Below are 140,860 nucleotides of genomic sequence, written 5' to 3'. Positions count from 1 at the left end.
GGGGAACAGAGGGCACATATACAGTATACATATACTAATCAGGGAGAATGGGAACCAGGTGTGCATAATGAGACAAGACAGTCTGGGGTTGGTGGTAATGAATCCAGTTCAGTGACCCCTAGAAGGCCGGTGATGTAGACCTCCGGAACTGGTGAACGGAATGAGCAGCAGTACCGGGGGACCGTGACAAATACTGCTATACTGTATCATCTGTTAGAAACAACTAATGTACAAAAGCAAGTCCCTGTGATGAACTTTGCATATTCTATTGACAGAAATCAGATTTTGAGGTAAGAAAGTAATTATTTTGACCAAACTTGTTTTTGTGATGGCATCAACTGCTTTGCACCAAACTTATATCAGGTTTATAACCAGTCTGTGTAGAGATATTTTATGCAAGTTAGCAATGCTAAAGTTTGAACAATTATCTCAAATGGAAGCTAGCTAATGGCTGCAAGGGTCAGGGTTAGTTGTAACTTCTTGCGAGAAAATATTACAACTAACCCTGAGTAAAACTTAATGTTTTTGGTGAATGTTTTCTATCACTTTCAGCATGCCTAGATCAGGGAAAAGACAGATAGTAGTAGAGTACGTCTCTACACTGTGAAAAGAGCGTCAAATGATGTAGCAGAGAAGGGGAAGTCAATCAGATCAGTTGCAAAGTTGTATGGCATACAGTTGAAGTCGGAAGTTTACATACACCTTAGCCAAATACATTTAAACTCAGTTTTTCACAATTCCTGACATTTAATCCTTGTAAAAAATTCCTGTTTTAGGTCAGTTAGTATTACCACTTTATTTCAAGAATGTGAAATGTCAGAATAATTGTAGAGATAATTATTTATTTCAGCTATTGCTTCTTTCATCACATTCCCAGTGGGTCAGAAGATTACATACACTCAATTAGTAATTGGTAGCATTGCCTTTAAATTGTTTAACTTGGGTCAAACGTTTCAACAAGCTTCCCACAATAAGTTGGGTGAATTTTGGCCCATTCCTCCTGACAGATCTGGTGTAACTGAGTCAGGTTTCTAGGCCTCCTTAATCGCGCACGCTTTTTCAGTTCTACCCACACATTTTCTATAGGATTGAGGTCAGGGCTTTGTGATGGCCACTCCAATACCTTGACTTTGTTGTACTTAAGCCATTTTGCCACAACGTTGGAAGTATGCTTGGGTCATTCTCCATTTGGAAGACCCATTTGTGACCAAGACTGATGTCTTGAGATGTTGCTTCAATATATTATATATGTATTCTCAGTTCACTGGTCACGATGGCAACACCCACCTGTAGCACGTGCTCCAGCAGGTGTATCTCACTGATCATCCCTAAAGCCAACACCTCATTTGACCGCCTTTCCTTCCAGTTCTCTGCTGCCTGTGACTGGAACGAATTGCAAAAATCTCTGAAGTTGGAGACTTTTATCTCCCTCACCAACTTCAAACATCTGCTATCTGAGCAGCTAACTGATCGCTGCAGCTGTACATAGTCCATCGGTAAATAGCCCACCCAATTTACCTACCTCATCCCCATACTGTTTATATTTATTTACTTTTCTGCTCTTTTGCACACCAGTATCTCTACCTGCATATGACCATCTGATAATTTATCACTCCAGTGTTAATCTGCAAAATTGTAATTATTCGCCTACCTCCTCATGCCTTTTGCACACAATGTATATAGACACTTTTTTCTTTCTACTGTGTTATTGACTTGTTTATTGTTTACTCCATGTGTAACTAACTCTGTGTTGTTGTCTGTTCACACTGCTATGCTTTATCTTGGCCAGGTCGCAGTTGTAAATGAGAACTTGTTCTCAACTAGCCTACCTGGTTAAATAAAGGTGTTCTCAACTAGCCTACCTGGTTAAATAAAGGTGTTCTCAACTGGCCTACCTGGTTAAATAAAGGTGTTCTCAACTAGCCTACCTGGTTAAATAAAGGTGTTCTCAACTAGCCTACCTGGTTAAATAAAGGTGTTCTCAACTAGCCTACCTGGTTAAATAAAGGTGTTCTCAACTAGCCTACCTGGTTAAATAAAGGTGTTCTCAACTAGCCTACCTGGTTAAATAAAGGTGTTCTCAACTAGCCTACCTGGTTAAATAAAGGTGTTCTCAACTAGCCTACCTGGTTAAATAAAGGTGTTCTCAACTAGCCTACCTGGTTAAATAAAGGTGTTCTCAACTAGCCTACCTGGTTAAATAAAGGTGTTCTCAACTAGCCTACCTGGTTAAATAAAGGTGAAATAGAATATATACATCCGCATAATTCTCCTGCCTCATGTTGCCATCTATTTTGTGAAGTGCACCAGTCCCTCTTGAAGCAAAGCACCCCCACAACATGTGTTCTTCGGCTTGCAAGCCTCCCCCTTTTTCCTCCAAACATAACGATGGTCATGATGGCCAAACAGTTCTATTTTTGTTTCATCAGACCAGAGGACATTTCTCCAAAAAGTACAATCAATACTTTTGTACCTGTTTCCTCCAGCATCTTCACAAGGTCCATTGCTGTTGTTCTGGGATTGATTTGCACTTTTAGCACCAAAGTACGTTCATCTCTAGGAGACAGAACGTGTCTCCTTCCTGAGTGGTATGACGGCTGCGTGGTAACATGGTGTTTATACTTGCTTACTATTGTTTGTACAGATGAACGTGGTAGCTTCAGGCGTTTGGAAATTGCTCCCAAGGATGAACTAGACTTGTGGAGGTCTCCAATTTTTTTAACGAGGTTTTGGCTGATTTCTTTTGATTTTCCCATGATGTCAACGAAAGAGTCACTGAGTTTGAAGGTAGGTCTTGAAATACTTCCACGGGTACACCTCCAATTGACTCAAATTATGTCAATTAGCCTATCAGAAGCTTTTAAAGCCATGACATAATTTCTTGGAATTTTCCAAGCTGTTTAAAGGCACAGTCAACTTAGTGTTTGTAAACTTCTGACCCACTGGAATTGTGATACAGTGAGTTATAAGTGAAATAATCTGTTAGCAATAGTCTGTTAACAATTGTTGGAAAAATTACTTTTGTCATGCACAAAGTAGATGTCCAGACCGACTTGCCAAAACTATACTTTGTTAACAAGACATTTGGAGAGTGGTTGAAAAATGAGTTTTAATGACTTCAACCTAAGTGTGTGTAAACTTTCGACTTTAATTGTATGTCATGGGACACTGTACAGATTCTGCAAAGAGAGAAAAAGCTACTGGAGAAGGGGTCTAGAGAGCTTCCTCATGTAGGCTACCGTGGAAACAGGGTCTTCATGGATGAGCAGGAGTAGAAGTTGTCAGAGTATCTCTTGAGGGCAGCTGATTTATATTATGGATTGTCTCCCCATGAGGTAAGCACATGATAGGAAGGAGTAAGTCATTGCAGAGTTAGCAGTTAATGTTGGTGGCAATTACAGTCAAGAGAGGAAGTACCTATGTCAATTATTAATGTAAAGTATTAATTGGGGTAAGTATTGAACATATTTTATTATATTGTTACAGGTCCAGGAAATTTGGTTCAGACTGGTTCTCGTCTTACATAAAGCGGCACCCTACTCTGAAGCAACTAGTTGGACACGGGGCACAAGTTTCAACAGAACATGTGGAAGAGTTTTTCAGCAAACTAGGAGAGGTGATAAATAACTACAGCTTTGATGGCAATGACATATGGAATGTTGATGAGACAGGAATAACCAAAATGCAAACATCAGATAAAGTGGATGTGAAACGTGATACCAAACCGTTTGGAGCAATCACCTCAGCAGAAAGGGGTACACTAGTGTCAATGGCATATGCTATAAATGCAATAGGAAACTCAATCCCCCAACTTTTGTTTTCCTACGCAAAAGATACCACGACCACTTTGTACGGAATGAACCAATTGGATGTGTTGGAAGTGGAAATGGATCCGGCTGGATGCAGGAGGATGACTTCTTCATTTTCCTTGAACACGCAAAACATACCAAGGTCAGCCTGGAAAGGAAGGAGGTCCTTCACCTTGACAACCACAGCTCACACCTGTCAATCAGCTCCATTGATTTCAATAGGCGCTCTGGCATAGTCTTGCTTTCTTTCTCCCAACACCGTTCACACAAGCTCCAGCCCCTGGACAGGAGTGTGTACGGGCCATTGAAAAAAAAGATGAACTCTGCCAGTGATGCCTGGATGAGGGTGAACTCCGGAAAGGCCATGACCATATATGACATTCCAGGACTTGTTAAAACAGCACTTCCAGGTGCCACAACACCCACAAATGTACAGGCTGGGTTCAGGTTCACTGGCATTTGGCCATACAACCTTGATATATTTCAGGAATGTGACTTTGCACCCTCACTTGTCACTGATCATCCTGCTCCAGCTGACACAATGGCTTTGCCAGCTGCCTCCCAGGTCACCTCTTCAGCCACCTCTCAGGCCACTGTGCCCAATACTGTCCAGCCCACCTCTCCAGCTGCCTCCCAGGCCTCCTCTCCAGCTGCCTTCTAGCCCACCTCTCCAGCTGCCTTCCAGGCCACCTCTCCAGCTGCCTTCTAGCCCACCTCTCCAGCTGCCTTCTAGCCCACCTCTCCAGCTGCCTTCTAGCCCACCTCTCCAGCTGCCTTCTAGCCCTCCTCTCCAGCTGCCTTCTAGCCCACCTCTCCAGCTGCCTTCTAGCCCTCCTCTCCAGCTGCCTTCTAGCCCACCTCTCCAGCTGCCTTTTAGCCCACCTCTCCAGCTGCCTTCTAGCCCTCCTCTCCAGCTGCCTTCTAGCCCACCTCTCCAGCTGCCTTCTAGCCCTCCTCTCCAGCTGCCTTCTAGCCCACCTCTCCAGCTGCCTTCTAGCCCTCCTCTCCAGCTGCCTTCTAGCCCACCTCTCCAGCTGCCTTCCAGGCCTCCTCTCCAGCTGCCTTCTAGCCCACCTCTCCAGCTGCCTTCTAGCCCTCCTCTCCAGCTGCCTTCTAGCCCACCTCTCCAGCTGCCTTCCAGGCCACCTCTCCAGCTGCCTTCTAGCCCTCCTCTCCAGCTGCCTCTAGCCCTCCTCTCCAGCTGCCTTCTAGCCCTCCTCTCCAGCTGCCTTCTAGCCCTCCTCTCCAGCTGCCTTCTAGCCCACCTCTCCAGCTGCCTTCTAGCCCACCTCTCCAGCTGCCTTCTAGCCCTCCTCTCCAGCTGCCTTCTAGCCCTCCTCTCCAGCTGCCTTCTAGCCCACCTCTCCAGCTGCCTTCTAGCCCACCTCTCCAGCTGCCTTCTAGCCCACCTCTCCAGCTGCCTTCTAGCCCACCTCTCCAGCTGCCTTCTAGCCCTCCTCTCCCGCTGCCTTCTAGCCCACCTCTCCAGCTGCCTTCTAGCCCTCCTCTCCAGCTGCCTTCTAGCCCACCTCTCCAGCTGCCTTCCAGGCCTCCTCTCCAGCTGCCTTCTAGCCCACCTCTCCAGCTGCCTTCTAGCCCTCCTCTCCAGCTGCCTTCTAGCCCACCTCTCCAGCTGCCTTCTAGCCCTCCTCTCCAGCTGCCTCCCAGGCCTCCTCTCCAGCTGCCTTCTAGCCCACCTCTCCAGCTGACTTCTAGCCCACCTCTCCAGCTGCCTTCTAGCCCACCTCTCCAGCTGCCTTCTAGCCCACCTCTCCAGCTGCCTTCTAGCCCACCTCTCCAGCTGCCTTCTAGCCCACCTCTCCAGCTGCCTTCTAGCCCTCCTCTCCAGCTGCCTTCTAGCCCACCTCTCCAGCTGCCTTCTAGCCCTCCTCTCCAGCTGCCTCCCAGGCCTCCTCTCCAGCTGCCTTCTAGCCCTCCTCTCCAGCTGCCTTCTAGCCCACCTCTCCAGCTGCCTTCTAGCCCACCTCTCCAGCTGCCTTCTAGCCCACCTCTCCAGCTGCCTCCCAGGTCACCTCTCCAACTGCCTTCTAGCCCACCTCTCCAGCTGCCTTCCAGGCCTCCTCTCCAGCTGCCTTCTAGCCCACCTCTCCAACTGCCTTCTAGCCCACCTCTCCAGCTGCCTCCCAGGCCTCCTCTCCAGCTGCCTCCCAGGCCTCCTCTCCAGCTGCCTTCTAGCCCACCTCTCCAGCTGCCTTCTAGCCCACCTCTCCAGCTGCCTCCCAGGTCACCTCTCCAGCTGCCTTCTAGCCCACCTCTCCAGCTGCCTCCCAGGTCACCTCTCCAGCTGCCTTCTAGCCCACCTTTCCAGCTGCCTTCTAGCCCACCTCTCCAGCTGCCTCCCAGGTCACCTCTCCAGCTGCCTTCTAGCCCACCTCTCCAGCTGCCTCCCAGGCCTCCTCTCCAGCTGCCTTCTAGCCCACCTCTCCAGCTGCCTTCCAGGCCACCTCTCCAACTGCCTCCCAGGCCACCTCAAGCTGCCTTCCAGGCCATCTCTCCAACTGCCTTCCAGGCCACTCCTCCAGCCACTTCACAGGGCACCTTCCTACATGTATCAGGTTGTCGATGGGAAACACCTGATTACTCTTCTAATTTCAACTCAGTTGATGTACGGACGAAATCAGGGCCCAGGAAAATGGGTAGGAGGAGGAGGGTAAAATAATAAACATTTTATTATTTATATTTATTATTATTTCTGCAAAACAAAATGTTGAACATGGCAATGTTGCACTCATGGTCTCAATAAAGGCATTCAATAATTAGTTGCATGTTACAATTCACCCAAAGCACTGTTACAACTAACTCAGACCATGGAGTAAAATTGTAACACTTCACTCCTTGTATTTAAGGCAACACCATGCATTTGCAGTTTGATTTACATATTTCTTATGGAGTCCCATAAGGTGGTGCACAATTGGCCCAGCTTTGCCCGGGGTAGGCCGTCACTTTAAATAAGAATTTGTTCTTAACTGACTTGTCTGGTTAAATAAATACAACATTTAAAAGGAAATTACAGTTTATTGAACAAAGTGAAAGGACGCTTCATGGTCCCCTCCTTCCTCATTGGGGAGCAGGAGATGAGATCTTCCTCTGGTGGTGGTGTTAGAGACGAGTCCCTGTGGGCTACAGCACAACTCAGTTAACCATTGAGATTTGGTTGTTGAGTGTCAGTGGTCATAATGTCTATCTAGGCTACATCTATTCTACATCTATCTGTGCATACGTCCCAAATGACACCCTATTCCATTTGTAGTGCACTACTTCTGACATAGGGCTCTGGTCAAAAGTAGCGCACTAGACAGAGAATAGGGTACAATTTGAGATGCATCCATCTCTCTATTTGGCTCTGTATAAAATTGGTACCTGGACTTCTCAGGGGACTCTTCTGGACCACTTCCCTCAGTCTTCTAAATGTATTCAGACATTTTCAGAATGGAGTAGTCTGATTATAAACAAATGTATCTTAGTTCCACAACTGAAATTAAATATTCATGCATTTTCAGGTTATACAGAAATGCATATATGCCTAGCTAACATTATTGCATAACTTTTCTTTGACGTCCTTGTGGGTGTTCATCTTCAAAGTGCACTGTTAGCAACACTTGAAGAGGGAGCTGCAAACGCAGGCGAAACTGTAGTTTATAAAAAGCCTTTAAAACTCTTGCGGCAACAGGGGCGGTACGTGTGGCAAGCGAAGCGGCAGAGAAAAATTGCCCACACGTGCCCGTCCCTTCCCGAATCTGCCCACGGCGTTACATAGAAACCAATGGAGGCCCCTGCATTTTCCTTGTTGATTATTGATTCCTTTAGGCTCTGTAACTGACTTGGCCTCACGATGTCTGAGCGGGCGTCCTGGCTGAAGTGACAGACCGACTGACTGCCTCTGTGATGAACCACTTACTTAAGAACTCCTGCTATTCATGTTCATTTGACATTATGTGGACCAGATTACGTCATAAGTGTAAAAAACATGCCTGATGCAATGACGCTTGCATGTTGGCACCAAAGGGGACAAAGATGTTCAATTTCTATCCTTGCTATGGTTTTCTACCCTTTCTGATTCAAAACAAGAGACAATAGGTCTACAAGTCATGACAGAATGCATGACAGTTCTTCTGTGTGATTCAGTTATTCTGCACGGATTCAGCAGTAGTATATATACATCTTTGCAGTTTGGGCAAATACTCCCATCTTGTGGCTACAATGAAACAGCACTGTATGGTCAGTTACATTTGTAATTCAACTTCAGTTTATTAGTGATGCATACAGCAATTAAGCATATAATTATTTTACCTTGAGTACCATAGTGCTGTACATATATTTAAAGCTAGAATCCTTAGTTGCTACATCCATAATGGACTTATAAATTTATGATATATACCCATTGATTCTTGAACAATGTAACTTATGCCTCATGAGTTTAGTTCAACTGGTGTACCCCATCAGAAACGGAAATATAAACTTGTTTTACTCCCATGTTTGTAAACAATGTAAATGTAAACAAACACTATAGCCTCTAAACATGGTTAAAAGTATAATTCTGATATCATTGATGGTCAGTCCTTGCATCCGTAGCCTAGCGGTTAAGAGCGGGATAGTAACCGGAAGGTCGCTGGTTCAAATCCCTGAGCCGGCAAGGTGTAAAAATCAGCCGTTTTGCCCTTGAGCAAGGCAGGTAACTCCCAAAAACAACTGCTCCCGATGACATTGATTAAGGCAGCCCCCACACCGCACTGAAAACTCATTTGCATTCAGTTGTGCAAAGAACTAGGTATCTTTCCCGATGAATCTGAGAGTGGTTATATTTCTCCAGGCCCATCTCTCAGCTTTTTACCAAAACACTTCGTTATTGTTTCAATTAAGGACTCTAGCTTTAATCAAATGTCTGCTGTAATTGAGAATAATACAAATAAAGTAAAATATCATGCCCTACAGGGTTTGGAATTGTTTAAAAAATATTCACTTTTATTACTCTATGTAGCAATATGCAGTACAAACCTTTCTCTGACAATTAACATACTTATCACCAGAAATGGGTAAACACATTTTTTAAAAATACCAGAACATTACTGATAACATATAAATTCTCAAATCAAATATATATACTGTATATAAACAGAAAAGGGATAGTGTGCTTGTCGGCATGCTGCCTTATGTTAGCGGCGTGTTCTCAGTGTTGTTTTATTAAAACGTTTCACCTGCTCCTGCTTCCGACTCACTGCCGCCAAACTTACCCTAGTAAAACTGACTATCCTACCGATCCTCGACTACCGATCCTCGACTTCGGCGATGTCATCTACAAAATTGCTTCCAACACTCTACTCAGCAAACTGGATGCAGTTTATCACAGTGCCATCTGTTTTGTTACTAAAGCACCTTATACCACTACATATTCGTCGCCAGACCCACTGGCTCCAGGTCATCTACAAGTCCATGCTAGGTAAAGCTCCGCCTTATCTCAGTTCACTGGTCACGATGGCAACACCCACCCGTAACATGCGCTCCAGCAGGTGTATCTCACTGATCATCCCTAAAGTCAACACCTCATTTGGCCGTCTTTCGTTCCAGTTCTCTGCTGCCTGTGACTGGAACGAATTGCAAAAATCGCTGAAGTTGGAGACTTTTATCTCCCTCACCAACTTCAAACATCTGCTATCTGAGCAGCTAACCGATCGCTGCAGCTGTACATAGTCTATCGGTAAATAGCCCACCCATTTTTACCTACCTCATCCCCATACTGTTTTTATTTATTTACTTTTCTGCTCTTTTGCACACCAATATCTCTACCTGTACATGACCCTCTGATCATTTATCACCCCAGTGTTAATCTGCAAAATTGTAATTATTCGCCTACCTCCTCATGCCTTTTGCACACAATGTATATAGACTCTCCTTTTTTTCTACTCTGTTATTGACTTGTTAATTGTTTACTCCATGTGTAACTCTGTGTTGTTGTCTGTTCACACTGCTATGCTTTATCTTGGCCAGGTCGCAGTTGTAAATGAGAACTTGTTCTCAACTAGCCTACCTGGTTAAATAAAGGTGAAATAAAAAATAAAAAAATTACAACGATCCTCCTCTGATACAGTCTTCACCAAGGTTACATAATAGCTGACACATTATCACCCCAAACAATCCCATTTCTATAAGATACTAAATTGTTCCACTGCTTGATTCACAGTTTTTGGGGGGATTGCAATGGTCCTCTTGATTGGTCTTGTGATGCTGCTATGATGTCATTATTTGGGGCGGCAGGTAGCCTAGTGGTAAGACCATTGGATTTATAACCGAAAGGTTATCCCCGAGATCTTAAGATCTAATCCCCGAGCTGACAAGGTACAAATCTGTCGTTCTGGCCCTGAACAAGGCAGTTAACCCACTGTTCCTAGGCCGTCATTGAAAATAAGAAATTGTTCTTAACTGACTTAGGCAAATAAATGTGATGTTTAATTCTATGGCTCTGATCCAATGACTGTATATCCATAGAGATTAGTATTCTAATCACTAATTATGTGTATAGGTCTGACCTATGTGTACTTAGTATTAATTCCATTTATACCATTGTTGAACACTAATTTCTGATTGGCATTCTAGAGCATGCATTATTTCCCTTTATACAACAGGTAGGTCTAATCCTGAATGCTGATTGGTTAAAAGCGCATTCCATCCGGTGTCTATTCCACAAGTTACCACCGGCTAAATCTATGACGTTAAAATGCCTATTTACTCTGTTCCATCTGACTGCGCAATCTACTGTCTCATCAGCCCAGGCAGGGAAGTTAAACTTAAAAAGCATCTAGACATTATCTCAAATTTCTTTTAGACTAACATTTAGTTTTCAACAGAGGAGATTTGTATAAACCTTACTGTCTGTCTCGCTGACATTTGCAACATTGTGTCAATATCTCCAACTGTCCCATAGTAATGAATGTGTAAGGGTCGGGATTAATTTTGTTCAACCTGAGCAAGTCTGCCACAAGTCCGAGACCACTATGATGACACACCAAATGCATTTGATGGATCCTTTTTGTCTTCTTCCAATGCCTTTTAAGGGGAAAGTAATCCAAATGTAACGGAAAGCAATCAGATAACATTACTGAGTTTGGGTAATCTAAAAGTTACGTTAATTATTACAACTTTGGACAGGTAACTAGTAACTGTAACAGATTACATTTAGAAAGTAACCTGCCAAACCCTGCAGGTAACCAGTCTCTGAAGTGGTGACAGTCTCCAGGTGGTGACATCATATTTACAGTTCGGTGGGTGAGGGACGCTTCTAGCACCGTGAATAGAGTAGTGGTAGAACTGCCGACTCCTGATGTCACAGGTCCTTGGTGGTGGGGGTTTGATCTATGTCTAATTCGCTTTCTCCATCAGTCTCTCATTCTCATTCGTGAATTACTGTAAATAAAATGTAAAAAGACTCAAATCTATTTCAAAAGAAGAAGAAAAGAACAGCCTTCATGGTCTTATGATGCTGTCATGATGTCATATTCACATCTGGGTATGATCTTATTCTGTGGTGAAGTCATAAGTGATGTCCCAGCAGCCTCCACAATCCTATGTGGTGGTGCTGGGGTGATGTGACACGGGCTAAGTAAGCCTACAGACTCTGTGGTTCTCTGCAGGGATGTCATTGGTTGGGGCTATCAACTGGAGCGCTTGCAGCTGCTCCAGGCTGTCCTGCAGCTGGTGGGCACAGCTGGCCAGGTCCATGTAGAGCAGAGCAGAGTAGACATCCTCCAGGCCTGCAGCCGGGCCCTGGCTCCACAGCCGCAGCATCTGGTACTGCCGTTCCATGGAGCCTAGGCCCGGCTCCAGATCCACACGCTCCAGATGTCGGTCGGGCACAGAGAGCAGGCGCAGGAACTCCTTCCAGCGCCGCAGAGGCACCTCCTTGATGATGGCGTACAACACCTTGGCGGGCCAGCGCTCCTCCTGGGTCTCCTGTCGAGGGACTGATGAAGAGAGGGGAAAGGTGGGGAAGAAAGAAATTCTTGTAGTGTTCAGGTGAGCAAGGTGGTGTGGTGAATATTCAATGAAAACTGGTATCAGGACATTATGGTATGAGGAAACCATATTGTTCGACTGAGGAACAAAGAAAAAGGAGAGGGAGGCAATCCGAAAGGTACTGTTATAGGCGAGAGAGATTCTTGAAAAATACAATTCTACACATTTTTACTAATTAATGAAAATGAAATAACTAAAATATAGTCGTTGTATAAGTATTCACCCCCTTAAATATAGGGTCTTCAAAAACGTTTTATTCAATGTCGTCTAAAATGAGAACGGTAACCCCTATCCATGAATACAGCTGGGGATCTTCCAAAACACAACCCAGCCAAGCCGCACTGCTTCTTGACACAATGCACCAACACCAATGTGTTGGAGAAAACACCGTACACCTGGCGACCGTGTCAGTGTGCACTGCGCCCGGCCCGCCACAGGAGTCGCTAGTGCGCATTGGGACAAGAACATCCCTTTCAGCCAAACCCTCCTCTAGCCCGGACGACGCTGGGCCAATTGTGCGCCGCCCCATGGGTCTCCCGGTCGTGGCCGGCTGCGACAGAGCCTGGACCGAACCAGGATCTCTAGTGGCACAGCTAGCACTGCGATGTAGTTCCTTAGACCACTGCACCACTTGGGAGGCCCATACCATACAATCTTTGGTGCGATTTAGTACCATATATGAGCATATCGCCATAAAAGGGCAGGTCATATGTCATACCCACGAGCCCATTTCAAGATGGCTGCGACTCAAGAAGCCAAAACTATACAAATCTTGAACAACGTTGATATGTGTTGAAAGAGAAGACTCACAGACGATAGGGATATGTTATTTGTCAGCCTGTGACCTACCATTGTCGCTTCACAGCCCAGAGAGTCGTTTTCACTAAACATCAAACAACTTACAAGGTAAGAAAAAAACAGTTACTTTGTGAGTGCTTAATCTTGTGTGACCTGTGTTCTGACCATTTCCTTATCACCCAGGTGTTTTCTTTCTAATGATACCAAGTTCACGCATGTCCTTTTGACATAACTGCTTATTAAAATCAGTTACTTTTGGGTATGTCTATTTAGATGGAAAGCTACATTTTTACCATTACATTTAAGAGGCTTTAGGCAAGCCTAAATGAGTTCAGAGGTAACATTAGCCTTCACAAATCACAATACGTTATATGGACTCAGAGGGAAATAATAGGGGTTGAAATGATTGAATGACTACTCTTTCCTCTGTCCCCTACACATACAACATCTGTAAGGTCCCTCAGTCAAGTATTGCATTTCAAGCACAGATTCAACTACTATTGAGTAGATCGTGGACAAAAAAAGTGACACATCCATTTGAATCCCACTTTGTAACATAATAAAATGTGAAGAAATCCAAGGGAGGTGTACACTTTCTATAGGCACTATAAGTATTAGAGAGTGTGGGCGAGATTCCACCAAAACTGGTATCAGATCATTTTTTGGGATGAGAGAAAACACTGTGAGGATGTGTTTTTAGGAGTGATAAATGTTTGTTTTTTCTAACAACATGAACATATCTCTGTCTAGTCTGTGTAAATTATGAGACCTGGTAAGTGTGATGCTAATAGTTTAAATAACAAAATGCTTGCTAGAAATAAAGGTATTTGCACACTATGCAAAATCCCAGTTCAATTCATTTGTTTTTGTGGAGGAAGCCTCAGTCTGGATGGGAATGACACGCAACCTGAGCTACACAAATGCTCCATAACCTTACAAAGACACCACAGGGGAATTCTGATGTTGACAACCATGAGCAATCTTCACGTAAACTAAACGTGGGCATACTGTTTCATCATAAAGAGACATAAACATGGGGTTTTGACTGAAATATCAACAAGTAATCCTAACATTTGAGGTTAGAACCGGGTGGAAAGACTGGGGACAAACCCTTACTCTCACAGTTCTAAAACTACGCTCACTAATGTCACGCTTATCAGGTGCATATTTTCAGTGGACTGGATGTTGGAATCAGAGTGTAATTTGTAAGATGGATAAGGCAACACGCGCAAATGTTAAAGGTCAAGCATCTGGCTACTTCTTGGTATCTGATTTGCCATTTTCTCTGAAGCTCGGCTTATTTCTGATTCATATCATCAAAGTTTCCCAGTTTCCACCTACACATGCATGCCACCACCACGTGGCTGACCAGAGATAACTTTTACGCTGACACGCTGAGGTGTTAAAGGAAAGGCGGTTGTTTTGATTCTGAGAAACACAACAAACCACAACAGAGATGCTGCCCACACCAGGAACAGGAAAGGTAGTAAGGCTGTACACACTACTCAGAAATGTGCTTGGTGGGATGTCAGTCCTATTTTATCTTAAGAGTACAGGGACTTTTGCTTCAGATTTTTGAAACATTAACGTTATTACGTTAATATGTCATATACATTTATTATAAATCCAAGCTTCTGAACACAACCTTAAGTAGTACTACTGTAGCTTGCTAGAGAAGCTGAAAGCAACAAACTACAATAAAGACTTACTTCTGGGCTCTCTGCCTGGCAACAGGGGTGTGACAAGGGTGCGATACTCCGTCTTGGCAGCACTGTGAGAGAATGTCGTCATGGGAATCCCTTGAGTAATATTCAGTGTCTTGGAAGGGACAGGCAGACAGACAAGTCGTTAGCATCTGTCTGGCTAAGCAGTGCAGAAAAGCTTCCATACGCACATACAGTATATGTATATGGTAACATATCAAAATAGATACAGGTCATTTTCTAAACTAGATAAGTCCTTACAGCTTTAAAATCACTGACTTTGTAATTAAAGAGGATAAAGACAAATTATTGGAAGAAAAAAAAGACCTATTGATGTAAACATTGTATCCAGAGTAACTTACAGTAGTGAGTCCATCAATTGTTTCTTACTTTTTTTCCCCGTAATGTAGTGCACGTGCTAATAGTGCGCGTAATGCACGTGCTAGTCAGGATTGGTCTACAGATAAATAAAAATGTATTTTTCTCATGTTCTTTATAGCTTCTCACTTGCTTCCTTTCCCACACTATCACTGATCATGATCCAAATGTAACACAAGAAACTGATACTTACCAGTGATGTTGGGCCATTTGGCTGACCTGTTTGAGTTAAAGACAGACTATCAGCGTTTCCTGCACCAACCGTTGCAGTGAATAACTTGTAAAGTGTATTCACATCAGATCTCTTTAAGATTTAATATGAATAATTATAATTACTGCTAATAACAGTTGACCCATATTTTCATGTAAACCAAGTATTACATTCAACACTTCAAAAATAAAATAACTTTCTATTATATATGAATTGCTCTAAGGGGTTCAATCTCAGTAGGCCATTGATAAGCCAGAGCCCACACTGTCAAATGGGTTACTGGATAGTTTATCATTACCGTTGGCTGATGTGTCCCTTGTAGGCAACTGGAGGTCCTTTTCAGGGGTCGCACAACAGCCATGTACCATCCATCTACCCTTAGTCAGGACAAGGAGACCGGCAAATAACAGAATGGTCACCAGGACAACCACAAAGACATACCCGATGGTCAGAAGGGGATCTGTTGAGGATATGAATAAATATAACCATCAGTGGTGTTTTTCATACCACAAAAGCAACTGAACTATGTGACTACATTTAAGGTTCAGAAGAATGAAGGGGAGAGAGCAACACGATTTAACTAGAGCACCATTTTTTGCATGGAGGAGAAATTTAAGTTACTGTAAAAAAAAAATGTACATCATAGAATTTGTCAGTATGATGCACTAACGCTGTCGATAGATTCATGCTATCAATTTCAGCGGCAATAGTGCCAGATGATTTGGACAGCAACATGAACATGATGATACTCTTACGGAGGTGCAGGGATAATTCAGATGGAACTGTTAGCAGGCATATAGGTGTGCAGGACGGCTTGGAACGCTGCTCGTCCAATCAGCATCCAGGATTTCAACAAACCATTTTAGAATTGTTAAAACGTAAGGTTGTCTGACCATTAATGACAGGCGCTGTGACAGGACTAAAAAGGCTTCATGAGGTGACTGAAAGAAGGATCTGTGGAAGCCAAGTTATTGGTGGAACTCACAATGGACTGGACCTGTTTGAGTGATGCTGGGGTTGGATGTCAAGGGTGTCAAGGTTGGGAGTCTCTGAGTCGTAGTAATGGTGCAGAAGGAGCGACATTCTGTATATTTGGAACAGTCTTTACTGAAACATGAAGACAGAAAAACTCAAGGTCACTCACATTAAAACCAGAGGGGATTTCACCTTGACATTCAAAAAATTTTTTATACGATACCAACAACACTCATGTATACATTTCAAGACTGGACAAGGGAAAGTCAGATGGAGCCCATGTTAGAAAACTTTCAACAAAAGGAAGGTTTAGATACATATGTTTTTTGTATGTTGTGCTTTTGCATTGTACCCAATCCAGCCTAGAAGTTTAAACTTCCTCAATCTTAGTGTCACAACGATTTTTTACTTAAATCAGGGGGATGAAAATAAATATTGTATCTGTGACAAGTGGGCGTGCCTTTAGAACATGGATTACCAGAAACACAAGAGTACCTCAGAAACATAGAAGGGATGTTCAGGAACTTCAGACCGTATAAATCTGATAAAGCACCACTTTGAGAGGAAGTCCTCAACCCACTAACCTCAATGCATGTCATTACAGGATCTGATTAATCTTTCAGCAGCATCCAACAAATAACTGTGCTCCCTTAGTTGACGTCAACAACAGAGCATGTTCATTCTCTAGTACACTGGATTAAAACCCATGGCTGAGTCATTTCAGAGAAAGGAAATCTACATCGACAAAAACTGTGGGTTTTGAGAGGTTATACTGAAGATGTTCTCTATATATTGCACTACTTTTGTAATTTATTTTAAATGTAACCTTTATTTAACTAGGCAAGTCAGTTAAGAACAAATTCTTATTTACAATGACGGCCTACCCCAGCCAAACCCGGACGACGCTGGGCCAATTGTGCGCTGCCCTATGGGACTCCCAATCACGGTCGGATGTGATGCAGCCTGGATTCAAACCAGGTACTGCAGTGACGCCTCTTGCACTGAGATGCAGTGTCTTAGACCACTGTGCCACTCGGGAGCCCTTTTGATAAGGGCCCATATCAAAAGTAGTGCACTATATAGGGACCACGATGCAATTTGGGATGCATGAAGGTCTCAATGTGAAACACTGTGGATGTGTCTGAGGTACTTTGGCAAGAATACAAATTTGATTTAAAAAATGTTCTAGGATGTTCCATGGTCATTGCCTCTGTCAAAATGTGATGGGTTTGTGAGACTAAAGACATGTGTGAGCACTACTCCTTGGCACTACAGAATATTGTATTGTCAGAGCTAAACAGAAAGGGTGGTGCGTATGCTCAGCTTACTAAATGTATAAATATTGTAGAAGCTGGAATCTGGTGGTCGTACATTTGACATTTGAAGCAATTCAACCCATTTCTGGATTTCTTTGGGTAGTAACTCTCCATGCAGCCACATTCAGTGTCATTCTTGGGCTCACAACTCTTCACCACCATTTGAGAGGCTAAGACACAAAGACAAAGCAAAGACACTGTCTCAGTCTCACTCCTATCACATAAACACACACACACACACACACACACACACACACACACACACACACACACACACACACACACACACACACACACACACACAGTTGATATAAACAGTTCTAGCAGTGTAAAATATTACAATTGTTCTCTTTGCACACTGCGTGTGTGGTTCTGCTGACAGAATATGCTCAAGTCACACACCATAAATAAGCACACAGATGTTCTTCACACAAACATGAATACGTCTGAAAAATAACTGCAGCACTCAGTGCATTATTAGACTGCAGTCCATACAGTAGATGGTCACGTAAATAGGAGTGAAGAACGCTTACCTCTGTCATCACATGCTTTACAGCGTTTACAAGCTACATCATAATTTTGTATTGCAGCGAATTCTTTGCCCGCAATACATTTTATGCATTTGGAGGTTCCTTTTTCAATGTGAAAGCCTGAAAGACATGTTGAAATAAAGTGCAATGTATATGTATCTTTCGCCAAGTGATGCACAAACATTGTATTATATGCACTGTAATGTGTCTCAATTTAACTACGGTCTTACGTCAAGATTGTGAACAAAGCTGTGACAATACTGTATACACCAGGGGTACTCAAATACTATTGGAGAAGGTTCGGTCACACAAATGTCCTAGGTGGCAAAAGTCCGGATGGATATTGTAATTTATCAGCGGAGTAACAAACTCCCACCTCACAAACCATGCATCCCCAAATTGTTCAAACTGTTTACACCACTCTTGTTGGCGGAGATACAATTTTGCAGTTTTAAAGCAAATTTCTTGCAATTCTACACATTTTGCCATGGGGTGGAGAGAACATTTTGCCATTTTAAAGCTGGAGTTCTTAATGGTGAAACAGCCATGTCTGTTTGCAATACTACAACACCAAAGAAGTTACTGCAAACAACGAACACCTCGGACATCATTGCACGAGCGATAGAAGAGCACAATATGTACTACTTTTTTTTAATCATGCTGCTCCTCAGCTTCTTCACACTACTGCAGATTCCATCTTTTTCCGGCAATTCTACACATTTTGCCATGTCTTGTGTGTGTTCATATGATACAAATAGCTCTGTCAGTAAATGACATAACAAGAGGAAAACTGCCCATGCACTACCAAATTTCAAAATTGCACCTACTACTACAACTCTCAATAGCAGAAAGTTGAAAGCCCGACTTAATTTCAAAAATAAATTAAAAAGTTGGGACCCGCGGTCCGTTTTGACACCATTCTGGGTCCGGATCCGAACAGCTGTCAGCCTATTGAGTGTGGCTGGTATACACTATACTGTAGTGTAGTTCAGGACTAACTAGTTCCACTTCTGTTTAAGCTCAGATTCTAATTGTGTTACTCAGTGATGTTTACCTGCTGGACATTCATTGCAGGTACTTTCCGGTTGTTCCTTTAGCATCTCCTCAGTGCAAATCCGCACAGAGTCAAGACAGGCTAGTGTCAACACCTGGCAGACAAAGGAGAGACAGAGGTTTGTTATTAGTGATATACCATTTGTCCTTGAGGAGTGCATAAACTGCCACAGCTTACAACACCAACATACTGATATACTCTTCCAAAATACATTTATGTGTATTTGGAAATTACCTCACTAATGGCCCACAATTAAAGGGGCATTGTGCAGGATTTTAACCTCATATTCATTATCTAAAGCACAATACCAGTGTCTACATATGAGCAAACGATATGTGATAATTAGGAACACTTAATAAGATTTGGCCAGTCAACACATTTAGAAATATTGCCTTCCACTTCACAACCTTGCTAACACCTAACACAACCTTGCTAACATCACTAAATATGAAATAGTAAACATTTCAAGCATCGTCGTAAATAACCCTAAACCTAATCCATTGACAGTAACATGAAATAATTGTCTGTCATTATATAAATAAACTGCCATGATATCACTTTACATATCCATTATGATGCAGTTACATAAGCATTATGACAGGCCAATAACAAAACAAAAAAATGTATCCAAATTAATGTAAAGCAGAATGTGAATTTCCAATCAAAGTAGAGGAATTTTAATGAACATAAAGAAATTAGAATATACAAAAATTAGATTTAGATAATAATTGCGTAAATACTTACCAACACATAGAACCACATTTTGAAAATACTTTAAAATGATAAAGTGTAGCCAGTGGTTTGCTTCTCTCATCTGAAATAAATGGATGTACTCAACTCAATCATAAAACAAAACTTAAGATCAATATTAAAAAGACTATAACCAAAAAAACATAACGAGTCAATACAAAATTTTTGCAGCATTCTAGCTAGCCATTTGCCAATTTCCTAGTAGAAATTTGAACAAAAAAGCTCAAATGGCTCTTAATACGCTGTGATGAGTTAGAAGTAGGTCAAAGGAAGTCTATAGTGTCAGCTCTTTCAAGACTTCAGAGAACTGATAAGGCAACAGGAAACTCAGTCAGATAAAATACTGGTTTCCATTGCTGGTACAACCATACGTAAGCAAGCAGTTCTATATAAGTCTGTAAAGCTGCAATTTACTGTACATTGCCTTCAAAAAATATTCACACCCCTTGACTTTTTCCACATGTTGTTGTGTTACAAAGTGGGATTCAAATGGATTTTTTGTCAACAACCTACACAAAATACTTTAATGTCAAAGTGGAAGAAAAATTCAAACATTTGTAAAAAGAAATATGACAAATAAAACACTCATATCTTGATAAGATAAGTAAGTATTCAACCCCCTGAGTCAATACATGTAAGAATCACCTTTGGCACCGATTACAGCTGTGAGTCTTTCTGGGTAAGTCTCTAAGAGCTTTCCACACCTGGACTGTGCAGCATTTTCCCATTTTTCCTTTCAAAATTCTTCAAGCTCTGTCAAATTGGTTGTTGATCATTGCAAGACAACAATTTTCAGGTCTTGACATAGATTTTTCAAGTAGATTTAATTCAAAACTGTAACTCGGCCACACAGGAACATTCACGGTCTTCTTGATTATCAATTTTCATGCCGTGAAGGAGGTCTTCGTGGGCAATTCTCAGCCTTGTCTCAGGGTAGTAAGCTGGTGGTTTCAAGATATCCCTCTAGTGGTGTGGGGCTGTGCTTAGGCAAAGTGGGTGGGGTTATATCCTGCCTGGTTGGCCCTGTCCAGGGGTATCTAACGGGGCCACAGTGTCTCCAGACCCCTCCTGTCTCAGCCTCCAGTATTTATGCTGCAATAGTTTATGTGTCGGGGGGCTAGGGTCAGTCTGTTATATCTGGTATAATTATTCTGTCTTATCCGGTGTCCTATGTGAATTTAAGTATGCTCCCTCTAATTCTCTCTCTCTCCCTTTCCCTAGGGCCATGCCTCAGGACTACCTGGCCTGATGACTCCTTGCTGTCCCCAGTCCACCTGGTCGTGCTGCTGCTCCAGTTTCAACTGTTCTGCCTGTGGCTATGGAACCCTGACCTGGTCACCGGACGTGCTACCTTGTCCCGGAGCTGCCGTTTTCGACTCTCTCTCTACTGCAACTGCTGTCTCAAACTATGAATGCTCGGCTATGAAAAGCCAACTGACATTTACTCTTGAGGTGCTGACCTGTTGCATCCTCTACAACCACTGTGATTATTATTATTTGACCCTGCTGGTTATCTATGAACGTTTGAACATCTTGGCAATGTACTGTTATAATCTCCACCCGGCACAGCCAGAAGAGGACTGGCCACCCCTCAGAGCCTGGTTGCTCACTAGGTTCCTTCCTAGGTTTCTGCCTTTCTAGGGGAGTTTTTCCTCGCCACTGTGCTTCTACATCTGCATTGCTTGCTGTTTGGAGTTTTAGGCTGGGTTTCTGTATAGCACTTTGTGACATTGGCTAATGTAAAAAGGGCTTTATAAATACATTTGATTGATTGATTGATTTGGCCTTGTGTTTTAGGTTATTGTCCTGCTGAAAGGTGAATTGATCTCCCAGTTTCTGGAGGAAAGCAGACTGAACCAGGTTTTCCACTAGGATTTTGCTCCATTCCGTTTATTTTTTTAATCTTGAAAAACTCCCCAGTCCTTAACAATTACAAGCATACCCATAACAGGGCTGGCACGAGAAAGAATCCGTTGATCGGGCCTTTGATTTCCATAGGCGGGCACGTTTTTTCAAAGAACTGCAAAGCTGCTGGGTTTTTCACGCTCAACAGTTTCCCGTGTGTGTCAAGAATGGCCCACCATCCAAAGGACATCCAGCCAACTTGACACAACTGTGGGAAGCATTAGAGTCAACATTAGTCAGAATCCCTGTTGAGCATGTTTGATACCTTGTAGAGTCCATGCCCTGGTGAATTGAGGCTGTTCTGAGGGCAAAATGGGAGAGGGGGGTGTAACTCATTATTAGGAAGGTGTTTTGCATATACAGTTGAAGTTGGAAGTTTACATACACCTTAGCCAAATACATTTAAACTCAGTTTTTCACAATTCCTGACATTTAATCTAAGTAAAAATTCCCTGTTTTAGGTCAGTTAGGATCACCACTTTATTTTAAGAATGTGAAATGTCAGAATAATAGTAGAACGAATGCTTTTTTTCAGCTTTTGTTTCCGTCATCACATTCCTAGTGGGTCGAAGTTTACATACACTCAATAAGTATTCGGTAGCATTGCCTTTAATTGCTTAACTTGGGTTAAACATTTCAGGTAGCCTTCCACAAGCTTCCCACAATAAATTGGTTGAATTTTGGCCCATTCCTCCTGACAGAGCTGGTGTAACTGAGTCAGGTTTCTAGGCCTCCTTGCTCGCACACGCTTTTTCAGGTCTGCCCACAAATGTTCTATAGGATTGAGGTCAGGGCTTTGTGATGGCCACTCCAATACCTTGACTTTGTTGTCCTTAAGCCATTTTTCCACAATTTTGGAAATATGCTTGGGGTCATTGTCCATTTGGAAGACCCATTTGATACCAAGCTTTAACTTCCTGACTGATGTCTTGAGATGTTGCTTCAATATATCCACATCATTTTACTGCCTCATGATGTCATCTATTTTGTGAAGTGCACCAGTCCCTCCTGCAGGAAAGCACCCCCACAACATGATGCTGCCACCCCTGTGCTTCACGGTTGGGATGGTGTTCTTCGGTTTGCAAGAATCCCCCCCTTTTCCTCCAAACATAACGATGGTCATTATGGCCAAACAGTTCTATTTTTATTTCCTCAGACCAGAGGACATTTCTCCAAAAAGTATGATCTTTGTCCCCATGTGCAGTTGCAGACCGTAGTCTCACTTCTTTATGGCGGTTTTGGAGCTGTGGCTTCTTCCTTGCTGAGGGGCCTTTCAGGTTATGTCGATATAGGACTTGTTTTACTGTGGATATAGACACTTTTGTACCGGTTTCCTCCAGCATCTTCACAAGGTCCTTTGCTGTTGTTCTGGGATTGATTTGCACTTTTCGCACTAAAGTACGTTCATCTCTAGGAGACAGAATGTGTCTCCTTCCTGAGCGCTATGACGGTTGCGTGGTCCCATGGTGTTTATACTTGCATACTATTGTTTGTACAGATGAACGTGGTACCTTCAGGCGTTTGGAAATTGCTCCCAAGGATGAAGCATAGTTGTGGAGGTTTACACTTTTTTTCTGAGGTCTTGGCTGATTTCTTTTGATTTTCCCATGATGTCAAGCAAAGAGGCACTGAGTTTGAAGGTGGGCCTTGAAATACATCCACAGGTACACCTCCAATTGACTCAAATTATGTCAATTAGCCTATCTGAAGCGCCTAAAGCCATGCCATTAGTCTATGTAAACTTCTGACCCACTGGAATTGTGATACAGGAAATTATAAGTTAAATATTCTGTCTGTAAACAATTGTTGGAAAAATGACTAGTGTCATGCACAAAGTAGATGTCCTAACCGACTTGCCAAAACTATAGTTTGTTAAAACAAGTTTTAATGACTCCAACATAAGTGTATGTAAACTTCCGACATCAACTGTACGTAAAGAATTCTACGTAGAGTGTCCCGCACATGCGCAAGCCCTCTTTGACCATTAGCTGTCGGGAAGAGAGGTCCAGTAAAAGTCAGATCCGCAGCAGCTCTGTAAATTATAAAGTCAATCTCAATGTGACTTGGATTTAAAAAGAATAGCGCAGAGACTGATGCTAAAAAATATGTTTACACCAATCCAATGCTTTTAAACTTTAGTAGTACAAAAATAATCAAGTTGGCTCCTGAGTGGCGCAGCGGTCTAAGGCACTGCATCATTGCATCTCAGTGCTAGAGGCGTCACTACAGACTCTGGTTCGATTCCAGGCTGTATCACAACCGGACGTGATTGGGAGTTACATAGGGCGGTGCACAATTGGCCCAGCGTTGTCCGGGTTAGGGTTTGGCCGTCATTGTAAATAAGAATTTGTTCTTAACTGACTTGCCTAGTTAAATAAATACTTAAAAAATTCCCTGTTAGCTTGTGATAGCTAGCGATACACAAGCTAGGCCTATTTGAAACGTTGCCATCTCCTGGATGCATTTACCTGCCAGATTCAGTAGCTTCAAAACCTCCCAAAAGCTTGAAAACCCAATTCGATTTTTGGTTAAAGTTAAAGATGCTAGCTGTGCCACTAGAGATTCTGGGTTCGAGTCCAGGCTCTGTCGCAGCCAGCCCGCAACCGGTAGACACATGGGTCAGCCCACAATTGGCCCAGCGTCATTTGGGTTAGGGTAGGGTTTGGCCGGCAGGGATGTCCTTGTCCCATCGTGCACTAGTGACTCCTGTGGCGGGCCGGGCGCAGTGCACGCTGACACGGTCACCAGGTGTACGGTGTTTGCTCTGACACATTGGTGCGTTTGGCTTCCGGGTTAAGTGGGCATTGTGTCAAGAACCAGTGTGGCTTGGTTGGGTTGTGTTTCGGGGGACGCGCGGCTCTCGACCTTCGCCTCTCCCGAGTCCGTACGGTTGTAGCAGCGATGAGACAAGACTGTAACTACTAATTGGATACCACTAAATTGGGGAGAAAAAGGGGGTAAAAAAAAGGTAAATATGCATTATGCAGAAATCGATCCACCATTTCCTGGTTGATCAAATTAAAATAGTGCGCCTAACTTCAGTATATGCAACAAAACAAGCATTATACTATGCCATCACACTTCTGACACCAGTGTAGCGAACAGCAACATTGCGGGTCGCCCAAAAAGTTACATATTGCAGCTTAAAGAAAAAATAAACGTAATACATCATTTTTTTTAGTTAGTTTGAGTCAAAGATAATAGTTGCAGATTAGTTTTCGTGTTTCAAACCGGTTTGTTAATTATTTTATTTAAATTGACAAAAAAAAAAATTCCTGACAAGTTTTTGTTTCAGTATTCATTTACTATAAAAACCTTGGTTAGGAGACATAGGTTTGAGACCGGCAGGGCCAGTTGCCCTGTTACCGTTTGCTATGCCATCCCATCCCATCCCACTTCTGACACCGGAGTAGCAAACAGCAACATTGCGGGTCTCCTTGTGTATTGTTGTGAAATACTTGACTAAATCATTATTGTAGTATCCCAGGAATGCTATATCCACTGCCCTTGGACTGTATGCTCTCTAACATTAATTATTAAACAATTCCATAATAAACAAAAGTCACCTCGCTACCATTACTAGTGGAAAAAAATCAAGTGCCAATGTAACAAGTTTTGGGCGTGTGATAAGATCAAGAAGTCATGTATCGAAAAATGCTCTTTTTGAGTAATGTTTGCCATTGACACCTGATGAACATTAGATCAATGCTTTGTGCGTCGTTTCGCATTATAACCAAGTTAAAATAAAACCCACTGCAGTTGGATTCAGATTAGCCTACTTTTAAAAAATGTCCAGCCTTCGGACAGCTTGGCAACAGCAGCTACGTACAGCACCCAGAAGCGAACAAAGCGACCCGGAAGCGCTGAACCAATTGGAGGCAGGCAGAAAGAATACCTATCTTTAATAATAAAGCAAGACAAAATCTGCAATCGGGATATCAGGTCTGTGTGCAATTCATGGAATTTGTTTGTAAATGTGCATTTCTGGAAGTTGATAAACCCCAAATGTATGCATTATACAGATAATATCATTTTATGCCCCTCGATTCGTTAAAAAGTTGGAATGTAAAAAATACCAAAGTGAACGCATTTTGGAAAAGATTGGCATAACGTCTTTTAGAATATATTTCTGTCAGCGTGCGGTTGTTACATTGTGACCTTTACGCATTGATGATGTTTTATAAAAGCATTTCAGCGCAAAGCTCGAGCATCTTACCTATTTGCGTGCTATTTGCAGGGCATGGTCTGTTTAGGAAGTGTCCCGTTTTTTAAGAGGTGGGGAGGCCGGGCTATTCAAACCTGCAATTCGTCGTAAACATTGATTCATGTTTTTGACGTAAACACACATTTGTGTTAAGCGGCCTCTTTTTAGGAGAAAATGAGATGCTCCTAATTTTGGGGTCTGCAGAATATGGCGTCCCGCCTTATAAAAATAAGTCAGGCTGCCATTTTTGTTTCTCTTTTGTCTGAAAATGTTTTAATAAATGTGTCTGAGAATGTTTCTGTGTGGCATCGTATCGGATTGTCGCATCGCCAAATGTGACTGAATTTCAGAGCTGTCGAGGGGCACACGTGCTATCAAAAGTCTAGACTACCAAAGGAAACATGAAATGCTGCCTAAATGAATTATAACTGGAAGGGGACGTAACTAATTTTTTACAGGAAATATATTTTGTAAAGAATAAAACGTTGACATTGAGCCTATTCTGATTTCCGTAGACCAACAATGTGTGCTAAACTGTCTAGGCATAAAACCTCTGGCATAAACCTTTGGGAATGGGATAAAGAATATTGAAGGTAGGCCTATCGAAAATGACTGACAGGTGTGATCGTATTCAGTGAAAGTTTGGATGTTTGATTGCATTCTTGTAATGTCTTTTGAGGCCTGTGATTGACTGCAGTTTGAGCTGAACATACTAGGTTTTTATACAATAATTATGAACATTTATTATTGTGACTCTGTGAATTGTGCTATTTGTTCTGTTAATTACCCAAATCCGAATGCGACAAAGTTACTCTATTGTATAATACTTCATTATTGGCATATCATATATTTTTTTTAACTATTCATGTAATATAGTAGAAAGAATATAATAACTTAAGTTATTAGGTAATAAACTCATGATAACAGCCCTATTCACGCAGTCACAATCTAATTTCATAAACCATATGGTACAAAACTGGTCTCTTTGTCTTGAGAGGTAGAGACCTGAGTCTGCCTCCCATTAAGGCTATTGTACTTTCCCCCCACTCTACTACTTCTGCTCTGTGCAAAGGAAAATAGGAGGGATGCTCAAAAACAAAACAGTCACATGAAACATCAGTATACCTGTCCATTTTATTCTTAGTTTCAATCTAATACATTTAATAACCTCCCAATACATGGGATAATGCTTTGTAGATAATGGTATTTGGAAAATGATAAAATACCGCAATAAAACGTGCGTTTCCATCGCAGGATGGCTGAGCCTCGGTTCAACAACCCCTACTTCTGGCCTCCGCCTCCCTCCATGCCTGGCCAGGTAAGGACATCTTAATTTTTTATGTCCTTCCATCTAGGCTGACATGGTTATGCATACTCAGCTCATTATTTTCTCAGTTAAAAGTATTTAAATCTAGGTAAATGCCCATCAGAAGAGGTTAACAACTAAGGTATTAAACAGAAACAAAAGTATGACTATAATGGGATCATCTTTAGCTTGATGGTTGATACAATGGAGCTGTTTTCTGTTGAACATGACCGGTTAACCCTTTCAGCTGGATAACCTGGTGCTCATCAACAAGATCAAGGAGCAGCTGATGGCTGAGAAGATCCGACCCCTGCACCTGCCACCCAACTCAGCCCCCTCCCAGCAAACCCTGCTGGTGGCTTCCTCCCCCTCGGACGGGGGGCAGCAGCAGCATGGCATGCCCATGCCCAAACACCAGCAGGGGCAGCACCACCCTCAGGGCTTGGTCCAGCAGCCCGACATCGCCCTGCACGCCCGCCCAGCCTCCAGCTCTGTGCCAGGTAGGTACTGTAACAGTGTTTTCTGTCTGCTCACCACACTGGCGTGCACACTGGAGACACCACCTGGCTCTGGTCATACTTAAAGACCAATATTCTGTTCAATGGTCTCAATCTCAATAGTCTGAAGTGCCTTCCCCTTCGCATCTCCTCTCCGTCATCTGCATTGATTAGGAAAGCACAGATGAAAGTCATATGGTGGATGCCTACCAGTGTAGTTCTTTCATATTGGTGCAGAGGATTGAAAGTAAGTCAAAAATGTAGCTTAAATGCAGCCATAGATTTAGACATTTTTAATCATCCCCGTTGTATTATGGAGCGTTGTAAGATCTCAGGATGGATGTTGAGTATAAATTGGTGCTATTTATAAAGTGATTTTCTCATTTGTCCCTCAGTTAGATCAGTTAACTTTATTACCTTCAATGTCGATGATGCAGACGTGAATATGGATGACAAGTCAGCAGTGAAGGCCAAAGGACTGTGGGATGAGTGGCACATGCGACAGATCGTAGAGCAGCCCTCTAGAGTTAACCATCGGTCAGGTAATAACCACACCACCTTTCTCATTGGAAACATACAATCGTCAATGAAAACATTCAAAATCTGTGTAGTTCATAAGGGTTAGACAAGAGCCAAATGCATTTCAGTGTGCCTCTTAAGTTCTGACACCTTCCCTAATTAGTTTGTGTCAAAGCTCAGTCTCTCAGCAAGCTAAATCGCTAACCTTTTGCATGGCTTATCATTTGTAAGTCTTCATGTGCCCATACACAGGTCTGGCCCGGCCGGACGGCCACAGCACTTCCGAGGCCCTCACGCCCACCACACCCACCTCCAGCAGCCAGAACCGACTGGGAGGGGCCCCATCGGTCAACATCATCTCCGGGCTGGCCAGTGGGCCTGGCATGGAGCAGATGAAGAGCGGGGGCCTGGCCGGACTCCTCGGCCCTCCACCCAAGACACCCCGCGGGAGGAAGAAGATCAAAGCGGAGAGCGGAGGGCCTCTTCTAGTGGTGCCCTACCCCATCATGGCCTCTGGCGCAGACCAGGGCTGCATCACCTTCCCTGCCAAAGAGGGCAAAACATACAGGTATGGGCAATGTTTGTAAAACGGATTCAATTTAGCTTAGTTTCAAGTGTACATAATAATTCTTATTTCTTCAATAAGCACCCATTTCAGTGGTTGTAGACCTAGAGAAATTTTAGTCACATGCACATATCGGTAACGGTGTTATTGGTAACACAGTGTTATACATAAGACATTCATAACACCCTCAAAGATTGGTCATGGCACCTTTTTGAGTGTTGCAGTATCATTCATAACACAACCTTCATCCATGACATATGATATGACCCAGTCCCATTTGTATGTATCCCTCCACTCAGATGCAAAGTGTGTCCGCTTACCTTCTTGTCCAAGTCGGAGATGCAGATCCACTCCAAGTCCCACACGGAGGCCAAACCCCACAAGTGTCCCCACTGCTCCAAGTCCTTTGCCAACGCGTCCTACCTGGCCCAGCACCTCCGCATTCACCTGGGCATCAAGCCTTACCACTGCTCCTACTGCGAGAACTCCTTCCGTCAGCTCTCGCACCTGCAGCAGCACACCAGGTCATTTGAGTTCACCTTCATGGAATAGGAAGGAATAGGAAAAAAAGTAATCCACCAAAATCCACACCATATTAAAATGTGTTTGTGGCTTCACAATGGCAATGACAACATTAATTAAAAACATATTTTAAACAGGAACACTCCATGTATTGCTGGAATGTACAGTAGCCTTGAACTGCATTGTTGGATAAGGGCTTGTAAGTAAGCATTTCATCGTAAGGTTGTACCTGTTGTATTTGGCACATGTGACAAATAACATTTGATTTGCATCAGTGACCCTGACATTGGGCAGCACTGAGAAATGTATGATTATGTATCCATTGTTTTATAACTCTTTATATATTTTTTTATACCATATTCTTTTACATTGTCATTACATTATATTTCCTGTCATAATTGCTAAATAAAACATAATATTTCAGTCTATTCTCTCCAACATGCATCTATTTTCCTCTGCATGTGTCTTAGAATCCACACTGGTGACAGACCCTATAAATGCGCGGCCCCTGGATGTGAAAAGGCCTTTACCCAGCTCTCTAACCTACAGGTCAGTATTACATCACAGCAGGATTACTTACTTATGTTCTACAGTCCATCTCTCAGTGCTGAATGGCCCCGAGTCTATTGATAATATTAAAGGTGCTACATAGTAAAATTCTAATTGAATGTAGCCCTAAATGGCATACTGCAGAAGTGAAGGTATAAGATTCCATGAGAGAAAAATATGGTCTACTCAACCATACAATAATTACTTTGCTCTGAATGATAGTTATCCTCTAATGAGTGACTGAGTTGTGCTTATCTCTTCTATTTCTCTCTCGCTCTGCCCACCCCCTCCTCTCGCTCTCTCTCTGCCCACCCCTCCCCTTCTCTCTCTCTCTATGTAGTCTCACCAGAGGCAGCACAACAAGGACAAGCCGTACAAATGTCCCAACTGCTACCGTGCCTACTCAGATTCAGCATCGTTACAGATCCACCTTTCTACGCACGCCATCAAAAACGCTAAGGCCTACTGCTGCAGTATGTGTGGCCGGGCATACACCTCAGTGAGTATCCTATCCCTCTGTTCAGTATTAGGTGTTAGTAGTAGTGTAAGCAAATCCAATGCATTGCTATAGTCCTGGTCAGTTATAGTGTCTGTAAACATTTGCAGAAGCCGCACATAAAACCACAACATAACTAAGCATGAATTAAGCTCACCACATGAAGAAAGAAAGAGGGGTCAAAGATTGTGATTTACAGAATCAGTTGCTTACTGACTTTTATAAAAACCTGCAGGCGATTACTGAATGTTGGGACCAGGGTTGCCAACCTATTCCTGTGTTTAGGCATTTGTGTGGGGAAACCAACAGATTTTGAGTTGTCCATTTTGTGTCTTTGCAGGAAACCTACCTTATGAAGCACATGTCCAAACATACAGTGGTTGAGCACCTAGTGAGTCACCAGTCCCCCCAGAGGACAGAGTCCCCCAGTATCCCAATACGCATCTCCCTCATCTGAGCTCTCCACCCACACAGCAGTACTGTATGTTGTTGTATTCAATTTCTATATTAGGCTGTTGTTTAGGGACCCTGCATATAAGGTCATCGACACAAGGCCTACATACAGTGCCTTTGGAAAGTATTCAGACCTCTTGACTTTTTCCACATTTTGTTACGTTACAGCCTTATTCTAAAATGGATTTTTAATAGAAATCCTCAGCAATCCACACACAATACCGCATAATGACAAATTGAATACAGGTTTTTTGAATTTGTAGCAAATTTAAATTAAATAAAAACAGAAATAGCTTATTTACATAAGTATTCAAACCTTTTACTATTTTTATTTATTTTATTTAACCTTTATTTAACCAGGAAGGGCACATTCAGATTAAAATCTCTTTTTCAAGAGCGCCCTGGCCAAGATAGGCAGCACCAAGTCATTACAAAAAAATTACAGACAGACAACATGAAAAACTACAAGTAATCTAGTAAAAACCATTGAATTCACAAGAGTATAAAACAGCAAATTAAAAACATTGACAGGTCAGGGAATCAGCCTCAAAATCCTTCATCAGTGATTTAAAAACACCATTCGGGACAAGTTCTTCCAGTTTAAAAGTATTTTGTAAGGTGTTCCAAGACGATGGCGCAGAGTACATAAAAGCCCTTTTACCAAATTCAGTTCGGACATTTGGAACAGTGAGCAGGATAAAGTACAGCGAACGAAGAGAGTACCCACCACATTTATGAACAATAAAAATACCCAAATAAAAAGGTAGTAAACCCAAAATGGCTTTGTAAATAAAAGCATACCAGTGACTGAGCCTACGAGTGACTAGAGAAGGCCAGCCAACCCTGGTATACAAAGTGCAGTGGCGCGTAAGGGTTTTGCAGTTTAAAATAAATCTCAAAGTGCCATGGTAAAGAGTGTCAATTGATCTCAAACACTGAGCGGAAGCATTCATATATAACATATCTGTGATAAAATGCTGGGTTCGTTGTCTGGTCAGGCGCAAGACACAGGTTTGAGAAAACACAAAAGTCTTTATTCAAAATATTAAAAACCGGAATATCTCCAACAAGGAAACATAAAGTCTAGAGAAAACCCTCCAACACACACGGTAACACAAAACAATCACGGACAAAACAGAAAGGTAGACGAGAGGGTAAATAAGGAACATAATAAGGGAGTAGAAATCAGGTGTGCGTAATCAAGACAAAACAAAAGGAAAAAGGAAACATGGATCGGTGATGACTAGAAAGCCAGTGACGTCGACCGCCGAACGCCACCCGAACAAGGAGAGGAGCCGACCTCAGCCGAAGTCGTGACAATATCCCCATAGTCTAGTAAAGGCATAAATGTAGCTGATACTAGCCTCCTTCTGGCTTCAAAAGAAAAACAGGCCTTGTTCCTAAAATAAAATCCCAATTTCAGCTTCAATTTTTTTGTAAGTTGTTGAATATATTACTCAAAGTAATTTATGGTAGAATGGCCAGACGGAAGCCACTCCTCAGTAAAAGGCACACGACGGCCTGCTTGGAGTTTGCCAAAAGGCACCTAAAGATTCTCAGACCATGAGAAACAATATTTTCTGGTCTGATAAAACCAAGATTGGACTCTTTGGCCTGAAAGCCAAGCGTCACATCTGGAGGAAACCTGGCACCATCCCTACGGTGAAGCATGGTGGTGGCAGCATCATGCTATGGGGATGTTTTTCAGCGGCAGGGACTGGGAGATTAGTCAGAATCTAGGCTGAATACTTATGTAAATGTGACCTTTCTGTTTTTTTGCAAAAATGTCTAAAAACCAGTTTTTGCTTTGTCTTTATGGGGTATTGTGTGTAGATTGGTGAGGGGAAAAAACAATTTAATCAATTTTAGAATAAGGCTGTAACGTAACAAAATGTGGAAAAAGTCAAGGGGTCTGAATACTTTCCGAAAACACTGTATGCATTCACATGACACCTGGCATTAATTTCCAAACCCCTTGTTCTATTTTGACACAGATTGGGTCGGTTAAATGAAAACAAACACATTCTTTGCAAAAATGTATGTCAATGGAAACAAATGTCGGATAATGTCTCGCGTCGAATAAAACTGAGCACTTACAAAGGCGTTTTGAAAACAGTGATATATAGTACCAGTCAAAAGTTTAGACACACCTACTCAGCATTTTTTTTCTTTATTTTTACTATTTTCTACATTGTAGAATAAATAGTGAAGACATCAAAACTATGAATAACACATATGGGAACATGTAGTAATGAAAAATGTTTTAAACAAATCAACATATATTTTAGATTCTTCTAAGTAGCCACCCTTTGCCTTGATGACAGCTTTGAACACTCCTGGCACTCTCTCAACCAGCTTCATGAGGAATGCTTTTCCAACAGTCTTGAAGGAGTTCCCACATATGCTGAGCACTTCTTGGCTGATTTTTCTTCACTTTGCGGTCCAACTCATCCCAAACCATCTCAGTTGGGTTGAAGTCAGGTGATTGTGGAGGCCAGGTTATCTGATGCAGCACTCCATCAATCTCCTTCTTGGTCAAATAGCCCTTACACAGCCTGGAGGTGTGTTTTGGGTAATTGTCCTGTTGAAAAAAATATATAATTAGTCCCAGTAAGCACAAACCAGATGGGATGGCGTATCACTGCAGAATGCTGTGGTAGCCATGCTTGTTAAATGTGCCTTGTATTCTAAATAAATCACAGACTGTGTCACCAGCAAAGCACCATCACACCACCTCCTCCATGCTTCATGGTGGGAACCACACGTGCGGAGATCATCCGTTCACCTACTCTGCGTTTCACAAATATATGGCGGTTGAAACCAAAAATCTCAAATTTGGACTCATCAGACCAAAGGACAGATTTCCACCGGTTTAATGTCCATTGCAAGTGTTTCTTGGTCCAAGTAAGTCTCTTCTTCTTATTGATGTCCTTTCGTAGGGGTTTCTTTGCAGCAATTCGACCATGAAGGCCCAATTCATGCAGTCGTCTCTGAACAGTTGATGTTGAGATGTGTCTGTTACTTGAACTCTGTGAAGCATTTATTTGGGCTGCAATCTGAGGTGCTGCTACTCTAATGAACGTATCCTCTGCAGCAGAGGTAACTCTAGGTCTTCCTTTCCTGTGGCGGTCCTCATGATAGCCAGTTTCATCATAGCGCTTGATGGCTTTTGCAACTGCACTTCAATACGAAATGTTACGTATTGACTGACCTTCATGTCTTAAGTAATGTTGTTTCTCTTTGCTTATTTGAGCTGTTTTTGCCATAATATGGACTTGGTCTTTGACCAAATAGGGCTATCTCCTATATACCACCCCTACCTTGTCACAACACAAGCTCAGCTCATTCGCATTAAGAACGAAAGAAATTCCCCAAATTAACTTTTAACAAGACACCCCTGTTAATTGAAATGCATTCCAGGTTAAGCTGGTTGAGAGAATGCCAAGAGTGTGCAAAGCTGTCATTAAGGCAAAGGGTGGCTACTTTGAAGAATCTCAAATATAAAATATATTTAGATGTATTTTTTGGTTACATGATTCCATGTGTTCATAGTTTTGATGTCTTCACTAGTATTCTACAATGTAGAAAATAGTAAAAAATAAAGAAAAACCCTTGAATGAGTAGTTGTGTCCAAACATTTGACTGGTACTGTATATATTCCATTAAATGGATTTCCAAAATGTGCCAGACAATATTTGCCCTTATACGGAAAATAAATAGATTTGAAAAAATCTGGGTGTGTTCTGGTGACATCCAAAGAGCATCTTAAAGGGTCAATATGCAGTTGCTACATACATTCCTGGACGTATAAAGGTATTCTATGTCCCCATTGATTCTTGAAGAATATAACTTATAAATGCTTCATAAGTTTAGGTCAACTTTCATACCGCATCAGAACCCAAATTATAAGCTTGTTTTACACCAATGTTTGTAAACAAGGTAAATGTAAACAAACACTGTATACCCTTAAAACAATGGTTAAAATCATCATTTTGATATCATGGGTGGTCAGTCGTTGCATCTATAGCCCGGTCTATGAATTTGAGAGTGGTTACATTTCTCCAGCCCCATCCCTCAACTTTTTACCGAAACAGTGGCGGCGAAAACATTTTGTTATTGTTTCAACTGCGGATTGTCCCTTTAATGCACTTTCAGGCTTTGTGGTTTTGACTCCAAATGTTTCCATCTTTTCCAATGGAAATGCAAAAGCATTGCTTGAGGCAGCTAAGAGTATTGACTGTGTCTAATCGAAAGTCTGTTTTTTTTTTGTTATATTTTTGTTCAATGCAAGTATACAGGGTCAAACTATAAAAGTGGCATTTAAGCAGAAACCAATTGGAACAATGTGGACCATTCGTTTGTCAGGTTGTTTCTCTCAGAGGAATGATGAAACAAACTAAAGTGCACCAAAATGTAAAAAAGGAAGGAATGTTTGTTTTGTCCAGATCATTTCAATCATTGTTTATGGTTAATCGAATCAAGATCATATGGGTTATATGACCAGACACTAATTCAATCAACTGAACTGTTCAAATCAACAGAACATTTCACCGGTTATCCTTGCGGCCAGGTAGCACAGATGGTAGCTTTGCACCTATGTGAGCCAAGTCAAGATTAATTAGGAAAGCAAGCTAACATTAGCTAGTGTGCCAGCTTTACGGTATTGCTTGGCACGGCCCTCAATAGGCATACGCAAAGCTATCGCGATGAGTATTACAACTGTCATTTACAGTCATGCCAGCTTTTGTCAAGTAACTTCCAATGGTTCTCCTAATACAAGCACCTGTTAGCTAGGGTGCTAATAACAGAGAGTAATGCTTTTGTCACTATAGTTGTATAATAAGTCACAACAGCTGATGATGGCTCTCATGATTGTGACCGAGTCAGGCAGGCCTTGACAGGGGGGCATCAAGTTAAGTGTTGCCACGTTGGTAATGTTGTTAGGTCTATGTTACTTGAGTAGAACATTTCTACTCCAAATATAGAGAAATATATAGCAAACATACATTTATTGGAGGTTAAGTATTTTGGTATTTATGTTGACTTCTAGTTTGTTATACTCTCACTTGTGTCACATTAGACTTCAAAATCTTATCAAGTCAACTTAAAGCTATTGCCCATCAATAGAAAGTCAGTCAATAAAACAGTTTAAACATGACAATAGTATTAGAAAGTGGACCAAAAAGTGAAGCAATATTAACCCCTAAGCCCACTACATTCAGGATAGATTAATCTAGATTTTCAACAGGTTTACATTTAATTACTGTAAAGTATAGTCAGTATGAATTTGTTCAGAGGTTCATACCATATATAACTTCATATGAACGGGCAGTGTTACTGCAAGTGTTTCTTTCATCATGGTATACACAGTATTGTTTGTTGTATTTTTACTGTAATTTTACCTTCTGGTTGCTCAGGATGGTACTAGTAGCTTGTATTCTTCCAAGTTGCTTAAGAAAAGGTGCTAAGGCTAGATGTTTATTTGAGATGGAGCTGAGAATATTGTTAAATACATTTATAGTATGTAAAAAAATAAATACAAAAAAAACTATAATTCAAGCCAACTGGCCTGGAAACAAACATTTATGCCAACAGACCCTGCCTCTTCAATTTTAGTCTCTTCTGAGAAAAATTATAGGGAAATGTACATGTTGCTGTATTGTAATGATCCTCATTCTAGTACCATTTTCATAAACTGTTGTTTTGGGTTAGAGTTTTGTACAGGTATGTTTATGTATGAACTTATTGTAATGATTTTAGTCTATCCGAATATTGATCATTTGTTATTAATATGAATGTTTTCAGTTTACGTATAAGCCTTAACTATTTTATCATTGAACAACCATTTTATTTCCATATTCTGTATTGTGTTCTTCAGTATTCAGTCTAGTAAACATTTGTATTTTTCCGCATGGAATATCCAAACTGTAATCTGTATATTAATGAACTGTTAACCCATATTCTCTATGAAAAGATATGATGTGTACATTTATTACACCTCTTTCTTTGTGATTTCATATAAAGTTTTTAGACAACTTAATATGCACACAAGACTGAGAAGTAAAACTAATATCAATGTTTTAAAAAAACTTTATCTTTACCTTGTTTAATAAACAGACAGTTAAACAAAAAAATTGTACTGCATAACTTTGATGAATAATTTAAAACCAAACAGTTTGCAGCCACACAGCATGTAAAACATAGGTTTAATATTGTATTCACCATTCAATATTGCAACATTTATCATCAACAACATGATTGTTTGACCTTCTGTTCCAAGATATGACCTGGAGTTTATTCATTAGGAACCAGACAGAAGCAAACAGTCAAAACGGGGAGGGACTAACCTGAACTTGTCCAATAAGAAACTCACATTTTCAGTTGCCCAAATTTTTTGCTTCTGTTTGGCACTAATGAATACACCCCAGGTGCGCTTAAACTAAACAAAGGAATCAAATACACATGGGAAGATTGAATGACCTTTATTTATGAAAATACATGATTATCTTTATAAAAAAATCACATTTACATTAGTACCTAAAAGTTAATGTTAATTACTCTAATGAATATGACTGTTAATAGCAAGCATTATTTGTAGATTGATATTCCCTCTCAGTTTAGCAGCAGGACAGAGCATTACACTTTATCATTACAGGCACCTTGAAGACAAAATGGAGGATTATACAAAGCATATCATACCATATTATTTAATGTACATTCCTTGCTGAATCAATCTCTAAAGGCTACAGTGAATGATTGTAAGTTGTCAGTGGCTAAATAAAAAAGGTTCAAATTCCATGTTTATAAAACATTGCTAAATTAAATAATCGCTTTGTGGTTAAAACATCTAAGAGTCATACTACACAAACTTACAAATCTACAGTGAAAAAGAAATGCATTACTGTAACAGATGATCAAATGATGTGTATACTGTGAATATGGTATTTTCCGAGACTACCAAGCAGGCCCTAACCTCGACAAGATATTAATGTCACTCCCACAAAAGTGACATAAAAAATAAGCAGCTTTTTTTTCTTTTTAATGATAAAGTAGCTAAAAACCCTGACCTCTAAATGGGCATGCAAGTGGATCCCATTCAAAGAAAAACAAACTATTGTAAAACTGGCTATCTTTCTTTAAATGTTTAACCTTTATTTAACTAGGCAAGTCAGTTAAGGACAAATTCTTATTTTACAATGGATGGCCTAATCCGGACGACGCTGGGCCAATTGAGCACCGCCTTATGGGACTCCCGATCACGGCCGGTTGTGATACAGCCCGGGATCGAACCAGGGTCTGTAGTGACGCCTCTAGCACTGAGATGCTGCGCCACTCGGGAGAATCTCTTATATAAGAGACAACAAACTGTATTGTTCGCCATATTAAAACGCATTTTAGTTAAGAACATAATGAACAGAGGTATAGTATAGTCTACACCAGAGTACAGGTTTGTAGTGGTTTGAGTGATAATATTAGGATTGCTAATAATGGCTATTTGAAAGCCAACAATCTGCTTCTTAGCATTAGGCTACACACACATACTGTATCTGCCTCATTACAACACATCCAGTTGTATGTAACATTCTCGCCCTCGTAACACCATTGGTCCACTCGATAGAAAACACGTTTGTAAACTTAACAGATACACCTTGAACCACGTTAAGACTTAATCTCAGAAAACATCCTAAAACATATTACAATCCCAAAAGGCATGAGTTTTTCATAGAAAATAAAATGCCAACAATGGATTTAAGTTAAATCCTACAGCTACCGTTTCACTGCCACATTCCTCAGAATGTAAACCAACTCGAGCATGTTCTAAAAAAAAGTGATCATTTCAAACGGCTCTTTCACACCACTGTCATTTAATTGTTTTACTATGGTACATTGATGTCAGACACATGCAGTAAGGTCCAAAAGTATTTGGACAGTGACAAATGTTTTGTTGTTTTGCCTCTGTACTCCAGCACTTTGGATTTTAAGGGTATTTTCATCCATATTGGGTGAAACGTTTAGAAATTACAGCACTTTTTGTACATAGTCCCATGATTCTAGGGAACCAAAAGTTTTAGGGAAAATGTACTTATGGTATTTATGCCTTTTGGACCTCACTGTATTAGTGTAGAAATTGTGATGCTAGTTTCTAGATCAATTTTTTAAAAGTTACCAGTCTTTTCCTTGAATACAAAGACACATATTTGATTCAATGTAAATGTAGTCATACCACCTCCAGACCTTCATAAGGCTCCATGTTCAGTTTGGCCTTATTTTCTGAATATAAAGACCATCGTAGCATTTGGAGGATTTAAAATTAAGTGCATCCACATTTAGTGCATCCAAAAAAGACCATATCTTAGTTCACTAGTTACTTCCACTTCCAATTGAATAGTTGCACTTAAGCTCAAATCACACAAGTCACTGTTCAAAATACTATTTTCAATGTTTGCCATTGACACACTCCCACAGACTTAACCAGCCAAACCCCCAAAAGCTCACTTTTCAAACATCCCACTGTGAACACAAGGGAGATAAGGCAGCAGCTGCAAGCCAAATGAGGGAGTCAGTGGTATAATTCCACAATTCAAACTGTGTTCCACAGGCAAAGCAGAAAAGACCATGAATTGTCGTTATAGTGGAGGCATCGCATTAAAAATTCTCACAACTGTCTATTTTGTACACAATTAAATAATTGTCTTGTAAAATCAACACTCAGGTCAACACCTCAAAGGTAAGTAACAGTAGCCTCAGCTTCCAGGCTTCCTTAGAGACTTGGAAGAATGGTAACGCAGAGACCAAGACTAGAGTAACAGTGACAGACTCTCCTGTGGTCAATGGAGCAGTCATTTTGTATACCAGGGTCCTCACCACCCTTTAACCCCTTCCTCATACCTAGTCACCACCAACCCTAATCACTTTCTGGTCACTGGTCACTCTCCTCTGGGTCTTTGGTGTCTGGGGGAGCTACAGGGGAGGTGAGGTTCAGGTAGCCCAGTTCAAAGGACTGCAACTGGGAATGGGGCGTGGAGGACGACGTCTGGATGCCCTCCACGCGCTCGCCCACCTTCACCCGGCAGATGGCATTGAGGATGCCCAGAGGGTCACATGCACCTGATGTCAGACTGCAGACAGACAGACGGTTACTGTAAGAACAATGGATGAATGGTGCCAGAAGTTATGAATGACCTTGCTACAAGTGCAGTTAAAATGTTGTTCAAGCCCAGAGCATTCACAATGTTGAAGTGCAGCTTCAAATAAGAACATACAAGCAAGTCATGTAGTATGCCCTGAGTATATTTATGACCAAAAATATAAAAAACATGGGCCCAACACTTTACACAATGTTTCATGAGCTGAAATAAAAGATCCCAGAAATGTTCCATATGCACAAAAAGCTTATTTCTCTCAAATGTTGTGCTCAAATTGGTTTACATCCCTGTCAGTGAGCATTTCTCCTTTGCCAAGATAATCCATCCACCAGACAGGGGTTGCAAATCAAGAAGCAGATTAAAAAGCATGATATTTACACAGGTGCACCTTGTGCTGGGGACAATATTAGGCCACAAAAATGTGCAGTTTTGTCACACAACACAATGCTACAGATGTCTCAAGTTGAGAGAGCGTGCAATTGGCATGTTGACTGCAGGAATGACCACCACAGCTTTTGCCAGATAATTGAATGTTTATTTCTCTACCATCGTTTTAGAGAATTTGGTAGTACGTCCAACCGGCCTCACAACCGCAGACCATGTGCATGGCGTCGTGTGGGGGTGAGTGGTTTCCTGATGTCAACATTGTGAACAGAGTGCTCCATGGTGGAGGTGGGGTTATGGTATGGGCAGGCATAAGCTACGGACAACGAGCACAATTGCATTTTATCGATGGCAATTTGAATGCACAAAAATAAGATACTGTGAGGACCATTTTTTTAAGGTGACCCGCAGATGCATATCTTTATTCCCAGTCATGTGAAATCCATATATTAGGGTCTAATGAATTCATTTCAATTGGCTGACTTCCTCATATGAACTGTAACTCCGTAAAATGAATGAAATTGTTGCATGTTGCACTTATATTTTTTAACTATAACTATATGCAATATATTGTATGCATCTATGCAATTTGTACCTTAATGTTGACTTATGAAGGATGCTGTCGTTCGCAAGACTTTCAGAAGGAAACATTTTCTTGATATCCTGGGGGGGGGGGGCAGATGAAAAATTAGTTAGGAAAACATGATGCTCTTTTGTGCCAATGTCAGGGACCATGGGATTGGTACCTCTAGGTTGCAGAGCGATTGTGATTGGACGTTCCTCAGAGCCCGCTCTAGCGTTCCGACTTGATTGGCCAACTTTAAAGTTCTTTCCTGAAGTTGTCTGTTCTCCACCTCCAGAAAGTTGACCCTGAAAGAGAAATTTGGTAAAAGACCAAGTCCATAGCACGGCAAGAACAGCTCAAATAAGCAAAGAGAAATGACAGTCTATCATTCCTTTAAGACATGAAAGTCATTCAATGCGGTAAATTTCAGGAACTCTGAAAGTTTCTTGAAGTGCAGTCGCAAAAATCATCAAGTGCTATGATGAAACTGGCTCTCATGAGGACCGCCACAGGAAAGGAAGACCCTGAGTTACCTCTGCTGCAGAGGATGAGTTCATTAGAGTTACCAGCCTCAGAAATTGCAGCCCAAATAAATGCTTCAGAGTTCAAGTAACAGATACATCAACATCAACTGTTCAGAGGAGACTGCGTGAAATCAGGCCTTCATGTTTGAATTGCTGCAAAGAAACCACTACTAAAGAACACCAATAAGAAGAGACTATCTTGGGCCAAGAAACACGAGCAATTCACATTTGACCAGTGGAAATCTGTCTTTAGGCCTGATCTCCAAATTTAAGATTTTTGGTTCCAACTGCCGTATCTTTGTGAGATGCAGAGTAGATGAACGGATGATCTCTGCATGTGTAGTTCCCAACGTGAAGCAAGGAAGAGGAGGTGTGATGGTGCTTTGCTGGTGACACATTGATTTATTTAGAATTCAAGGCACACTTAACCAGCATGTCTACCACAGCATTCTGCAGCGATATGCCTTTTTCAACAGGACAATGACCAAAAACACTACTCCAGTCTATGTAAGGGCTATTTGACCAAGAAGGAGAGTGATGGAGTGCTGCATCAGATGACCTGGATTCCACAATCACCTGACCTCAACAAAATTGAGATAAGTTGGACAGCAGAGTGAAGGAAAAGCATCCAACAAGTGCTCAGCATATGTGGGAACTCCTTCAAGACTGTTGCAAAAGCATTCCAGGTAAAGCTGGTTGAGAGAATGCCAAGAGTGTGCAACGCTGTCATCAAGGTAGAGGGTGGCTTCTTTGAAGAATCTCAAATATAAAATACATTTTTTATTTGTTTAACTCTTTTTTTGGCTACTACATGATTCCATGTGTTATTTCATAGTTTGTCTTCACTATTATTCTACAATGTAGAAAATAGTAAAAAGGAAAGAAAAACCCTTAAATGAGTAGGCGTGTCCAAACTTTTGTCTGGCACTGTACCTTAAGGGACAGTTCGGCAAAATTACATACTGTAAAACCTGTATTAATAGCCCAGGAGTTTATTTGCTTAAATCACTGAACACAACTGCCGTTTATTAGAGATAGGCTTCTATTTGAGCCAGTCTTCCATTTCCTTAATGCACACAGCTTTTGCTCATTTGCATAGTTATTTGTTTAATTCCAGCATTCACGTCCAGCATTTCAATACATTTCTTAATTTCCTGCACTAATGTGTTATCATTTACACACTGTAACCACGTTTCCATCCAGAGTTTATGCGAGTCATACCATATTTAAAAACAATCACAAAAGTTGCAGTACAATTCTTTAAATGCTGACAGAACTTGTTTGTTCAACATCTTCATGTCTGTAAAATGAAGTGTGAAAAATGGTGGTGGAAAATATTGAAATAATAATCATATAGAAGTAAGCTTTGAGGCACGCGATGATATGGTGTGTGGTTCTCCCATTACGACTCAGGGAAAACATGCAGTTTATTAGGCTACAGAAGAAATAAGTCATGATGAATTTCACAGGGTGGTGAAAGTGAATGGTGGGTCTTGATGCTCCTTTCCAATAAATATCTAGGGTCTTGTTTTACTGACATGTTCGATGCTTGACTGCCATTTGACCCCCAAAAAATGCTGACCACAACACTTGCGTTGCAAAATAAATGTAGTCATACATGTTATTCAATCATTGCACCCACGTGCGTCAACAAGCGTTGGAGTAGCCAGGTGCTAAAATAGAACTTGGTTCTATTTGTGACGCTTGATGCGCAGCAAGTACCGCCGCTCCCATCTCCTCATTGGTTTTTAGGAGCATATACCCACGTGGATGTTTGAAAGATGAACTGAGGTCCACCTTCCAGTCCAGTTGGTAGTGGTAATGCACCTTAAAAGTTGGTTGCCAACCGTCATATAAAGTCCAAGAAGCCTGAAAGAGGATAGATTTCTAGAAACAAACTTTTACCCTTTTATCTGTGGATTATTTGTTGGGGTAAGAGGACCTTGTGCATATCAGGTAAAATAACAACCCAATGTTTATATCCCAGGACAAATTTGCTAGCAACAGCAAGCTAGCTAGCTAAGATGCCATAAATGTTTAATGCTTTTTGACCTGTCCCCAAATTAATATAGATGGTTCAGAGTTCGTTTTGATATTTCAACCTGCGTGTCCTGATCGCGTCTGCTGTGGGTGGACAAAATCAACATACGCGCGATGGCGGCGCACGAGCGGTCTGGCCAGCATGTTAGGCTATCCATAATAATCTCATCATGTAGACTAGACTACCTGCACAGCCTACCCACACTGTATCTGCGAGCTGTTGGCTAGAGCACACGTACCAAGACCATAGTAGGCACACTTGCTATTTAACGCAACAGTTGTGACAAAAGCTGTTGAAAATGCGATGAAAAGACATTGAACTTTAGATTTTATTTGGTACATGAAAACATAAGGGAAAAAATACATTTTGTCTGCACTACATCATCACGCAGTGATTATTTATCCACAACCAGTCCGTTTGGTGGAAACACCACTGGTGGAAAAATGCAAATATTTTCTTTATGCTTTAAAATAAATATTCACATAAATCTGTCGCCAATTTAATGGAAACCTAGTTAATGTCATTTTTCTTTTGTCTTAGTATACCGCCATAAAAATAATAATAATAATAATATATTACTTTTCCTTGACAGAATAATTTGACTGACTATGCATTTCCTGCAGTTGTATTTTCACCACTAGAGGGCGATCTGCCAATTACTGACTGTTTTCTTCTAGCCAGTTAGCTTGCAGTTCTCAGCTGTTGGCAGCCAATGGCTAGTTGTTTCTTACTGGCGATAAAAATGGATGATTGACATTCTTTTGAGTCAATACTGAATTATTTAATGTAACAAATCAAACCTCAAACAATTCATTAAGATCCTGTGTTTATTTGAAACTAATTTCGCTGAACTATACCCAGGTGACTATGTTACAGCCGGAGTTGCGTGTGGTGAACACATTCACATCAACACTTGACCAAAACACACACTCCTTAATTTGGCAGCCCCACCTTGCTTTAACTACTTATTACAAAAATAAGGAATGGGGCTGGAGAAATGTAACCACACGCAAATTCATAGATAGAGTACTCAGTACCTGTGCTGAACATTGGAGGCCTTTCTCAGGCCGTTGCTCCCCATCTCCTCTGCCTCGCTCATCCTCCTCAGAAGTTCTCTCTTCTCTACCAGCAATTTTTCATTCTCTTCCATAACTGTCCTGATCCAGTCTTTCTCCTGCATACCATAAGAGAAGAAGAGAGGTAGAGTCCTTCAAGGCTATCATCACTATTATTACTACTACAGCAACTGCTCATGCCACATCTCAATGCCCTCTCAGACAACAGACACTGTGACACTACAGATGTCACTCTTTTCAAAAAGGGCAGACAAACCCATCAAGGGATGTTGAAAATTAGCATATAGCATCGGATGATTGTTACTTCAATGTGTCAATGTGTTTGTACCTGTCCCTGTTCATGAAATGAACCATGAAACCAATGAAATGACTGAAAAACGGACAGACTGATTTGACAGACAGACTGACCTTGTGGGAGAGGTTGGAGGCCAGGGCAAGGTCGTTCTCCAGTTTCTGGATGGTGCGGTCTCTCTGGGCCGTGGCCATCAGGAAGATCTGCTTGGCCTTCCTCAGCTTGGTCTTGTGCTGCGACTGTTTCTCATTGTACTTCCTGTAATGTGGAACGGGGAGGTGGGAGAGATGTTGGAGCGTTCATGATGTGTCATTGAGGTGTAGTTTAATATTAGTCTATAGTGTTTATGGTATTCATGGAGGAAGTCATCTTAATGTTTGTGTACAGTAAGTCGCTGGAGAGGTTGGTGGTGTGTGTGAGCAAATGTGCCCATATATATATATATATATATATATATATATTCCCCTTTTCACACTATTGTGCACAAACTACCCGAACTGTGCTGACTGATATTTCCTTTCCAGCACAGTTCCAGCAACTGTGGTGGGATATGTAGCCAGGCCAGTTTGGTACAGTACTGTGAAAATCCTTTTATAGGCTACTTGATGAACAGGCTTCTGACCTGATGTAAGTGTCCAGCTGTGTGATGACCTGCTGGAGCTCCTCCTGGAGCCTTTCACTCTCCTGCTGACTGGCCACCAACTCCTCTCCCAGCTGAAGACACGACCTCTGGCTCTCTCTCTGCTGCAGACCAGAGCATGCATACGCAAAACACAACGTTCAATCTGTACTCCTTTTACTAGGGTTGACCCCATGGAGTCGAATTGACGAATATCAAATTATACAAATTACCTGATTTGAATAGTCATGAAATGACGTTTTTAACCTGAAGCTCGGCCTTTAAAAATACATACACTACTCAAAACATTAGCTTAAAAGGTGAATGAGGGCAGAGAAAAGTAACAGAACTACGGGATTGGAAACTCACTTCAGAGGTAGATCCTGTAGGTATACTATTTGAGATCATTTCAAAAACATTAGCTGGTCACCAGTGAGCTTCCATGTTGCCATGGAACAAATAAAAAAGTCCCAAAAGTGCAAACCCCACGCCCCTGGCATTCTTGACAGACTAAAACAAATGCTCCAAGTTTTTGAAAAAATATCAAATAGTATTTGAACCCACGTATGGGCCCAGTATCTACTGACCTCCTCTCTGGCCTTGCCATGCTCGGCTTCCAGGACAGCTAGGCGTGTCTCCAGCTGCTGTGTGAGGTGTCTGAGCTCTGAGTTGTTGCGTCCCAGTGATACCTCCTTCCCCCTCAGAGAACGCACCTGCTGCTGCAGCTCCTCCTCCCTCTGCTCCAACAGCTTCCTGTTCAAGGGGGCAGTGATGTGGGGACATGAGATACAGCCATAGTGAGATCAGGCACTTGGTGTTAGGTGATGGTACTTTTAAAAGTGGCATCCTTTTTAATATAAATGTGCACTTTTTTTTGCACTGATATTCTCGCACTGGCTCGATACACACTCACTGGACTCTACCCACACACACTACAACAAACATAGACGCACACTACATACTCACACAAACATATTGATGCCACTCACTCACACACTCCTCACATATGCTGCGGCTACTGTTTATCATCTATCCTGATTGCCTAGTCACCATTACCCCTACCTACATGTACATATTACCTCAATTACCTTGTACCCCTGCACATTGAGTCGGTACCGGTACTCCTTGTATATAGCCTTGTTAATGATATTTTATTGTGTTACTATTTCCTTGCTAAACTTTTCTTACTTACAACCATTTCACAGTAAAGTCTACACCTGTTGTATTTGGAGCATGTGACGAATAAAATCTGATTGAGCTACGAGTCTCTTTTTCAATGTGATCCCTGGAGGCCTTTTCTTCTGTCCTACAGCTCACTCAATGGTCTTTAAAGGCTGCGGGGGTAAAAGCAATATAGTAGGGAGTGAGAGAGAGAGAAAAGATCCAAAGTAGTGTATTTTATAAAGTGCCCTGGTGTGCCTCAGCAGACTATTATTCTCTGACTGTAGAGTACCACAGTATGAGTTATAATTCCCATAAAACATAGCAGTCAGTTTTTCCACCATTCATTTTTTCCATAGAGGATTTTAAAAACACTTAAAATAAGAGCTGCTTCTCATCTAGGCTTACCCTGGCGTGATGTTTTGATAGCCGTGTAAAAGCCAATTTATGCTTGATCGGAAAATGTGGTCTAAAGCGCCGTATGGACGGTGGTGACGCAATTGGGAGCCTCCGGAGGCACGCAGGGGCCAAATTGAGCTCCGCACCGACTCTCAAATTTTGTAACAATGCGGAGGGCTCCGTATAGCTCTGCATTGACATGATTGGTTGATGGTAGGTGAGGGCGGGAGTTTTGGGACACTGTAAAGTCCATGGATAAGAAGAGCGCCTCCTCACTGCTGCCCACAGCACTGAGGCTAGGTAACACGGTCACCACCGATAAATCCATGATAATCGAACATTTCAATAAGCATTTCTCAACGGCTGGTCATGCCTTCCTCCTGGCTACTCCAACCCCGGCCAACAGCTCCGCCTCCCCCGCTCCGCCTCCTACTCGCCCAAGCCTCCCCAGCTTCTCCTTCACCCACATCCAGACAGCTGATGTTCTGAAAGAGCTGCAAAACCTGGACTCGTACAAATCAGCTGGGCTAGACAATCTGGACCCTCTCTTTCTAAAACTATCCGCCGCCTATTACCAGCCTGTTTAACCTCTCCTTCGTATTGTCCGAGATCCCTAAAGATTGGAAAGTTGCCGCGGTCATCCCCCTCTTCAAAGTGGGTGACACCCTAGACCCAAACTGTTACAGACCTATATCCATCCTGCCCTGCCTATCTAAAGTCTTCGAAAGCCAAGTTAATAAACAGATCACTGACCATTTCGAATCACACCGTACCTTCTCCACTGTGCAATCCGGCTTCCGAGCCAGTCACGGGTGCAGCTCAGCCACGCTCAAGGTACTAAACGATATCATAACCGCCATTGATAAAAGACAGTACTGTGCAGCCGTCTTCATCGACCTGGCCAAGGCTTTCGACTCTGTCAATCACCATATTCTTATCGGCAGACTCAATAGCCTTTTTCTAATGACTGCCTCGCCTGGTTCACCAACTACTTTGCAGACAGAGTTCAGTGTGTAAAATCGGAGGGCATGTTGTCCGGACATCTGGCAGTCTATGGGGGTACCACAGGGTTAAATTCTTGGGCCGACTCTTTTCTCTGTATATATCAATGTCGTCGCTCTTGCTGCGGGCGATTCCCTGATCCACCTCTACGCAGACGACACCATATACATATACCATATACACCGTATACTTCTGGCCCTTCCTTGGACACTGTGCTAACTAACCTCCAAACGAGCTTCAATGCCACACAACACTCCTTCTGTGACCTTCAACTGCTCTTAAACGCTAGTAAAACCAAATACATGCTTTTCAACCGTTCGCTGCCCGCACCCGCCCACCCAACTAACATCACCACCCTGGATGGTTCCGACCTAGAATATGTGGACAACTATAAATACCTAGGTGTCTGGCTAAACTGTAAACTCTTCTTCCAGACTTATATTAAACATCTCCAATCCAAAATCGGCATTCTATTTCGCAACAAAGCCTCCTTCACTCACGCCGTCAAACTTACCCTAGTAAAACTGACTATCCTACCGATCCTCGACTTCGGCGATGTCATCTACAAAATAGCTTCCAACACTCTACTAAGTAAACTGGATGCAGTCTATCACAGTGCCATCCGTTTTGTTACCAAATCACATTATACCACCCACCACTGCGACCTGTATGCTCTAGTCGGCTGGCCCTCGCTACATATTCGTCGCCAGACCCACTGGCTCCAGGTCCTCTATAAGTCTATGCTAGGTAAAGCTCTGCCTTATCTCAGTTCACTGGTCACGATAACAACACCCACCCGTAGCACACGTTCCAGCAGGTATATCTCACGGATCATCCCCAAAGCCAACACCTCATTTGGCCGCCTTTCTCTGCTGCCAGTGACTGAAACAAATTGCAAAAATCGCTTAAGTTGGAGACTTATTTCCCTCACCAACTTTAAACATCAACTATCTGAGCAGCTAACTGATCGCTGCAGCTGTACATAGTTAATCTGTAAATAGCCCACCCAATCTATCTACCTCATCCCCATACTGTTTTTGTTTTATTTACTTTTCTGCTCTTTTGCACACCAGTATCTCTACTTGCACATCATCATCTGCTCATTTATTACTCCAGTGTTAATCTGCTAAATTGTAATTATTCGCTCCTATGGCCTATTTATTGCCTACCTCCTCATGCCTTTTGCACACACTGTATATAGACTTTCTTTTTTCTACTGTGTCATTGACTTGTTTATTGTTTATCCATGTGTAACTCTGTTGTTGTCTGTGTCACACTGCTTTGCTTTATCTTGGCCAGGTCGCAGTTGCAAATGAGAACTTGTTCTCAACTAGCCTACCTGGTTAAATAAAGGTGAAAAAAGAGAGGTAAAGGCAAAAAAAAGGCCAATGTGGCGAAGTAAATACAATATAGCAAGTAAAACACTGGAATGGTAGATTTGCAGTGGAAGAATGTGCAAAGTAGAAATATAAATAATGGGGTGCAAAGGAGCTAAATAAATAAATAAATACAGTAGGGGAAGAGGTAGTTGTTTGGGCTAAATTATAGATGGGCTATGTATAGGTGTAGTAATCTGTGAGCTGCTCTGACAGATGGTGCTTAAAGCTAGTGAGGGAGATACATGTTTCCAGTTTCAGAGATTTTTGTAGTTTGTTCCAGTCATTGGCAGCAGAGAACTGGAAGGAGAGGCGGCCAAAAGAGGAATTGGTTTTGGTGGTGACCAGAGAGATATATCTGCCGGAGCTCGAGCTGAGGTAAGGGGGGACTTTACCTAGCAGGGTCTTGTAGGTGACCTGGAGCCAGTGGGTTTGGCGACGAGTATGAAGCGAGAGCCAGCCAACGAGAGCGTACAGGTCGCAGTGGTGGGTAGTATATGGGGCTTTGGTGACGAAACGTATGGCACTGTGATAGACTGCCTCCAATTTATTGAGTAGGGTATTGGAGGCTATTTTGTAAATGACATCGCCAAAGTCGAGGATCGGTAGGATGGTCAGTTTTATGAGGGTATGGCAGCATGAGTGAAGGATGCTTTTGTTGCGAAATAGGAAGCCAATTCCAGATTTCATTTTGGATTGGAGATGTTTGATGTGAGTCTGGAAGGAGAGTTTACAGTCTAACCAGACACCTAGGTATTTGTAGTTGTCCACATATTCTAAGTCAGAACCATCCAGAGTAGTGATGCTGGATGGGCGGGCAGGTGCAGGCAGCGATCGGTTGAAAAGCATGCATTTCGTTTTACTTGTATTTAAGAGCAGTTGGAGGCCACAGAAGGAGAGTTGTATGGCATTGAAGCTCGTCTGGAGGGTTGTTTACACGGTGTCCAAAGAAGGGCCAGAAGTATACAGAATGGTGTCGTCTGTGTAGAGGTGGATCAGAGACTCACCAGCAGCAAGAGCGACATCATTGATGTATACAGAGAAGAGAGTCGGCCCAAGAATTGAACCCTGTGGCACCCCCATAGAGACTGCCAGAGGCCCGGACAACAGGCCTTCCGATTTGACACTGAACTCTATCAGAGAAGTAGTTGGTGAACCAAGCAAGGCAATCATTTGAGAAACAAAGGCTATCGAGTCTGCCGATGAGGATGTAGTGATTGACAGAGTCAAAAGCCTTGGCCACATCAATGAATATGGCTGCACAGTATTGTTTCGTATCGATGGCGGTTAAGATATCGTTTAGGACCTTGAGTGTGGCTGAGGTGCACCCATGACCAGCTCTGAAACCAGATTGTACAGCGGAGAAGGTGCGGTGGGATTCGAAATGGCCGGTAATCTGTTTGTTGACTTGGCTTTCGAAGACCTTAGAAAGGCAGGGTAGGATAGATATGGGTCTGTAGCAGTTTGGGTCTAGTGTGTCCCCCCCTTTGAAGAGGGGGATGACCGCAGCTGCTTTCCAATCTTTGGGAATCTCAGACGACACGAAAGAGAGGCTGAACAGGCTAGTAATAGGGGTTGCAACAATGTCGGCAGATAGTTTTAGAAAGAAAGGGTCCAGATTGTCTAGCCCGGCTGATTTGTAGGGGTCCAGATTTTGCAGCTCTTTCAGAACATCAGTTGACTGGATTTGGTAGAAGGAGAAATGGGGAAGGCTTGGGCGAGTTGCTGTGGGGGGTGCAGTGCTGTTGACCGGGGTAGGGGTAGCCAGGTGAAAAGCATGGCCAGCCGTAGAAAAATGCTTATTGAAATTCTCAATTATAGTGGATTTATCGGTGGTGACAGAGTTTCCTATCCTCGGTGCAGTGGGCAGCTAGGAGGTGGTGTACTTATTCTCCATGGACTTTACAGTGTCCCAGAACGTTTTTGAGTTTGTGTTGACACAAATTGACAAAACACCTGTTAGCAAAGGTGTCAGCTAGAGATGACATGCAGGAAGGAGCCTGCAGGGATTTGTAGTTTTACATGATGTCTACTTTGATGCTAATTAGCATTTTCAAATCAGAGTAAATAGAGCCAAATATATTTCTAAAAGAGTCGCCTTGTCCGAGAGAGATTTACATACATCAAAACGTCACGCCAGGGTAAGCCTACACAAACACAGCCCTTATTTTAAGTGTTTCTAAGTGTTTTTAAGTGTTTTTCCCCTATGGGGAAAATGTATGGTGTTTGACAGCTAGGTTTTATGGGTATTATGACACCTCCAATGTGTGGCTCTTAACCAACCCTCACTATCACACACTACGAGTTGGAAAAGGAACCAGACTAAATTGAATTGAAATGAGTTAACCACTTGGGGGCAAATCCATTGACATCAATTCATGACTAAGTGAAAATTTGACTTACGTGGAAGTTACCAATCGCCCCTTGACCAGTGCAGGTCAACGGGATATTCAGCTATCCAATGCCTCTGCTTTCTTTACACTAGTAATCACCTCTGGAGCTGGTCCTCCAGCTGTCTGGCTCGGAGAGAAGAGAGTGTGTCGGACATGTCCCTACTGTCCCTCTCTAGCCGGCTGGTCTCCCCGGCCCGGGCTTCCTCCAGACGAAGCTGGTGGTGGGCACTCTTCAGCTTCTGCTGCAGCTCCAACACCTACAGAACACAGCCAGGTCACAGCAAGGGGTTCACTTACATGAAAGAATATACATACTTTTGGGAGGGTCCAAAAAGCTTTATAGTTTAAAAAGTATAAATATTGGGTGAAATACCTGATAACTTACACAATAGAGAAAAGTACCTCTTGAAGGTCCTACTGGCAGCCAGTAAAAAGGCTATCACTAAGAAATGGCTACAAAAAAGACCCTCCCACAGTAACACAATGGATAGACATTGTAAAATAAATACACCACATGGTGTATGACCTTCGCTTTAAGAACACAAGAAGAGAGGTTAGGAATACTGGGAAAAATGGGTTTCATACTTGAAAAAGATCTAATTCAAAGATGTAACTAATATGATGAAGGTATGACGTGCACTGTAACTTCCAGATCTTTTTTGTTGTTCTTTTATTTTACTTTATTTGTGTTCCTACAATAAAAACAAAGTATAAAAAAAGAACAAAAAAAAAAAGTATAAATATTAGCAAAAAAATGTAATGGCAAACTAAGTTGAGCCAAGCTGCATATTATAAAGTTAGATTGGTGTGTCTAGCTTAAACTGTTGAAGAGCAGGATGTGTTGATGTGTTTGCACTGAAAGGACAAATGTTTCTGTAAAATATGATGAATCAAAAACCCTAAATGGCATGTTCCACTATCGCTAAGCAATCATGATGGCTCAGTATTGAGTGAGAACTGAGGAACCTTCTTGTCTGCGGAGATGACGCGGACTCGCTCTGCTTGAAGCTCCTCCTGCAGGCTTGCGTTGGTGTTGCGGCTCTGCCCGCTGCGGGCCAGCTCCAGTTCCAGCTCTCGGAGCCTGTGCTGCAGCCGCTCCATCTCCGCAGCCTGCCCAGAGCCACTCTTCTCTGCCTGGAAAAGCTTTGCCTGGGCCTGCTTTAGCTCCGCACACACCTGGGAAAAGAAGTCCACATTTCGAAACCCCAAAGCACAAAATGACTGTGTACTGAAACTCCAAATGTAAGTACAATGACAATAAGTGGATGAGCAGATGGATCTGGGCATGGGTGGTGATGTAAATGTTTGTGTGCGTCTGTATGTTGTCGTTTGTATGTGTTTGTTTTGTATTATTAAAAAATATACATTACTGTTCAAAGGTTTGGGGTCACTTGGAAACGTTCTTGTTTTTTAAAGAAAAGCACATTTTTTATCCACTAAAATAACATCAATTGATCAGAAATACAGTGTAGACATTGTTAATGATGTAAATGACTATTGTAGCTGGAAACAGCAGATTTTTATGGAATATCTACATAGGTGTACAGAGGCCCATTATCAGAAACCATCACTCAATGGCACATCGTGTTAGCTAATCCAAGTTTATAATTTTAAAAGGCTAATTGATCATTAGAAAACCCTTTTGCAATTATGTTAGCACAGCTGAAAACTGTTGTCCTGATTAAAGAAGCAATACAACTTGCCTTCTTTAGACTAGTTGAGTATCTGAGAGTTGAGAGTTCTGTCCTACTATCCAGGTCTGTACTCAAACAATTTGAACTTCTCCTTTTAAAAATCCACCTCTAAAAACAAGTCTCTCACCGTTGCCACCTGCTATAAACCACCCTCTGCCCCCAGCTGTGCTCTGGACACCATATGTGAACTGATTGCCCCCCATTTATCTTCAGAACTCGTCCTGCTAGGTGACCTAAACTGGGACATGCTTAACACCCCAGCCATCCTACAATCTAAGATTGATGTCCTCAATCCCCACAAAAATTATCAATGAACCTACCCGGTACCACCCCAAAGCCGTAAACACGGGCACCCTCATAGATATCATCCTAACCAACTTGCCCTCTAAATACACCTCTGCTGTTTTCATCCAAGATCTCAGCGATCACTCCCTCACTGCCTGCATCCGTAATGTGTCAGCAGTCAAACGAACTCCACTCATCACTGTCAAACGCTCCCTGAAACACTTCAGCGAGCAGGCCTTTCTAATCGACCTGGCCCGGGTATCCTGGAAGGATATTGACCTCATCCCGTCAGTAGAGGATGCCTGGTTATTTAAAAAAAAAAATGCCTTCCTCACCATCTTAAATAAGCATTCAAGAAATGTAGAACCAGGAACAGATATAGCCCTTGGTTCTCTCCAGACCTGACTGCCCTTAACCAACACAAAAACATCCTATGGCGTTCAGCATTAGCATCGAACAGCCCCCGTTATATGCAACTTTTCAGGGTAGTTAGAAACCAATATACACAGGCAGTTAGAAAAGCCAAGGCTAGATTTAAGCAGAAATTTGCTTCCTGCAACACAAACTCAAAAAAGTTTTGGGACACTGTAAAGTCCATGGAGAATTAGTACACCTCCTCCCAGCTGCCCACTGCACTGAGGATAGGAAACTCTGTCACCACCGATAAATCCACTATAATTGAGAATTTCAATAAGCATTTTTCAACGGCTGGCCATGCTTTCTACCTGGCTACCCCAACCCCGGTCAACAGCACTGCACCCCCCACAGCAACTCACCCAAGCCTTCCCCATTTCTCCTTCTCCCAAATCCAGTCAGCAGATGTTCTGAAAGAGCTGCAAAATCTGGACCCCTACATATCAGCCGGGCTAGACAATCTGGACCCTTTCTTTCTAAAACTATCTGCCGAAATTGTTGCAACCCCTATTACTAGCCTGTTCAGACTCGCTTTCGTGTCGTCTGAGATTCTGAAAGATTGGAAAGCTGCCGCGGTCATCCCCCTCTTCAAAGGGGTGACACTCTAGACCCAAACTGCTACAGACCTATATCTATCCTACCCTGTCTTTCTAAGGTCTTTGAAAGCCAAGTTAACAAACAAAGCCACGCTCAAGGTCCTAAACGACATCATAACCGCCATCGATAAGAGACATTACTGTGCAGCCGTATTCATCGACCTGGCCAAGGCTTTCAACTCTGTCAATCACCACATCCTCATTGGCAGACTCGATAGCCTTGGTTTCTCAAATGATTGCCTCGCCTGGTTCAACAACTACTTTTCTGATAGAGTTCAGTGTCAAATCAGAAGACCTGTTATCTGGGCCTCTGGCAGTCTCTATGGGGGTGCCACAGGGTTCAATTCTTGGGCCGACTCTCTTCTCTGTATACATCAATGATGTCGCTCTTGCTGCTGGTGAGTCTCTGATCCACCTCTACGCAGACGACACCATTCTTTATACTTCTGGCCCTTCTTTGGACACTGTAAACAACCCTCCAGACAAGTTTCAATGCCATATAACTCTCCTTCCGTGGCCTCCAACTGCTCTTAAATACAAGTAAAACTAAATGCATGCTTTTCAACCGATCACTGCCTGCACCTGCCCGCCCGTCCAGCATCACTACTCTGGATGGTTCTGACTTAGAATATGTGGACAACTACAAATACCTAGGTGTCTGGTTAGACTGTAGACTCACATCAAACATCTCCAATCCAAAGTTAAATCTAGAATTGGCTTCCTATTTCGCAACGAAGCATCCTTCACTCATGCTGCCAAACATACCCTCGTAAAACTGACCATCCTACCGATCCTCGACTTTGGCGATGTCATTTACAAAATAGCCTCCAATACCCTACTCAATAAATTGGATGCAGTCTATTACAGTGCCATCCGTTTTGTCACCAAAGCCCCATATACGACCCACCACTGCGACCTGTACGCTCTCGTTGGCTGGCCCTCGTTTCATACTCGTCGCCAAACCCACTGGCTCCAGGTCATCTACAAGACCCTGCTAGGTACAGTCCCTCCTTATATCAGCTCACTGGTCACCATAGCAGCACCCACCTGTAGCACGCACTCCAGCAGGCATATCTCGCTGGTCACCCCCAAAACCAACTCCTCCTTTAGCCGCCTCTCCTTCCAGTTCTCAACTGCCAATGACTGGAACGAACTACAAAAATCTCTGAAACTGGAAACACTTATCTCCCTCACTAGCTTTAAGCACCAGCTGTCAGAGCAGCTCACAGATTACTGCACATAACCCATCTATAATTTAGTCCAAACAACTACCTCTTCCCCTACTGTATTTATTTATTTAGCTCCTTTGCACCCCATTATTTATATTTCTACTTTGCACATTCTTCCACTGCAAATCTACCATTCCAGTGTTTTACTTGCTATATTGTATTTACTTCGCACCTTGGCCTTTTTTTGCCTTTACCTCTCTTATCTCACCTCATTTGTTCACATTGTATATAGACTTATTTTTCTATTATTGACTGTATGTTTGTTTTACTCCGTGTGTAACTCTGTTGTTGTATGTGTCGAACTGCTTTGCTTTACCTTGGCCAGGTCGCAATTGTAAATGAGAACTTGTTCTCAACTTGCCTACCTGGTTAAATAAAGGTGAAATAAATAAAAAATCTGGAGCATCAGCATTTTGTGGGTTCGATTACAGGCTCAAAATGGCCAGAAACAAAGACCTTTCTTCTGAAATTCATCAGTCTATTCTTGTTTTGAGAAATGAAGGCTATTCCATGTGAGAAATTACCAAGTCACTGAAGATCTCGTACAACGCTGTGTACTACTGCGTTCACAGAACAGCGCAAACTGTCTCTAACCAGAATAGAAAGAGGAGTGGGAGGCCCCAGTGCATAATTGCGCAAGAGGACAAGTACATTAGAGTGTCTAGTTTGAGAAACAGATGCCTCACAAGTCCTCAACTGGCAGCTTCATTAAATAGTACCTGCAAAACACCAGTCTCAACATCAACAGTGAAGAGGCGACTCCGGGATGCTGGCCTTCTAGGTAGAGTTCCTCTGTCCAGTGTCTGTGTTCTTTTGCTCATCTTAATCTTTTATTTTAATTGGCCAGTCTGAGATATGTCTTTTTCTTTGCAACTCTGCCTAGAAGGCCAGCATCCCGGAGTAACCTCTTCACTGTTGACGTTGAGACTGGTGTTTTGCGGGTACTATTTAATGAAGCTGCCAGTTTGATGTTATTTTAAAAATGGACAACAAAAAAAAGTGTTCTTTCAAAAACAAGGGCATTTCTAAGTGACCCCAAAATTGTGAATGGTAGTGTACAATCGTGGCCAAAAGTTTTGAGAATAACACAAATGTTAATTTTCATAAAGTCTGCTGCCTCAATTTGTATGATGGCAATTTGCATATACTCCAGAATGTTATGAAGAGTGATCAGATGAATTGCAATTCATTGCAAAGTCCCTCTTTGCCATGCAAATTAACCAAATCGCCCCCCCAAAATTCCACTGCATTTCAGCCCTGCCACAAAAGGACCAGCTGACATCGTGTCAATGATTCTCTCGTTAACACAGTGTGTTGACAAGGACAAGGCTGGAGATCACTCTGTCATGCTGTTCGAGTTCGAATAACAGACTGGAAGCTTCAAAAGGAGGGTGGTGCTTGGAATCATGGTTCTTCCTCTGTCAACCATGGTTACCTGCAAGGAAACACATGTCATCATTGCTTTGCACAAAAAGGGCTTCACAGGCAAGGATATTGCTGCCAGTAAGATTGCACCTAAATCAACCATTTATCGGATCATCAAGAACTTCAAGGAGAGTGGTTAAATTGTTGTGAAGAAGGCTTCAGGGCGCCCAAGAAAGTCCAGCAAGCGCCAGGACCGTCTCCTAAAGTTGATTCAGCTGCGGGATCGGGGCACCACCAGTACAGAGCTTGCTCAGGAATGGCAGCAGGCCAAGACTTTTGGAGGATGGCCTGGTGTCATGAAGGGCAGCAAAGAAGCCACTTCTCTCCAGGAAAAACATCAGGGACAGAGTGATAGTCTGCAAAAGGTACAGGGATTGGACTGCTGAGGACTGGGGTAAAGTAATTTTCTCTGATGAATCCCCTTTCCGATTGTTTGGGTCATCCGGAAAAAAGTTTGTCCAGAGAAAACAAGGTGAGCGCTACCATCAGTACTGTGTCATGCCAACAGTAAAGCATCCTGAGAACATTCATGTGTGGTGTTGCTTCTCAGCCAAGGGAGTGGGCTCACTCACAATTTTGCCTAAGAACACAGCCATGAGTAAAGAATGGTACCAACACATCCTCCGAGAGCAACTTCTCCCAACCATCCAGGAACAGTTTGGTGACGAACAATGCCTTTTCCAGCATGATGAGGCACCTTGCCATAAGGCTAAAGTGATAACTAAGTGGCTTGGGGAACAAAACATCGATATTTTGGGTCCATGGCCAGGAAACTCCCCAGACCTTAATCCCATTGAGAATTTGTGGTCAATCCTCAAGAGGCATGTGGACTAACAGAAACCCACACATTCTGACAAACTCCAAGCATTGATTATGCAAGAATGGGCTACCATCAGTCAGGATGTGGCCCAGAAGTTAATTGACAGCATGCCAGGGCAGATTGCAGAGGTCTTGAAAAAGAACACTGCAAATATTGACGCTTTGCATCATCTTCATGTAATTGTCAATAAAAGCCTTTGAAACTTATGAAATGCTTGTAATTATACTTCAGTATTCCTGACAAAAATATCTAAAGACACTGAAGCAGCAAACTTTGTGGAAATTAATGTGTCATTCTCAAAACCTTTGGCGACAACTGTATATGATATATATGATATATATATATATATATATATAAAAAACAATGTTTTAAAAGGATAACAAGATAATGTCTAGGCTCGATGGTGGTACGATTTAAGGGGCGAATCCTAACTTCCACTTAAGCATTTAAGTCTCAGTCCCATTGACATCAATGCACGACTAAGTGAAACTGTCAGTGAAAGTTAGAATTGGCCGTCAGTGAACATGTGTTAGTGTTAAGTGTACCTTGATCTTCTCCTGGTCCAGGAGGGCGTTGTGTCTCTTGAGGTCCAGGTTCTTCTCTCTCTCATAGCGTAGCTCCCTCTCAGCCGAGGTGAACAGACTCTGGGCTCTCTGGAGGTCCTGCTTTAGCTGCTTGCTCTCCTCAGCTTTCTGCCCCAGCACGGAGTCCTGGGACTGGGGAGGCATTGGGGAAGAGGGATGGTGGGGGAACAGATAAGCCACTGAATTGGAAGGGCTGGTTCACCTCAAAAAGGAGAATATCAGCCAATATTTAAAAAAAATGCTGCGTGAAACACTTTTTCCCTGGCTTTATATTTGTGTTTATATTAGGGACTAGACATTTTGTTTCTTAGACTTTAGTGCATCAGGTGTGACAGTAATTTGATTGAGTAATTTTGGCTTATCGTACCGGTATAACGTTGAGTAATATTGGCTTATCGTTGTTCAGTGCCTTATGCGTGACAGTATTGATTGAGTTACACTGACAGGCCGTTGAGGGGACATTGGGTACTGACCTTAGTGCGGGCCTGGGCCTCGTTGATCTGGGCCTGCAGGGCCAGCTGGTGCTGATTGGCCAGCTGCCGCTCCTCCTCCAGGGTGGCGTGCAGACGACTCAGCTCACACTTCAGAGACGCCAGCTAGGAGAGGAGTGCAGAGCACACACGCACGCACACACACACAGAACACACAGAAAGACAGAGACAGACACAAAATCTTTGTTATGGAAGATACATAAAAAAATCACTGATAATTGATGTATGTGGCGACACAATTCGATATTCATACATCCTTTGGCTTGTCATAAATCAGACAAGATGTTTTTCTATTTAAGACCCTATGAAAGTAACCATGTTCACCTTATGTTTCTATGTGAATGCTTATCCAGGTACCTGGTTGAGGCATTCGTCTTTGGTCCTCTCTGTTAGGAGGAAGCTGTAGTCTGATTCTGGGGTATCCTGTCTGGGCCTGGTGGGTCCTGCGGTCTCCTGTCGGGTCTGGGTGGAGAGTTGGAGTTGTTCCCTGAGCCGGAGTAGCTCGATGCCCAGTCTCTCCTTCTCCCCTTCAGCGGTCAGCTTCTCCCGGACCCGCTCACTCAGCTGGGCCTGGAGGTCTGCGGCCCGCCTTCTCTCCTGCACCATCTCATCCCTGAAATTTCGCATGGACAGGCGGACGTGGGAACTGTTACCGTGGCATCATTGAGTGTGACCTGACTAAGACGCATGACTGTATGGCAACCTAACAGTACACAACCGCAAGGCCATACGGGGGAGTGTGAGGACGACAGATTGGAGGGAACGGTACAAGGAATCATAGGGATAGAGCTGCACTCTGTAGAGGACAATTACACCAACCGGTGCCGCAACAAGGCTCACTGTATAATCATGTGTACCACATAACAAAAGAAAATCACATTTCAAACCTCCAGTCACAAAATGACTATGTAAAGAAAAGGTCAGTCTAAAGTGGTGCTCACCAACCTTTGAGTCAAGATCACTTTCAGTCAAAAAGCAAGCCGAGATCTACCGCTTTTTTAAAACGTGAAAAATGTAAGCCTGTGCAACATTAATAAAACCAGTTCTGTAGGAATAAACTTTGGGCATTAGGCCTAATACATGATCACAGAATATTGGCTGTGTGTCTGGCCTGCTAATATTGTTCTTCTCAGGCCATATTAGATCTTAAAACGTGAGCTTTGACAACAAAACAGATCAGTTGTATATCTTGTGCCAGCGGAGCATAAATGGAAATAATTGTATTTTTTTTATTGACCAGAGGGATACCGTCCTCCTACTGATGGTGAAACTCGAGTTGCACCGCATTATTTCTGCCGCATGCACAACTGAACGTTGTTTCTATGACCAGAGAAACTCAAATATTCCCTGCTATTAAAATAGACATAACGAGCTGCTAACAATAAAGAAACGTAGGCCTATCGATACACTTGGCTGCTAATTCAGTGCAGCGCGAGAGTCGGGAGAAGCGCATTTTATGTTTAATAGAAACATTGTTGACAGTGCTGAATAAAAACTTCAACATGAACTCACTCATAAAAACAGCAGCTCTTTGCTGTATTCTTTGACAGCTGCTCTCTGGTAGGCTGGTATCAAACTTTGCTGTGGGGTCGCGGAAGCTGTACTAGGCATGTTGATTTGAGCTATGCGATTGGCCAGGTCAGTAGGCGCACTTGATTAGGCGGAGTTTGCACCTTCAGACAAATGAAATGGTTCAAAATGGGAACACTTTGCCTAACCGGCGCGCCGGGCTTCTGAATCAAGTGCACTTCCGCCAAATGCGCAAAGTCGAAATAAAAAATATATAAAGGAACGCAAGCCTTTATCGTTGGCTTTTCTACAGAAATATTTGGTGATTAACAAAGAATGCCTAGAAGATCTACTGGTTGGTGACCACTGGTCTAGATAATGACCACACACATAATCTATTGTCTAGATAATGACCGCAGTGTGCAATGCTCTTCCTCCAAGCAGGAGAGCACCGAAGTGAGTCGCTCCACTTTCGCTCCCAGCTCCTCCACCTGCGTCCTGCTCTCCCTCAGGTCCTCCTGGGTCCGGCTGCTCTCTGTCTGGTGCTCCCGGTCACTCTGGAGTCTGCTCTGAGCTCGCTCCAACTGGGCCACCTGCCGTGAGCACAAAGTGAATGAAAAACACTTTCACTAGACATGTTGTCTATTCAGATCAATAGAAAATTATTCCGTTTGGCAGCTTCACTCCTACGCCACAATAGTCTCTTGATCAGTGAAGTCGAATACAATGAAGGATAGATTTGAAATTCATCACAAACCGAACACTATTGCCCAAGTCGCACTATAGGGCCGCCTCAAACCATACTTTGCTGGCCCAAACTGTACTTTTATCTTGACCTTTTCAGCACGGTTTCAGCATTTAACCAGGTCAGCCCAGTATATCTCAGCTTGGCCCTATAGTGTGAATCAGAGTTTGTGTTTTTGATGAACGTATAACAGAGGTGTACAGATTGTATTCAGTGATGAACGATGGCAGGGGCAATTTGGTGAATTCAACTCACTTTCTCTTCCAAGATTCCCTTTTCCCCTTTAACTTGCGTTAGGCTCTTGATGAGCGTTTTCCCTTGTTGACATTCAGTTTGCAGGCCCTGTATCTCCAATCGCAACTTCCTCAGCTCCCTCTCATCTCTCTGCAGTGTCTTGAGATGACAGACAATCAGACAATGACAGTATTATCAATAAACAACTATAGTTGCTAAAGCTATACTACTACAGACAAAACTACAGCTATGAAACCAAAGGAAAAATATCTTGCTGTTGTGTATTTCCAAATGATTGAGATAGCATGTGGAAAGGTTACAACAGCCTTTAGGTTAAAACCATGCGAGATGTATTCAGGGGACAAAGTAGACCCCTGATAGATCCAATGGAGAAGGCTGACCAATTCAACCATTGGAGGTAACCAATTATGTGTATAAACCCTGGATGACTGACAGGGAGTGCTGTATTGAACCCACCGCACAGCCATCTTGATTCTCCTCCATTGTAAAAAAGATTTTGGAAGCGATAGAAATGCATTTATGTCTACATACATTTTTGCCAAGTATATTTTACTACAGACACTTTAAAGCATACTTAAATTATATTGTGTGAACTAAACATTAAAAAGAAAATATCTAAACCTTTTCCTTAGAGTATATATTTTTTGGAGTACTAACGTTACTGTCCCCACTACAACAACAAAAATACATGTCATTTTGCCCTTGAAACATTGAATTGAAATACTGTAGAGTTCCATTCATTCCTATGGACGATTGCTCCTACTGGGGAGTACCAATATGGCTGACCGGTAGCTTCAAAGCCTCTCAATGAGCAATGCAGCAGCAATTCTGTCATCCAGGGTTTATATATAGTATGGTCAAATTTCTGCAAAGAAACCACTACTAAAGAACACCAATAAGAAGAGACTTGCTTGGGCCAAGAAACACGAGCAATCGACATGAGACTGGTGGAAATCTGTCCTTCGGTCTGAAGAGTTCAAATTTGAGATTTTTGGTTCCAACCACCGTGTCTTTGTGAAATGCAGAGTAGGTGAAAGGATGATCTCCGCATGTGTGGTTCCAACGTGAAGCATGGAGGAGGAGGTGTGATGGTGTGGGGGTGCTTTGCTGGTGACACTGTTGGTGATTTATTTAGAATTCAAGGCACACTTAACCAGCATGGCTACCACAGCATTCTTCAGCAATACGCCATCCCATCTGGTTTGCGCTTCGTGGGACTATCATTTGTTTTTCAACAGGACAATTACCCAAAACACACCTCCAGGCTGTGTAAGGTCTATTTGACCAAGAAGGAGAGTGATGGAGTGCTGCATCAGATGACCTGGCCTCCACAATCAGCCGACCTCAACCCAATTAAGGAATAAGTTGGACCACAGAGTAAAAGAAAAGCAGCCAACAAGTGCTCAGCATATGTGTGAACTCCTTCAACACTGTTGAAGTTGGATGAGAGAATGCCAAGCGTGTGCAAAGCTGTCACGGTGGCAACTTTGAAGAATCTTAAATATATATATATTTTTTTATTTGTTTAATACTTTTTGTTACTACATGATTCCATATGTGTTATTTCATAGCTTTGATGTCTTCACTATTATTCTACAGTGTAGAAAATAGCAAAAAATAAATAAAGAAAAACCCTTGAATGAGTAGGTGTGTCCAAACTTTTGACGGGTACTGGACATCATTGGACTTCACAAAACCCATTATTCTACCTAGCATGCATTGCAGCGTACCTCTTTGTTGTTTTTAAGTGCAGCCTGGGCAGAGCCGAGGTCTACCTCCAGCTGTCTCCTCCAATCCTTCTCTTCGGTCAGACGAGCCTCCAACAGGGCCACCCTCTCCTGGCTGCTGTCCCTTAACTAGATAGGGGAGGCAGAAAAACATATTACAGTTGGTAAAAGTCCTTATTCACTGATGAAAGTTCAGTTATTTTTGATAGTCCTTCCTGTTTTGTGGTTAGGGGCAACTAGTCACTCAAGCACAGCTCCTATTCTCAAAGTTCACAAACCGTTATGATGTACAATAGGTCACTGGCAATCAAACAGCTATAGGCGATTTCCAGTCTGGGTGTCTCTGGGTGCCTGGGAAGAACTTATTTGGCCTGCTACATTGGTTTTAAATTATTACCATTCATGGGTGCCTGACACTTTTGAGAAAGTAGTTGGATAAGACAAAACAATGGCACAGGCAAGTTAGTTTAGAGTGGAAATTTACAAGCTAACAGCACAACGTTTTCCTACCTGATGTAAGTACGTCTCGGTCTCTCTGCTGACGACACCTCCATCCTTCAGTACCTGGTCCTGAGCACATATCTTCTTCAGCTCTGCCTCTAGGGTTTTAATCTGTGAGTGGACGTTTAAAAAGGAACACTTTATCATTTATAACCTCATATTCATTATCTCCAGCACCATAACAGTGTCTAAATCTGTGAAGAGATTTTTGTCTATGTTTTGTTGGCAAAAAGTTCTGAGAATTTCTCTCTTGATTATGTCATTTCTATCCCTTCTCGTTCAGCCCCCTCTCCCACCTTGCGGTGCAGTCCCTCGAGTTCACCCTCGTGGCGCTGACACTCTTCCTTGCTGGCGTTCTGGGCCTCTCCCAGTAGCGCCTCCAGCTCTTCGTTCCTCTCCACCAGCTCCTCCTGCTCCCGCTGCTGCCTCTGCATGCGCCGCTGCAGCTCCCGCAGCTGGCAACCCACGTCCTCCACAGCCTCGCGACACCTGCAGGACAGGGTGAGAGAGTCAGGGAGATCGTGTGAGAAAAGTGTGTACGAGAGAGGGAGAGAAAGAAAGACAGCGTGAGATATGCGAGGAGGTTAAGGGGAGGGAGAGAGAAAGACGGCACGAGGGAGTCAGATAAATGTGTGAGGGAGAGAGTGTCAGAAAGAGAGAACAAGAAAGATGTCAGATCATTGATGAACGGCAACTGCTGACGTAAAAGGGCTTCATTAAATACATTTGATTGAACAGCGTGAATGCTACTTCTTATGACTGACATGTGGACATGACTGACATGAGGCGACTCCTGGTCAGCACAACCAGAGAAAGACCTCTGAACAGAATGATTCTACAGATGCAGGATTAACCTAATTATTGCAATGGGGCTGAGGGTGCATCCATACCTTTTATGAATCTGCTCCTGCTCCTCAGGTTTCGATGTGGTCAACAACATCATAGGCAGATCTTTAGGGTGCTCACTGCTATTGCTCTCCCCCTGACAAATACAATCATTGTTGTACACACATCATTCCTTCTGTACAAGAAACACAGCCTCACAAGGCACATAAAAGTACTAACCACATCCCATAGTGATGGGAGTTTGTCAGTCTGTGACATTACTGTTCGAGCTTACAAAGAATCAGCTAGGTAATATGTGGTAACCCATTTTTTTAGGGCCCAAAAAGTAGGCTTATATGTTTAGTCAATGCGCACCACCTGTAAGAGGGTTTTCTTCTCAGAGTCCAGGGAGCGCACTCGCTCTCTCAGAACCCGGATTTCCCCATCCAGTCTTTCATTGTGCTCCTTCGCCCTCTGCAGCTCCAGCGTATCTAAGGAAAACAAACAAGCATTGTGTAGAGGGGCTTCACATGGACCTCCACAAATAAAGTGCTTCTTAATAAGTGCTATTACAGAGCATTGGGAAAGTTCAGACCCCTTCACTTTTTACTCATTTTGATACGTTCCAGCCTTCAATCTACACACATTACCCCATACTGACAAAGCAAAAACAGGTTTTTAGAAATTTTAACAAATGTATAACAAATTAACTGAAACATAACATTTGACATAAGTATTCAGACCCTTTACTCAGTACTTTGTTGAAGCACCAGTCTTCTTCGCCCCAGTCGGAGGTCCTGAGCGCTCTGGCACAGGTTTTCATCAAGGATCTCTCTGTACTTTGCTTCGTTCATCTTTCCCTCGATCCTGCCTAGTCTCCCAGTCCCTGTCGCTGAAAAACATCCCCACAGCATGATGCTGCCACCACCGTGCTTCACCATGGGGATTGTGCCAGGTTTCCTCCAGACATGACGCTTGGCATTCAGGCCAAACAGTTCAATCTTGTTTCACATGGTCTGTGGAGTGCCTTTTGGCAACTCCAAGCGGGCTGTCATGTGCCTTTTACTGAGGAATAGTTTCCTTCTGGCCACTCTACCACAAAGGCCTGATTGGTGGAGTGATACAGAGATGGTTGTCCTTCTTGAAGATTCTCCCATCTCCACAGAGGAACTCTGGAGCTCTGTTAGAGTGCCCATCTGGTTCTTTGTCACCTCCCTTACCAAGGCCCTTCTCCCTCGATTGTTCAGTTTGGCTCTGTGAAGAGTCTATGGTTCCAAACTTTTTCCATTTAAGAATGATGGAGGCCACTGTGTTCATGGGGACCTTTAATGATGAGGAAATTCTTTGGTACCCTTGTGCCTCGACACAATCTTGTCTCAGAGCTCTACGGACAATTCCTTTGACCTCATTGCTTAGTTTTTGCTCCGACATGAACTGTCAACTGTGGGACCTTATATAGACAGGTGTGTGCCATTCCAAATCATGTCCAATCAATTGAATTTACCACAGGTGGACTCCAATCAAGTTGTAGAAACATCTCAAAGATGATCAATGGAAACAGGATGAAACCTGAACTCAATTTCGAGTCTCATAGCAAAGGGTCTGAATACTTATGTAAATAAGGTATCCGGATTTTATTTTTAATACATTTTGAAAAAAAAAAAAAAAACTGTTTTCGCTTTGTCATTCCACGCTAAAAATAAGCCACACAGCTGATCTCAATTGCAACCTTTACTGGCCACTGATTTACAGCTCCCTAAATCTGTTGGTGTTAACTTGTAGTGCTGATTACTGGCAAAGTCTGAAGACATTTTCACACTGATGGCTATTATCATCGGTATAAATTAAATCTGCATTTTGAGCAGACCAAGGGTATATGTAACCATTTGACAATCATTCCAAACAACTGAAATAATGTATTTCCTCGTTTACCACAGCAAATCTACTGTGGCAATTTAAAGTACACATTTTATGAATGGAACATTTATTTTGGTGTAGCTTACTCTAATACATTTTTGTTTCCATTTATGTAATCTGTGAATTCTATTAAATACCATTAAAAAAATTGTATGGTCATTCCTTATCAAGATCGGGGGGGGGGGGGGGGGGGGGGGGGGGGGGGGATATCCCTGCACTGTCCATATTTGAAATATGTCAATAAATCAAGCCAATTGTGATTTGTATACAGTCTATCAGCTTTACAGTTTCCAATCGTTATGTCATTGAGGGCTGGATGACATTTTCAGCGGTCTAGTATCAACATGAGAATTTTACCACACAGGTGCATGTAATCTCCCGTTAGTATTGTTTTGAGAAAACCAGCGCTAATACAGTGTTTTGTGCAAAGTTCAGCTTCTTCGTTGCAATCGACCCAAGATGTCTAGGTTCAGAGGTCAAAGGACAAGATTCTTTGGTCTGATGAAACCAAGATTGATCTCCTTGGCCTGAATGCCAAGCGGGGGGTGCTGGGTGCTGGCCTTCTAGGTAGAGTTCCTCTGTCCAGTGGCTGTGTTCTTTTGCCCATCTTAAACTTTTCTTTTTATTGGCCAGTCTGAGATATGGCTTTTTCTTTGCAACTCTGCCTAGGAGGCCAGCATGCCGGAGTCGCTTCTTCACTGTTGACCTTGAGACTGGTGTTTGCGGATATTATTTAACAAAGCTGCCAGTTGAGGACTTGTGAGGCGTCTGTTTCTTAAACTAGACACTCTAATGTACTTGTCCTCTTGCCAAGTTGTGCACCGGGGCATCCTATTCTATTCTGGTTAGAGTCAGTTTGCGCTGTTCTGTGAAGGCAGTAGTGCACAGCGTTGTACGAGATCTTCAGCTTCTTGGTAATTTCTCACATGGAGTAGCCTTCATTTCTCAAAACAAAAATAGACTGACGAGTTTCAGAAGAAAGGTCTTTGTTTCTGGCCATTTTGAGCCTGTAATCAAACCCACAAATGCTGACGCTCCAGATACTCAACTAGTCTAATGAAGGCAAGTTGTGTTGCTTCTTTAAATCAGGACAAGTTTTCAGCTGTGCTAACAGAATTGCAAAAGGGTTTTCTAATGATCAATAGACCTTTTAAAATTATAAACTTGGATTAGCTAACAACGTGCCATTGGAACACAGGAGTGATGGTTGCTGATAATGGGCCTCTGTACACCTATGTAGCTATTTCATTAAAAGTCAGCTACAATAGTCATATTCAACATTAACAATGTATACACTGTATTTCTTATCAATTTGTTGTTATTTTAAAATGGACCAAAAATATGCTTTCTTTCAAAAACAAGGACATTTCTAAGTGACGCCAAATCTTTGAACGGTAGTGTGTGTATATATTATATACACACACAGAACCCCTAGACATAGCAAGAGTTTTCTGTAGACTGGCTAGTTTGTTTCCTAACAGTAGTTTAAGTTAGCCTATCTTACACACTTTGTGTGCATAAATCACCAACTGGCTCCAGTCAATAACGGAGCTTATTGAGACTCAGCGTTAATATGGATTGTGAAAAAAAAGGTCAAGGCAACACAAGTATCTCACCACATTGCTTCAGCTTGTCCACCTCCTTCCTCAGGCTCTCCACCTCTTGAACAGTTTGCTCAAGCTCAGGTCCTACATTTTTTTACAAATGACAAATTGTGACACTTCTATTAGGCCAGCATTTCTCTCACTAATGTCACACTGATTAAATTGTTTAAAAATAATTGTTTTAAATTCCCAACATTTCTCATGTTATGATGTAAAGGGATGAACTTCCCTCCCTGAACATTAGCAATCCTTTCATGGTGATGCAACACTGCGGCATATTCTCCTTTCCCGTTGTGTGAAAATCATAATAAATAAATGTGTTATTATAATATTGTAGGAGTATTTAAAAGTAAGTGTTAAACATGTATTATAAACTGGGTGGTTCGAGCACTGAATTCTGATTGGCTGACAGCCATGGTATATCAGACCGTATACCATAGGTATCTCAAAAAGTTTATTTTTACTGCACTAATTAAGTTGGTAACCAGTTTATAATAGCAATAAGGCATCTCTGGGGGGTTGTAGTATATGGCAAATAGACCACAGCTAAGGGCTGTGTCCAGGCACTCCTCGTTACCTTGTGTAAGAACAGCCCTTAGCCGTGGTATATTGGCCATACATCACACCCCCCCCCCCGGCCTTTCTGCTTAATTATACAGTATGCTACCTAAATTCCTAGTCTTTCTTATAGCCCTTCTTGATATATACAGTGGGGTCTAGAATGATATTGATAAAGATGAGCAAAAAGCATGTATAAAATACAAAAAGCAACAATTTCAAAGATTTGACTGAGTTACAGTTCATATAAAAAGGAAATCAGTCAACTTAAATAAATTCATTAGACCCTAATCTATGGATTTCACATTACTGGGAATACAGATATGCATCGGTTGGTCACAGATACCTTGAAAAAAGGTAGGTGCGTGGATCAGAAAACCAGTCAGTATCTGGAGTGACCACCACTTGCCTGATGCAGCGCGACATCTCCTTAGCATAGGCTGTTGATTGTGGCAATTGGAATGTTGTCCCACTCCTCTTCAATGGCTGTGGGAAGTTGCTGGATATTAGGGGGAACTGAAATACGCTGTCGTACACATCGATTCAAAGCATCCCAAACCTGCTCAATGGGTGACATGTCCATGGAAGAACTGGGGCATTTTCAGCTTCCAAGAATTGTGTACAGATCCTTGCGACATGGGGCCGTGCATTATCATGGTGAAACACGAGGTAATGGCAGCAGATGATATGGCACAACAATGGGCCTCAGGATCTTGTCACGATATCTCTGTGCATCGATCAAATTAAATTGTGTTCGTTGTCCGTAGCTTATGCCTGCCCATACCATAACCCCACCGCCACCATGGGACACCCTGTTCACAACGTTGACTTCAGCAAACCACTCACCCACACAAAGCCATACACGCCGTCTGCCACCTGCCCGGTACAGTTAAAACCGGGATTCATCCGTGAAGAGCACATTTCTCCAGCGTGCCAGAGGCCATCGAAGGTGACCATTTGCCCACTGAAATCGGTTACAACACCGAACTGCAGTCAGATCCCAGTGAGGACGACGAGCATGCAGATGAGCTTCCCTGAGACGGTTTCTGACAGTTGTGCAAACCCAGTATCATCAGCTACCGGGTGGCTGGTCTCAGATGATCCCGCAGGTGAAGAAGCCGGATGTGAAGGTCCTGGGCTGGAGTAGTTACACATGGTCTGCAGTTGTGAGGCCAGTTGTACATACTGCCAAATTCACTAACAATGATGTTGGAGGTATGATAGACAAATTAACATTCAATTCTCTGGCAACAGCTCTGTGAACATTCCTGCAGTCAGCATGCCAATTGCACGGTACCCTCAAAACTTGAGCCATCTGTGGCATTGTGTTGTGTGACAAAACCGCACATTGTAGATTGGCCTGTTACTGTCCCCAGCACAAGGTGCACCTGTGTAATGATCATGTTGTTTAATCAGCTTCTTGATATGCCACACCAGTCAGGTGGATGGATTATCTTGGCAAAGGAGATATGCTCACAAAAAGGGGGGTAAACTAATTTGTGCACAAAATGGAAAAAAAAAAGCCTTCAGTGCATATGGAACATTTCTGTGATCTTTAATTTCAGCTCATGAAACATGGGACCAACACTTTTTACATGTTGCGTTTATATTTTTGTTCAGTATACATACAAATACTGAGATATATTGTATGCTCCAGAAAATCTAAAAACTATTATTTTATACAAACACAATTGCTCAGAGAAAGCAATCTTAAGTCATTTTTTGTGTAATTTTTTTTATTAAGATGGGTAAAAATGATTGTATCCCCTGTTTTCAATACTCCAGCACCCTCTCCTTTGCGAGGATAACGACACGGAGACTTTAAAAAAAAATGTTTTAGGAGATTGAAGAATATGTTGCGAGTGAATTTAGACCATTCCTCCGTAAAGAATCTTTCCAGATCCTTGATATCCTTTGTCTACCCTTATGGACTTCCCTCTTCAATTCAAACCACAGGTTTTCAATGGGGTTCAAGTCTCGAGTCTGAGATGGCCATTTCAAAATGTTGATTTTGGGGTCAATTAAGATTTTGGGGGGGATTTTGTGGTATGCTTAGGGTTATTGTCTTGCTGGAAGATCCACTTGCAGCCAAGTTTCAGCCTCCTGACAGAGGCAGCCACGTTTGGTTAAAATGTTAAAGGGGAACTTTACCAGGACAAATGCCCCAGGAACAGTGGAAGCAAAATAGCCCCATAACATCTGACTGTAAATAAACCCTAGATTACTCATTTGTCCGCCATATTGGTGGTACTCCTCAGAAGGAGCAGTCCTCCATAGCAATGAATGGATTCTACAGTATTTCAATTAAATATTTTAAGGACAAAATGTTATGTACTTAAGAGATTGAATGGGATCTTAAGCACTTACAAATTCATAACATATTGTACGAATTGTAAATAAGGTATCTGTTTTTTTATTGTTTTTTTGTGTGTAGATTAATGAGGAACACATTTAATTTAATCAATTTTAGAATAAGGCTGTATCTTAACAAAATGTTGAAAAAGTCAAGGGGTCTGAATACTTTCCAAACGAACTGTTCATGCATTTCTGTAGCTTCCAAACACTTTTTTTTACAATGGTGGAGTACAAAATTGGCTGCGCAGTGGCTTAAAAACATCGCCCCGTCAGTCATCTAGGGTATAGATACAGTACCAGTCAAATGTTTGGACACACCTACTCGTTTAAGGGTTTTTCTTTATTTTTACTATTTTCTACATTGTAGAATAATAGTGAAGAAATCAAAACTATGAAATAACACATGGAATCATGTAGTAAACAAAACAGTGTTACACAAATCAACATATATTTTATATATTTGAGATTCTTCAAAGTAGCCACCCTTTGCCTTGATGACAGCTTTGCACACTCTTGGTACTCTCAACCAGCTTCACCTGGAATGCTTTTCAAACAGTCTTGAAGAAGTTCATACATATGCTGAGTACTTGTTGGCTGCTTTTCCTTTACTCTGCGGTCCAACTCATGCCAAACCATCTCAATTGGGTTGAAATCGAGTGATTGCGGAGGCCAGGTCATCTGATGCAGCACTCCATCACTCTCCTTCTTGGTCAAATAGCCCTTACTCAGCCTGGAGGTGTGTTGGGTCATTGTCCTGTTGAAAAACAAAATGACAGTCCCACTAAGTGCAAGCCAGATGGGATGGCGTATCGCTGCAGAATGCTGTGGTAGCCATGCTGGTTAAGTGTGCCTGGAATTCTAAATAAATCACCAAGTGTCACCAGCAAAGCACCCCCACACCATTACACCTCCATGCTTCACAGTGGGAACCACACATGCAGAGATCATCCATTCTCACAACAGTTGGAACCAAAAATCTCAAATTTGGACTCATCAGACCAAAAGACAGATTTCCACCGGTCTAATTTCCAATGCTCGTGTTTCTTGGCCCAAGCAAGTCTCTTCTTCTTATTGGTGTACTTTAGTAGTGGTTTCTTTGCAGCAATTCGACCATGAAGGCCTGATTCACGCAGTCTCCTCTGAACAGTTGGTGTTGAGATGTGTCTGTTACTTGAACTCTGTGAAGCATTTATTTGGGCTGCAATCTGAGGTGCAGTTAACTCTAATGAACTCATCCTCTGCAGCAGAGGTAACTCTGGGTCTTCCTTTCCTGTGGCGGTCCTCATGAGAGCCAGTTTCATCATAGCGCTTGGATGGTTTTTGTGACTTGAATCTCAAATATATTTTGATTTATTTAACACTTTTTTGGTTACTACATGATTCCATATGTGTTATTTCATAGTTTTGAGGTCTTCAATATTATTCTACAATGATTAGGTGTGTCCAAACTTGACTGGTACTGTACATCATTGACTCCAACACACGCAGGTCTTTTATAATGGCCAGGCATCACCTTCCATTTGAGCAAATAAACACCAGGTGGGCCGCCGTGTCTTATATCCCTCAGACGTGTACATTTTGATAAAACCGTCAATTTATCAGTTGGATCACATACATCTACACAAACTAAACATGTTAACAATATTTGTTTTCTCTGAAAATCCCCAGATTAGGAGGCGGGATCAGGTCAGCCAAGTATTGTCCAATGAGGTTGCAGAGTGGAACTGCTGGCTGAACTTAGACAAAATCTCTGTAATATCACTTTAATTTAACCTCTCGAGATGAGAAAACATGTTTGTTATGAAGTTGAAGACGTGCTCTTTAAACAATGTTAAAATTAGGTGAAATAATTATTTCTGACAAAAATACACTACCCAAAAGGCACTATTTGTAGAATGGTATTATAAAGAATTACAAGTAATTACAAGTAGGCTATACATGCACACATTTAGCACTGCATCAAGTGTAAGCCTGCCTGTTAAAATCAATATTTGTGCATTTTATAGGCCTCGCCTCCTTTCCGGAATTTCCTGCTGCATTCTCCTGTTTATCCTCAGTCATTTGCTGGCTTACCCATCTGTCCACTACAGGGGTTCTGCCTTTTTCAGGTACCACAAATGTGCAGCCAGGGTGGCAACTCAACCACTTTCTCCTACTCTGTACTCTTGCTGCCACCACCACTCACACCAAACAACTTACACCATCCAACCTTCCAACAATCATCTGATGACAAGAAGCCAAACTTCTGATTTGGGATGTATTGATGTGTTTGACTAATGGTATCTCTTTCAGTTATTGTTGGGCCGTAACACAGATTGATAAGACCAAATGCTAATTTTATTTGTGTGACTGCAGGATTACACCCTGAACTGCCCAGCAAATAGTGTACTAAGAAAGTGTGTCAGGGAATATCAATTAAATTATCATTTATATTAGTCCTCAGAATTGAGAAGATGTTCATGTTATTGCTTGGTACTACAGGTATCTGCCAAAATTATGGAAACACTTGAGTAAGTGAAGAACACAAAATATATTGAAAGCAGCTGTGGTTCCTGAGTTAATTAAGCAATTAACATCCCATCATGCTTAGGATCATGTATAAAAATGCTGGGCAGGCCATTATTTTGTCTACCATGGCTAGGCCCCCATAGGATGAAAATGCCCCCCTCTCCACAGGACACGAGTGGTCACTGAATGGTTTGATGCCATGGCCATCTCAGTCACCAGATCTCAACCCAATTGAACACTTATGGGAGATTCTGCAGCGGCACCTGAGACAGCATTTTCTACCACCAACAACAAAACACCAAATGATGGAATTTCTCATGGAAGAATGGCGTCACATCCTTCCAACAGAGTTCCAGACACTTGTAGAATCTATGCCAAGGTGCATTGAAGCTGTTCTGGCTCGTGGTGGCCCAACGCCCTATTAAGACACCTTATGTTGGTGTTTTATTTTATATGGGCAGTTACATGTACAATATAATGAGAAAGACAATATTGTATAATTGTTTTCTCATACCACACATGGCTTGGGTCTTCTTGGCAGACTCCAGCTTGTCTGTCAGTCTGCGGATGTCCTCGTGGGCCATGGAGAGCCGCCGAGATGCCTCCTCCAGATCCCTCTCTAGCCGCTGGCGCTCGGAGCGCTCCTGGGATACGTCCTCATTGTGGACCTGAGACAGAGGGAGAGCAAAGACTACGGAGTCAAGGTATCACGTCTGTGTTAGAGCTTTAAACAAATGCATGTGGTAAAAATGATGGATAAAATGTTTATAGATATTTGCATCTGAAAGAGTACATAAATGTACTGAAGCTGAAACCCAAATAAAAACCACATATTGACACTTGGTTTCTCTTGGTAATAATTACATTTACAGGGCTTCATATAAAGTGCACAATTTCCACCAGACCCATAACTCTCCATGCCCATGCCATTCAAAATGTCTTAAAAGGAAAATGATTTAAACAGATAGTGAGGCTCCGGGGTTAGCAATGTGAGCAGTTTCGTGGACGCCTTGCCAGTGCGGCTCTGAAATAGGACTTGAAAGGCAAGAACCACAGAAAAGTTGTCCCATGCAGTCTTGCCTCAAGTTATTACAGCATCATGGTTAGTTGGATGTGGCAGATAAGATGGGGACCTACAGGTGCACCATTGTGTGTGCTCTGTGAGGACTTGCGTAGGCCAAACAGCTTCTTCCAAGGCCTCTGAGCTGGAGACTGCTGCTCCTTGGGAAGAAAGACCACGGGACAGAAGGATTGACAAGAGACCCTATGAGGGTATCCCCACTGTCCAGGATTAATGCCAGCTGCGTCAAAGCGTTATCAACTTAAACGCTAAATCAGCATTTCTCAAACTCGGTCCTCAGGACCCCAAGTGGGATTTTTGCCCTAACACTACATGGCTGATTCAAATGACCAAAGATTGATGATTAGTTGATTATTTGAATTGGCTGTGTGGTGTTAGGGCAAAAACCAAAACGTGTACCCCTTGGGGTCCAGAGGACAGAGTTTGGGAAACTTTTTTTTTGGTATTAAATATCAATCTGCAGTTTCAACAATAAAGAAAGTGACACCCAGAAATGTAACCATTTAAACTGACCATCCATGATATCAAAATGATGGTTTAAACCATGTTTTTAGACTATACAGTGTTTGCTTATAATCAAATTGTTTACAAACTAAGGAGTTTGATGGGGTACGACAATTGAACTAAACTCATGAGGCATTTATAACTTTTATCATTCAATAATCAATGGGTATATATAATGAATTTAAGTCCAAAAATTGATGTAGCAATTGCAGATTGGTCCTTCAAGTCAGACTTCACCTCCTTATCTCTATTCTTTCACAACCTGAGAGAGATGCTGACTAGTCTAAAGCAAGAGGAGGTTTTCCACCCAGATATCTACAGTTATCCCTCTTTACCTGGCTCATGCTTTCTTTGGTACGCTGCATGGTCTCCCTCTGCTGTCTTAACTCTTCCTCCAGAGTGTGGCGAATATGATCCAGCTCGTCCTGTGAAACACAGCAACCCCACACCCCAGGACAGTCACATACATGTAAAACTCCACTCCGTGACTTGGAAATATACTTTCATGACTGTATTCAAAAACAGCTTTCCTTATATCCTTCATTGTGTAACACAACGAGGTAGAAAATAACCAATAAAACATATTCCGTTACCTGCAGGTGGACCTCCCTGAGGTTGCCTGTGAGGTTCTGCGTGTCCAGCCTCCTCTCTGCAGCCTCCAGTCTCTCCAACAGCGTGGCCCTCTCCACCAGCAGGTAGGCCACCTGCTCACTGGTGCTACTGAGGCCAATTTCACCCAAGTCCTCCTGGGCCAGCATCTCCACCACCTCCTTCCTCTGGGAATCTGTCAGACGGTGGAAAGGTGAGCAATTGGGTCAATGCAGTATCTTGCCCAATCCCAAACGGATATTAATCCCAACCGCCCAGGTATTTGTGGAGATAGAAATAAACAAGATTCTGTGTCTACACTGTTGTTCAGCCAGTTTTTTACAGAGTGTGCTAAGTGACAACAGTGAGTGCCAGTGAAGACATCTTCCATTGGTCTTGCCTAAATACCTTGCTGGAGCCTAATCTGCTGGAGGTCTGCGTGGAGCTGCTCGTTGTCCTGCTCATACTCGGCTGTCAGAGACTCACGCTCCTCCAGCAGGCCACGGATGTGCTCCACATAGTTCTCCACCTGAGACAGACCGATAGCCATCCATGAATGACATTGGACCACGGATGAGGCTACCCCCCATTAGGGATGGTATTGAGAACCGGACCAGTACTTTCCTAGTACAAGTATTAAACTGGACAGAGCTGACTGAATCCAATTGGAACTTTTTGTGCCTGTTTTCAGTTATAAACACTGTTACCATGAGTTAAATGAAAAATAAATGTAGAATGCAATATGTGGACTGAATACAGTAGGTCAAGACTATTCACCAGAGGTTCACCACAAATGTTATATGAATGCCTCATTAACCATTCTTTAGAACTAGGCATCAGATAACAGATCCTAGCCTACCATCTGTGGTGACTGGTGTGTTATTATGTGCATTACATCTTAGGCAACTGTTCCAGAAGCAATTGTGTAATTTACTTCAAAACGGTTAGCGGGATAACTGTGGTGGGAATTGCTGATCCCAAGTCAGTTCATTGTAATTAGAGTGTGGTGTCTGCTGAGCTCCGTGCCTCACCTCTTTCATCTCGGTGGCCTGCTGTGTGCGCAGTGTGTGCAGCTCCTGGGTAGCTGTGCGCAGGTCTCCCTCACAATGCAGGAGCTGACGCCACAGGTGCCGCTGACACTCCTCCGCACTTGCCGAGGGAGCCAGGCCGCCCTCCTGCAGACGCAGTGCAATCTGATCCAGCTCCGACGGGACCTGAGCGCCACAACAAAACACAAACAAAATGATACATCATGGTTATTTCCTTTTTATAGGTGATGCCATGTCATACAATTTGGAGTGATTGAATGATTTAATGGCAAAGCAGTCATTTAACTGTAATGTGATCTCCTTTGTGACACATGGGAAGACGCGCAAAGAGACCCCTGCCAATGCTAAACACTGCCTAATATAGAATTCAATACTGTAATTTGCAAGCCCCATAACCTGAGATGGCTCATCATTCAACGATGAGACTACAAGGCTAAGACATTGTTCAACATGCTAGTAGGCAGAATTGCTCAACAAACTTCCACAGAGCATCAGGTCTCATCCACCCCCACCTGTTGTTGTGATCTAACAGAAAATATTACTGCCAAGTCAAAATTGTTCTGTTAGGTTTGTTGTGAGTTCACAATGACTAAATTGCAATGGAACTGAACTGTCAATTGAACTGTCAGTTGTACTCATACTTTGCTATCACATAGGGCCCTATCTCTAGAGTACCCAAGAGGGCATACAGCCAGCCCTAGGGATGAGGTATGGACCTCAGCTGGACAATGTGAACTACAATCCCGACACTCTGTTTTAACATTTAGAAACGCTAATAAAACTTGTTTGCGTTTCGGTTTTGGAAACCTTTGGAACTTAACTTTCATATCACAGAAATTATTTTACAAAAACATACTGTTAGTTTTTTTTTTATAAAATCCCACAGAGGTGTTTTGCATTGCACATTTACCTAAACTAAAAGAACACTTCTTGAGTTAATGGCAACTCGGGAGGGAACAACAACAAAAATGTTGGCTCGTGTAGCTGTATTACACAAAAAACCTTAGTGGAAATCTGTAAAAACAGCTAAGAGTGAGTATATTTTGTATTTATAAAGTTATTTTTGGATGATAATTAAGTTGTGTTCAATCAAGGTTTGCAAAAGTATATCGCAATGAAGGATTCATGTTTCTAGATAGAGCATTTCACACTTGAATCCCCTCAGCTAATCAAAAGGAATGTGGAATTGGAGTCATGATAAGGGCAAATAGGGCCCTGGGCTAGACTAAGAACTAGCTACTGAAGTTTAGCAACTAAAACATTTGCATTGCATGACATGCAGTTTTAAAATTAACATCTTATCAGGCTGGCTGACTTCATACATATGCCTATCTCGTTTAAATAAGCAAATGCAGGGTTGAGTTTACCTCATCATGATCCATGTCCATACACTAGCTAGATCCAAGGGAGTTGCATAGGCAAGTGATGAACTGTTTCCTTCAGTAAAAAGTTACCAAGTAGCGGGCTACATGGTATACTGTTGAACAGATTGTGGTTTGAAAGGCATGACAAGGATGGTTGCAAGCCAGTGAAATCCATAGACAGCTGTTTAGAACTTCCATCCCAAGTCAATTACCTGAAAAAGATGACAGGGCAACTATAAACAGAGCAAGGAATGAACGAGTACAGCTAAGCAAGGCTTAGTCGAGACGATTATAGTTAGCTAGCTAACGTTAGCTAGCTAACGTTGGGGAGCTGTCATGATGGTCCAGCAGCAGCTACTACGTTAGTTTCTCTCGAGAAACCCAAGGTGGCATTCTACTGCCGTTATCCCTAGACTCGAGTTAACTAGCTAGCATCTATGAATAGTCTAACGTTACTGACGTTAGCTACTACAGAGAACGAAACTCTGAAGCGTGCACTAATGTCTGTCTGACTGATAACATTTCAGGGTGCAATGTCTCAGACAACCTTAGTTAACTATCTAGCTATAAAATAGAGGCAGTGCAACGTTAGCCAGCTGGAGTTTAATGAAATTCCTAATCCTGCCCAAAATGTCTGACAACGCCTGAGAGGAAAGACTTGCTAACGTTAGCAATCACAGAGAGTTAGCGCTTACTAACGTCAGGAAAACGAATGATCGCTGACTGCATGCATGCCAAAAAAAGTTATTAATTAATAGTTGTAGGCACAACTGAGCGACTTCAAATCTTGGACGCTTGGCTCGATCAAACGTATTGCACCGCCACGTCCAGCAACATACCAACCTACCAACCTACCTACCTAGCTACCTAGCTAGCACCGAAGCTCAGGTGCAGCAGACACTCACTGGTGTATCCAGTAGTCAGCAGGGGTGGACAAGTTTGGTCGCTTCTACAAGCACCTAGGCAACGGAATATACCATTCCGGTGATACGGGGGATACATGGGAAAATCTATCTATTGTATGATGGGGAGAAATATGTGGCTTTTATCATTTTATACAAAACAGGAAATGGTAACAATAAAACTATGTACAAAAAAACAACGTTCTATACATTTAGTGGTTCTGTATCTGTATAAAGCTGAAAACACCAACACGTGGAATAGCAGGGCCAGAATGCACCCACATTTATTTCGGTCAGTACAGTAAATTCCTTTGAAAATGAATGCCTTATAACTGTATTTAGCCTTCTGTATGTCATTTAATTGAATTGCTTTGTGGCGTGATTTGCATTTCTATTTCATTGTTGCCAGTCAACTTTTTAACTCACCACACGCCCATGCAAATTAACATAATGGTTTGTGTACTGTACAGCCACATTTAGGCCTAGCACACTCCCACTCTAAAATGGCTTTTTTTTACATTTTCTTTTTTCTTATATATCTTTCTTTGGGAGTTGAAGATGTGGTGAGCATAAGTAGTGCACTATGATCATATAGACAGACACCAGATGTGGTTTTAACTCAAAGTGAAAGGTTTACAGTAGACAACTTTTCATGTGGTTTGCTGTTCTACCGCTCAAGGGTGGGTCTGGTTTGAGTATTTTTTAGATGGTGATTTTGGACTGAAGGGAGTCAGCAGAGCAAAGGGAGCTCTGTTCAACTAAAAGGAAATGGGCGTTTAGGGTTTCTTTAAAAAAAACTCTTCAGCATTCCTCCTCCTTTCCTCCTCATGGAAACTTTGGAAATGGAGTGATTGAAAAAAATAAAGGGGGAGTGGCAAGAGAGGAAAGGAGAGGACCACCAGAGGGGAAACTTTTACAGAGAGGCTGATTCAGAGGAGCGTGAAATACACAAACTAAGGTGCGTAGAGATTCTTCAATGATAATTCTGAATTTCTGGAGTACATTCACCAGAGAGGTTTGTTATATAAATGTTTTATAGGCCTACTTGTCAGATTCCGATTCAAGAAAAACACGTTCTTAAATCACCAGACTGAAGTAATCAGAGCATAACGCATGGAATTGAGAAAGCTTGTGACTTTAACCATTTTCTATTAATGTTTTGAATTCCATGCTAATTCTCATTCAACTCAACCATTACGTCACATCTTAGACCTTCATTCAGTTGTCAGATGGAATTTGTTTCATTTAATAGTATAATTTGACAATCACGATATACCCACCCCAAATTGGGCCCCTCCTAAAGATTGAGATCTATACAGACGTGTTCATCCTTCTACCCTTTTTGCTGGGCTAATTCATCATGTCCCCTGTGGTAAAATTATATTTTTATGTTTATGACTAGCATACTAATACAGAACTACTATGTTATGACTATGTTCAATGTTTGTAGTGTTGTTGTAATAATATGAGTGTGATCGATTAACCTGGATTTGCTCGTTACAAGTTTAAATGTTATAAAGCTAATGTTAAAACTATTTGTTAGCCCAGTTGAAAACGGTTTTGTCCTCCAAATTATGAAGCACTTATTCCCCTTTTCCATCATAGCAGAAGTTTGAGGTTACTTCAGTAAACAACTTGTCACAATTTTTATTTCAACCAGCCCCGCCCTCTCATTTAAGTACATGTTTATTACAGTGACACAGACCAGTCAAAGAGCAGTTTTAGAAATAGTTAAATAGCTCTCTGTTTTGTGGCCTTATATAAGAGAGTGTCCTGTATTTTCACAGCTCAGACTTTCTATTTGCGTTTGGGGTGACATTTATTCGAGCTCAGAAGCACACAGTGGTGGAAAAAGTACAAAATTGTTGAGTTGAGTAAAAGCAAAGATACCTTAATAGAAAATGACTCAAGTAAAAGTCATGTGAACCTGATGAAAGACATACATTTGCAAATATTACTTTATATTTAAAAAATGTTTTTAAAGTTTTTTAATTTAACCTTCATTTAACTAGTCAAGTCAGTTAAGAACATATTCTAGACCACATGTTTCTTTTTGCCATAATCAAAATATTGTTTTGGCTGCCCTCAAACCAATAAAAACACCAACCAAGCCAAAACTGAAACAATAAATGTTGCCTATTACGTGTAAACCATCTGTGATTTCAGCCACATTTCAATCTCCATTTTCTGACAGGGACCCTGTTCAGATGGCGTACTTGCTGATGTTTGTGACCCTGCTACATCTAATCACCTTGGCCATGCTCTTCATTGCCACCATGGAGAAGGTGAGAGCTCTACTTCACCAATATATATTTTCATTATTGTTAGTTAAGATGTAAATGTGTGATAAAAGTAGTTCAGCCTTTCTTAAACAATACAACACATTTACTTACTTACTGCCTCTCGTTCCCTCTTAGTCCTGGTGGGTATGGGATGGGATGGAGAACTCAGATCTCTGGTATAACTGTAGATTTGACAATGACACTGGAACCTGGTTGTGTGCCTCCTCCAAGGAGACTGGTAAGCATATTTTTTACCCCATGAAATCATTGAAATCTTCCCTTCCCTGACAGTTTGAGGTGCATATTGATACATTGTTCCTTGTTCTTCCTCAGAGTGGCTCCAATCAGTCCAGGTGTTGATGGTGCTGTCTGTGGTCTTCTCTTCGGTTTCCTTTCTGGTTTTCCTTGGGCAGCTCTTCACAATGTCCAAAGGGGGGCTATTCTACTTCACCGGGTTATGTCAAGTCTTTGCAGGTAATGAAGTGAAAGAATGAACCATCTCTATCTGCCACTAGGACTGTTGTAGTTGATTTGAAAAAGGTAATGTGGTCAGAAAAAGCGCATGGTCCTAACCACCAGTGCTAGATAATGTTTACAAACATTCACACGTGCTGTGAAAGACCAACGAGCTCCCCTTATGGTGAAATACTGCAGTCTCCTTCAAATCCTTTCAGCCTACCTCTGAAAGTTTTTTCAGTGCTGTGTTACGGTTGTTTTAATATAGCAGTTCGATGAAAGTCTAGTATAGGTTTATTTCAACACTAGTGTAGAGTGTCAGTTGTTACAGCCCAAGTCAACCGCTTTGCAATAACCAGAAGACGAACCATTAGCTTGTTCATGAGTACATGCCACGTTAGACCTACGACAACATCAATAACAAATGCCTCTTCAGCAAAGCCCTCTTCAGTATGGAATCAATCAAATCATAGGGGTGCTTAACTTCCCCCTTAATTCCTTAATTTCATTCTTTCTTTCCTTTATTTTAGACTTTTCTTGACACTATAAAATAAACAGTGAGCCTAAATTGTGCATGGCGTTTCGTTGCCATGCTTGCTGACATCCAGTATATAATTTTAGTGTTGCGATTTAGTGACTTTTTCATCCAAATTATCGTTTTCAGCTGGAAGCAAACTCGTACTGATGATTTATGCGAACTTGGAATAGACGCATGGCCGCGGGAAGATGTTTTGGGCTGGGGGTGCTGTAATGTATGTACTTATTTATCAGGGGGTTCTGCATCACCCTCAGCACCCCTACTTCCTGTGGCTATGAATAGGCAAATGTCTTTATGCTGGTTCAGTCACCGATTGACAGCTCATCAGAACAGTCCATACTCAGGCTCTGTATACCTGATGGGAGGCACCAATTCAGCACTCTGATTGGTGTGGGCACATACTCACACCTGATGCTCCTTTTCGTTGATTATGGGGAGGTAATGCACACAGAATAATTAACTCCAAAACAGGCAGGGACAACAACATAACACAGTATACAGTAGAGTTATCTTGATGTGGCTCATTTAAGAGGGTTACAGGAAAGAATAGAATAGATACTTTATTGTCTAGTGTTCAACGGAAATGTTTCATTTTGCTGTCACAGTACACCCAGTGCTTGACTTGGGCAGGATCTCACTGGAGCTGAGTACTGGCACCTCAACTTTTCTAGTGCTTGAGAATATTAGCTACAAACGGTTGTGGAGCTCCTGCACCTAAATATAAACAGTAACTCCACCCAAAATGAGTAGCGGCACCTATTTCAGTCCAAAGTAAGCAGTGAGTACACCCCTAATTTAGCTCTGGCTTTTGATTCTCTTAGGTCTCACTGCATTTGCGGCTGCTCTCATCTACACGTTGCACAACCAAGAGATCCTCCAGGACTCACGAAAGCTGACCGAGGGACATTTTGGCTACTGTTTTATACTGGCCTGGGTGTGTGTGCCGCTGCTACTCATCAGTGGAGTCATGTACATCCACCTACGTAAGAAAGAGTGACCATGGAAGAGAGGTGAATACTGAGCACAAACAGAAAAGCATAGTTGTTGACATTGAGCTATAATAATATCAGAGGTGATGGAGCTCAATCACATGAGTACAGATCTGGCTCTGTTACTTTGTTGGCATTTAGAAGCAGCTATTTCTGGTCAATCCAAATATTGATTGGATCTTGGATAAAAGCGAATCTGGTGAAGCTTTTAAATATAGCATGTTTAGTAGCCTATAGAGCATCGGTATACAGTGCTACAGGCAATTATATATATTTTTCCTGTTTCCAAAATATCTGTGTCTGAAAAAGTCTGAAAGCTCCAAGTCAGTATTTATTGTAAATCTGGGTGACTTAGGAAGCCAATGATGACAACTGCCAAAGAAGTGTTGCTGATATATTGCAGAATCAAGCTTGTTTTGATTTGAAATGTATGTATATGAATAGGGAAATATATTTTTGTACTTGCAATATGTAGTCCTATCAGCTAGAGCTGCTCTAACGTTCCTAAATAAAACACATAGAATATGCGTTGAAGTTGTTTCTTATTATATTCTCTTTTATTTATTTGATTGAAATGCTCTTATTTTCAGTTTGCAGGACAAAACACGCCACATACATATTTTATATTCAATTCAGTAACAGTTACCAGTAGTGATCATATCCTGTTGTTCTTTTCCCCCTGAAATGATCTATCTACACATGAAGATAGCAGCAAGGTCACTATAGGTAAAGTTGTTTTCCTGGGCCTAGGATAACAGATAACACTACACAATTCAACTCAATGGACTAAAGTCAGGAAAGGATCAAAGACAGAGTTGAATCATTAGTGTGCATGCAAGTCCACTCTAGATACTTGACATTCAATGTGCCAAAGGGGCATAAGGGATGCAGATTGGATATATAGTTACAATAAAGACTTGATTTGATGTGGTGCCAGACATAGCATACATAAAAGCTAAAGAGGGTGTGTCGGATTTCAAAATGCTTTGGGATAAACGTGAGAATCCTCGGCCGAAGGAGGCTATCGAGGAGAGGGGAAAACTCCTCCGTTTGCTTATTAACGAATTGACACTCCTATTATGGAGGAGAGGAGGACGGAGGAGTCGAGGAGAGGACAGACTTTTTTCCAATAGAGAATCTCTCGGAGAGAGAAAGGAAAAGAGGGGAAAGGGACAGGAGGGAGAAAAAAGAGTAGAGTGCTAATAGACACACAGACTGTTCTCTCCGCTACTACAAGGCAAGTGGTACCGATGCACCAAGTCTGGAACCAACAGGACCCTGAACAGCTTTTACCCCACAGCATAAGAATGCTAAATAGTTAACCAAATAGCTACCCGGACTTTCTACATTGACCCGTTTTGCACTAACTTTTCTTCTCTATTTTCTTTCTCTGCATTGTTGGGAAGGGCCCGTAAGTAAGCATTTCACTGTTAGTCCACATCTGTTGTTTACGAAGCATGTGACAAATAACATTTCATTTAATTGAATATGTAATTGGTCCACAGAGTAGATCTTCAATAATGACTCAAATTTCAAACAAAACACTATTGTATTTCTATCACTTGTTTGAACATTTTCTGTTGACAACATCTTTGTCTACTGACACCCCTTCAAAGGTCTAAATACAGCTATATACTGATCTTTCAACGCAAGCAATCTGTCATACTTTGAACTGTTCAATGTACAAGCACTAAAACAATACATGGAAAACACTGGTTTCATAGTCTTTGGAACTTGTCTTGGAGTCATTGAAATCTAGGGGTAGACACAACAACAACAATAACAGCAACAACGACAACAACAACATGTGTCTTTGTTGCCAGGCTATGGCAGCCACCAGCAGTCCACCAGTGTGCTCCATCTGCCTGAAGATGTTCTCAGACCCAGTCACCACCACATGTGGACACAGCCTCCACTTGGCTTGTATCGGTAGATACTGGGGAAGTAGTGACCAGTACCGGTGTCCACTCTGTAATAAGAGATTCTAGAAAAGACATGAGGTTGAGGTTGTTGAGAAATCTAAAGCTAGACATACTGCCCAATGTGAAGTGTTAACCTCGGCCCCAGCCACAGCTAGACATGGAGAAGAAGAGCCTGGCAGTGTTTTCACTGGATGGAATCTCATCACCCTGGTAACCCGTAACCACATATTCACTTGGAGCCTGACAAACCACTGGGGGAGTGGGGAGAAAAGTTGGTATGCACTGTGTGTGGATGATGGACCCATGCATTAGTAAGGAACAAACCAATGAGACATCTCTTTGTAAATGTATTTTTGTTTCAGTTAAGAAAGGGCAGTCAGAAATGCATCAGATGATCCAGGAGATAATGGAGAAGGTTAAAGAGGTCAAATGCTCAGTGGAGCTCAGCAAGATGAGTCAAAATTGTCAAAACCCACAATGACTGCTATGTGTGACTTAGTTGACATGGCACCTACTACCACACTCTGTTCAAAGGCACTTAAATATTTTGTCTTGTCCATTCACCCTCTGAATGGCACACATGCACAATCCATGTCTCAATTGTCTCAAGGCTTAAAAATCCTTCATTAACCCGTCTCCTCCCCTTCATCTAAACTGATTGAAGTGGATTTAACAAGTGACATCAATAAGTGATTATAGTATTCACCTGGATTCACCTTGTCAGTCTATGTCATGGAAAGAGCAGGTGTCCTTAATGTTTTGTACACTCAGTGTACAAAAAAGTTCCAGTATAAGAATTAAATACAAATGTTCAGTTTTGTCATAATCATCAGTGTCTTAAATGATACAAAATAAAACCTTATAATCCAAGTATTTTCACGTTCTGAGTGTAAACTTTATTCCACTATCACAAAAATACTTTTGGACAGCTGAAGCAAGCACATTTTTTTTTCAGGAAAATGTGTCATAAAATGTATTATTTATCTCTCTGATCAAAAGTTAAATATGTTCATACAGAACAAACGTCTCCATAGCAACCTGAAGCGTTCAGGAAACAAATTGTAAAACATGTTCTTCTCACCGAACAATAGCAGACAGGGTAAACTTTTATTTCGTTTATCATGAGCTCAACAACGAGGAGTAAATCTCATGTTTCGGTACTGACGTCAGCGATAAATCCACTTGCAAACCCAAGAGGAGCGAAAAAGCTTTGTGAGCTTTGTCAAAACCTTGCGTACCTGCAATGCACCAAATGTCGAGTAACTTTCTACTGGTAAGTTTATGAAGTAACGTTAGTAGTCGACATAGCTAGCTAGCAAAGATAGTACTTAAATGACCATAAATAATTATTGCCATTGTTTAAATATGGCTCCACTTTTTTTGTTGTGTAACTAGTGGACTCCAGTAGTTAGCTACACAACAAGAACAACAACTTGCTAGTAAGTTGCAGTAGTTAAAAGCTTCTGACTTGTAAGTTTTATGAAAAATACATCTGACCAGTTTCAATACTAGGTGGCAGTGTTTAGCTAGCTACAAAAGCATTACTAGATTGTCAGAGAACACTAAAAGCAGACTTGTGTTTGTCTCAGACAAAATGTGGTACTGGAAACAGTTGGAAAGCAAGTTAGCTCTTCTGAAGCATATTTTTAAGAGAATAATGTCAAGTGAATTATGCCTAAACCCTATCACGTGGTCTCTGAAAGAGTGCACCCTTATGTAATAGCAAGTCCTACTGAATTTCTAGTTTTATATTCTACATTTAAAAGCACAATCCTTAATTCGTTCTTCATCCAAACAGTAGCCTCGCCACTTAGTTTGCTGTGTTTGCTGAATTTGTCACTTTTGGGAGAGCTAAGCCTCTTACTAATACAATGCCTTCAGAAAGTATTCACACCCCTTGACTTTTTCCCCAAGAAATTGTGTTACAGCCTGAATTTAATTTTTTTGGGGGGGGGTCACGTTGTTACACACAATATCCCATAATGTCAAAGTGGTATTATGTCTTCAGTTTTTATTATAATTTTTTTTTTTTACAAATTAATACAAAATGAAAAGCTGAAATGTCTTGAGTCAATAAGGATGAAACCCCTTTGTTATGGCAGGTGTAAAAATGTGCTTAACAAGTCACGTAATAAGTTGCATGGACTCACTCTGTGCAAAAATAGTGTCTAACATAATTTTTGAATGACCTCTACCTCATCTCTGTACCCCACACATACTGTAAGGTCCCTCAGTCGAGCAGTGAATTACAAAGACCAGGGAGGTTTTCCAATGCCTCCCAAAGAAGGGCACCTATTGGTGAAAAAAAAAAAAAACAGACATTGAAAGGCGTATCAATACACCCAGTCATTACAAAGATACAGGCGTTCTTCCTAACTCAGTTGGCAGAGAGGTAGGAAACTGCTCAGGGATTTCACCGTGAGACCAATGGAGAATTTAAAATAGATACAGAGTTTGTCTGTGATAGGAGAAAACTGAGGATGGATCAACAACCGTGTAGTTACTCCACAACACTAACCTGATTGACAGAGGGAAAATAAGGAAGCCTGTACACAATAAAAATATTCCTGTTTGCAATAAGGCACTAAAGTAAAACTTTAAAAAATGTGGCAAAGAAATTAAGCTTGTCTTGAATACAAAGCTCTATGTTTGGGACAGGTGTGACCTTGGTGTCCTGACTCTCTGTGGTCACTAATGACCCCATGGCATTTATTGTAAGAGTAGTGGTGTTAACCCCAGTGTCTTGGCTAAATTCCCAATCTTGTACTCATACTATCATGGCCACCTAATCATCCCCAGGTTCCAATTGGCTCATTCCTCTCCCCTGTAACTATTCCCCAGGTCGTTGCTGTAAATTAGAATTTGTTCTAAGCAACTTACCTGGTAAAATAAGGGTTAAATAAATCTAATTAAATCCCCAGTGACCGGGTTAGGTTTTGACTTAAATCTACTTCACAATCTGTGGCAAGACTTGAAAATGGTTATGTAGAAATGATCAAGTATCAATTTGACTGTACAATCCAGGTGTGCAAAGACAGCTGTAATTGCTGCCAAATGTTATTCTAACATGTATTGACTCAGGGGTGTGAATACTTATATAAATGCGATATTTCATTTTCAATACATTTCTAAAAACATGTTTTCTCTTTGTCATTATGGGGTATTGTGTGTAGATGCGTGAGACTATTATTTTGTATACATTTTTTTTATTCGGGCTGTAACACAACAAAATGTGCAATAAGTCAAGGGGTATGAATACTTTCTGAAAGCACTGTACATAATATGGCCTAGTGCTTGGTGACAGCCTTCCACTAGGCCTAAGCTTTAAGGGATGAGACACTAAATCCATTCCCTCTGAGGGAGCTTAAAAGTGTGTTATATCCCTGGCTCTATTCCCCCTGCTGCATCTCTTCTTTTAAAAATGCATTTCTCTCATCCTGCAAGTATTCTCCAAAACAAGATAAAAACTAGCCTACTTCTGGGGCCAGCTGTCTGCCTACGTCCCAATTTAATACACGTCTCCGTGCCAAGGGTCTGCATAAACACTGCCATGCTGCGGAGCAACAGCTACAATCCCAACTAGCCAAACACACCATACATTATGGTCTACAGACTCAGAGTTAGGGACCTTCAATGAATGAGAAAGTACAGGTCTGTGTCCTTAGGATCCCCTTGACTCTTGTGTGAGTGCATAGTAAGTGCATGCACATTTCAGCCCTTGTGAGCCAGCCCATATGCTGTGTTATTGCCATGACGTGACTGAAACTCCAGACCAGTAAAAACACATTGGAATGTTCAAGCACCGCAGAAAGAAAACATGAGGAAACTCAGACAGTTCCAAGGCATTGGGAAAATAGCAAGATGCATGAAATTATAAACCTGTTATTTAATGGCATACAATTTAGGATACCTTTAGGGGAATTGAAAGATGTTGCACATGGATTCAAATCATAGCTTAGGCCTATGCCTTCTTATTAAACTGTTAGAGAAGGCAATGTGACTTATGCAGGCAGACTGATGTCTCATCTCGTCTAGTGTCGCTTAAAATGTTTCTGTAGACAGATCTACGCATGACATGCCAATGCATACAGATACAGGTATAATGCCTTCAAAACAAAGTTCCGGAAAACAAGAAATGCCATTTGGTGAAAGTAAGTACTGTGAGAAACCACATTGCTCACATCCAGTCCTGTGTGATTCGCACAGCAGGGTCAGCTAGGACAAAGGGAAGGGAGCCCATTTTGGAGATTGGAATGCAGCCCATATCTCTTTTTTCTTTTTTTCAGTGACACGGAACACCAGCAGGCTGACTGGGTAGGAATCCATGAGAAGATCTGCCAGCTGCTCATCCCCATCCGCACCGCAATGCCCTTCCACAGCCTGCAGGCGGACAGAGACCACCACCGCGCCCAGATACTGCACAGACAAGTGAGGATCAGACACTCACCAAGGTCTCATTCATTAGGGCACACCAAAGTGAAACGTTTTTGTTTTGTTTTTAAGGGAAACAAAAACCATCGATTCTTATGGACAAGTCCAGTTAGGGAGGCTCTTTCAGTCCTTTTCTACTGTTTGTTGTCTAATGAATATGAACCTGAATAGAGATAGCTGAACCCCAAATCAATGTTTTGTCAGACATTTGCATAGCTAGAGTAATTTGAGGACAAGATGATTTCATGCCATCTGTTAATTAAGAGCCTATACAACATTTTAGAAATCTGTAGCCCTCAATCGCAAATTACGTCTGTAGAAATGTCCGATAACTTTGATTTTGTGCGGAAACAACCTACGGAAAAGCATGCCCTACACTGTAACTGTCGTGTCTTTGCCTGGTGTAACCCCTGTTTAGGAGGAGCTGATTGAGATCTCCAGGGCTGTGGCTCAGAAGAAGCTGTTCGAGGGGAAGTATCAGGAGTCACTGCCTGCCGCCCAGCTCTCCCTGCGCTGTGCTATGGATGTCTACGGCCCCAGTGCTGTCCAGCTGGTCCCTGCATACCTCCTGCTGGCGGAGGCAAACGTGGGTGAGTCACAAGATGGAGGAAACTCCCCATGAGCTGGCAGTTTTACCAAAGAACCACAGGAAGGCAGAGACCAAATCGATTCAAATGCAGCTATGAGATACTATTGTATTTACAATATTCATGCAAGGGTAGTAGTGGATACATTAGATTTTAGAGAACCTGCACTGTGTCTTCAGTCCATTTTCAGCATTGTGTTGAACTCAAATCATTGCTGATCTGTGTCGAACTCTTTGTGGGAACACTGTGATCCATTCCTTGCGGGTCGAATCTTACTTGGGAACCGTGCTATTTCATTTCTCTGCACTCGCAATAACACCCGCAATAATATCTGCTAAACACGCGTATGCGACAATAGAATTTGATTTGATTTTGATTTGAATTCCCTCTCAAATCTCCCATTTCCGCTAAAGTCAGAGATACGCACATGGATCTAAAGCTAGTGTTCAGCGTTCACAGTCAATAGTCCTGCCCTGTAGATTCATGATTTAGATGTTGAGACCCTTACCTCTGATCTGTAGGCCCATAGTTCTGTGCTGTTTAAGTTTAGTTTTGACCTGGATGTGACCCTTGACCCTGCTACTCTGACCTGTAGAGTGACCAATGCCACTGAACTGTAGACTGTTGTTGTGTTGCGAATGACCCATTCCTCTTCTCCCCTCCCCCCAGGTCTGGGCAGTCTGTCCCAGGCAGAGGGGTACCTGTCTCAGGCCGAGTGGACGGTGATGAAGACGCCCGAGTGTAGCCAGACCGTCCGCCACCAGCTGCACCGCAACCTGGGTCGCCTCTACACCGCCACGGAAAACCTGGAGGGAGCGCTATTGCACTTTGCCAACGACGTGAGTGTCAAAGCTTATCAGTGGTCAAATCTACCAGTGCTTCAAAACCACAGATTTACTATGGCAGTCAAACTATAGGGGGGCATTTCAATTGTGTAAAGTGGCTTCCTCTCTTTGTTTCTTTGGTGAAAAGATGGGATTTAGTGGGTCTACTTCATATTTACTAATTTCAGGGTTAGAGAGTAACAGATTACATGTAACATATTACAAAAAAACTACCTTAAATCCGTTACATTACCAGCAAAAATATTGTAATCAGATTATAGATACTTTTGAAAAAACAGATGATTACTTGACACCTGACTGAACAAACTTAAACCACAAGTCAGAGACCACTATGATGACACACCAAGTGTGTTTGATGGATTGCGGGAAAAGAGCAGGAATAGACATTTATAGACTATAGTCCAAGTATGACTTCCAATGGTGCAACTGCTGTCTGCATCCAAATATTATTCCGTTTTAAATAAACGTTTGGAGGTAAGGACAACAGCAGTGGTGTAGCCTACGGGCGATACTGATATCAGTTATTATTGATATCTACATCGCGCATTGATGTGAATCACACTGCTGGCAGAACTTAGCGATTTCCGCTAGATGGGCCAGCGGCAAAGCCAAAATTGGCTATGTAAAAATGTATGAAAACCAACATTTGCTTTTTAGTCTTAATTTAAGGTTAGGTTAGGCATTAGGGTTAGCAGTGTGGTTAAGGTTAGGGGTAAGGTTAGGGTTCAGTTTAAAATCAGATTTTCTGACTTTGTGGCTGTGCCAGCTAGTAACCACTGTGCAGAGCTCCCTCCAGAACAAGGTTAATGTCGAAAAACAGAACCTGCACTTTTAAAGATCCAATGCAGCTGTTTTTATCTCAATATCAACTACTTCCTGGGTAACAATTAAGTACCTTACTGTAATTGTTATCAGTTAAAATTGTTTTAAAAAAATATATATTTTGCTAGGACGGTCTGGGAGTGGCCTGAGTGGAGACGGGAAAACTGAAAGCTAGCCGTTATTGGCAGTCTTTATTATTGGTCTATTAACTAATTTAGCGCCTGATGATGTCACCAGTAGCCCTTTTAAATAGCTTTTACAACAAAAGGGCATTATCATCATTTTCACAATTTCACAGTATTATTTCAAACTCATAGTGTGGAAGTATATATAAAACACAGGAATATCTCGTTTTTGACTGCACTGGACCTTTAAGGGGAAAGTAATCTAAATGTAACTGAAAGTAAACAGATTGAACTACTGAGTTTGTGTAATCCACAAGTTATGTTACAGATTACAATTTTGGACAGGAAACTAGTAACTGTAATGGATTACATTTAGAAAGTAACATACCCAACCCTAAAAATCTGAAAACACAATGATCGCAGTGCAGATTATAAGGAGTTTTACAGTATTTTTTAAAAACCAATCAGGGCCTGTATTCACAAAGCGTCTCAGAGTAGAAGTGCTGGCTAACCTGATCCTAGATCAGCACTCCTACTCTGAGACGCTTGATACATATGCTCTTTTGCATGTCCAAAATATTTGCTCCGTGTTCACTGAAGGTTGCTATCCCCATGCCAAACATAAGTACCAGTGGAGAATCTCAGGAATTATGAATGCACTTTGACTACCTATTTGAATAGAGGTATAATATACTGCAATATTCCAGATCTGAACCTGTTTCTTTGGTTTTCAGGTGTACTATGCCAGTGAGGAGTATGGCTTGGATAACATTGTCACTTGTGGTGGCTACTTTCTGATGGCCAATGTCTTTATCAAGCAAGAAAAGATGGATATTGCCAGTTCCTTATACACTGAGGTAAAATTTAAATACGTGCCTGACAGTAAAACTGAAGATAAAATACTGTGTTATCATGATTATATTACTGGTCTAGTAGCATTAAAACAGCAAATGCGTCCATGAAAACATAGTGTTTTGGTGTGTTAGTTTGCCTGACTACTTTTTTGTGTCTGACTTTACAGGTAGCAAGTACATGGCACTCTCACCTCACCAAACTTTTGGAGACGCATACTCCAGGATCCATGACGCTGGAGCACTCTTTTGGTGGGTACAGCTTCATATCAAATAGATACCGAGGACTGCTGAGAAATATGTATACATTCTTTGGTGGTGCGTATATGTGTAGTGCATCTACAACAGGTTTATGTATTGACAAATCATTCAAACCAAGACTAAATTAAAATGGAAACTTGATCAGATAATGGCTCCCGAGTGGCGCAGCGGTGTAAAGCACTGCATCTCAGTGCTAGAGGTGTCACTACAGGCCCTGGTTCGATTCCAGGCTGTATCACAACCGGCCGTGATTGAGAGTCCCATAGGGCGGCACACAATTGGCCCAGCGTCGTCCGGTTTAGGGTTTGGCTGGGGTAGGCCGTCATTGTAAATAAGCATTTGTTCTTAACTGACTTGCCTAGTTAAATTAAGGTAAATAAAAAATAAATTAAGATTATGACGCTGTTGAAGCCTCAGCTCCTTCAGTCAAAGTCCATACCCAGAACCATTGTGAACAGATTGATGGTAGATGATAATAAATTGTTGACACACAGAGATAAATTAAATTGGTCTATTTAATTCTGTGGGCTCACTAACAGCCACATGCTGCAGCCAATCACACACTTAATAAACAACACCACTGCCAGCTCTAAGTGGCTTGATTACATCAGTAGGCATCATCATCTCCACCAGCCCAACAGCATTTGGCTTCATTTGTGGATCACTGAAAATAAGGTCAGTGGTGCTAAATTTAGCATCTTACCCTGACGTGCTATCCTAGAGCTAAACCCCAGCTTTAAATCGACAGTGCTGGGGGCTGACTAAGACCATTCATGACACATCTCTGGCTGTTGCAGCATCCGACACCGCCTCTCTGCTTCTGCCCTGCCCTAGTCACGATGCTAAGCTTGTTAGCGGCAATGCAATTCCCCAGGATTTTCAGGCGAGCCACCACTGCAGAGCATGAGCTTGCTGTTAGCTCACACCGGTCAGTTTCTGCTGGGATGTGTCTTCATCTCCTCTAATATGTGCATTCTGGCACAGGATGGCTATTATGCGCGCCCCAGGTTGGGTGTACTGTTGGCTACATCTACTCATTGGTGGTAGATAAAGTAGGTTGACCCTGTCACGGCCACCCCAAACACATAAACAATGTAAAGCGCTTTGGGACCTGGTGACAAACGTTATATAAAACCAATCCATGAACATAAATGTGTGTGTGTGTGTTTGGGTGATTTCTAGTGATCCCCATGCACATAAATCCCCTGCCTAATGGGACAACCACATAGCAGGCTTAACTTGCCCAGCCATAAATTGTCCATCTTTCACTTAAACAATGGGAATGAACCAGGAAGATCCGTTTTAGGCTATGCCTACTGGAATTCCTAGCAGTTTGGTTGTTGTCAGTGAAATATAAAGTCCCCCCCACCACCCCAAATATTCCATTTACATACATGATTTGTGTGAGAGTCTATTGGAAATGAATTAGATTCTTCTATAGTCTGGCTAGGTATGACAGATAATGAAAAGGCAGGAAACCTATATTTCAGTTAGTATTCAGTGGTCACAGTCAATAATTCTGCCCTGAAGACTCATGAAGTTGAGACCCTTACCTCTGATCTGTAGGCCCATAGTTCTGTGCGGTTTAGGTTTAGTTTTGACCTGGAAGTGAATTCATTAGCATAAATGTGTGTGTGTGTGTTTTATATTGATCTCCATGCAGATGAAGCTCAGCAGGCGGAAGCGGACCAGATGCTAAGGGCCATGCTGAAGGTTCAGGAGAGTAGCCCCAAGCAGGCTACGGCCCAGAACACCCTAGTGGCCCACTCTCTGGCCATGCTGTGGTTCCTGGGAGGATCCGCAGACAAGGTGAGGTGTTATGATGACCAGTGATCTGGTGGTTACTGGTGACACCATGACACATTTTCCTCCACCATGTGCTTCCCATGGAGCGCTGTCTAGAGACAGGATTAGTTTCTAATTGGTAAAGCTTTAAAGATTATCACTCTGGGGGGATTTAGTGGGACTCGATGCGACTGGCTTGATACTCTAACTGCCCTCCCCGGGCTTCTGGCCAGGCAACTTCTCTCTGATCTCGCAAGTATGCTAGTGCTTAGTGGGGGATTTTGGGAGTGTTATCCAGGGATGTAGCTAGTATGCATATCTATGAGAAAGGAGAAAGGTCATGCAAATGGAGAGAAGGATTTGCCAGAAATTTAATAGTTGACATTGTGAAGGTCACTCAATCCCACTGACCAACAAATTACCCAAGGAGGGAGTCTCTGAGTTTAATGCATCAGAAAGGGAGTCAGGGGGGATAAGGTATTTATAATTATGGCAGCGTTTCCCAAACTTGGTCCTGGGGACCCCAAGGAGTGCACGTTTTGGTTGATTATTTGAATCTGCTGAGTAGTCCCAGCTGATTCAAATGATCAAAGCTTGGTGATTAGTTTAATATTTGAATCTGCTGAGTAGTCCCAGCTGATTCAAATGATCAAAGCTTGATGATTAGTTTATTATTTGAATCAGCTGAGTAGTGCCAGCTGATTCAAATGATCAAAGCTTGATGATTAGTTTAATATTTGAATCTGCTGAGTAGTCCCAGCTGATTCAAATGATCAAAGCTTGATGATTAGTTTATTATTTGAATCAGCTGAGTAGTGCCAGCTGATTCAAATGATCAAAGCTTGATGATGAGTTGATTATTTGAATCTGCTGAGTAATGCTAGGGTAAAAACCCAAACGTGCACCACTTGGGGTCCTGAAGAATGAGTTGGGAAAAACCCTGAGTTATGGTCTTTAGTTCAATAGGACACCATGTCTTGGCGAGAGTAAATAACACACAAACCCCGAACGTCTCCCACGTCTGCTTCGATCTCTCCAGTCCCTCCCTCGCTGTTGTTGCAGGGATCAGGAGCAGCAGCTCTCGTCACATGACAACAAAGATAGTAAGAGGAGTTGGCTAAAGGACATGCAGTAGAGATCTGGAGCAGGCTATGATTGATCGACCTTCAATGGGGGTTGAATGAAGCTCAGCTTGGCTAGCCATTACAGTGCATGTTAATGACAGTTGCTTGTCACCTATTCCTCATCTGCACGGATCTGAAAAGGAAAGTGGGAGAAGCCGAAGAGAGGAGACTTGGTTTAAATGCTCTGTTCTTTCAGATCAGTGTGGTTGAAGGAGAAATATGAGGACAGGAAGCCACCATTAGAGATGACTGAAATTCACCTATAGTCTAACTAGGCATGACAGACAATGAAAAAAGCAGGAAAACCAAGGACACATTTTTCATTCAATACCATATTTCAGTAGTGGTGTATAAACATATCTATTTTCCCCATTGTTCGTAATAACTGGAAAAAGTTAGATTCCCTTTACAGTTGGATGCTTCCAGAATTAGACATGTGTGTAAACTGGCTGCATTGGTATGGATGAAGATACTGAATAAGCCTTTTACTGTGGCAGGTTTTATTGAATCTATCCAAAATACTGACTGCACTTAATGTCCATTGCTACATTTGTCAATAAACAAAACATTTTTAGATATTGCCTGAATCATTTCAGTTCAATACCTTTCATCGTGGTGCATTAACATCAGAAGATTTGTATTTATTTTGTCTAGGTTTGTAAAACGTCCTAGGCAGTGTCTCGGTAGTTCCAAATACTTTTCTTTCCTCGTCTTCATTCCTTCATAGCCGCTGATAGATCAAAGGACTGGATATGTTTTCAACTGTCCTTTCAGATCAGTGAGCATGGTGCTAAGGAAGCTTTTATAGACTGTTGGGGCAAAGCCCAGTTTTACAGTGATACATATTACATACATAAATTAATATACTGTGTATATACACACAACAGGCAGTGGGTGCAATGGCTTTACTGTTCGTGTGTGTGTGTGTGTGTTGTCAGGCACTGGAGTTTGGCAGGAAGGCCCTGCAGTTCAGCCAGCTGGTCCCAGACCATAGCCTAACAGAGCCCATCCAGGGCCTGCTGCAGCTGGCAGCAGAGAGAGGCCCACACCTTACCATCGCAAGTTGACTGCCCGCCTGCCTGACCGCCGGTCTTCTTGACTGCCTGTCCATCCACCAGCCTGCTACCTCCTCAGCACAACAAAAGAAGCACGCTCTATACATGAAAAAATGGGCCATAGTAGAATCATTACAGAATAAAAGATGTTGTGACTTTCCATGGTGACTTCTGATAGGATGTGACTGAACAGTAAGGATGTGTCATACCGGTATGTGTGTTTTTGAGTTGAGAATAGAAAAGACCCATGATGCAGACATGTTGGGAGAGGTACATTTCAGATGTGATGTTCAGGCTCATATATGTCCACACTTGAGACATCTTCTATTCCCATTTGTGGGTATTAAGTATGCAATTACACTTGCCATGTAGTTTCTAAATAAATACCAGGTAACTTGCGGTCTGTCAAAATTAGCGTCACCCCGTTTTCATTAATAAGATAATGCTGACATCTCATTGTACGTGAGTGAAACTTTATTTGAATAGTGACAGAACGTCTGTTTTGAATAATGACTCATTTTATTTGAATTAAAAAAAGAGGTGTGTCTTTACATAATTTTTGCATGAGTAAATATATCAGCTAGAACCAAATTTAGGATCCATTTTTGCCATGCTGTCAAAATGGTTCACATAATAATGATAAGAGTAATGATTGACCCTATTTCTTCACACAAAATTCTTGCATGATTCGAGCCTGCAGATGCATGGCATTAGCGATCCAAAACGTCATCATTTATGTACGTTTTTAGTATTTCATCATACACAGATGGTTTGAAGGAGACATTTCTTGTGTTATGGAGTATATTGAATTTGTATTTGAACCCACAAAGTTTAATCAAATCATGAAAAAAAATGGGCGTAGCAGTTTATTGATCAACTAAATATATCAATCAATATTGTAAACCTTAGAGCAAATTCAGGTTATTTTCTGAAAACAATGGATGGATGAAAGCACCCTAAGGAACTCTTTCAAGTCCTACATATGTACAGGTCATTTCTGACATGTCTTTATTATTATTTATATCAAAACACAAAGAATAAATGTTAAAATCATTTCACTACTAGTATTATTAGTATTGAAATTTTACAACAATGCTTGTTTTTGGCATTCAGATTCATTTCCTATGTGTTGAGAGGCAGAGAAACTCAGAGACACATTGGATTCCTCAATTCCCTTTCAAATATATGAGCCAAATATACATTAGCAGCAATTCAGAAATAAATAGTAACTTTTAAGTTGTGTTGTGTACACAATCACCAATGAGGATAGTCACAAACCCTTCACACAGCAGAGGTCAGTACAGAACAGGCTGGAGTGTTACATCATCAAACCAGCACCAATTTGATAGCTTTAGCCATGTCATAAATAGAACGAATGTAACCTGTTCTCGTCAATTGGTTCCTTGTCTCCTTCCTATGGTGGGCACTGATCGGAAAAGACCGGATAGATGAAATCAATGACTAGTTGGGGTGCTGCCAGGCCAGTTTGAACCGTGATTTCCTATCAGTGTCCACAAAGGAATTGGGATGATAAGGCATTTTAAGTGTTTTTGGACACATACTGAACCATACTGAGTAAATTAACCTAGATACGCTGTCGGTTATATGAATGTAGTGAGCAGGGATATTATTCCAACAATGCATAAGTTGGAGAAAACGGTCGTCCTTTAATTCTTTCCTATGGCTAGTCTTAAGGTCTAGAGGATGTGTTCGCTTTACATTAATCTAAAAAAGAATGAATGTGGAATGACACAGGCTTCATATAAAACACAATAAACGGAACCTTTAAAAAAAAAAAGGGACAACAACAATTGTAGACCAGTCACCCAAAAGCTGTGGAAGGAAGCAGGGTGACTTAGACTTATTGATGAACAGACCCCGTGGCCCTATGTCAAGTACAGGGGAATCACAGAGGGATATTTCATAATGCTGGACAAATCACAGTACTGTAAATGGTGTTAAATCCCAGGGGAGCCGCTCAGATACTTTACAGCTTTTTCCCAAAAAGTCACAAATTCTTTGCTGCGTTCACATTTGGCACGCTTGTGATTACTGCCTCAGACCCCTGTTAGATTCCAGACCGTTAGTAAATCGCCCCCACAAAAATCAAGCTTCACAGCGGCCTCACTTTATTTGAGACAAGATTAGTGCACACAAACCACTTTTTTCCTTAAAAAATACCATAGATTAGCGGAAAAAACACTGAACATCATAAAACAAGCAAGGGGAAAAAAAGTGCACGTTAACCTTCATGGTACACCACATTTTTTAATAGTTTAACATTTATTTTTTTGTTTGTCATCAATACACATTTTAGGCAGATCTGTAGCTAGGATGGATATGTCACATGCCTTAGGAGTGGGGATGAGATCAAGGCTGCTTCCCTGAGTTATGTTTGAGAATCAACGGTTTGACATAGAAGCCTTCTACATATGGGTTATGGACCTCAACCAAAATGGCTAGTCACTAAGTGGCACAAAGTAGGGTGGCTTGTGCTTTGGATGATTGCTGCGAATGCTTTTTGGTTGATGGCGGATGCCCCAGAGTTGATACGTAGTGGATAGGTATTTTTTTAAGGCTGAGTGGTAGAAGATTTACCGCAATTAACCAACAGCTCAAGAGAGAAGCTCTAAGCCACAGGTATCCCTGGAGAAGTGTTCCTTTTGAGGAATGAAACGGTAACATTCTATCAAACACACTGTAAAAAAAGATAGTATTGTTTTGCATTTTATTTGTACAACAAGACTATGAAGTTTAGCTCACTTGAGAAGAATAAACAGTAATTTGTCATCGGCCAAAACATTAGGCTGATTAACCGCATTTAGCCAAATCCACAGAAATGTTAGCACGCATGTTCTTTGTTAAAACTTTATTTTTGACATTGCATGTTCCGTACAAACCAATCTGTTGTACACAATAGCTTACCAAAATGTTTAAGTTTAGAAAGTTTACAGTTATTTCAGCCCCTAGGTTTTTCATTTCAGCCCGATACTAGTAAGCATAAACGCTTCTAAAATTATTATTTACAAACAATTTACTTGACTATATTTACATCCTATGGATGGATCAAAGCTTGCAAAGTCAAGGCTCACTTGAAACCACAAGGATGCTGGCAGATATGTATGACTCAAAGTAGTTTATTCTATGGCAGTGAGAAGTTCTGTTTTGAGGTATATTATTCTTGTAGGTGTAGTGACAGCTTCCGCACTGTAACTCACTGTTCCTAGACGGATCCAACTTTCTTCCCGAGAACTATAAAATGAAGAAAAATAAACCGTGTCTCCGTTTGACTATTGTTCCTGTAAAAAGCTTATTTTTTTATTTATTTTTTAAAGCGAATAAAAACAAGCCCCTAAAAACATGACATTGAAAACAGAGTGACTGCAGGCTCGATTTTGGGTCAATTGTGCTTGACCTATGTTTATGTGTTTCTAGATGCATTCTCTTAACAGGAAATAGTGTAGTGTTGTTACTCTACAAGGTGCCCCTAAGCAATGGCCCTAGGTCAGTTTTGTTATTCTAATGAGCTTTAAGATGTTCTGATATCTTCAATTAAGAGTTAGGGGAAGGGAAGTCAGACCATAGATCCAGTGTTTAGGAGCTCCTCGTCAGCGTTAGGGGGGGTAAATTCCATTTTGATTCCAGACAATTCATGAATTTAATGCAAATGAAATGTGATGTCGATTTGTATTTTATGATTTTCAATCATCCCATTTCCAGAATTAACTGAGGTAGAAGATGGAATTGGCCCCAATCTGCACTTAATAGTCCCCGTGACAGTGTAACCTGTCTGTCCTCTGCTACATGGAGCTGGTGGGCAGTCTATCTAGTCCTCTGTGTGTATCCCTCTCCCAGTCATGGAGAAAATCCCATGCAAAACAATTCATTTCACCAACAGTAAATCAAGCCTGGCTACGTCCTCAGTGGTTGATCTACAACGACGACCACGCATCAATCTCATTCTCCAACATACAGTTTTGTAGTGTGTGCTCGCTCAATAAGATGGACAGATTTCCGTTGACTATGTGCTGGTGTATGTAACGCTCTTTAGGGTTCTCCCAAAAAAAAAACACTCTTGCTCAACTCACCCTCACAAAGCAATTGAAAACAAAAAGATTCCGTAATTCAGCTAACCTTCTGGATCCCACTTTTGCCACCAACTGCAGTTGTAAACTAACTGGGTTGTTTGCAGTGGGGGAGAAGAGGAGAAGAGTCAGGGGAGCAGCCTTAGATCTCTATGTGTTTATGGGGGGAGTTAGTATGAGAAGGCGCGTGCGTCTACATCTGTTCGTCATGTCAGTTTATGTGGTCATAGCATTTTTCATTACATTTTTGTTTGTTCAGCTCATGCTTTTGCATGTAACATCCTGCCTGTGTAACGTGTATTGGAGTTTGTGTTTGTGCTCTGCAACAGGAATGTCCACCGCCAAATGTTCAGGTGTGTGTTTGTAAGTGTGTGTGTCTGTGTGTGTGTGTGTGTGTGTGTGTGTCTTTGAGTGTGTGTGAGTGTGCGTGCGTGCCTTGGCTGTGTCCAGCTCACTCAGTCAATAATTTGATCTCGTTGGCAAGGAGGGTGTTGAAGTTGTAGGCCGGGTCGGGGAGGTTGGGTAGCACCGGGCTGGGGCCAGCTTGACGGCTCGGGGGCTGAGGGGTGGTATCGGCCAGCTCGGGGTCGCTCTCGCTAGAAGTAGAGCCCACGCTCATGTTGCACACGGCCTCGGGCAGCACGCTGCTGACTGCCGGGCACACCTCGGGCTCGCTGCTCGTCTCGCTGGCGCTGGACACCACCGAGAGCAGCGACATCTTGCGCGTGAGGCGGCTGGGCAGCAGCGAGAGGGCATGGTCGGCCACGATGCCCGCCACGTCCATGCCACACGCCTGGTCGAAGGCGATGAAGCCCACGTTGGCGTTGGCCTCGCACACCACGAACGAGCCGTCGTTGAGCTGCAGCAGGTCGATGCCGCACACGTCCATGCCCAGGATGTTGGACACCTGCACCGCCAGCTGCTTGCCCTGCTCGCTCAGCGGGCACATCATCCCCACGCCGCCTGCGGGAAAGAAGGGGACGTCAGTCACCACACTCACACACACACACACACTCGCCAGTCATCACTATCTGTGGACTGTAGATTGTTCACTGTGTGCCATACATGGACATTATTCACATTCTCTGAGGCCTCTATAGCGAGGAATCATAGAAGGACAGAGAAAACAGTGACCAACTCTCAGGACCACTATTTCTTGATGTCTTGTGGAATTATTAGTATTTCTTTTGGCGAAATAGATAGAAATAGGATGGACAAACACATACATCATATACCATATGACCCAGCCAGAGCAACTGAGAATCTATGCTTGCATAAGACAAAACCAAATCTTGTTATAACATCATGTGACACTTGTCATATAACTGTGGAACAATTGATGACCGATGACCCCAAAATGTCACAAGACATGAGTGTGTCGGCTAGTCTAAAACTGCAGATGTTATGACAAGCATAATCATGTCTGTCATCAACCACAAAGTCACGTTCAAGAGAACTAACTACATTGCCCTTCTGTGGTCAAATTCAAGTGCACTGCTCCTCTTACTGTTCCCTATGATATGGTGTGGTTTCCTAACAGAGACAAACTATGACTCTGCAAAAATCCATTGGAATCCTCTTGTGAACCACAAAATAAACAAAACGAATGGAAATACAACGTTCAGGGTAAAAAAAAAGAGTTTCTTAGCCAACTAAAGAAATTCTCATTAATTGAAAATAACATAACATAACAAAGCAACATTTGTTTTATGGAACTCCATTAATCGCGGTTATTCAGAGGTAAATTTCTGTGAGAAAGTTTCTAATTTTCTGGTTTTCTTCTGGGGGGAATGCCGTTAACTGTGATTACCTTTGTGCAAAGGAAGGAAGCGAAATCTCCTCCCTCGCAAACGGAATCTCTTGGCCAAACCCCTCCCGTCGCCCGTGTTTTGTAGACATGCATTCTTACAATACAGACCATTTTGACTTTGTGCCTGTGGAATCTAGCGGAAACCGTTTATCAAACACACATAGGCTTAAAAATCTCTGCACCAGTTTAACTTCATTGGGATAGGGGGCAGCATTTTCTCTTTTGGATGAAAAGCGTGCCCAGAGTAAACGGCCTCCTACTCAGTCCCAGATGCTAATATATGCATATTATATGCGTAGTATTGGATAGAAAACACTCTGAAGTTTCTAAAATTGTATATGGCAGGCAAAAACCAGAGAAAAATCGAAACAGGAAGTGGGAAATCTGAGGTTTGTAGTTTTTCAACTCAGCCCCTATTGAAGATACAGTGGGATATGAGTTATTTTGCACTTCCTAAGGCTTCCACTAGATGTCAACCGTCTTTAGACCGTTGTTTGATGCTTCTACTATGAAGGGGGGCTGAATGAGAGGGGAATGACGCGCATTCACATGAGAGGTAGCTCCCGTTCCATTGCTTTTCTACAGACAATGGAATTCTCCAGGTGGAACATTATTGAACATTTATGATAAAAACATCCTAAAGATTGATTGTATACATTGTTTGATATGTTTCTACGACGAGTAATATAACTTTTGGGAATTTTCGTCCGACCTTTCCGCTGGAAGTTGCACGCGCGTTTAGATTTGTTTACCAAACGCCCTAACAAAAGGAGGTATATGGACATAAATGATGAACTTTATCGAACAAATCAAACATTTATTGTGGAACTGGGATTCCTGGGTGTGCATTCTGATGAAGATCATCAAAGGTAAGTTAATATTTATAATGCTATTTCTGACTAATGTTGACTGCGAATATTTCTTTTAGCTGGTTTGGGCTCTGAGCTCCGTACTCAAGATTATTGCATGGTATGCTTTTTCCGTAAAATTTTCTTGAAATCTGACACAGCGGTTGCATTAGGAGAAGTGTATCTATAATTCCATGCATAACACTTGTATTTTCATCAACATTTATAATGAGTATTTCTGTAAATCACTGCATGTTTTGGAACTACTGAACATAACACGCCAATGTAAAATTTGATTTTGGGATATAAATATGCACTTTATCAAACAAAACATACATGTGTTGTGTAACATGAAGTCCTATGAGTGTTTTCTGATGAAGATCATCAAAGGTTAGTGATTCATTTTATCTCTATTTGTGCTTTTTGTGACTCCTCTCTTTGGCTGGAAAAATGGCTGGGTTTTTCTGTGACTTGGTGGTGACCTAACATAATCGTTTGTGGAGCTTTCGCTGTAAAGCATTTTTGAAATCAGACACTGTGGCTGGATTAACAAGAATGTTATCTTTAAAATGGTGCCTAATACTTGTATGTTTGAGAAATTAGATTTATGAGATTTCTGTTGATTTGTATTTGGCGCCCTGCAATTTCATTGGCTGTTGGCGAGGGGTCCCGCAGGCGGAATGAGATGTGGAACCCCGTTCCCAGACAGGTTAAGCACCGTCTTCACCCTATCCTGATTCATCCAAATAATCAACACTCCTGCTCGTAATCACATAATTCTACGTGAACCTTGACAGATTATTGCCGTTTTATCTGTCCACGAGAATCTGTCCACGAGAGATTAGAACTCCATAAAAAAAACAGATTTGACTCTGACCTTGGTTTTCTCTAGCAATAACCAGTCTATAGACACTGTGGTGACAGCATCACATAAACAGCATCACATAAACCTAATTTATATTCTGTCTGTAAAACCCTGATGAAGGCTACATGCTGAAACATGTCGGTTGTAAACAAGAAGCATAAAAAACAAACTTCCATTGTCCAAGAATAATATCCTTCTCTCTTCTGGCCAGCATCACTCACCCAGGGAGCAGTTGCTCTGCATGCGTCCGTCGGTGGAGCAGCGCAGCATGGAGCCAATGACACGGCCGCCCACCAGCACCACCCGGACGTCGCGACCGTGCGACTCTTTCACGTACTCCTGGAAGAGGTAAGGAGCGTCGTGGCGAATCAGGTGGCTCAGGTCAGCCAGGTGGTGCTTGTCCCTGGCCAGGAACACTGCCTTTCCTGTGAGAGAGGGGTGGGGTGGGGGGGTTGTTGAGGAGTGTAGGGTAGGGAGAAATGTAGAACTTCTCATTACATCTCAAGAATCTCAAAGATGCTTTAAAAGACAATGATTGAGTTAAACAGAAAGTGAGCAAGGGTTTTCAGTCACAAAAGTCATCATCCATTTATCTGACCATTGCCCTCCTGACCATGTAATACTCTGCAAACAGTGCCTTCAGAAAGTACTCACACCCCTTGACCTTTTCCACATTCTGTTGTGTTACAAAGTGGGATTAAAATGGATTTAAGTCTCTTTTTTTTGTGTCAACGATCTACACAAAATACTCCGTAAAAGAAAAATGTTACCTTTATTTAACTAGGCAAGTCAGTTAAGAACAAATTCTTATTTACAATGACAGGATACCCCGGCCAAACCCTAACCCAGACGATCCTGGGCCAATTGTGCGCCGCCCAATGGGACTCCCAATCACGGCCGGTTATGATACAGCCTGGAATCAAACCAGGGTCTGTAGTGACACCTCTAACACTGAGATGCAGTGCCTTAGACCGCTGCGCCACTCGGGAGCCCTAAATAAAACACTAATATATGTTGATTAGATAAATATTGAAACCCTGAGCCAATACATGTTAGAATCAACTTGGGCAGCGATTACAGTTGTGAGTCTTTCGGGATTGTCCCCTGGATTGCACAACATTTGCCCATTATTCTTTAAAGAATTCTTCAAGCTGTCAAATTGGCTCTTGATCATTGCTAGACAGACATTTTCAGGTCTTGCCATAGATTTTCAAGCAGATTTAAGTCAAAACTGTAATTCGGCAACTCAGGAATATTCACTGTACTCTTAGTAACAACTCCAGCGTAAATTTGGTCTTGTGTTTTAGGTCATTGTCCTGCTGAAAGATGAATTCATTTCCAGTCTGTGTATATATCTGGTGGCGGTCTGTGTATATTTGTAAACAGCTGGTGCACAAAATGTCATATTTTACATTAACTCTGTACCGGTATCCCCTGTATATAGCCTCACTGTTACTTTACAGCTGCTCTTTAATTATTTGCTATTTTTATTTCTTATCTATTCTTTACCTAACATTTATTAATCATAAAACTGCATTGTTGGTTAAGGCCTTTTAAGTAAGCATTTCACTGTAAGGTTGATATCCCAGTGTCTGGTAGAAAGCAGACTGAACCAGGTTTTAGCTCCCCAGTCCTTAAGAATTACAAGCATACCCATAACATGATGCAACCACCACTATGCTTGAAAATATGGAGAGTGGTACTCAATAATGTGCTGTAATCGATTCGCTCCAAACATAACACTTCGTATTCAGGACATAATGTTAATTGCTTTGCCACATGTTTTGCTATATTACTTTAGTGCATTGTTATACAGGCTTCCTTCTTTTCACTCTGTCAATTAGGGTAGTATTGTTGAGGAACTACAATGTTGTTGATCCATCCTCAGTTCTCTCCAATCCCAGCCATTAAATGATGTGACTGTTTTAAAGCCACCATTGGCCTCTTGGTGAAACCCCCGAACGGTTTCCTTACTCTCCGGGTACTGAGTTAGGAAGGATGTCTTTCTTTGTAGTGACTCTGTGTATTGATACACCATTCAAAGTGTAATTAATAACTTCACCATGCTCAAAGGATATTGAATGTCGGCATAATTGTTTTAAGCAGACATCTACCAATAGGTTCCCTTCTTTGAGAGGCATTGGAAAACATCCCTGGTCTTTGTGATTGAATCAGTGTTTGAAATTCACTGCTCGACTAAGGGACCTTACAGATAATTGTTACAGAGATGAGGTAGTCATTAAAAAATTATGTTAAAGACTATTAAACAACGCATTTTCCCCCTCAGGTGACTGAAAAGATTTTGCATGGGCCCCCAGATCCTCAAAAGGTTCTACAGCTGCACCATCGAGAGCATCCAAACAGGTTGCATCACCGCCTGGTATGACAACTGCTCGGCATCTGACCGTAAGGCGCTACAGAGGGTAGTGCATATGGCCAAGTACATCACTGGGGCCAAGCTTCCTGCCACCCAGGACCTATATACTAGGTGGTGTCAGAGGAAGGCCCAAAACATTGTCAGACTCCAGTCACCCAAGTCATAGACTGTTCTCTCTGCTCCTGCACGGCAAGCGGTACCGGAGCGTCAAGTCTAGGACCAAAGGCTCCTTAACAGCTTCTACCCCCTCTATAAGACTGCTAAACAATTAATCAAATGGCCACCCAAACTATTTACATTGTTTTTACACGGCTGCTATTCGCTGTTTATTATCTACATGTAAGCATAGTCACTTTACAGATTACCTCGACTAACCTGTACCACCGCACATTGACTCGGTACCGGTACCCCCTGTATATAGCCTCGTTATTGTTATGTAATTTTCTTGTGTTACTTGTAGATTTTATATTTTTAAATGTTTACGTTTATTTAGTCAATCTTTTCTTAACTCTAATTCTTGAACTGCGTTGTTGATTAAGGGCTTGTAAGGGAAAGGGGGATACCTAGTCAGTTGTACATATTTATTATGTGACTTATTATGTGACTTGTTAAGCACATTTTTACTCCTGAACTTATTTAGGCGTGCCATAACAATGGGGCTGAATAGTTATTGACTCAAGACATTTCAGATTTTCATTTTTAATTAATTTGTAAAAATGTAGTGAAAACAATTCCACTTTGACATTGTGAAGAATTGTGTGTAGGCCAATGACACAAAAGCTCAAATTAATCAAATAAAAAATTCAGGCTGTCACACAACAAAATGTGGAAAAAGTCAAGGGGTGTGAATACTTTCTGAAGACACTGTGCGTACTTTCAGTATTTTTCTGAAGCTGACAGTGATATTGTGAACGCTGACACCTCTCACATGAAAGGCCATGTAACAATTTAAATGTAGTCATCTTTCAAGACACTCGGGACACTGACTGAGAAGCCATGGTGGGGAGAGAGCAGAATGCCTCTCGCACTAGCTAGCAAAAATGCCAGGGCCCATTTTAATTAGTGCAGACTCTGTCCTCGTGCTCAGTGGCATGTCCTCTAACCCCAACACAGGTCAGCGTTGACTAAGGGACCAGGGAGGGAGACCCGTGAGAGGAGCATGCGAGTGTGGTGGGGTGTGTGTAGAGATATTTGAATAGGTTGCGTTGCTTACACCACACAGACAGGACAAAATGGTAGCCATGACACCTCATAGCTGAGATCAAACAACAGGACAAGGCCCCATGGAACAGGAGCAAAACAGCTGTCCAATGAGATAGAGGGGGGTGGCACACTCACTAAAACCCAGTGTCAACCAGCCAACCAGACTACACATTCAACACAGAGGACCACTTAGCTTTACATGTGAGAAAAGAAGGAATGGCTCTGCCCATTGGTATTGCTATTGGCTAGGTATTTGGATCTTAAGTCCTGTTAAATGCTCAAGAAATGGCTCATTGGCTGATCTCCACCAATGGTCACTTTCCTTAACAATGCCTTATCTTGATAGTCTATGCCCTGTCGCTACCCAAAGTCTATTATCCATACAGACAATGGACGACCAACTAGGAGACCAACTAAAGTGTCAATGACTATGAATAGATAGGTTGATGGGCTGGTAGGCCTCTGTGGAATAGCCCGTGGTCAATCTCTTCCCAAAATGGCAGGGTTATAAAAAAGGTCTCTGGCAATCCTTAAAATAAATAAAGTAATAAAATATAAAAAGAAAGGGACCGTGATTATTAATATGGGTTTAAATAAGCTGTCAAAGATTCATACTTGGTGCTTTCCTCAAACAATTAGCACTCATTTGTCAAATTATATTAGATGGACCAAGGTGCCATTGGCCACAATGCATATTTGACCTTGATTTAACTATGCAAGTCGGTTAAGAACACATTCTTATTTACAATGACGGCCTATCCCAGCCAAACCTAGTCAAATTGTGCGCCGCCCTATGGGACTCCCAATCACAGCTAGATGTGTTAGCCTGGATTTGAACCAGGTAATATAGCGACACCTCTTACACTGAGATGCAGTGCCTTAAATGGTGGAAGAGGAGTAGAGAGAGACGGGTTTGCATAAACCCAGAAGCCTGGGCTGTAAAGAGACAGCAATGAGAGAGGGGAGGGATGGTTGCAGTCAGACTGACCTCTGTGGCCACGAGTGTTCTTCACCACCACGGGGTAGCCCAGCGGTTCCGCCTCGTCGATCATCTTGCGGAAGTTCTCGTGTCCTCCTACGAAACACACAAGACCGACACACATACACGTTACAATTTGTCCAATGATCATACCCCCTCTATTAACCCTCTGTGTACCTCAGTCATTTGACCGTGCGGAATGGGTTTTGTTGCTATAGGATCCATGTTGTGACTTGTGAAGCAAGAAGTAGAGTAGTTTAGTCTTTATTATCCCAGGGTGGCAATTGATTTTGCAGCATGTAGTAAAAACACATTGAACACATTACAATAATATACACCAAAACAATCAATAGAGCAATATGCACAATTAACAGTATTTCAGACGTATTCGTTTTAAACTTGGGGAGCCTGTATCTGCTCTCTGAGGGAAGAAAGATAAATTCATCAAACAAGGGATGCTGGGAGCCCTTCAGAATGGATTGCGCCTTACGGATGACTCGTGGCTAATAAGAAATTATTGCCATTGGATGAGGATTGCTGTGGGTATGTCATTCTGTATTTATACTTGGCTGTTTTATCGTCTCTGACTTTTCATGTGACTATATCTGATAATACTTCTAATACAATTGACCATTAAGAACACTATTGACATTTAAACGTCATTTGGAGAGAGAGAGCTCTGCTTCAGTTTGCTCTGTCTGGGACTGAACTGTTTGGAATATTGAGCACTGAAATTTGAGCGAGAAGGAAACACAGGATCATTTAGATTTTTTCTGTGCTCTCGGTCTCTGGTCTGGCGTTTTAACAGAGAACCAGATGTGAGCTTCCCTGCACATGCCTTTTTCAAAAAGCACACGTCCACACTGCTGTGAGAATGAGAGAGAGAGACATAAAAAGAGAGAGACAGAACAAGAGAGAGAGACACAGAGACAGCAGCACATTCAATTTAAAGCTCAGTTCGACCATGTCACTGGCTGCTGTGGCGGGGTTAGAGCCAGAGGAGGGGAGGGGCAGGAGGGAGGGATCTTTTATTTTCAAAGTCATGAGGGTGGAGGGGCACATTACATAAGCACTCCAGCTTCCCTGCACCGCCTGGTCTGCCTGGCCTCGTTTTTCTGAATGCTATTCGGGAAAGATTATCCCTGCTGCCCTTGCCAAAACACACGGCATTGGATTTTTGCAGTGGCAAAAAATAAATAATCTAAATACACAGTTGCTGTCAGATTTGATCTGGTCTTAAAACAAAACAAAAACACAGCGAGTGTGTGGTTTTGGCTTAGGACGTACAGGCCCTGTTGCCTGCCTGTGTTCTTACACATCCTGCTTTGTCCAACGTAAAGAAGAAAGAAATTCCATGGAAAATGTGACAAATACCCCAAAATGACACAGATTATTTGTGTCTGAGAAAGGGATGATGATAGAGGAGGGGATTGGATGTGAGATACTCTTTCTGTTTTGATTCTTAAGATTATACTATCGGGTGACTTTTTATGTTAATCCTGGTTGTAGAACCATTTGTCATGACTATGTCTAGACTATGTCTATACTCAGACCAACTCAAGCGCATTTAAAAGCATGCTTGGCGAATCATTCCCTGTGAGGCAGGTAGCCTAGTGGTTAGAGCGTTGGGCCGGTAACCAAAAGGTTGCTGGATCGAATCCCTGAGCTGAGCTAAAAATATGTCCTTCTACCCCTGAACAAGGCAGTTAACCCAGTGTTCCCCGGTAGGTCGTCATTGTAAATAAGATTTTTTTTTAACTGACATGCCTAGTAAAATAAATAACAAATATTTAAGATGGCATATCTCTGATACAAGGATGCACCCAATTCATTATCATTGCCCTCACTTCAAGAACAAAGAGAGCAGCTGTGCTTTGATTTAGTAGTCTTCCGCTTTATGTACAATCTGCGGTAGTGTAAGGACTTTTATTTCGTGATAATGTTGTAGATTTTAAGCAGTATATCCTTAGTTATTAGTCCAATATATATCCATATAAGATCTCAAGTAGTGTGTGTGTGTGTGTGTGTGTGTATGTGTGTGTGTGTGTGTGTGTGTTTTAACCCTTCACTTGTGGTCAGATGTCTGTGCTATAAAGGGCCACTCCGCTGAGGAATTCATCTGGAAGAGCTCTGCCTATTCTGGGCAGTAAGGTTGCTGAGCAAGACACATTCTCCTGGAGGGGATAAGTTGAGTTGTTGACCAGTTTGAACCATTTATTTTTAAGTACCATGTCAGTCAGCTCTCTGTTAACCTCATGTTAATGCCATATTTGAAGTATGAGTAGTTCTGTACCGACCAATAAGAAGTGCATCATGTGACAGTATATAAGCCATGTAAAGAAAAACTCAAGCTTCCATGGTATTGGTTGAAGCGCAACCCTTCCATCGCGATGAATTAAAGAATTTAACCTGGACAAACTGTCCGAGATTCCTTGAGTCGACTCCTTACAAGCTGTCTTAAGTGTGAGTTTGGAACCACCAAGACTCTTCCTAGAGCTGGTCGCCTGGCCAAACTGAGCAATCGGGGGAGAAGGGCCTTGGTCAGGGAGGTGACCAAGAACCTGATGGTCACTCTGACAGAGCTCCAGAGTTCTACTGTGGAGATGGGAAAACCTTCCAGAAGGACAACCATCTCTGTAGCACTCCACCAATCAGGCATGTATAGTAGAGTGGCCAAACGGGAGCCACTCCTCAGATAAAGGTACAACAGCCGTTTGGAGTTTGCCAAAAGGCACCTAAAGGACTCTACAGACCATAAGCAACAACATTCTCTTGTCTGATGAAACCAAGACTGAACTCTTTGGCCTGAATGCCAAGTGTACCTTCTGGAGGAAACCAGGCACCATCCCTACGGTGCAGCATGGTGGTGGCAGCATCATGCTGTGGGGATGATTTTTAGCAGCAGGGACTAGGAGACTAGTCAGGATCGAGGGAAAGATGAATGGAGCAAAGTACAGAGAGATCCTTGATGAAAACCTGCTCCAGAGCACTCAGGACCTCAGACTGGGGTGAAGGTTCATCTTCCAACAGGACAACAACCCTAAGCACACAGCCAAGACAACGCAGGAGTGGCTTCGAGACAAGTCTCAATGTCCTTGAGTGGCCCAGCCAAAGCCCGGACTTGAACCCGATTGAACATCTCTGGATAGACCTGAAAACAGCTGTGCAGCGACACTCCCCATATAACCTGACAGAGCTTGAGTGGATCTGCAGAGAAGAATGGGAGAAACTCCCCAAATACAGGTATACCAATCTTGTAGTGCCATACCCAAGAAGAGTCGAGGCTATAATCGCTGCCAAAAGGTGCTTCAATAAAGTACTGAGTAAAGGGTCAGAAAACTTATGTAAATGTGACATTTCAGTCAAATAAATTATACATTTCCAAACATTAAGAAAAAACTGTTTTTGCTTTGTCATTATGGGGTGTTGTGTGTACAGTCGTGGCCAAAAGTTTTAAGAATGACACAAATATTAATTTTCACAAAGTTTGCTGCTTCAGAGTCTTTAGATATTTTTGTGAGATGTTATGGAATACTGAAGTATAATTACAAGCATTTCACAAGTGTCAAATAATTTTATTGACAATTACATGAAGTTGATGCAAAGATTCAATATTTGCAGTGTCAACCCTTCTTTTTCAAGACCTCTGCAATCCACCCTGGCATGCTGTCAATTAACTTCTGGGCCACATCCTGACTGATGGCAGCCCATTCTTGCATAATCAATGATTGGAGTTTGTCAGAATTTGATTTTTTTTGTTTGTCCACCAGCCTTTTGAGGATTGACCACAAGTTCTCAATGGGATTAAGGTCTGGGGAGTTTCCTGGCCATGGACCCAAAATATCAATGTTTTGTTCCCCAAGCCACGTAGTTATCACCTTTTCCTTATGGCAAGGTGCTCCATCATGCTGGAAAAGGCATTGTTCGTCACCAAACTGTTCCTGGATGGTTGGGAGAAGTTGCTCTCGGAGGATGTGTTGGTACCATTCTTTATTCATGGCTGTGTTCTTAGGCAAAATTGTGAGTGAGCCCACTCCCTTGGCTGAGAAGCAACCCCACACATGAGTGTTCTCAGGATGCTTTACTGTTGGCATGACACAGTACTGATGGTAGCACTCACCTTGTCTTCTCCGGACAAGCTTTTTTCCGGATGCCCCAAACAATCGGAAAGGGGATTCAGAGAAAATTACTTTACCCCAGTCTTCAGCAGTCCAATCCCTGTACCTTTTGCAGAATATCAGTCTGTCCCCGATGTTTTTCCTGGAGAGAAATGGTTTCTTTGCTGCTCTTCTTGACACCAGGCCATCCTCCAAAAGTCATTGCCTCACTGTACGTGCAGATGCACTCACACCTGCCTGCTGCCATTCCTGAGCAAGCTTTGTAATGGTGGTGCCTGCGTTCCACCGGTCATCTGAAGTCATTCTAATTCTCCGGTTGGAACGTTATTCAAGATATACGTAAACAACATTCTAAAGATTGATTCAGTACATCGTTTGACATGTTTCTACTGACTGTTACGGAACTTTTGGACATTTCGTCATGTTATAGTGGACGCGCTTTGTGACTTTGGAATTGTTTACCAAACGCGCTAACCAAAGTAGTGAATTGGACATAAATAACGGACATTTTCAAACAAATCAAGCATTTATTGTGGACCTGGGATTCCTAGGACTGCATTCTGATGAAGTTCATCAAAAGGTAAGGAAACATTTATCATGTATTTTCTGGTTTCTGTTGACTCCAACATGGCGGCTAATTTGGCTACTGTTCTGAGCTCCGTCTCAGATTATTGCATGGGTTGCTTTTTGGGTTGCTTTTTGTGAATGCTATATTTCGCTGGAAAATGGCGGTGCTTATTGTGGTTTGGTGGAGACCTAACATAATCGTTTGTAGTGCTTTTGCTGAAAAGCATATTCGAAATCAGACACTTTGGTGGGATTAACAACAAGATGAACTTTAAAATTATATAAAACACATGTATGTTTTAGGAATTGTAATTATGAGATTTCTGTGGTTTGAATTTGGCGCCCTCTATTTTCACTGGTAGTTGTCATTTCGATCCCGTTAGCGGGATTGCAGCCATAACAAGTTAACGAGAGAATCACTGACATGATGTCAGATGGTCATTTTGTGGCAGGGCTGAAATGCAGTGGAAATGTTTTTTTGGGGATTCAGTTAATTTGCATGGCAAAGAGGGACTTAGCAACTAATTGCAATTTATCTGATCACTCTTCATAAAATTCTGGAGTATATGCAAATTGCCATCATACAAACTGAGGCAGCAGACTTAGTGAAAATTGATATTTGTGTCATTCTCAAAACTTTTGGCCACGACTGTAGATTTATGAGGGAAAAAAACTATTTAATCCATTGTAGAATAAGACTGTAACCTAACAAAATATGGAAAAAGTAAAGGGGTCTGAATACTTTCCGAATGCACTGTATCTGGTGAGTATGCAGTCCATGGAAAAAGTGGGACATTTTCAGCTTCCAGGAATTATGTACAGATCCTTGCGACATGGGGCAGTGCATTATCATGCTGAAACATGAGGTGATGGAGGTGGAGGAACGGTACGACAATGGGCCTCTGGATCTCATCACGGTATCTGTGTGCATTCAAATTGCCATTGAGTTCGTTGTGCGTAGCTTATGCCTGCCCATACCATAACACCACCGCCACCATGGGGCACTCTGTTCACAATGTTGACATCAGCAAACCACTCGCCCACACGACACCATACACTTAGTCTGCGGTCTGAGGCCGGTTAAATGTACAGCCAAATTCGCCAAAACGATGTTCAAGACGGCTTATGGTAGAGAAATTAACATTCAATTATCTGGCAACAGCTCTGATGGACATTCCTGCAGCCAGCATGCGAATTGCACACTCCCTCAAAACTTGAGACATCTCTGGCATTGTGTTGTGTGACAAAACTGTACATTTTAGAGTGACCTTTTTTTGGTGCGCCTGTGTAATGATCATGCTGTTTAATCAGCTTATTGATATGCCACACCTGTCAGGTGGATGGATTATCTTGGCAAAGGAGAAACATTTTTGAGAAATAAGCTTTTTGTGCTTATGGAACATTTCTGGGATCTCCAATTTCAGCTCTTGAAACATGTGACCAACACTTTACATGTTGCGTTTATATATTTTTGTTCAGTGTAGTTATCCAATTTCAGTTACAGAAATACATTTCAGAAAATCATTATAATCAAGGATGTAATCTACACAACATGAAAAGTCGAGAGATTATGGGTTTTCTAAGCTCAGGAATCAGAAACAATATGGGCCAAGCTTTGGAGCTCACCGTAAGAGAAGGTGTCTGGGAGGGGGACCCCGTGGCCGGCCAGCTCCTGGAAGGTCCAGAACTTGTTGACGCAGTTGAGGATAGCCTGGGGCCGGTTGACCAGCCTGCAGCCCATCTTCTCCAGGTGGCGCAGAACCGTGATGTCGCTGTCCGACTGCACCCAGGGGGTGGGCACCCGCACCACCGCCACCTGAGGGTAGGACGTCACCACCTCCTGCTCCACCCGCAGACCTGGGGATGAAAGGAGGGGAGGAGAGAGAAAAGAGAGGCCTCTATCTTAAAATATTCCCAATGTCACGTCACATAGCTTGATATAGACAGCTTTGGCAATTATTGATTGATCACATAGACAGGTTTCGCAATGGAAACATGGCATTTTTTCTGAGCAACTCAGGTAGCGACAGTGGCTTGGCTTTGTCTGTCTCACACAACAGAAGCCCAGACAACCTAGGAGTAGCTAGTGCTCATTTGGAACATTCAGGCCACGCCCATACATCTGTTCCCACTGCACCAAAAACGTAGGGCCTAGTCTAGCTGCGATCGAATACTACTATGTTTGTGTACGCAGCTCGTCATTATGGAGCTGCTCTGGATGTGCGAGTTCTGAGCTGGCTGTGAGTAGCAGAGGCATGGGTCCAGGTAGGGTACTGTAACCTAGTGGTGTAAGTGCTTCATTTGGACTGGGTCCTGCCTGCATCGCTCACTCACATCACACCCTGCCCACATCCTCATGCTCCCCCGTGGCACTGCCAACTTCTCTGGCCTCAGGGCCAAGATTTGTCGCCCCTGGAGGAGCACCGATCCCCAGCAGTGTACTTAATACAGCTTACAGTTCATTGCATGCTCCCAATATAAGAAGGTATCAGCACAAATAGGGGAGATTTAACCTAAATACACATAAGTGATTTCTACGATCATGCACACAAGATGTACCACCAGCACCTATTCTCTGAATGATCTTGCACCACATGTTTGAGAAGGTATACAAGAGATAGCAATGTATATAGCCCATCTATAGATTGTGTACAAACATATGTGTATTTATATTGACATAGTTTGCGTGTTTGAACGTTTTGTTGTGCATGAGGTTACTCACTGTGCGATTTGAACTGGCAACTAACAGTCCATTTTGGCCTACTACCAGCCATTTTAATTCGGGAAGAAAGAACAATAAGGAGAGGCAGATGGGGTGATGATGGTACGAGAGGTGGAGCGGGGGAAGGAGGGAGGGAGGAGAGAGGCTCGTCACTGACGCAGCACTCTTCAATCCACCGTGACCTGCTTTTCAGCCATCTTAAGATCTCCACTCACCAAAGCGACAGCGTCAACGCTGGATCGACAGAGGTCGCAGTGACTGAGGCACACAAACAAAGGATAGGTGACGGGCTTCTCAAATACTGGCTCCTGATGCTAAAAGGAGCGCACAGAAAAAGGGAAGGACATAGGTCATTTTTGGTTCAAACGATGGTCAGAGAAATTAAAAATGGAAAAGGCTGGAGATGTATGCATAAAGAACTGCAGGGGCGGTGGGGAAAAAGTGTGTGGCGGGGGATGACTCTGAGAAGTGGAAAGCGTTTGTTTAGGAATAGCACAGTCTGTCAGCCCTCCCCTCACTCTCAGTATTCAAATCGGGGGATGATTCATACACACCCTTTTCTCCCCAATCACACTTTTGATTGTGCAGCCGTTGAGCGAGACATGCTACAATTAAGTATTAGAGGACACACTGGCCAAGACAATGTCCACATCACTTGTCTCGGTTTCCAAGGGAACTACACAGAGCACATTGAAAACCTCAATGAATCCGTTCATTCATTTGGGGCGAGTGGGTACACCTATAGTACCATGTGAACATTCAGAAAACGTTCATATAACCTTCCTCTTCCTCTTGTCAGAACAAATCTTAAGGAAATCAGTCAATGTAAATGGATTTCTCTAAAACGATGTTGGAGTTTATGGTAGAGAAATTAACATTACATTCTCAGGCAACAGCTCTGGTGGACATTCCTGCAGTCAGCATGCCAATTGGATGCTCCCTCAAAACTTGAGAAATCTGTGGCATTGTGTTGTGTGACAAAACTGCACATTTTAGGGGCCTTTTATTGTGCCCAGCACAAGGTTCACCAGCTTCTTGATATGCCACACCAAAAGGGAGGTAAACAAATGTGTGCACAACATTTTAGAGAAATAAGCTTTTTGTGCATATGGAAAATGTCTGATCTTTTACTTTATCTCAAGAAACATGGGACCAACACTTTACATGTTGTGTTTATAATTTTGTTCAGTATACATATATATCTCCCCTGCTGTTCCGGTGGACTGAGTGATCTCGCTCTCTCTGAAGCCGACGTTAGTAGGCCTAAGTCTTTTAAACGGGTTAACACACGCTTGGCCCCGCAGCCTTACGGTGTTCGAGGGCGCGTCATCACGAAATGTGCAGACCAGCTGGCAGGCGTCTTCACAGGCATTTTCAACCGCTCCTTGTCCATTCTGTAATCCCCACATGTTTCAACCGGACTACCACCGATCCGGTACTCAAAAACGAAGGAAAACTGCCACAATGACTACCGCCCTGTAGCGCTCACATCTTTAACGATGAAGTGCTTTTGAAAGGCTGGTCACAGCACACATAAACTCCATCATCCAAGACACCTTGGACCCACTCCAATTTGCAAATTAGTTGTTGTGAGACTGCTTTCTATGGCGGCTCTTTTTCCAATGGTCAACTTAATACACAGATCGGTCTTGGGTACAATATACAACCTACTATCTACTGTACTACCAGGGTGACCCCTCTTACAGGTATGCTTTCACTTTTAAAAATTAGAAGTGTGTGGGCACGGGACGAATATTGTAAATAAAATATTTGAAGAAGAAAAAAATACATACAGTACCAGTCAAAAGTTTGGACACACCTACTTATTTTAAGGTTTTTCTTTATTTTGACAAATTTCTACATTGTAGACTAATAGTGAAGACACCAAACTATGAAATAACACATATGGAATCATGTAGTAACCAACAAAGTGTTAAACAAATCAAAATATATACACACAAGTAGCCACCCTTTGCCTTGATGACAGTTTTGCACAAGTAACAGGTGTAATGTCTTAAAAAGTTAATTTATTGAATTTCTTTCCATCTTAATGCGTTTGAGCCAATCAGTTGTGTTGTGACAAGGTAGGGGTGGTATACAGAAGACAGCCCTATTTGGTAAAAGACCAAGTCCATATTAGGGCAAGAACAGCTCAAATAAACAAAGAGAAACGACAGTCCATCATTACTTTAAAACACGAAGGTCAAAATTTAAAGAACTTTGAAAGTTTCTTCAAGCGCATCCGCTAAAACCATCAAGTGCTGTGATGAAACTAGCTCTCATGGGGACCGACCCAGGAATGGAAGACCCAGAGTTACCTCTGCTGCAGAGGATAAGTTCATTGGAGTAAGTTCACGCCAGCACAGGACGTACTGCCAAATTCTCTAAAACAACGTTGGAGGTGGCTTTTGGTAGAGAAATAAACATTGAATTATCTGGAAACAGCTCTGGTGGACATTCCTGCAGTCAGCACGCCAAATTGTCAACCTCTCCCTGTCTGAGTGTAACACCAACATGTTTCAAGCAGACCACCATAGTCCCTGTGCCCAAGAACACTAAGGTAACCTGCCTAAATGACTACTGACCCGTAGCACTCTTGGTAGAGAGTAGCCATGAAGTGCTTTGAAAGGCTGGTCATGGCTCACATCAACATCATTATCTCAGAAACCCTAGACCCACTCCAATTTGCATACCGCCCCAACAGATCCAAAAATGATGCAATCTCTATTGTACTCCACACTGCCCTTTCCCACCTGGACAAAAGGAACACCTTTGTGAGAATGCTATTCATTGACTACAGCTCAGCATTCAACACCATAGTACTCTCAAAGCTCATCACTAAGCTAAGGACCCTGGGACTAAACACCTCCCTCTGCAACTGGATCCTGGACTTCCTGACGGGCCGCCCCCAGGTGCTAAAGGTAGGTAACAACACATCCGCCACGCTGATCCTCAACACGGGGGCCCCTCAGGTGTGCGTGCTCAGTCCCCTCCTGTACTCCTTATTCACTCATGACTGCTCGGCCAGGCACGACTCCAATGCCATCATTAAGTTTGACGATGACACAACTGTTGTAGGCCTGATCACTGACAAGACAGCCTATAGGGAGGAGGTCAGAGACCTGGCCGTGTGGTGCCAGGACAACGACCTCTCCCTCAACGAGATCAAGACAAAGGAGATGATTATGGACTACAGGAAAAGGAGGACCGAGCACGCCCCCCCCCCCCCCCCCCCAGGAGACTGAAAAGATTTGGCATGGGTCCTCAGACCCCCCCCCCCCGTTACACTGCTGCTACTCTCTGTTATTATCTCCGTTATAGTCACTTTAATTATTCATATTACCTCAACCTTCTCGACTAACCGGTGCCCCCACACATTGACTGGTACCCCCTGTATATAGCCTAGCTATTGTTATTTTACTGCTGCTCTTTAATTATTTGTTACTTTTATTTCTTATCATAACATGTTTTATTATTTAAAAAAATAAAACTGCATTGTTGGTTAGGGCTTGTAAGTAAGCGTTTCACTGTAAAGTCTACACCTGTTGTATTCGGCGCATGTGACAAATACAATTTGATTTTGATTTGAAATGCACACTCCCTCAAAAGTTGAGACATCTGTGGCGAGGTGCACCTGTGTAATGATCATGTTGTTTAATCAGCTTCTTGATATGCCACACCTGTCAGGTGGATGGATTACTCTGGCAAAGGAGAAATGCTCACTAACAGGGATGTAAACAAATTTGTGAAGAACATTTGAGAGAAATAACCTTTCTGTGTATTCAACATTTCGGGGATATTTTATTTGAGCTCATGAAACATGGGACCAACACTTTACATGTTGCGTTTAGTATATACTATTGGCACACTCCACTTACCAAGACCATTGCCAAGTAAAGCAAGCTGTCACCTGTTTTAATAGTAAGCCTTGTGGTGGTACCACCCAGCAGATCTGGAACAGGCTATGACAATCATACCGAACCGCTCCCTTGAGATGACAGACTAGAGGAACTTTCTCAAGGTGCCTCTACATCACTTTTTAAAATGTAGAGTCAAACCGCTAGGGGCAAAACGAGCTAGATTTACAACTTAAAGCCCAAAATATATCACTTCTGCAACTAACTGTCAAAATGAAAACCAGAATTGACGCGATTCACTATAACTAAGGCGAAAACATCTGTACTGTATATCCCTAAAAAAAATCTATGATAGTTACTCTTTAATAAGGGCCACAGGCCCAGTGGAAGCTAAATAGCTCCATAACATCGATGATGCACCACAATATTTTACCGTAGGTATGAGGTACTTTTCTGCATATGCTTCAAACCCACCACTGGTGTGCATGGCCAAAGTTCTCTATTTTCATGTCATCTGACCATAGCTCCGCCTGGAGGCATTGGCACTTGGATCGGAACCGGTGCTATAGTCAACATCGTTGATGTTATGGCCTATTTTGCTTCCACTGGTCCTGGGGCCCTTGTTAAGGTCAGTGGCATCTAAGCCAGGACATTTAGCCAAAAAAACGGTAGCCTCTGCCAGGAGTCTGCCACTTGGCCGCAAGTGTATCTTCCAGCAAGACAATAACCCTAATCACTAATCAAAATCAACAATGAAATGGTTAATTGACCACAAAATCAACATTTTGCAATGGCCTTTTCAGTCTCAAGACATGAACCCCATTGAAAACCTATGAAGAATTGAAGAGGGCAGGTGAAGGATATCAAGGATCTGGAAGGATTCTGTATGGAGGAATGGTCTAAGATCCCTACCAATGTGTTCTCCAATATCATAAAATATTTTTGAAAAAGGCTCAGTGTCATTATGAAAACATGGGGTAATTTTGCCACCCCCCCATCTTTGAGATTTTTTTGTATTACTTGTCAAACAAAATATCTTTCTCTGACCAATTCTATTAATACAAAATACAATTTCCCCTTCTTTTTTTTAAACAAACAACATAGCTCAGTATTTATGAAGGATGCCAGTAATTATAGACCCCACTGTATATACCTAACTGAATCACTCCATTATCCCTGCACATTGTAATAATAGTACTGGCTCTGACCTGTATATAACTTACATTCTTGTGTTTATTCTTTACTTATCTTGTATTTATTTTTTCTTAACTATATTATTACTTTTATTCTGCATTGTTGGAAAGAGCTCGCAAGTAAGCATTTCACTGTACTGATTTACACCTGCTGTATCCTGTGCACATGACAATAAAACTTGAAACAGATGGATCAGCATGGTTCGTCAATGGGGAGTCTTTCCTCAGTGTTCCAGTGCTAAGATTATGATTAAGGAAAGATAGGGAACTGTGCTCTTGGTCTATATTACTGATGCGTCTCACATCATATTACTGATGGTGGTGGAAAATCACAATGTGTTCAATTGGCCCTGGCTCAAGAGATCCTGTGTCCTGTTGCCTTCAATAATATTATGGACGTGTTATATTTGTTATCTAGCGGTGAAAAGTGTGTGTGTCGCCTCTACGTGGAAGGCCAAAGAATCCGGTGTCGATTCGTAACCTGTGTAACCTCTTGCACAACTCTATATCACTGAATCATGGGATGTGAGATTCCTTTGGCTGATCACTGGGTTTGGCCTCTTACGTGAAGGTCCATCTTTGGTATTCCAGACAAGCTAGTGAGCACATAGCCTGTCCAGAGGACATGGAGGATCCATTAAACACTTTTACGTGGAACAGGCTATGACAATGGACTTTGCTACTAAAGTTATTTACACAATACAGGGCGGATACATACTGAACCATTTCAAGCCTGCTGTCAATTCATACTGTCTATTAGATAGCACTGCAGGTATAGGCCTAATGCATTATGATGTGGTTACAATGCATTGTAAGGCCTGTCATGTCACGAGAATGTATGACTGACTCCCTGTGAGAAAAAAGAAGGCAGGCCACACAAAACACAGCTGTGATCCAGTTATGGATTTGGCCAATAGTCCTACCCTCTCTTCCTCCTGGGTGTGTCACAGATTATTCAGCATTGAAGACTAGGCTATCTACCAAGTAGGCCATTGTTAAAGTGGGTGTCTGACAGGCTTTGACTTTACCACCATTTTGTAAGGCAAGTCATTTCGTAAGCTACGTTTTTCCCCAACTACTGTAGAGAAACAGATTCAACATGTAGCCTACGTGAAGGATGAGGAGAATGTACACTGGTTTCTAGATCGTACGTGCTCCATCAAACGTGAGGAAGCGGCTTCTGGATTCGGAAGCCGTTCCCAATCTCACTGCCACATGTCAAAGAGACAGCTCCATCCCCACCTCCTGGTCTGAGTCAGCTTGCCCCCTCCCTTCAGTCAATGCCATCATGTAAGATGTGCTATAAGACTGCCTGCCACCTCATTGAGCTAAATGCGCCCCCCCCCCCCTTACCCAAGCTCACGTCTGACTACCAAATTCCACACAACAAGGGTCCTCACGTTCTTCAAATCAAGCAACCAAGGATATTAATATGCGATAAACGTATAGTAGCTATTGTTGGACTTGTCCCACCAGCCATCGGTGCTAAAGTCTGTGTTCTGAAGCCTGTGTCTGTTGTCCCTGCATGCAAGTGCCTCGTGAGAATTCCAATATCTCCTATGTATTTGCAATTGTTGTACTCGTTTTGACTCAAGTTAAAAAAAATAGAAGACTGCTAAAAGTGAATCAATATAGCTAGCTAGCTAAACCCACTACACACTTCACTTAGCTAATTACAAGTCAAATCAATGAAAATTGCACGACATCTTCTTCTATACTGCTTAACGTTATTAGATACTTCTATTGAATTAATGTTTGCTAGCATAGCTGTGCTGGCCCATGAAGAATACCCCAAAACCTACTAACGTTAGCTACTAGCTAGCCACTCTCTTTGTATTACGATGCGGGTGTTGCGCAATAACATCTGCTAAATATGTGTATGTGACCAATAAAATGTGACTTGTTCACAAAAGCTATCCAGCATAACGTTAGCTAGCTAGTTTTATACGTTTCCATAACGTAGACAATATTTTCCACCTACGCATATAACAAAGTAGCTATTCGATTTAGCAAATTTGTTGGCTTGGCATCATGGAGTATCTCTGTCTGACTATTCGATGGTGTCTGGAAACTGGGTTGGTGATATACCTAAGTAAAGTTAGTTTTATATTAGATATTCGGTTTTATTCGGTTCACTCGTCCAATAGCTATTGAATCAAGCATGCCATGAATATGAAAAAGGTCATGGGAGGATGGAGAACCATCAAAAACTTTTATTTTGTATAAAACATGGGTAAGGTTTCAGATGTAAATCTTAATTAAGTAGCTCTTAAACCACAATCCACACATTATTAAACGATTGCAATCTTTCAATAGCTCTTAAACTAAGTGTACCATCACTATGACAACCATATATTCTGAATCAGGCTATTCCCCCAAAATAAAATGTGTGGATTGTTCTCCATCCTCCCCTGATAGAGAATATATAATTTTCAGTCACAGTATGCTTTGTTTAAGAGCTATTGAATATTTAAATCTGAAACGTACTTTTTATTATTATTCAAAAAATGTAATATTGTTTTCCATCCTTCCCTGGTTCATAATATACAATTCTAATAGTCATTGCATGCTTGGTTCAATAACTATTGACGAAAGAAAACCACAAATCCAATGTAAACTAATTTTTACCTAGGTTTAGGCGGTCACGTCACAGAGTTAGCTAGCTAGCCAGCAGCTCGCGCTAGCAAGTTGTGTGTGTTTCGGTGCGGAACAATACCTGCTACTGCTAGGCTCGCTAGTGGCTATATAATACTACAACTGAAATACACCCCACCATAGACAAAAATACACGATTAAACCCAAATTCAAAACAGTTGAAAAATGACATGACTATTATTACGGTGTGCCACTTCAAATCTAGTGATACTTGCCTAATTGTCCCTCACTGATGGTGAGCACGATTTGGTCCATGAGAAGTGAGCGGAATTCAACATCCTCCTCGGCGCATCGCTGTTTCAGAGCCCGAAGGATCTGGACTTGCGGATACTCCTGGTGGATACGCCGGTCGGTCACAAACCAAACCCGAGAACACATATTTGTATCAAACTGTGTCGTGCCGATTGAAAATAGTACAGAATACACACAGCTGTGGCCGAGAGGGTGGCGGGCGGGCGAACGAGAGCGCGGGATCCTAGTCAGAGATTGACGCGAATAATACAAAGATGCTCATACAATAGAGTGCAGCTACACGAACAAGCAATGTGGCTAAAAAAAAATCTGACACCACGATTACAGCTGTTATTTTAATGGTCGATTAATTACTCGATTTCCACTTGCTTCCCTTCATTTGCAGGCCGTTATTCCTGGTCCCTTTCGATCCAAGAACCCGTTGAATCACAATGAGCACCACAGTTTCTTCCCTTCTAAAAACAATACTGGTAGCAGTACTAGCTATGGCTCCTTGCACTTGCAGCCCTTAGGGCAAACAAAGCTTGTGCCGTTTTGCTTCGAATCCACCGCTCATGGAACTCAACAGCTACTACCCAGTGAACACGGCAGCCGCTTGGCTGAATAACACAATTGTGGTAGCTCTATGATTATCGAAGAAACCGATGCAGCTCTTATCCCCACGCTTGTCTGGTCTGATTAATTGGTGGAATGGCCCTGTACCGCTATCCACGAGGATCGGTGCTGAAAAGGTGCACGCTTGTTTTCAGTCCTGCGTTGTCCTTCAAGCACGCGCCTCGTTTACAACTCAATTTTCCTCGTTCCCGGACAATATATGGCCAATGATAATCGAGTTTATGCCATAATATCGACCAATCGCAGTTTATAAACCAACGGTCGCTGAAGTATGTGCTTTCGTTTTAGCTCTATGGGCGGAGTTTGCGTATTTTATACAATTTCATTGGTTCTAAAGTGAAATCCGAAGCACCGGACGAGAACGAGTGCAATCGGTTTTATTGTCCAATCAGGATGCTGACGCTGTGGAGGCTCGCAAGGCATGTGAGCCAATGACAATGCGTGAATTAACACAGGGGTGTAGCTAACGTGGGCGCGCTAATGCTGTGATTTAGTGCGTGTCATACAAGCTACAGCACAGAGGGGGGGACTCAGTATCACGAGTTTGCGCATCACCCGAACCGGTTCAGACCGGGTGCTGGGAGGTTTGGTGAATACTAACGCCTCTGTCTCCATGTTGTGATGCTGAAATGTAAGGAATTATAACATAGCTTCAACAATCGGATGGTCAGACTGGTTTTCTTAGCTAGCTGTAGCCTAATCGAAACGTTGATCGACAGCAAATCTCTGCTGGACAGACTAGCATTTGACCAATTATGCGATATTTTAGTTCTGGTCGACAGTTTATAAACAAAAATAGAAAGAAGCCAGATGTCTCACAGGATGTATACATTTGAAGCATCCGTTTAGAGCTTCCACTCACCACCAAATATGGTGATGAAAGGAAGTCCAGTGGCGGGAAACTAATGTTCTCATCGATTAAACATTCGATCTCAATAGAATTTTCGGTTCCAAAAACGATATTCTGTTACGAACAGATTGTACTACGTTTTGTAGACTCGACCATTTTCCAAAGTTTCAAAGTTTCGTTGTTCAGAAGGCTTTCAAGGGCGAATCGAGAGAACGCCTTCTCTTCACGGAGAAGGCGTTCCCTAACAAAAATATGCAATTACATGCTAAATTACGCCAATGGGATCTCTCTAGCTCGTGCTTAACTCTGTCCAACTCCTTGCTTGTTCTCCCCACTATGCTTGCTTGCCTTCGTTTGCTCTCATTGGAAGCGACCCTGATTAAGTATCTTGGGTTAGTTACAGGTAATCTTTGCTGTAACGGTCCGAAGCTTATTTATCCTCGCAAAAGCAATAGTGTATATGATTTCAAGAAACAAGATCTCGCATAGTTTTGCTGGTAGAGAACGTCACAGTCGTTCTTTTGTAGGCTTTTTCTAACCATTTCAACGATACTATTTCTTTGTAGGCTATTGTCGACGCTTAAAAAACAAACATATCTAATATTCTCTGTTATGAGCTTTATTTTACAGAGTACGAATGGTCTATCAATCGACTGGTCGTATAGGTTTGTGTGTGACAGGCCGCTGTGCATCACGGATTCAAAACACATGTGATCATCAAGGGCGAAATTATGCCTTGGCAATGAGCTATTTCCGAGAAAGGGAGGGAGTGGAGAGCTATTGCAGGCCGTGTTCAATGAATTTGGATAGGTATTGTTTTTCAGACAATCGCCTTATTCAGACTTTATAAGGACAACACTATTGATTGTTCACAACCAATATGACACCCTTAGCACCTCCGACCCCCCATTTTGAAGTACTTTTGGATGTGTCTAAATGTTACTTTTAGGGAATTTCTGGGTGTCTTAAAACGTGAGATTTGTTTCTTGTAGAATTCTGGAAATGGATGATTAAGTTCTAGACTGGACAGGCACACAAGTGGAACAGCAGAATGAATAGGCCAGTGTAAGAACCAAGCCAGGTCAGTTGTACAAAAACCAATCACAAGACAGACAAGTACATCTTTCTCCCCTTCGTTCAATAGCACTACCCTCCTCCAGCTGAATCACATCCATCATGGACAAAATAGCCTGGCCAGCTTTATCCTTCAATGTGAGCACAGCAAGACACTGCTGAATGGAATGATGATATTTCTTACATTCAAGTTCTACAAAATAGACTTACAACTGTGAATGACTGCGATGCCCAGATTAGACTTTTGTTGCAAATGTTGTAAGATACACAAGACACCTTTTAAAAGTGTGTGTGCCCTTTGAAGTGAATTTGATTGTAAGACATGAAATGAAAGGTCATACCCCTTTAATTATGCTTCATAAAGCCATAAAGCTCATGGCTGCAATCAATGTTAGATGTTACTTTATCCCTAGGGGTACCCTAAGGTACTGCTATGGTTTTATCCTAGACTAGTCAATAAACTGTTTTAGTCAACATGTAGTTTATAATAACCGATTAATAGTTTTAACTCAAACATAAGTCATAACAATTGTGGAATGATCCTTTTGGTGCATGTCGAATAGTGAGCTAATATATCAATGTATAATAACAGCAATAAGGTATTACATTGCACCAATACCACACCATTTGAACCAATGAGTTAAAGATGAAGTGTTAAAGATTTATAAACGACATATGAACTAAATCATTTTTTATTCTTTTGTGAGAAACCCCAATATTTTTTGTTGTTGTAACAATTCAGTTATATAGATTTATTTTTTAAAATTTGATTTAGATTTGACTGTTTTTCTTTTGTGATTCTTAGAAGACAATCATGGGCGGGTTCCATCAGATGTCATATCTTACTATCTTCATTATATTGGTGAAATGGGTGATGAACTAATAATGACTAAACAGGTATTGGAAAAGTGTCTGAAACAATGTCTTATACAGAAATATGAATTATTAGTTTAGAGCGCCATCTAGTGACATAATACGGTGTGCTGTACAACAAATGCAGCCTTGTCTGAATGTTATTCTGTACCCACTAGGGTTGGGGTCAATTTCTAACTGTATTTGAATGACTGTAAACCAGTGGCCCTAAATGTGGCTGTTATGAAACATATTTAAAGACGTTGCGGTTTAAATGAAGGAGGGTTAGGCCTTACACCTGTACCTGGCAACAAAGTCTACTCAAAATTAAACACTTTTGGCTAAAGACAATCTAGAATCATGGAAAGCTCTGCGTTAAGGTATAATATAGATAAACACATGTTTTTTCCCCAGTCTTCCGCCATTTGTATTTGTTCCCTGTTCAAACAATGCCAAGGTGTGTTTCATTCAAGAAATTCAATTGACTTTCAATGATTTTCCCTCCCTGACTTTCTTTATGTTTATTTAATATGCAGTAAACTGATTTGCGCAATCAATCCATTTGTGCAGTTAAACTACTTAACTCTATTAAGGAAATGCTTTATACCAGTAGCCAAGGCTGAGCCTATTCTTTTGCAGGCAAATCATTTTGATGCCCCCAGTGGAAAGAAAAATGTACGTTTTAAAGTCAAAGACATGCTCTGGAAATGTGGCAACTACTAATAATTTTTTAAACCTCCGCTTTGGGCTGGATTTGTCAATGTAAAGTTCATACATGCATAATCTATTAGCTAAATTGCTGTTTTACCTCAATTAGCCATGAAATCCCTAGATTGAAAGTGACTGTTTTTCTGGAAGCTGTGTTGCTCAATTTTCCAAAAATGTTCCCCCATCTGGGCCAGCCCCCTAGCAATTCGAGTTCTAGCCAATGAGCTACAGCCCCCCCCCCCCCCCCCCCCCCCCCCCCCCCCCCATTGGGGTGACAGCTAGCAAGATGCACACACAGCAGAGCGAGAGAGAGCACAATGACGTGGTGCACATATCTGCACATATGTGACATAGTATGCAATGCTCTACATGCCTGGTCGGTATTCGGCCATGATTACTACACGTTTAGACAGCTGGCTAGACTAATTTACCAATAAAACATTGTTGACATGGCTAATTGGGCTCCCAGGTGGTGCAGCAGTCTAAGGCAGTGCTAGAGGGATCACTACAGTCCCTGGTTTGATTCCAGGCTGTATCACAACCGGCTGTGATTGGCAGTCCCATAGGGCGGCGCACAATTGGCCCAGCATCGTCTGGTTTGGCCGGGGTAGGTTGTCATTGTAAATAAGAATTTGTTCTTAAGTGACTTGCCTAGTTAAATAAACATTAAATTAAAAAAAGTAAAACAAAAATTGGGGGGGGTGACTGTCAGTGACTGAAATTACAAAAGAAAACTGCAGATGCACAACCAATTGTACCTTGTGTATTCTACTATTCTAACTCTCAAAAGTAAATTGAGACTCCGACTGAGTTCCCAAACCATCCAAACAGGAACAACCATCTCAGTAACGGGTGCAATAAATCCAACTGCTAACAGAATGGATTAGATTATACTTTTTTTTACAATTCATTTGTGTGTAGCATAAGATCAATCAATCAAATTAAAATCTAATTTTATTTGTCACATGCTGCGAATACAGCAGGTGACCTTACCGTGAAATGCTTACTTACAAGCCCTTAACCAACAATGCAGTTCAAGAAAGAGTTAACAAAAAATGTACTAAATAAACTAAAGTAAAAATAGTAAAATTTAAATAAAAAGTAACACAATAAAAATAACAAGGCTATATACAGGGGGTACCGGTACTGAGTCAATGTGCGGGGGTACAGGTTAGTTGAGTTATTTTGTACATGTAGGTAGGGGTAAAGTGACTATGCATAGATAATAAACAGCGAGTAGCAGCAGTGTAAAAACAAAGGTCCCAGATCAGTTTTTAAGTAGATTGTAAAAGAAACCCAGTGTTGGTGTCCATAATCAGAGTTGAGTGTGACTGTGTAATTTTTCAATCAATCAATATACATTTGAAGTCGGAAGTTTACATACACCTTTGCCAAATAAATTTAAACTCAGTTTTTTACAATTCCTAAAAATTCCCTGTCTTAGGTCAGTTAGGATCACCACTTTATTTTAAGAATGTGAAATGTCAGAATAATAGTAGAGAGAATTATTTATTTCAGCTTTTATTTCTTTCATCACATTCCCAGTGGGTCAGAAGTTTACATACACTCAATTAGTATTTGGTAGCATTGCCTTTAAATTGTTTAACTTGGGTCAAACGTTTTGGGTAGCCTTCTGTTTGTACAGATTAACGTGGTACCTTCAGGCATTTGGAAATTGCTCCCAAGGATGAATCAGGTTTGTGGAGGTATACCGATTTTTTCTTTAGTGTATGTAAACTTCTGACACACTGGAATTATGATACAGGGAATTATAAGTGAAATAATCTGTCTGTAAACAATTGTTGGAAAAATTACTAATGTCATGCACAAAGTAGATGTCCTAACCGAGTTGCCGACACTATAGTTTGTTAACAAGAAATTTGTGGAGTGGTTGAAAAATGAGTTTTAGTGACCTAAGTGTATGTTAACTTTAACTTCTGACTTCAACTGTACATGCAAAAACACAGATATTGTAACAATCAATTCTAAAAATCAACCTGCCATAGAGCATGGAATATGAAAATGGGGCATGATTTTAAGTATTTTATAAAAATGACACAGTCACACTCAGCTCTGAGTATGAACACCAACACTGGGTTTCACAATGCAGTTAGCAATGCTTGCAAAATAACTGGGGGGAAAAAACAAAGGCATCAAGTCAACCCAACCCAGTTAAGTGGAAATAAGAAAATAATCAGCCCTTGTGTACGTTAGCTGTGGACCCCTCTTCCCTGCATAAGCGTTCGTCTTCACCTTCTGGTAGTTCTCAACATTACATTGGGTTGATGAACTAGGCTTCAATCATACACTGAACAAAAATATAAACGTAACATGCAACAATTTCAAAGATTTTACAAAGTTACAGTTCATATAAGGAAACCATTCAATGGAAATTGTTAATGCTTTCGTTTGTGGAATGGCCGGACCAAGGCGCAGCGTGGTAGGCGTACATCGTTATTTTTATTGATGACACCAAAAGCAAAATAACAACGACAAAAACGAACACGCACAGTTCTATAAGGCAAAATAAACTATACAGAAAACAAGATCCCACAAACCCAAAAGGAAAATGACAACCTATATATGACCATACAAAAACACAAAGAAATAGAAAACATAGATTTTCCCCCAAACTCTGTCCATTCAAATTGCCATCGAGAACATGCAATTGTGTTCGTTGTCTGTAGCTTATTCCTGCCCATACCATAACCCCACCACCACCATGGGGCAACTATGATCACGCAAAACGCTCGTCCACACGACGCCATACACATGGTCTGCACTTGTGAGACCGGTTGGACGTACTGCAAAATTCTCAAAAACAACATTGGAGGTGGCTTATGGTTGAGAAATTAACATTAAATTATATGAAAACAGCTCTGGTGGACATTCCTGCAGTCAGCATGCAAATTGCAGCTCCTTACACATTTGAGACATCACTGGCATTGTTTTGTGTGACAAAACTGCAATGTTTCGAGTGGCCTTGTATTGTCCCTTAACACAAGGTGCACGTGTGTAATGATCATGCTGTTTAATCAGTTTCTTCTTATGCCACAACTGTCAGGTGGATGGATTATCTTGGCAAAGGAGAAATGCTCAATTACAGAGATGTAAACTAATTTATGCACAGAATTTGAGCTAAATAAGCTTCTTTTTTTCAGCTCATGAAACATGTTGTGTTGATATTTTTGTTCAGTATACCTGCCACAGTGGCTGGTGGACCAAAACATTTGTTTCAGCCTGTCACGTTATGACCATAGTTTTGTTATTTTATTCTTTGTTTTAGTATGGTCAGGGCGTGAGTTGGGGTGGGCAGTCTATGTTTGTTTTTCTATGTTGGTTTTTGTGTTCGGCCTTGCATGGTTCTCAATCAGAGGCAGGTGTCGTTAGTTGTCTCTGATTGAGAATCATACTTAGGTAGCCTGGGTTTCACTTTTGGTTGGTGGGTGTTTGTTTCCGTGTTTATTGTTTTGTATTTCAGTGTTCAGTTCGTTTCAATTAAATATCATCATGAGCACTTACCGCGCTTTGGTCCTCCTCTCTATCTCCAGACGACATCCGTTACAAAGGCCCTGTCCAATGCAGTAGGTGGTGGTGTCTGCACTTTTTCCAGTTACTTTTCTCAGCCCTATCTTCCCTCAATCTATGTTCCCTCAACCCTATATTCCCTCAATACACGCTGAACCCATTTCAATCTAATTTGGCACAAAGGCTTATTATAAAGTATTATTTCAGCGTCTTCCTAAATATGTTCATTCACTATGGCCTTGACCTTTTGTATATTACAGCAGCCCGAAATGCATTTTCTTTTATAATGATTGGTTAAAATATGTAACATTAGACTATATGGCCTCAGACCCACTGAAATATTGAATCATTATTGAATAGTGAATCACCGGAAACACATTTCTCAGTTGAATTGTTATTTATCTCAGAATTTACAGAAGTGTATGTTCTAATTCAATCTAAGGCAATAACAAACATATTGTTAAATTAATATAGTACAAAGTTATTGTTTGTACACCTATTTCTATTGAGAGGTGGCTACCCTGAACCCTGACTCCTAAACTTCATGTTTGAAAATAAAGTAATTCATGATAAAAAAAAAAGTTTTAGGCCTCCTGGGTGGCGCAGTGGTCTAAGGAGTGCCACCAGAGACTCTGGGTTCGAGCCCAGGCTCTGTCGAAGCAGGCCGCAACCGGGAGGTCCATGGGGCAACGCACAATTAGCCTAGCGTCGTCCGGGTTAGGGAGGGTTTGGCCGGTAGGGATATCCTTGTCTCATTGCACGCTAGCGACTCCTGTGACGGGCCAGGCGCAGTGCGCGCTGACCAGGTCACTAGGTGCACAGTGTTTCCTCTGACACATTGGTGCGGCTGGCTTCCGGGTTGGATGCGCACTGTGTTAAGAAGCAGTGCGGCTTGGTTGGGTTGTGTTTCGGAGGACGCATGGCTCTCGACCTTCGTCTCTCCCGAGCCCGTACGGGTGTTGTAGCGATGAGACAAGATAGTAACTACTAACAATAGGATACTACAAAATTGGGGAGAACAATGTTTTAACATCTTGCTCATCTTACCAAAACACACACACAGAAGACTGTAGAAGACTGTGCCTTAATATTACTGGCCGCAATTTAAATGGTGAAAAAAAAGTGTGGGGAGGCAAAGACATATAAACTTAATATCTTTGTCAGATAACACTACGAAAATAAGAATTGATGCCATTGCTAGCAATCAAGAAAAAACTCTGACCGAACTACTCACAAACTCCCCAGCTTTTTCTCTCCAAATGGATGTTAGCTTTGAGGGCCGAGATGCCCATGTGTTGCACCAATGTGTCGGAGGACTTATTGTTCTGTCTCACGATTCCCGAGGATGAAACTGCATATGATTCCTGAACATCCCGTTCAGTGTGCTGCGTGGCTATATTGACGAAAAACATATTCCATGGAATCTAATGGCTGTTACACAGATGGGGCTCCATCTATGGCGGGACGGCGGGCAGGCCTCCTCCCCACTACGTAGTTATGAATATGTCTTCCTCCCTCTGCCACATGGACACATTGTATGATACACGGATAGCAACTGGTGGCAAAACAGCTGAGCACAGAACTTGGAAATATAGGCCTACTGCAGAAGGCAAACTACCTGTTTGCAAAACTGTGTGGAGATATGGGATCTGAGCATGATCATTTGCTAGAGTGTTTCAAAGATTTTTAGAATTGAGCGAGGAACCGTTGTCATTCGCAACGGATGTAATAAAAAACACTGACTTTGTTGACTTTCTGTGTGATGAAAATAAAATTTGTCTCCTGCCTATGTAACAGACCTTCAGAAGGTATTCACAACCGTATGCTTATTCATAATTTTGTTGTGTTACAAAATTGTCTTCAAAATCTATGGCAAGACTTGAAAATGGCTGTCTAGCAATGATCAACAACCAATTTGACAGAGTTTAAAGAATTCAAAAAATTATAATGGGATAATATTGTACAATCCAGATGTGCAAAGCTATTTAAGACTTTGTGCAAAGCCCAGAAAGACTCAGATGTAGTCGCTGCCAAAGGTGATTCTAACATTGTTTGACTCAGGATATAATCAAGATATTATACTGTTTTATTTTCCATACATAATTTAAATGTTTGAATTTTTCTTCCACTTTGACATTACAAAATATTTTGAGTAGGTCGTTGACATAAAATTACAATTGAATTCATTATATTCCCATTTGGTAAACAACAACATTTGGAAAATGTCAAGGTGTATGAATACTTTCTGAAGGCTCTGTAAATATAGGTATTTCTAAAATGTCAATTGTTTTCTCATATATATTTGCGCCAACTACTTGTAGCTAATATTGAGTGCCTCTAAATGTTGAGAGAGAATGAAAGAGAGATATTGGCTATGTGGATTGAGACAGGAGTAGCCTGTATATAGGATACCGGTCAGTATTTCTGTCAGCTCAGCTCGAGAGACTGTCAGAAGAAGAGATACATAACAGCAGCAGCATAAACATTAGAGCTGATCACACACACACACTCATATTCTCTCTCCTTATACATGTTCTCTGAGTTTCTCTCAGCAGAGACCATAGAGAGGAGTGTTTGTCTGCTGACTGCAGCAGGGTTCTCTAGTCTCTCTCTTCATGCCTTCTTAGCTGTGCACTCACTCTGAAGCAGCAGCTCATAGAGGTACAAAACGAGGAAGGAGTACAGGACGGCAGAGATCTCAGACCAGATGAAGAAAAGCAGTACTTCACACAGCAGCAGGTGCACAGCGAAACAGCACTGATTTCAGACCAGTCCGAAGCAGCTGTTTAACCAGACGGGAGCCAGTGTCTCTCAGACCCCAGTGTGAAAGCAGTGAAGGAAAGGAGTTCTGTCGTGACCCACTTTCAACCTGCATCTCAGGCTCACCTACGGCACACCCTCCCTGAGAACAGCGGGAGGACCATCCCCCTGAAGACCTGAGCCATGGAGGACATACTCACCCTCAGCAGCACCACGTTCTCCCAGGTGTTTGGTCGCCAGGGGCAACTTATGCAAGCCAGTGAGTATCAAACTCCACATGAAAACATGAAAGTCGTACTCTGATTCTTTATTGCGGTGTGATTTATTTCATTGTTACATTACATCAATGTTTCGGTTGTGATGCCTTCATCACCCCCCCCCACACACACACACACACACACACACACACACATTCTCTCAGCTTTACTCAGGTCTGACTCAGACTAGGGTTTTTTTTCGCTCACATTTTTTGTCTAGTTTGAAGGTATTAAAAATGACTTATAGAAGTGCTTCTTGAAGGGAGTTGATTGGATTATCTGTAATGACAAGCAATGTAGACTATAGTTATTTTTGTATAAATTAGGTTTAATGCATAATTTACTGGTCTGCATAGCATGGAATAGCTGTTGAGAAATCGTTGGCGATGCTAATGAGTCTGTGCTGTGTTTTTTGTTAGGAGTTTTTGTATATTGTTGTTGTGAGTTTATGGCCAGAGGCAACTCTGAAGCTTTATTTAGGGAAGTGGATGCAGATACATATGGGATTTGATGCTGGAATGTGCTGCAGAATTCTCTTATCCATTCAAAAACACCTCAGGTCATTTGAAATTACAAAGCGGTATCTATGTTTACACTAAAATATATAAATGTGGCAATTTTCAAAACTGTTATGCTATCATTCACAACAATGTGCTGTAAACCCGGCAAATTGTCTGGGTTTTGTTTCATCATTATAATGAGTGTCGTTTTTAAGGACACCAAAATGTGACAAGAAACCGAAAGTAATCAGACACCGGAACAGTGTTAATTAATTAACCTTAGAGAAAATTAAAAGCCTGAGGCAAAATTATACAAATTAGTCAGTGAAACAGATTTCAGATTGTGTTCTATAGATTGTGCCCCTTCGAATCAGTCTTCATGATTTTTTATTCACATAGAGAAAAACCTGCCCTCTCAAAACAGGATTTTTTTTCCTCAAAATGGATGTGTCATGTACAATGCCTTCAGAAAGTATTCACACCCCTTTACTTTTCCCACATTTTAGTGTGTTACAGCCTGAATTTAAAATCGATTCAATTGAGATTTTGTGTCACTGGCTTACACACAATACCCCATAATGTCAAAGTGGAATTATGTTTTTAGAAATGTTTCCAAATTAATAAAAAAATGAAAAGCTGAAATGTCTTGAGTCAATAAGTATTCTAACCCTTTGTTTTGGCAAGCCTAAATAAGTTCAGGAGTAAAAATGTGCTTAACAATTTGCATAATAAGCAGCATGGATTCCTTCCACATTCAATAATAGTGGTTAATATGATTTTTTAATGATTGCCCCATCTCCTTACTCCACACATACAATTATCTGTATGGTCCCTCAATCGAGTAGTGAATTTCAAGCACAGATTCAACCACAAAGACCAGGGAGGTTTTTCATTGCCTCGCAAATAAGATTGGTAGATGTGTAAAAAAAAAGAAAAAATAATAATATCCCCTTGAGCATAGGGAAGTTATGAATTAGTCTTTGGATGGTGTATCAATACATCCAGTCATTACAAAGATACAAGGGTCCTTCCTAACTGAGTTGCCAGAGAAGACGGAAACTGCTCAGGGATTCACCATGAGGCCATTAAAGATGTTAAAACATTTACAGAGTTGAATGGTTGTGATATGAGAACTGAGGATGGATCAACATAATTGTATTGTAGTTACTTCACAATACTAACCTAGAAGGAAGCCTGTAGAGTATACAATTATTCAAAAACATGCATTCTGTTTGCAACAAGGCACTTAAGAAATACTGGAAAAAATGTAGAAAAGAAATTAAGTTATTGTCCTCAATACAAAGAGTTATGTTTGGGGCAAATCCAATACAACACATCACTGAGTACCACTCTTCATATTTTCAAGCATGGTGGTGGCTGCATCAAGTTATGGGTATGCTTGTCATCGGCAAGGACTATAGAGTTTTTTTAGGATTAAAAGAAATGGAGTACAGCGATAAGCACAGGCAAAATCCCAAAGGAAAACCTGGTTCAGTCTGCTTTCCAACAGACACTGGGAGACCAATTCACATTTCAGCAGGACCTAAAACACACAGCCAAATCTATACTGGAGTTGCTTACCAAGACGACATTGAATGTTCCTTCTTCTGCTGAAGTCGATGCCTCTGCTTGTTCGGGCGGTGCTCGGCGGTCGACGTCACCGGTCTTCTAGCCATCATTGATCCATTTTTCATTTTCCATTGGTTTTGTCTTGTCTTCCTACACACCTGCTTCCAATCCCATTCATTACCTGTTGTGTATTTAACCCTCTGTTTCGGCTCATGTCCTTGTCAGAGATTGTTTGTTGTTCATTTATCGTGTTTGTATTGGTGCGCCCGGCGGGTCCTCGTACCCACTTTGTTTTGATTATTGTCATGGTTTTGGAGCTATGTTTTTAAGTTATTAAACTACTCCATTTAACCAAGTTCGATTCTCCTGCGCCTGACTTCCCTGCCACCTATACACACGTTTATGACAGTTCTTGTGTGGCCTAGTTACAGTTGTGACTTAAATTGGCTTGAAAATCTATGGCAAGACTTGAAAATGGCTGTCTAGCAATGATCAACAATGAACTTGAATAATTCTTTAAATAATAATGTGCAAACCTTGTACAATCCAGGTGTGCAAAGCTCTTAGAGACTTACCCAGAAAGATTCACAGCTGTAATCGTTCCCAAATGTGATTCTAACATGTATTGACTCAGGGGTTTGAATATTTATATGAATGAGATATTTCTGTATTAAAAAAATATTTATTTCAATTTTCACCTAAAATGACATACCCAAATCTAACTGCCTGTAGCTCAGGACCTGATGCAAGCATATGCATATTCTTGATACCATTTGAAAGGAAACCCCTTTTGAAGTTTGTGGAAATGTGAAAGTAATGTAGAATACAATGGAGAATATATCATGAAGAATATAACACATTAGATCTGGTAAAATATCATTTTTTTTTTAAATTTATTTTCATAATCTTTTTACTGCAAGAGAAATGTCACTGTAATATTCCATGTTAGGTGCAATTTAGATTTTGGCCACTTGATGGCAGCAGTGTATGTTCAAAGTTTTAGACTGATCCAATGAACCATTGCATTTATGTTGAATGGGTAAGTCTGTCCACAGAACTTTGTCATACAGTGTCACAAACCCTCTAACCTGCCTGTGACTATGGTGGCATGTGAGTTTTCACAGGTAAATGTTTTATTCTGATGTTTTCTTGTCCTCAAGACAACATCCCCCTCTTTTGTCTTATTTGATTTGTTCTTAGTTATTTGCATATAGTGTCGTCACGCATTGTCTCTAGACCCATATTACCGGCTCAACGTTTTCTTCCTTCTATTGCACATTGGTGCTGCAGCTGGATGCATATCCATTGGCGGGCCACTTGGCAATCAGCTATTAGAGACAACAGTGAGGGCTGTTGCCTTCAAGTAGGCTTTGGTTTTGCTAAGGTTCCAAAGGTTTCATATTCAAATCCAGCAATAAAAACTTATTTTTGTTCTAAGCCTATCCCAAACCTTAACCCTTACCTTAACTACTCAGAGTTAATGCATAACCTTAAGAATAAGAAGTTAAGAAATAATAAGAAACTTAACCTTGAACGATACAGAGAAGTAACCAACCACTTTGAAATTTGATGTTTGGAACAATTTTGAAATTTGACGTTTGAGAAAATGGATGAACGTCTAATTCTGACGTGAAACTGTGAGAGCTTGTTGTTCTAAAACTACTCTTGGGCCGTTAACGCCGTTAATAACTTGTTCAGTGACGTTACCTCATTACTTAGCTAGCTAACAAACATTTGGGGGCAAAGAAAGAACGGAGAAGGGATTGCTTCTTCAGGAGATCAATGATCAAATGTTGGCAAAAAAGCTGATCTGATTGGTCAGAACACCAATTTGTGGAAAAATATCATAATTGGGCTGCCTTTGTAAACACAGCATCTCTGCTCTATCCGTGTTCTTTGAAGACTTTGCTACACGTCTGTGTCGGAGCTTAGAGAGAGAGAGAGAGAGAGAGAGAGCGAAAGAGAGACTGGGAGAAAGGCAAACTCTTAATAAGAGATGATTTTTTTCTATTTTTAGCATCCCCCTCATATGCGTCGACACAAGTCGCCTGGTGGAATAATCCACAGTAGCGCTGCCTCGTAATGTCTGAACAGTAATTCACGTTTTCATCTTTAGCTATCACCCAACTTCATCAGAAGTTCCTGTGCACCAGGTCTGCTGCTGCTACAGCAGAAAGGAGAAAGTGTATAATGTAGGTGTTACGCACAATGACTTGAACATTAACGCTGAAAGTGACACAGGGAAGATCTCTGGCCCCCTTCCGTGCTATAGAAGAGGTTCGGAACATTACAGCTGCCTCACTGCCCTAAACAAGTTCCTGATTTTTTTTTTGCAAAGACAGGAATGTCTCCTTTTGTGACAATTTTGACTTGCTGCGAGAGCAACCAACACTTTGTACCGGTACCCCCTATAAATAGCCTCGTAATTGTTATTTTACTGCTGCTATTGAATTATTTGTTACTTTTATTTTCTATTTTTTACTTAACACTTTTTTATCTTAAAATGTTCTTAAAGCTTTGTTGGTTAAGGGCTTGTAAGTAAGCATTTCACTGTAAGGTCTAAATCTGTTGTATTCGGTGCATGTGAAAAATAACATTTGATTTGATTTAGATTTGATTTGATTTGTTTCGATTTGATTATCTCCAACATTGCGAACTGTCAACAGAGAGACTGATGGTCTGGGTTTGGTAGCGCTCCAATCCTCCCTGTCATAATAAGCAACAGAGAAATAGAAATGCAGTTAATGTAAGTAACTTCATCTATGTTCCTTTAACTGTTAGCTCCGAGGGTATTGTCAGCAATAATCATGTGCCTGTAGAATTGAATTCCACTGTTTGCACTGAAACTGTCTGTCTAAGAAAGAAGCCTACTGTAGGCAGCCCACTCAGTACCATTGGCTCAAATATAAATGTCACTGACATTTAAAAATGTCACTACCTTGGATCAGCCTCGCAGAATAGTATCTAAAACAAACAAGCAACCCAGAAAATAACAATAAATAGCCCATATTAAAATATGTAGCCTGAGAAACAAGGTCCATGACATTGACAACCTACTAACATCAGAAAACATTCATTTCCTGGGCATCTCTGAAACACACTTAGATAATTTATTTGATTATGCACTAATATATGGTTATAGAATATACAGGAAAGATAGAAATGCAAATATATGAGGTGTTGCTATGCATGTCTTATTCCTGTTAGGCTGAGAAAGGATCTCATGTCAAATGGCTACAGGTTCATCTGCCTCACCTAAAGCTTATTCTCATAGGACGTTGCTACAGACTACTGTGTGCTAAAAGTCTGTATTTGGACAATATGTGTGAAATGCTCGATAATGTATGTGATATCAACAGAGGTATATTTTCTGGGTGACCTAAATATTGACCGGCTGTCATCAAACTATGTACTCAAAAAGAAGCTTCAATCTGTAACCAATGCCTGAAATCTGGTTCAGGTTATCA

At 41.8% G+C, this 140,860-nt stretch overlaps 5 protein-coding genes and 1 pseudogene across 8 annotated transcripts; 3 read left to right on the top strand and 3 right to left on the bottom strand.

The window, feature by feature from the left end:
• Positions 1-11,096: 11,096 nt before the first annotated feature.
• Positions 11,097-19,616, bottom strand: LOC139417558 (tumor necrosis factor receptor superfamily member 25-like; annotated as a pseudogene).
• Positions 19,617-25,311: 5,695 nt separating this feature from the next.
• Positions 25,312-31,790, top strand: LOC139416445 (zinc finger protein 362-like). 3 transcript variants are annotated; one of them, XM_071165058.1, is made up of 10 exons: positions 25,312-25,399; positions 26,177-26,254; positions 26,916-26,979; positions 27,215-27,467; positions 27,860-28,006; positions 28,236-28,551; positions 28,848-29,072; positions 29,541-29,619; positions 29,960-30,118; positions 30,456-31,790. In XM_071165058.1, exons 3-10 carry the CDS (start codon positions 26,917-26,919, stop codon positions 30,570-30,572), a joined length of 1,359 nt encoding a protein of 452 aa, XP_071021159.1. In that variant the 5' UTR covers positions 25,312-25,399; positions 26,177-26,254; position 26,916; the 3' UTR covers positions 30,573-31,790. The 3 variants fall into 3 exon arrangements, with proteins under 3 accessions (XP_071021159.1, XP_071021161.1, XP_071021160.1); XM_071165060.1 differs by having other exon boundaries at positions 25,325-25,399; positions 27,902-28,006; XM_071165059.1 differs by having other exon boundaries at positions 25,325-25,399; positions 27,902-28,006; positions 28,215-28,551.
• Positions 31,791-37,034: 5,244 nt separating this feature from the next.
• Positions 37,035-78,870, bottom strand: LOC139416444 (coiled-coil domain containing 30). 2 transcript variants are annotated; one of them, XM_071165057.1, is made up of 26 exons: positions 78,178-78,870; positions 76,793-76,975; positions 76,170-76,290; positions 75,767-75,957; positions 75,509-75,598; positions 74,103-74,256; positions 68,180-68,251; positions 65,025-65,137; positions 64,712-64,803; positions 64,118-64,310; positions 63,831-63,932; positions 63,324-63,449; positions 61,594-61,731; positions 61,008-61,186; positions 59,442-59,697; positions 59,067-59,189; positions 58,555-58,725; positions 52,513-52,722; positions 51,646-51,803; positions 45,803-45,968; positions 45,219-45,340; positions 44,713-44,854; positions 44,266-44,402; positions 40,845-40,968; positions 40,694-40,761; positions 37,035-39,687 (listed from the first exon to the last, which is right to left on the bottom strand). In XM_071165057.1, the coding sequence occupies exons 1-26, from the start codon at positions 78,196-78,198 to the stop codon at positions 39,489-39,491; spliced, it is 3,651 nt and encodes a 1,216-aa protein (XP_071021158.1). In that variant the 5' UTR covers positions 78,199-78,870; the 3' UTR covers positions 37,035-39,488. The 2 variants fall into 2 exon arrangements, with proteins under 2 accessions (XP_071021158.1, XP_071021157.1); XM_071165056.1 differs by having other exon boundaries at positions 65,022-65,137; positions 78,178-78,386.
• Positions 78,871-79,850: 980 nt separating this feature from the next.
• LOC139417268 (epithelial membrane protein 3-like) lies at positions 79,851-83,868 on the top strand. The gene is made up of 5 exons (XM_071166528.1): positions 79,851-80,034; positions 81,271-81,361; positions 81,494-81,596; positions 81,692-81,832; positions 83,174-83,868. Exons 2-5 carry the CDS (start codon positions 81,284-81,286, stop codon positions 83,347-83,349), a joined length of 498 nt encoding a protein of 165 aa, XP_071022629.1. The 5' UTR covers positions 79,851-80,034; positions 81,271-81,283; the 3' UTR covers positions 83,350-83,868.
• Positions 83,869-86,378: 2,510 nt separating this feature from the next.
• Positions 86,379-97,309, top strand: LOC139416443 (zinc finger, MYND-type containing 12). Its single transcript, XM_071165055.1, has 8 exons — positions 86,379-86,536; positions 89,550-89,691; positions 90,113-90,284; positions 90,951-91,120; positions 92,808-92,930; positions 93,095-93,176; positions 94,849-94,994; positions 97,033-97,309. Exons 1-8 carry the CDS (start codon positions 86,385-86,387, stop codon positions 97,159-97,161), a joined length of 1,116 nt encoding a protein of 371 aa, XP_071021156.1. The 5' UTR covers positions 86,379-86,384; the 3' UTR covers positions 97,162-97,309.
• A 680-nt stretch (positions 97,310-97,989) lies between these two features.
• Positions 97,990-125,518, bottom strand: LOC139416442 (beta-citrylglutamate synthase B-like). Its single transcript, XM_071165054.1, has 5 exons — positions 124,644-125,518; positions 115,628-115,858; positions 109,326-109,412; positions 104,979-105,182; positions 97,990-102,197 (listed from the first exon to the last, which is right to left on the bottom strand). Exons 1-5 carry the CDS (start codon positions 124,804-124,806, stop codon positions 101,686-101,688), a joined length of 1,197 nt encoding a protein of 398 aa, XP_071021155.1. The 5' UTR covers positions 124,807-125,518; the 3' UTR covers positions 97,990-101,685.
• Positions 125,519-140,860: the final 15,342 nt, after the last annotated feature.

This window comes from Oncorhynchus clarkii, chromosome 9, assembly GCF_045791955.1.
Source record: "Oncorhynchus clarkii lewisi isolate Uvic-CL-2024 chromosome 9, UVic_Ocla_1.0, whole genome shotgun sequence".
NCBI lineage: Eukaryota > Metazoa > Chordata > Actinopteri > Salmoniformes > Salmonidae > Oncorhynchus > Oncorhynchus clarkii.
This window is presented reverse-complemented; position numbering and strand designations above follow the sequence as displayed.

What these genes read in the sequence shown, in the direction of transcription:
- LOC139416445 (XM_071165058.1), top strand. Translation starts at nt 26,917, where the DNA reads ATGGCTGAGCCTCGGTTCAACAACCCCTACTTCTGGCCTCCGCCTCCC. An exon ending in CTCCCTCCATGCCTGGCCAG is followed by an intron (nt 26,980 to 27,214) that starts GTAAGGACATCT and finishes TAACCCTTTCAG; the next exon opens with CTGGATAACCTGGTGCTCAT. An exon ending in AAAGAGGGCAAAACATACAG is followed by an intron (nt 28,552 to 28,847) that starts GTATGGGCAATG and finishes CCCTCCACTCAG; the next exon opens with ATGCAAAGTGTGTCCGCTTA.
- LOC139417268 (XM_071166528.1), top strand. Translation starts at nt 81,284, where the DNA reads ATGGCGTACTTGCTGATGTTTGTGACCCTGCTACATCTAATCACCTTG. An exon ending in TCATTGCCACCATGGAGAAG is followed by an intron (nt 81,362 to 81,493) that starts GTGAGAGCTCTA and finishes GTTCCCTCTTAG; the next exon opens with TCCTGGTGGGTATGGGATGG. An exon ending in TGCCTCCTCCAAGGAGACTG is followed by an intron (nt 81,597 to 81,691) that starts GTAAGCATATTT and finishes GTTCTTCCTCAG; the next exon opens with AGTGGCTCCAATCAGTCCAG.
- LOC139416443 (XM_071165055.1), top strand. Translation starts at nt 86,385, where the DNA reads ATGAGCTCAACAACGAGGAGTAAATCTCATGTTTCGGTACTGACGTCA. An exon ending in TATTGCACTTTGCCAACGAC is followed by an intron (nt 91,121 to 92,807) that starts GTGAGTGTCAAA and finishes TTTGGTTTTCAG; the next exon opens with GTGTACTATGCCAGTGAGGA. An exon ending in CCAGTTCCTTATACACTGAG is followed by an intron (nt 92,931 to 93,094) that starts GTAAAATTTAAA and finishes CTGACTTTACAG; the next exon opens with GTAGCAAGTACATGGCACTC.
- LOC139416444 (XM_071165056.1), bottom strand. Translation starts at nt 78,198, where the DNA reads ATGGACATGGATCATGATGAG. An exon ending in AGGCCACCGAGATGAAAGAG is followed by an intron (nt 76,291 to 76,792) that starts GTGAGGCACGGA and finishes GGTCTGTCTCAG; the next exon opens with GTGGAGAACTATGTGGAGCA. An exon ending in GGACAAGCTGAAGCAATGTG is followed by an intron (nt 65,138 to 68,179) that starts GTGAGATACTTG and finishes TGTTTTCCTTAG; the next exon opens with ATACGCTGGAGCTGCAGAGG.
- LOC139416442 (XM_071165054.1), bottom strand. Translation starts at nt 124,806, where the DNA reads ATGTGTTCTCGGGTTTGGTTTGTGACCGACCGGCGTATCCACCAGGAG. An exon ending in CATCAGTGAGGGACAATTAG is followed by an intron (nt 115,859 to 124,643) that starts GCAAGTATCACT and finishes TTTCATCCCCAG; the next exon opens with GTCTGCGGGTGGAGCAGGAG. An exon ending in CCCAGACACCTTCTCTTACG is followed by an intron (nt 109,413 to 115,627) that starts GTGAGCTCCAAA and finishes TGTGTTTCGTAG; the next exon opens with GAGGACACGAGAACTTCCGC.